Genomic DNA, 144,179 nt, shown 5'->3' with positions numbered 1-144,179 from the left:
CGTCAGAGCTGGCTGAAGTAGTCCTCCGGTGATTGCCTCAGATGAGACGCAGGTGATTTGGAGGCGGCCCAGCCCGAGGGTGTGGCCACCGCAGCCTCCCACGGCTCCCTGGATGCCGAGCCACGGGCCGTGACAAAATCACAAAAACAGAAGGTGGTCAGTGGCCAATAGTTTTGTCACATCAACTTACTAAATATTCACAAAGCATATCATGAGACATAAGTAACAAACCAGTTTAAAACACTTATAACTGGTTTGTTTTTGGGGGTTTTTAGCAAAATAAAGCAAAAATCTTCAAAAGAAACTGCAAAATTTTTGTTCTCTCACATATCTGAACACGACAGCCACCATTTTTCCCCATATGAGCCAAAAAGGAAGTCATTGTTTTGTGATTAATGCCTCAGTTCCTGTTTTTTGCTGATAAATTGGCAAAAAAAACCTCTCTATATGCTGACTTAAAAGAGCACAATTTCCCCCTCCTCTGGCACTCGAGAAAAATCTTCTCTAAAGACTCATTTATAATGTTGAGCCAAACACGCTCTCTGGACCTGCTAAATATAGCATCCCCTTTGGTTCCTTACTGAATGTCTAACTCTAAACTTACAGTGCTGTGTAATACAACTCCACTCTTTTCAGTTGACATTGTCAGATGAGCTCGACATTATCTGCACAGTGTGGAGCGGCTGAGAGCCGAGGGTGGATCAGCACACAGTCACGCATGTGTTACCAGTTTTGAACACTGTCAGACACATATGCTGCACTTCTCACCCAAAACCAAACGGCACTCTTGGTGTCCCGTGTAAATCGTTTCAACTGTTTTATGTGCAAACAGGTCGACCAATTATGAAAGCATGAATCTATCAGCTGTCAGTGCACAGCAACTGAAGGCAATTATCGCTATGCTTTATCTGTCGTCAAGAGACAAACAGACCCAAGAGTCGAGGAGCTGGGATCCAATGTTCTCGCAAACTAGCCCTTTATTGTTTTTAAAACCTTCTTCAACATCACATTAGCTGCTGACTCCAGTTATGGCGTCAAATATTGAATTATGGCTGGAAATCACCAGTAATACTCTTTACTGACCTGTGGACGGTGGTGCGCCACGAAATCTGGATGCCCATTATTTGTTATTCAGTTTTATTTATATAGTACCAAATCACAACAACAGTTCCTCAATTTGCTTTCGTGCATATTAACAAATGCATTAATAATTGATGCATTACAGCCCTCTACTTTTGTGTTTTGGTTTACTTTTTTAATTTAAGAAAGAGATTTTCCTGTATTTTTAATTCAATTTCATACCCATGTCAGTTTGTCAGTTTGTCACAGTGAAAGAGATCATGGTGCTACATATAACAGACAATCAGCACAGGACTACATGAAGTGCAATGTGCAAACATTGCAACAAAAACAAAACAAAGAGACACGAGACAGTGCAGACACAACAGTGCAATAGAAATGTGCAAAAGACTCAGCATTGTGCAAAAAGCAACTTGGTGTTTAATGGTGTGCATAGGATTCACTTCTGTGGATGGATGCAACATGAGAGGAGGAGCTGTTATGGAGGTGGAGGGGTTTCAAAACAGCTTGCAATAACTGTTAAACAAAATAATGCTTAATGCTGGGTTCAGACTGCACAGTGTGATCAAAATAATAATCAAACCCTGAAGACCTGTAAAGCCAAATATCTGTTTCTTTTGTTCCCTATAGAAGATGACAAATCACGTCACATGACCTCACTAAAAAGAGACGAATTCCTTTTTTTAGAATTTTTAAATTCTACACACGTCAGATAATGACAAAGTGAAAAAAGGTTTGCTTGAAATCCGTGCAAATGAACAAGTACTTAAGCATTCACAATCTTTGCATGACACTCAAAAATGGGCTCAGGTGGATCCTGTTTCTACTGATCATCTGTCAGATGAGTCCACCTGTGGGGAAGTCAGCTGATTTGGACATAATTTGGAAAGGCACACACCTGTCTATATAAGATCCCACAGTTGTCAGTGCATGACAGAGCACAGACCAAGAAGTCCAAGGAATTGTCTGTAAACTTCCGAGGCAAGATTGATTGATCTGCGGAGGGATACAGAAACATTTCTACAACATTGAAAGTCCCTGTGAACACAGTGGCCTCTATTACCTGTAAATGGAAGAACCACCAGGACACTTTCTATAGCTGTCAGACCAGAGAGGCTCTTTGACCATGAAAGAATTCTCTGGTCTGTTGAAACAAAGATAAAAGGCTTTGGCCTGAAGGCCGAGCATCGTTCATAGAGGAAACTAAAGTAGCCAAAATCATCCTAATAGTGAAACAAACAGGGATGTTTTTAGCAGCAGGAACTGTGAGACTAGTCCAAGTTGAAGGAAAGATGAATGCAGCAATGCACAGAGACATCTTTGATGATAAACAGTTCCAGAGCGCTCAAAGCCAAGATAACACAGGAGTGGCTTGGACTTGAACCTGATTGAACAACTCTGGAGAGATCTGTAAATGGCTCTGCACCAACACTCTCCACCCAATTTAATGGAGCTTGAAGGGTTCTAAGAAAAGTGGGAGAATCTGCCCTAAAATAGTTGTGCCAACCTCGTAGCATCATACTCAAAAAGACTTATTTTCTGCCAAAGGTGTTTCCAGAGGGTATTGAGTGAAGGGACTGAATAGTCATGTATGTGCATATAGACACACCTCCCATGGCTTTTACTGTAATAGCAGTAGACCTTCTTTGTCTCTTGGCATTATAAAATGCTTACGTGGGTGCATGCGTGTGTGTTTTACAGTAACAAGCCCACCACCATGCTAACTGACTTGACCTGTAGTTCCACACTATACTTATCCAAACCGTTGTGGGGTCAGTTCTTGTGCAACAGCCTAACCTCAAAGCTTTAAATAACCTTGCCTTCACCTTGCTGAATCAGCAGCATCTGTGATGTCTCACAAACAAAGAGGCTTTATCTCCAAATAGCAACCCACTCTTTGGGTTTTAGACATGTTTCCCAAAAGTCCCGACTCGTTTCCTCCTCCGTGTTAATAAAGTCCATTACCGGGCCAAACGTCCTCCTCAAATCGCAGACACACGCCCAAATCGCACACAGTCTTGAGCTTTTAGTGCCCCTTTGGTTGAAAGAAAACAGGAAGCATGGAGACTCTGGGATGGGAAGGGATGGCTCCCCTGTCTCTGGATGTTTTAGTTGGATTCCTGTTTGGCCCTAAAATAAGCTTCACTCACTTTTCTCAAGACCTGATTTCATATTTTCATCAGATTTTAGAAATCCAAAAATACAACACAATGGTTCAGGCTTTGGGATATAAGAGAGGCAGCTGAGTTCGTTCCTGACATGTTTTTAGTATCCCTCCATCCCCTCCCTCTTCCCCCTCAAGGGGTACCTTGACTTGTTGCTGTGTATTCCCAAGAATCTGCCTCATGAATCCTCATGGCTTTTTTTTGTCCCCTGCCATTCTTGCTACTTCCTCTGTGAGTTGTATAAGCTGGCCTCTATGAACAAAACCTCCGCTGTGCTTTTTTTAATTCACAGCAGTTGAATTATGGTGTACACAAGGCAGCGGTTTCCACCTGTAGCCATGTTTTCCTCTCGTTCCCAGCTGATTTTTATCATCACAATGAGGACCACTGTGTCTGTCTCTGATCGGAACTTCACTCCTAGGCCAGCTGTCAACATTGTAAATGTAAAGTGTCGTGAATACTGTGTTGACTCTAGTGCCCAGGATGTGTTTAACAGGCATACCAATGACAAAAACAAACCCCCTGAGAGAGTTTGAATTGGACAGAGTTGCACGTGCCAGCTACATTCAGATCACGGAAAGTACAACAGAATGTAAAAAATGTATTGGCAGCATTTAATACATTCAGTCAGAAATGTGTTTTTAATGTGAAACCACTGGCCCTTTGGCATTTTTTCTCACTTAGGCTTTAAGCGTGTACTGACAAGTGGGATTTACATCAAAATCTGAAAAGTAAAAATCGGATGGGGCAAGGATAACTAAGGGAAAATAGAATTCAGCTCAGATGAATGAATATGATTTTTTATTTTAGTGAAAATAAATATGAGTCTTCTAATGTTATTGTGAAAATGTTGTTTTTTTTTTTGTTTTTTTTTACTAAAGTTCAGTCTATTTTTTCATGTTAATGATATAATTAAAAACATAAATTGCCATCTGTAGGGTTGGAGCTATTTTTTTAGCTGCATTTTCCAGATAATGTGTGATAACTAAAAGACAGCCTGATTTGAGAACTTACACAGCAAGCAGCAAGTTTATCTACAATCAGTGATATCAAAATAAAACATAATACAGGCTAAAATATTCTGTAACACCAGCTCACACAGAAAATAATTTGGAATAAAAGACACAAAACAAAATAAAAAAAGTTTAGGATGGTATGAGAAAGGTTAGCTTCTCATACCATCCTATTATAGGGTTTCTCTTTTGGATTCTGTACCCATTCAAAAATGTCCTGCACCCCCTCACCTGTTCTTTAGACTTTTCTCTGTCTATCTTTTGTCCTGTCTTCCTCCCCTCAGCCCCAACCTTTCACGGCAGATGCTGACCCTGACCCTGCTTCACCCTTCTGCTGGAGGTTTCTTCCTGTTAAAGGGGAGTTTTTCATTTCCACTTTCACCAAGTAGTTGCTCAGATGGGTTCGTTTGAGTGTTCGGGGGGGTTTTTTGAATTTCTGTAGGTTTTACCTATCAATATAAAGCACCTTGAGGCGACTGCTGTTATAATTTGGTGCTACATAAATAAAATTTAATTGAATAAAATTGATATGAAAGTAAAACTAAAATACTTTTAGAATTGTGCAATTAAGTTATACAGTTTGGTAATGAGAGATTTAACCCTACAATGCAAAATAAAGCACAGTGACAGCTGGCCATAAGGAAGTATTTCAAATAAAAACTGCTACTATCTCAGGTAGGTTGAAGGCACTATTGGGGACTTCTTCTTTGTTCTTCATTCTTTTTTTTTCTTTCTTTCTTACTTTCTTTCTTTCTTTCTTACTTTTTTGCTATCAGCAAAGCTAATTCAAAATTACTTTCAATTTATATGGACATGAATAAGCTGTCTGGAACAGCACCAACCCTAGTAAGAGGTAGCAGTAGCAACAAAGCTCAATGTTACTACCGCACATCACCCTGATGCTTGTGCTAAGTGGCTGACAGGCTGACATTTACCTCAGTGATTTTAAAGAGGGTAGACTATGCAAGTCAGAGTACTCCTCATCTAACTAATAAGAGGTCATTCATCAGCTTGTGCCACTAGCTTTCAAATGTGAGCTCACTCAAGTAGTGAAATGATTGTGAAAAGGTTTGTGTGGAGGAGATTCTTCACTCACAATGTGGTAAATTCATAAATCAACTCTGCTCCTTCATACTTTTTACACTATGCTGTTTAAAAAGGGTATTGTTTAAACTTTTGTAGCTGTGGCCACTGTTCTTGACAAGTTATTTGTATAATGAACATCATTTGGATCACTGCTCCCGTCAAAACTGAAAGCCCAACCACCCCATCCAGTGCTCACCCTGCTTTTGGATGAATGTAGCTTCATATTTGCATAAATTCTTCTTCTTTCAAAATATAATTTTGCTTTAAACAAGCCTGGTAGGTTTTAAAAAAATCATCACCACTGATGGTGAGCACAGCTGACGTAATTCGCCAAACACATTCATGTTCTCCTCAATATGACTTGGGCTTTGTAATAACTTTTAAGTTTCAGCACCAGTTTTTACTTGTAGTTTTTTTTTTTTTAAATACTTTGGGTTATGACAAAATATTTGCTAAGCTAATGAGCCCCAGCTTACTTTTTCGCTAATTAGCATTGATGTGCTAGCATCTGAAATTACAAATCCATCCATCCGTTCACCCTGGATAGATTCCCAGTTCATCACAGGCCAAACAGTACAAATTAACCACACTAAGGATTGCATCTGCAAGTATTCAAATTTAATTTGTGAAGTCCTCAAAAAACAAAAATAAAGAGCTGAGAAGTACACTAAATGAATCATGCTGAAATATTTTTGGATCTGGTGGACAGAGTGAATGACGTTTCTGGTTTTTCTTGGGAAAGAAGACAGTATAAATCCATCTCACTGGGACACGAGGGGGACGAACTGCCTCGCACAGACTCCAGTTGTTTGCGTGTATAAACGAGACAAACAGGCCTGTGTTTTTTTTATTGTACATCTCCAAAGAGCATGAATAGAAGACAGCCTCCTCTGTTAGCATGGCGTGACCCTCCTCACGCCTTAAGAAAAGGCAGAGCATTCTTAAGAGAGGTTATGACCCCAGCATAGAAAAGACACAGTGGTGAATGTGCCACACTGTTAGCTAAAGCCCAGCTAAGAGTGAGCAAAGGAGGAGGGATAGGCTAGTCAGAGGAAGAAAAAAAGAGGGGATTGAAGACCAAGGAATATCTGTGGTCTCACCGAGCTACATGCCAAACCTTACTCCGGATACCAACCAGCCCAGGATGCCATGTTCCTTCACTCAATCTTACCCTTTTCCCCCGTTTTTTTAAAGGACAAACAGACCTATGGAAAAAAGGAATGTATTAATTAAAAGTGTCCAGATGCAGGTGTGTGAGAGGTCAACCAGGATACCTCCACTTTGGATTTGAGGCCAGCATGCTAATGAACTTAGGCCTTCGTGTAGTGTGGTTAGGGCTACACTCACTGAGAAAAAACACAGGATGGAAAAGCCCCATGTTAAAAACATGGGGAAGAAGCCGAGAGAAAAATTAGAACAGTAATGATATCTCCCATAACGCTCACTGAGCCAAGCTTGGAGCATTTTATTTCTGATACTTGCCTGGCCCCAAATTGAAAATGACAGCATTGATCTGCAGTCATAAACTTGAAAGCAAGGATTCAGATTTGAGTTGAATTTCTTATATAGTGTAATTGCTTCATGTGTTTATCATTTCCTCTTGGAAAATTATTATTCAGCGGGACTAAAAGAGCCTGGGAAAATACCCCCCGCCCCCCATAGTTATTATCATTGCTGTTGAAGCAGAGTAGGAAGTGCACGAAGCCTTTTTCTGTTATGACTGTCGAAAAGCTTCAGCAGCCTCTTGCGCAGCTCTTCTGTGACTGAGGCTCAGACATGTAATTAGGAAAGATCTGAGGAGTTGTGGTTTGGCTTGGCTTTAGCCACAGGACAGGGATGGCACTGAAAGAGACGAGAGGGTGTGTAGACAGAGACAAATGGAAAACTAGCAAATGTTAGTTAGGAGGTTTTGATTGTATCCTGCTGAGTTGCCAGCTTTTCTAGGATATCTTCACAAGCTAGAAAAATCTTTATAACCAACATGCCTCCTGAGCATTTAAATATTAGTTCAGTTTCGTCAAAGGGGAGTCACTCATAGTCTCTGTATAATATACAGATGATATAATACCATGAGCATCACTCCAACCGGTCGCAGCAGATGGCCCCGCCCCTCCCTGAACCTGCTTCTGCTGGAGGTTTCTTCCTGTTAAAAAGGAGTTTTTTCTTCCCACTGTCGCCAAAGTGCTTGCTCATAGGGGGTCATATGATTGTTGGGTTTTTCTCTGTATCTATTATTGTACGAACTACTGTACAATATAAAGCGCCTTGAGGTGACTGCTGTTGTGACTTGGCGCTATATAAAAAAAATTTAATTGAATTGAACTGGTTCAGCTGGTCTAAGTTTAAGATACTGGTATATTTAGAATAATTTTTGACGATAGACTGAAAAATTTTCTCACTGTCTTCAACACCACCAAACTCATTTCCTAACACGAGGTTGCAGTGCATGGGAACGGCCACTCTAAGGCTGTCTCTGCTTTCCCGAGCTTTTAACCAGCCCTCAAAGGAGTGTCAATAAAAATAGCTCCATTCAATGATAATAGTTTTCCCAGAATTAACCGACGTTATCTACATTATGTGAGTGAGCACATATGATGCCAGTCAGTACAGGAGTAAGTATGCCCTCGTCCAACAGGTTGGGAAGAAGAAATGAAGATGGAGAGAGGGTGGTGGAAAGCACTGCTTCATTCTTGTGAATTGGAGAATGAGTAAAGGTTACAGTGACACTTGGCACAAACAAGACAAGTGCACAGGTGTGGCTAGCTTGCTCTTTGTATCTGTGTGAACACAGAAAGTGAAAGTGACCACAGGGTGTTTATCTCCAACTTCTAGCATGAGGAGAAAGATCCCACCAGAACTTGGTAGAGAGCCAGAGGCCAGTCAAACAGTTATCTGCATTCCCTTGGAGCAATGGATGGCAGAGAGAAGGATTATCCACATGCAACCTATGCAGACATACTTGTGTGCAGTCCTTTAAAGAGCCGACACTACGTAGCCAGATGGGGACGATGCCGTGTGTACGTTAAATGCTGACTGGTTGAAAAGTGGGCCTGAACAGCAGAGTTCACAAAGAATTGGTTGATGCCTAAAGAAATATTTTAGATCAATAAAACCACATGAAAAGCACAGACAGTGGCTGAGGTGCACATTTTTTATAGTTTTATCACTTCTCTGTTTCACTTCAGCTCTTTGCATGCTGTAACCATAGACAGTGTAAAAAACTGAGATAGCTACCATGATGTCATCCATTGATTTCTCGGGGCCTGTCTTGAAGCCTTGAGATCAGCGTCTTCACTGCTGCTTGGTTTCAAAAAACTAAACATGATGAGGAGAAGTGGGTCTGACTGTCAGAACAAGTCATCATCCAATGAGAATGACATAGATAATCATCTTTTTTGAAACACAATATGACCAAGATTTGCACAGAAGACTGGCTTTTTTCTTCAGTGTGATGAAAAATAGGGATGCGCTCCAGCCCCCGAGACCCTGAACTGGATAAGTGGAAGAAAATGGATGGATGACAGAAAATGAGTAAGCCCAGAAACTCATCATGTGTACAGAGTTCAAGAGAGAAAGCCATATTCCCACAGACTAATTATGTTTAATTAGAATATGCTAGAGACCTGTATGCTGTTATTATATTTAAGGTTTTCTATCAAATACCATCTGCTGAGTTAAAAAAAAATGAAATATGCAAATGTTTTATAGCTATATAATCTTCTTTATATCATGTTAGCTATACATGGAGTTTTGTGTGAACTTGTATATTTCTATTGTAGCTGATCAGGTATAATGCAAAGTTTTCCTGTTATTGAATTCTTTGAGCAACTTGTCTTTCATATTGCACCACCCAGTGGCAGCAGGGCTCTCTTGACTCAGGTACACTTGTTAATAGGGTGTTGAGTTCTGTTAAGTGCAAAGAAAGTGGATGAAGCCAAAGCCAGCTCGGTTAGCACCATGGTTCAGAGCTCACCTCTTCGGTTCAGTCCACCTCTTCGGGAAAGAATTAGGACATTTTTTTCCGCACGTTGTTCAGTAAATCACACATTTTTGGTGTACTTAAAGTAAGCCCCCCGGCCCCGGCAAGCAGTATTAATTTATAACAGCAGGGTGGTGGAAAAGCGTTAGCCGTGTTTATACATTTCAGCTAAAGGAATAACATAAATCCTTAAGTAAACCTAATCTGTCTGTGATTGTAAACAGTCTGTCGCAGTAATGGCCCCAGGAACAAATGAGGACCTCATGGCGGGGCCTCAAGTAAAAGCCCTCCACATACCAAACCCGTTATCCATCCCTCCCTCCCTGTCTTGCATTTTACCACTTTCCATTTAAAACGTGCATCATACTCAGCATACATGTCTATTTTAAGAGGGAGGAGATGTTAGAAACTTCCTGCTGCTGCTTTAAACTCTTGGGGCGCTGATTATGAAAATGGTAGGGCAATGCAGGGCCAACCCCCTACTCTGTCTATCTCCATGGGAGGCTGGGGGGGGGGGCCTCTGACACCAAAGCAGGCCAAGCCAGGATCTGTGCACGAGATAAGACAGGCAACAGGAAGGAGACAACCCAGAACCCCGTGCTCCCCGACGTGACAGAGCCACTATTCATTTTTCAGGAAGAAAGAAAGAAAAACAACATCAACAATATCAGATGCAGCATAGAAGAGGAGAAGGGGGATAAAACGAGGAGAAGCAGGCGCCTAATGGGCAACTTAGGAAAAAAAAACACATCTGTCTCTGCTTGTGTCGGCTTGCTAGAAACCGTTATTAACAAATAATTTAAAAATCACCATTTTTTTCCCAAGTCAGCGAATAATCACACAATATGTCTCCACAAATTAAAGTTGCTGTGGCGTTACCGTCTCCGGGCTTCAGCCAGTTCCACAGGATAAAGAAATGCACTGGCGCCACTGCAGTCCAAACACTTGTTGTTGTCACTACACACATAAATCACTTCTTTCTCTTCATCGCTTCACAGGAGCTGTGAACAATAGCAGGTAAACAGAGATGACGTTGGAAGAAGAGCCTGTTAGCTCAGTGCTGTCCTCTCCCACACACATTCCTAACAGCCCGTGTGTGGAGTAAAGGTGCAGATAAACAGCCACGGTGCCCTATGTCAGCAAAGCAAACATGCCGGGCAGAACAGGGGAGACAATTAGGATCACACACACACACACACACACACACGCAAATGCAAGAAACTGCTACATTTGTGTGTCAGAGAGCAGGCAGAGAGCCCAAAGCAAGAAAAGACCCATAAATGTCATGTACAGTGGCTTGCAAAAGTATTCGGCCCCCTTGAACTTTCCCACATTCTGTCACATTACAACCACAAACATGAATCAATTTTATTGGAATTCCACGTGAAAGACCAACACAAAGTGGTGCACACGTGAGAAGTGGAACGAAAATCATACATGATACCAAACATTTTTTACAAATAAATAACTGCAAAGTGGGGTGTGCATAATTATTCAGCCCCCTTTGTTCTGAGTGCAGTCACTTGCCCATAGACATTGCCTGATGAGTGCTAATGACTAAATAGAGAGCACCTGTGTGTAATCTAATGTCAGTACAAATACAGCTGCTCTATGACGGCCTCAGAGGTTGTCTAAGAGAATATTGGGAGCAACAACACCATGAAGTCCAAAGAACACACCAGACAGGTCAGGGATAAAGTTATTGAGAAATTTAAAGCAGGCTTAGGCTACAAAAAGATTTCCCAAGCCTTAAACATCCCACGGAGCACTGTTCAAGCGATCATTCAGAAATGGAAGGAGTATGGCACAACTGTAAACCTACCAAGACAAGGCCGTCCACCTAAACTCACAGGCTGAACAAGGAGAGCGCTGATCAGAAATGCAGCCAAGAGGCCCACGGTGACTCTGGACGAGCTGCAGAGATCTACAGCTCAGGTGGGGGAATCTGTCCATAGGACAACTATTAGTCGTGCACTGCACAGAGTTGGCCTTTATGGAAGAGTGGCAAGAAGAACGCCATTGTTAACAGAAAACCATAAGGAGTCCCGTTTGCAGTTTGCCACAAGCCATGTGGGGGACACACCAACATGTGAAGAAGGTGCTCTGCTCAGATGAGACCAAAATGGAACTTTTTGGAAAATATGCAAAACGCTATGTGTGGTGGAAAACTAACACTGCACATCACTCTGAACACACCATCCCCACTGTCAAATATGGTGGTGGCAGCATCATGCTCTGGGGGGGCTTCTCTTCAGCAGGGACAGGGAAGCTGGTTGAAGTTGATGGGAAGATGGATGGAGCCAAATACAGGGCAATCTTGGAAGAAAACCTCTTGGAGTCTGCAAAAGACTTGAGACTGGGGCGGAGGTTCAGCTTCCAGCAGGACAACGACCTTGGACATAAAGCCAGGGCAACACTGGAACGGTTTAAAACAAAACATATCCATGTGTTAGAATGGCCCAGTCAAAGTCCAGATCTAAATCAAATCGAGAATCTGTGGCAAGATCTGAAAACTGCTGTTCACAAACGCTGTCCATCTAATCTGACTGAGCTGGAGCTGTTTTGCAAAGAAGAATGGGCAAAGATTTCAGTCTGTAGATGTGCAAAGCTGGTAGAGACATACTCTAAAAGGCTGGCAGCTGTAATTGCAGCAAAAGGTGGTTCTACAAAGTATTGACTCAGGGGGCTGAATAATTACGCACACCCCACTTTGCAGTTATTTATTTGTAAAAAATGTTTGGAATCATGTATGATTTCTCACGTGTTCACCACTTTGTGTTGGTCTTTCACGTGGAATTCCAGTAAAATTGATTCATGTTTGTGGCTGTAACGTGACAAAATGTGGAAAAGTTCAAGGGTGCTGAATACTTCTGCAAACCACTGTAGCTGACTCGCTGCTGGGTTGTGGAGATTTTAATGAAATGTTCATTCAACCATGTTTGCACATAAATGAGTTCACTTCAGCGATTTTGGTAAACGACACTGTGCAGACTGCATTATGTCATAGGTGACAACTTAAATTAGGGCTGTCAAACTCATTTGACATGCTGTGCCACAAACACACTGCTTTGATCTTACGTGGGCCAGTCCAGTGAAAATACATAATAAATGTGTAAAATTACAGAAAATGTTTGTTGGTTCATTGTCAGAATGATAAAATATGTTTTCATTAATTCAAAGAAAATGTCTGTGTATCAAGTGTAAATTTATAAAGCAGATTTTGAATAAACAGGAACTTTCTGTCATTTAATTGTTCATCTATTACTTGATTGCGTTGCTGCAGTATGAATGGCAAATTATCAATAAAGCTGTAAAACCTATGGAAATACAGGTAAAAGTTCAAAATCCGTACACTCCTGCACATTTTCTAGAGCTGTCCAGTGGGCCAGATTGGAGTCTTTGTCTGGCCGATTCTGGTCCATGGGCCTTCTGTTTGACACCCCTGACCTAAATAAATACTTTTGCACCATTCACTCCTTTGAGCTCAGCTAACAGAGCGCACTGGTTAGATAAAGGCTTCACTATAGCTTAATATTAAGGAGACATTTCAATTTCTGTCGTCACTGCTGCTAAATTGCTTTGATGTAAGTTTCTAATTTTGCAGCTTCACATATTTAAGTCATCAACAAGCTTTTATTATGCAGCAGAAGAAATGAGGTCTACATTCCATCACATTGCAAAACCTCTTAACTTAGAATTAAATATTTTAAGATTTTTATTTCCAGAAAGAACAGACTTTAGTTGTCCCAAAGCACACCAAAAAGAACGACCCACAAGCAGTGAGCTTTGAAGTCATGCTTTGCCTGTATGTGCTGTCAGGCTGGTGGTCTCTGGAGTGGAGGATCAGCTCCTTGTCCTGCCTTCACAGTGGGAAGACAGAATGGCAACAGAGTGGACAGAGACATGTGGATTGAGGAGTGGGAAGAGGAGGAGGACCAAGCTGGACTGGACTGGCAGCAGCAGCAGTTTGCCTAGGGAACAATTTGGACCCCATCAGTCTTTGGTTCACTGTTTCACTTTAAAGAAGAAAAAAGAAAGAAAGAAAAAAGAAACACTTGATGTCTGAAAAGAATGAAAAGGCCCCATCTTGCTGTGAGGTTAAGGGTTGTTGTGGGCCTGAGTGCACGTTTATTTCAGACGGGGAGATCGTAGAGGCAACAGCTTGTGGTGAAGTACTGATACATGTCAGTGATACATCATTTGGCCATATTCACTTTATCAGAGATGTACCTTATACAAAAATAGCACAACGTACAACAAATAAAATTTTAAAAGCCTAATATATGCTTGATTTACATTGAAACATGCTTTTAAATAAAACTTACTAAAAACTATGTAAACCAATTATTTTATAGCCAATTAAAATTTATAACATGCTAAAAATACAGGAGTTACCTATTTGTTACGGTTACATGTTTGAGTTTGTGGCTACTTTTTTTATTCAATAGAACATACTGCTCTTCTGCTGGCCAGCTAATCCTAGACATATCTATATCTATTATTAATGATTTTTAAGAGAGCTTTTTGAATCTGCTTCCACAGTCTTGCACATCCACAGATACTTTTTGAGGGGCTTGTTAGATATTAGCCTGATGACATACACTTCAATAGCAAAAAAAACAGCTCCGTTGGGACGCTCAAACTATTGACATTGAATTTTCCAGTAACATACGAGTCTACTTTTATGGCTATGACGGTGTGATAAATGTAGAACTGCACTCCTGTTTTTCACAAGACCAATCTGTTTTTTTTTAAACATTATTAAACAGTGAAAATATGTACAATGGCAGTGTGACGATGCTGAAGAATATCTATCTCTCTCATTCTATCTGTTTCACTCTCTTGATTTTCGGCAGATGGCCCCGCCCCTCCCTGAGCCTGCTTCTGCTGGGGTTCCTTCCTGTTAAAAGGGAGTTTTTCCTTCCCACTGTCGCCAAAGTGCTTGCTCATAGGGGGTCATATGATTGTTGGGTATTTCTCTGTATGTATTATTGTAGGGTCTACCTTACAATATAAAGCACCTTGAGGCGACTGTTATTGTGATTTGATGCTGTATAAATAAAAGTGAATTGAATTGATTTATTGTTTACGGTTCTGAGGACGGTGGAAAGTGAATTGGACTCTCTCATTTGGCTTTAAGGGTATTTAATGTAAATGTCATTGTTGTGTTTAAAAACTGTTTAAAGACTCCAGAATTAACTAATGCTGTCAACTGAATGAGTAGAAATAACTGCTACGCCCAAAATATCTATGGTGTTGAAGCGATATTAACTGATTTTAAACAAGCGCTGCGCTTTACTTTTATGTAATACAAATTTATACCACAAGATGGCGCAGTTAGTGAGCAGAACCTATATTTGATTAGAATAGTGGCCTGACAAAAGGATAGGCCTAATGGTTAAATGTGTGTAGAGCTAAAAAGAAATCAATCATCTTAACGCACTTAGTTGCAAAGCACTGCACCTGGTGGTGACATTTTTAGTCAATTTCTACAGAGAATAAATATAAAAAGTACCTTTAACAATGCAACTCTGTTTTGTACATTTTTTCTTACCTATTTTATAGAAATAATAATTAAAATAAAATGTTAATTACGTGAAAATTTAAACTACAACATGTAAATTTCATGCCATTTATTAGACTCTATCGTTTGCTTTTAGTTTCAGTTTCAAGAAGGATTAAATGTTTGCTGTTTCATTTTCACTGAAATATACTGATTCAAAATGTGGATATTTGTTTCTCAAATATAAACACATCACTTAATCCAGCTGCAGTGTCAATGTGTGTTCCTGCCATATTTCTGGGGCATCCATTTCCAGTCCTGTTGGGAAGAACTAAAGGGATTTTGTGTAAGTTTTGAAGGCACAATCACAGATTACTGCCAGAGGCAACATATATGTACTGCAAACTTAAACTGAGATTTTTTCCCTTCTTTTCTTAGTATTAGGGGCTGCAGTGAGCTCTGATATTACATGTTTAAAAAATGCCCCGGGCACTATGTGTAATGATCTGTAATGTATACTGTGTGTCTAGACTCCATCTTCATGTTTCTCTGATCCCCAGATGATAAATCTCTCCACAAGGAACAGAATAAACATTCTTATTGTTAATTCAGATTTAGTGCTTATATTAGCATTTGCTGGATGGTGTTTGAGAGCAGATGCGTGGCAAGTCTTATGCAATAAAGATTAACGTTAAATTGATACTAAAATAACTACTGCACGACCTGTTAAATCCAACCTATATTCCCCATTCCTTCAAGCAGATCCTTCTTTTCACTTGTATTTACACAGACATGAATTGCACTCCAGTTTATATAGTGAGGAACAAATAATGAGTTGGCTTGTTTGCTCTGTAACGACAGAAAACTACGAGGGAGTCAGAGAATTGTGAGGTTTGAATTTCAGAGAGGGACCCAAAGGAAGTCATAAAGTTAATTCTCTAAGACAAGACAGTGGATGATTAAAGCTAAACAAACAATATTGTTCAGTGCAGGGAAGTTTGACAGGATGTTTGGCCAAGTAACAGCACAGAATCACGTCCGCTGGAAGGCATGGTGAAGTTTCTGCTCGCTTAATGGTTTTCAAAGTCATTATGGAAAACTTAGCAAACAGAAGCTTGTTTAGACATGCATTACTATCACTGGCATTCACTTGGAGCCTAGGAGCCGATGTAAGTCATTTATCTTATGACTTACAGAAGATGACTTACATGACTTACTTCTTTATTTATATATAAATAGAACAATGCATAATTTTAGATTACTTTTAGTTATTCGTCTATCCATTTTATACAGCTTATCCATGCCTCTTCTCATCTGCCTGTAGTACTTTCAGGTTATGACTCTTTAAAATGGGTACAGATTTGTTTAAATTCAGATCTATATTCTATGGACCAAACTGATATTAGCCATGTAAGCTCCATCAATAAAACGTCCTTTTTTTCCCACCCTCCAAGTCACTAGTGTTAAACTTTTTTAAGAGGCCAAGACATCCTCTAAACACCTGCGATAAGCACTAATGTCTCTGGGCTTCTACAGTAGCATTATGTTAAAGTGATGTCCATTGTTAGTCACTGGTAGCTTACTGGCTTGTGCAGTATTAAACAACACAAACACAGAACAGGAACACCTTAATCACAGAGCAGCTAGGGCCAGTAATGTGATACAGAAGGATCCAAACTAGTGACCTAATGAGAGACATCTGTGATTTCTCTACTGTAGTCTAGGTGAAAATGTCAATCTCACACTTCAGCAGATTGGTTCTTTATAGTGAATGGAGGAAAATATATCGGACAATTGAACTCTAGGGTAAATGTACCCAACATGGACTTTATGAAAAGGTGTCTAAGTAAGGCTTGATAAAATATCATGAACAACTGGGAGTGATTTCTTTGAAGAGTCTTTGGTACAAAATCAAAATTGAGAAAGAACATGTATTGAGGACCACCTAGCATAGCTGCGATGCCAACTAACATGTGTGAGGTCTGAGATGCACAAAGGATTCATTTTTCTAATGAGTGCTGACATTAAACTAATGTAAACTATTGGCTTGCCAATGTGACAATCACACCGGTGTCACCAGATGGGCTCTGTGAGTACTGTACTTGAGATAGTACCAGTACAATTTTCCACATGGTGGCATGCAGAGTGGAAAGTCACCTAAAATCACAAAAGAAGGCTTTAAAGAGCTTTTGTGTTTTTGCTGTATTTGTGTCTGTGAATCTCACCCAGAGAAATACTCTGGAAACAGAGTTTGTTTTCTTGTATCTGAATGTTTTGGCTTTTTTTCCTGCATTTCTCAAAGTGAAAGGGCATTGGAGTTCTGTTTGTAGGGTTGCTGTTCCCCCGGGTGTAAAGCCGTAGAGGCCATACCAGGATTGCTTCATCTGAAAACAAGCAGCGGTGCTCACACACACAAACTACACCCTTTTTGGCTCCTACCTCAAAGCACACTGTGCGCTGTCGATATTACGTGCTGCACAATAATGTTTAATATTTAGTATTTACTGTTATATTCCCATATATCATCGTGATGTTGTTTATTACTCTCGTTTTCTTCTGCTTGTTTTCTTTTTTCTTTCTCAACAGGTGATCCAGTTGATTGATATATGTATTTTTTTTGTCTGCTATTTAGTTGGTTTTTGTTTTTTTGCCCTTTATCCCCGTCCCTCTTCTCCGCTGTTTTTCCCCCTCTTCCTTTCTCCATTTTCTTTTCCTCATTCAAGTCTGTCCCGTATCTAGCAAGTGAAAATAAAAAAATAAATAAAATAAACAATAAAAGGTGAATCAAATAGACCATTACGGCAAGGCTGGGATGGGCAATTTGGTAAAGTAAATCCGTTGGGCATCTTTTCTCGCCTTTAGACAATAATTCTGATGGCAAAAGAACCAAACGGGACATGCAAAAAAAATAAAAATGAATTCTGTGTATTCTCTTGGGATATAAGACTAGCCTGGAATTTGATTTCATTTTCATGAAATGCAGATGTATAACTCACTTTGTAAATCTTTCTGAGTGTGCGATGAAAGCAGGTACGTGTGCACATTTTTAGCATGTTCAAGTGATATTTACAAGTTAATCAAACAGTCTTCAAGCAATGGCACAGGCGTTGATACCTGCCTACAGCCTCATGAATCATACAGCCCGTGTTTGGGTTTCGGTTAGGACAGTGTACGGAGAGGTTTTCACCCACTGCAAACATGGTCCCATGTGCATCGCTGAACATGGATGACAAAGGGTTGGTTGATAAGTCTACTGGAATAGGGAGGGGAGTGACAGTAGAGTTCGCGAGGAATGGGATAAGTGTGAAAAAAATCAAAGATAAAAAATGCAGCATGAAAAGTACAGACAGTGGACCTTTTCCATTGTTTTTAACACTCAGTTTCACTTCAGCTCATTCTATGTTATGACTTCACACTTCTGACGGACCAACAACAGCATCAACAAGAGTAGTCCACAGACCGGTTGTAGCACATGTTTTTGATACTACCCCCATCTGGCAGCAAACACTCTCTGCAGGTAGGCAATTATCAATCAGAGTTATAGTCAGAGTCAAAAGAGCAAACCAATTCATGCGAAAGCAAATAAAGTCAGAGAGGTTTGCAGTCCTCTGAAGGAGACAACAACATGCAAAATTTGTTGCCAGTGTAAGTTCAAGTGATCATTTCAGTGAAGGAAAAGTCTCTTTGTGGAAAAACATCACATAAGCAGCTGCGGAAATTTCAGTTGCTCTAAATGATGCCGTTCCATCAGGGCCATGCAGTAAATGTGCCCGCTGGCTTGTTCGTGGTAGCACAGACAGAGCTTTGTCGGCTTGACAGAGGAGCCCTGGCTCTGCTAAGAGTCCATATTTGTATGTGATGATGGAGCAACACAGACTTGAAAGAATAAAAACTACTTTTGTTATTTAATTTCCATCAGATGCTTGAATAATTCAGTTTTGGAAGGATTTGTTTGCTGTGACTGTTCGCATGAAAGAAGCAGAAAATATAATTTCTGAATTATCGTCCTAAATAACTTGTGCAAGTTCAAGTTGGTGGCACATCCACACACAGCAGCTCTAGACTCTAAAGATCGATGCTTTGTTTGCACCCAAAGTTCGGTTGGCTGCACGCACCAGTGCTGACAAGCTTAGTTGACCCTAACACAGTCACTCAAATATGTGTGCTGCAGGTTATCCACACTGTGCAGAGACATAAATGAGTGCAGTTAAGACTGGGTTTGCACACTGTACTGCCTTTCCATCACATGAGTTTTCACTTGCTGCTTCTGCACTCGACACAAAGACCTCATTGTGACCAGCGGGATTCCACTGCTATAGTCCGAGGTGAGATTATACAAACACACTTATATGTGTGCTCTACATCAGCTCTAAAACGATCTTACACCAACATATAAATACTTGCATTATAGATTTTTGTAATGTCTAAATGCACAGAGCCACACAAAGAGGGTGCATGCTGTTCATTAGAAATACTGCAGGTTGGATTCACATTGCCTCTGCGAGAATCAAAGCCAATATTGCCATCTTGTGGAGAAAGCCCCATACAGCACATTAAAATAGTTTAGAGATACCAAGTACATATGCTGTCCTTTTTAAATAATAAATGTTTGAAATCTAGTTTGGCTTTACAGTTGAAAATAAAGTAATTTAGATTGTCCTTCTAAAAGAAAAGGTTTAATTTCATACCTACAGTTGGTTCATCAAAACATTTCGCGGTAGCTTGTGTTAAATAAAAACACTGCCACATGTTTTATCTGGTCATTGTGCTTATTAGAAACTATATATACAAACTATACAAACTATATAAACTATACTAACTATATATATTGAAAGCTGGCTTTTAAACAAGCATGAAATAATTACATTTAAAAAAAACAAACAAACAAACATCTCTTTAGACCCAAACTGAAGGCGACAATCCCACACATTCAGACGTAGTAGATGGAATTATTGAAATTATTATTGTTATTGATAAGTACTCTATGTCTAATTTGGTTGTATGAGGTGTACATCGACTTTCTATGTTGTAAGTTATATTGGTTGCGCAGCTGTTAAGTATCAGATCTGTACCAACACTCTCCACATTATATCAAACAGTTGCATGTTTAGAAATGGAGCTGTTAGACAGAAAAACATCAACTGGTTTTCCAATATATTAGTAATTGTCTTTAATCATACTTTGGACCAACCTGTTTTACTTCTCCTTTCATTTGTGCTTTGGCTTGGGGAAATTGTTTCTTGATAAATTATAAATTCACTTTCACAATATTGTGAATTATACACAGCAAAATCGCCAGTGTTAAATTGACACTGTGAGTGTTAAATTTAACACTAGAAAAGTGTCTATATGTGTCCACTCCTTTGAGTGTTAAATTAACACTTTTCAAAGTGTTATATTTTTAACAATGACCTAGTGTTATTTTAACACTGTACAGAGTTAAAGATTAACACTTACTAACACTGACCAGTGTCAACAATATTCTACACTGGTGTTAAGTGTTAAAAAGTAACACCAAATAGTGTTGGTAGTACTTTACACTAGCCCTGGTGTTTAAAAATTTAACACTGAATAGTGTTGATTGTCTAACACTAACACTAGTGTCAGTCAAATCATCAATACTAGCCAAGATTACAATAAACTCCCATTAATCTCTGATATCTCTACTGCTACAAGTAATTAGAATGTATTCACAGCTACAGACACTCTACCCATTAAAAGAAACAACAGGACAGTGTTCAAAATACTCTGTATTCAAACAGCAGATACACCACAAATAAACAGCGCATAAAGATATACAAAACTACAATATCGGACTACTACATTTTGTCATTAGTGTCATTTGAAAATTGCCCATTGTAAGGTCTATAATACACCACATTATCTACACAGATCAGTGCAACAGCATCCAGTTTATCCTCAATAACAAATGCATTTAAGTGACCATTGATCATTTCTTCAGTCTCTAAATTATTTAGATCATGCACAAGCAGCTTTAAGTACATCAAAACACACAGGAAAACGTGCTCTACAGGTTCAGCTATTTTTCATTCTTGCTCAAAATGTCTCATCCTTTTAGATTCTGTTAAAATATGAGAATGGATTTTCAAGCTGATCAAAACATTCAACTTTTCCGAGGTTTCTCTTGATGACAATCATTCAACAACAGATTGTTTTGCATGTGCTTGTGCTTGTATGTCATTAACACTTTCCTCCAATGAACCAACTAAACACTGCACAGTACTTTCAGAACTCCTGAGGATTGTAGTTGAGAAATAACAGTCCTATACATGTCTAGTATTTGCCTGTCATAAGATGAGCCACATTTACAGGCTGTGAAACAGAGGTTCTATCATAAGGTGCAGGTTCAAAATAAAAATTACTATATATAGCTTTTATAAATTACACCCTCTGACCCGAGTTGTCGAAATCGACAGGTCAAGGGGATGTAGCTCAGTGGTAGAGCGCATGCTTTGCATGTATGAGGCCCCGGGTTCAATCCCCGGCATCTCCATTTTCTTTGCCTGCAGTCCAGCACACTGCTGCTCGAACTCTGCCACCAATAATCCAGTTTTGAGATCCCTTCCCAGGCGCCTGAACGCCCACTCAAATCTTTGGCCATTTGACCTCAGTCATATGACAGAGCTAGGCAAGGTCTTCACCCGAAACCACTGTTGATAATGACCCACACCCGTCCACGGTTTCTCGGATGAGTGTTGAAACGTCTTCAAGAAACTTAAATATGTCCCGACGCTTTTGTTTCCAGGCTCTTTAAACAATGTGCTTAAGTCGGACTACAAAATGCGCATCTTAAATTCACCACTATGTGTTCTAACCCTGTTGAAACCCTGTTTTATGAAGGTAATTTAAACGAGAACAGCATGTGAAAAATACCACTTCATTACAAAGGTTTGAATTCTTAAGCAAAAAGAACATTTAGCGCCAGATTTATGATCAGATTCATTTCTGCAGCATCGCAAAGACTTCTTTTGACGTTAAAAAGCTGCTACACTTCCTGAAAAGACTCAGAGTAAGTTCTGTGTCTGAAAGGCGTGGGATGTTTAGGATTGTTGTAATTGCAATAAAATTCCCTTCATTACTTCCAGCATGTTACCTCCCTAAATCAACTGAACTATAGAGAACGGTAAACACACTTTGATCAGTTAATATAGATCATAGGTGTCAAACTCTGGCCCGATACCAAATTACTATTAGAGCTGGCCTACTGGTATTATACAGCTAATATATATATATTGTTTAAGCATTAAGCTTTGCTTATTCCATATTCAGTTTTTCAGCAAAACTTGTTTGAGTCCATAAGAAAAGATTCATTCTTATATCTGGAGGAAGATTTTTTTCAATAAATATTAATGTTAGCCCGCGACTTTCTTTCAGTTTTGAATTTTGGCCCACTGTGTATTTGAGTTTGACACCCCTGATATAGATCATAAACTTTAAATCTATGTTCTTCATACAACAGCGATTCATTTCGGAGCTCAGAGGGGTTTAGGCGTTTCGGTCAGTTAGTGATTGATTTTCAAACCTCTGCTGTGCGATGGTGGTATAGTGGTTAGCATAGCTGCCTTCCAAGCAGTTGACCCGGGTTCGATTCCCGGCCATCGCAGTGCTGTGTGATTTGTGTCTATCCTAGGCGCAATTGTTTTGTTTTTTGGGGGGGCGGGGTGCCTTACTCTAATCTCATCACTGAATCAGTGTTACTGCAGTTAACTAAAAGTAGATGTGAAAAGCCGCTACCATTTTTGAATGTTTTTTTGCAGACTTTGAACGTCTACAAGCCTTTGAGTCTGTGTCTTGCCTCTGACATTATGCCCTCCATTCAAGAATAATTGATAAAGACAAAAACTGAAACTAAACTAAAACTAAACATCTACAAAAAATAGAAATCTCACTGTGGAAACAGACTGAAAACTAAACTGAATTTAAAGCAAAAAGTTAAAAGGAAATAAATATAAAAGCTAAGTAGAAAATACAAAACACCCTCTGAAATGTTTTGAAACAATTTAGCAGCTGTCTGTGTTAATCTGTTGGAAAATGTGTGTATTTATTGATAAATGTACTACCAAATAGAGTGAAAGTAGGAGCAAAAATTTTAATGCCAAAAAGTGTGCATGATATGATGAGGATCAAGGTGAGGACATCCTGAGCACACTTAACCTCATATTCCTGACAGCATAGTGCAGTCATAAAACCACGTGTCCAGCAGATGGTCTTCTTACTCTGTTCTGTCTCTGTCTGACTGTCTCAGGTTGCATAGGAAATTTTGTACATATCAATCACTTTGGTTTCAGATTGCCTAATATTTAGTAAGAACATCAGTTTGACAAAATCAAAGAGGATACTGAACATAAAACCCTGCTAACTAGGGATGCACCGATACCGATACTGGTATCGGGTATCGGGCCGATACTGTAAAATGTGTGTGTACTCATACTCGTAAAAGTTAACCGATACCATGAACCGATACTAACTTATTTCATTAGTCAGAGGGTGGCTGGTCATTTCTGTTGTAGTTTTTTAGATTGGTCACTAGGGGGACATCCCGTGCTAAACAGGCACAGGGTTAGGCGAGTGAGACTGGCAGCTCCAGATAAAAAAGAGAAACTGGAGGCTGCTGTAGCTAGGCTAAACAAAATGTCAGCAGTGTGGACCGGAACAGCCAACTTTAACTCAGGTTTTGGAAAAGCGATGAAAAATGTCAAGAGAAAATCCACTGGCAGTTAAAATAACAGAGGCTCTGACTCATTTTATTTCTCTGGATGACCAGCCAATGCCGGCCGTGGAAAACATAGGATTGCACTGTCTTCTCAGCATACTCGAGCTGCAATATGAAATTGGACACGCTGCAATAATTTAAAAGTTTATTTTATTCTCAAACCTAATTTGTATTTATTTTATTCCAAACAGAAGTGTTTATTTATTATTCTGAAAGCTCGAGACAGTGCCAATAGTTCAGTGATATTTTGTTAAATTACAATGTGGAGACTCTGCAATAATTTAACAGAAGTGCTTATTTTTCACTTGAAATTTTTTTTTGTGGTCATTTTTATTACAATTTTATTTTTTATCGGCAGAGAATAAAATAAAACCTGTCCTCCAATTCATTGCATTTGTGTGTGTGTGTGTGTGTGTGGTAGAAGTATCGATTTTTGTACTCAGTATCGGCAAGTACTCAGATCCAAGTATCGGTATCGTATCGGTTTGAAAAAATTGGTATCGTTGCATCCCTACTGCTAACCCTGCATGCAGTTAAAAAACAAACCGTATTGCAGTAAATAACACATAAGTACCATCTATTTTTCTTTTAATGTAGCCATGCTTTCATATTGTTTATACCAAATTCTGCAATTCTCCAATCATGTGTTGTGCAAATTTGCTGAAGCCCGTGTGAAATGTAGCTACAGTTTCCTGTTCTTAGGTAACAGGCGTGACATCCAGTGTGGTCTTCTTCTGTCGACATTGTTTGAGGTTCTCAGAGATGCTCTTCTACGCTAACTGTACGGGCAGATCATTTGCATTTCTGTTGCCTTTCACTCAAAGCAGTCTGGCTGTTCGCCTGTGACCTCTGTCATTAACAAGCCAATGCTACATTCAAAGCCACTTAAATCACCTTTACTGCTGCCATCTGATTGGCTGACTAGATATTTGCGTTTAAGCAGCTGAACAGGTTAATATATATTTGAGGTTTTTCTTTAAATAAAAAAATATAATCATCCACTAAAAGCTTTTTGTGTTGACTGTCATGTGTATCTATCCATCCATTCGCTTCCGCTTATCCTTTCCAGGGTCGCTGGAGCCTATCCCAGCTGTCATAGGGCGAGAGGCGCGGTACACCCTGGAGAGGTCGCCAGTCACACACAAAGACACAGACAACCATTCGCACTCACATTCACTCACAGATTCACACCTATGGGCAATTTAGATTAATCAATTAACCTATCCCCACTAACTGCATGTCTTTGGACTAGGAAGCCGGAGTACCCGGGGAGAACCCACGCAAACAAGGGGAGAACATGCAAACTCCACACAGAAAGACTGATGGTGGAATAGAATTCAGGACCTTCTTGCTGTGCGGCAACAGTGCAAACCACCGTGCCACCGTATTTATTTTAAACGTTTATATTTTAGTTATAAAAGCCTAAAGCACATTTAAACAGCAGAATTTGAGCGCTTTAGAGACAGGCACATTTACATACCAGGTCTCCAAAGATTTCATTTTTAAATCCATAAAAAGCTGAAAGCTGTGTTTTGTGTTCAACTAATGATTATGGAAAGTAAAAGTCACAGTGATTTAAAACATGTTCAGAATTAGCAAATTGATGATGATTCATCTCATAAGTCCTGACACACTGCTCTCCCTTACATAAGCTGCCTATTATAGGTCAAAGGTGTTGGTATCAGTAGCCCCGTATTTACTTGGTATCACATTGAAATTAGCAGTATGGCACAGCACCACCGGCTTGCTTCTTGACGGATATTTCATTACATTAACACAATGCAAACAACCAGAAGCAAAATGTTTCATGCAAAGACTTTTATTTATGAACAGTCTGCAGTACTGTACAACAGCACAAACTTGTCTGTATTTCTGATCATTCTTAATGATCATAGCAAATATAGACAAATACTGTGCCTTCAAAAACAGTTCCCTTTTCACAATAATCTAAAAATACCTTGTTCTTTTTAAATATGTAGCTTAACTTTTGAAAATAAAATATACATTATATGAAATATAACAGTTGTTTATTGGATAGACTATATTGTACCAAATGCAATTATATGCAAATACACTTTCTCTCTGTGACTTCTTACGCATTACATGCACAAAAAAAGAGGAGGGGGAAAAAAGATGCAGCGCATACAAAAGAAGCTGTACATACCTCTGTATGAAAATAGAAAATATCAAAGCAAGATGTGCACCAATAGTCTAGATTATGTTACAAAGAACTCGCCGTACAAAAAGACCTACAGGAATGACCAGATAACACATTACCTGGAACACAGAGGTACGGGTACTGGGTTGTTTTAACAGAACAAAGACAAAACCTTGTTTTTAATGCCCTGCCGATGAATTCAGGGTCAGAGCCACATCCGAGAAAGTCTAAAACCAGATCCCAAATACAACTGGATCAAAGAGTGACAGGGTCATACAAGCAAACCAGGAGTTACAGTTTTAGCTTGGAATTTTGCCATTAAACCCAGTGAGTGTTGATGTCCAATGCATAGCACAAAGTTCGGTTTGGTTTGTGTTTAAATTTCTCGTATTGCTACCCCATAAGTGACGTGAGTCTGAACCAAATTGCCAGTTACGCCCACAACTTACAAAGCATTGATATGTCAGTGTTAAATTATTGAACATGTACAGATACTGTGATTAGTATTCCAACATCAATGTTCTGTACAGCATCGATATTAAGCGTCTCCGGCTTAACATCATTATTATTGCCAAAACACCTTCATACGTCTCCAATGTCATTTAAAATAAAATGGATTTGCTCATGTCCAGTTTAAATAAGCACACAGAAAAAGTTCTCCACAAAAACAGCGTGTACGAGGCACACTGCTACATAGCTACATCTATCATTTCCTGCAAAAACAAAAAGCACTTCTGAAGTCACACATAAGGTAGGGTGTGAGCAAAAACAGCAAAGACTCCACAAATTCCAGGAAAAAAAATATATGTGTTGAGATTTCTTTAGGAACAACATGAGGATTAACGAAAGACAGTCCCGGTACATGTCTCGACTGCTGATGCTGAGACTCGAGCGGGGAGGGTGTGAAAAGCGAATCCCTCCCAGTATAATCTCTGAGTATTTGCAGAGATTATCAGGTGCTCATAGGTAACATAAAGCCAATAATCTCAGCTGTGCAAATCTAACGCTTGTACCAAAAGGTAGAGCCTTTAAAGCAAATGAGATCAGTGCCTTGAAATAGAGACTTGCTTCTGAAATCATTTCACAAACACCCCTGCGTGTGACAACTGTATTGCTCTGAGTGAAGCTATTCAAGGACCACAGTGTTTCTCTATGCAATCCTCTCTCGGTACATTCTCTATCACACAAATATAAGAATAAAGAGCAAGGGCTTTCCTTACCGGTAATACACCCAAACACTACAATCCCCCAAAAATCTACTCTTTCATAACATACATAAGAAAATATACATTTCTTCAGCAATTAAATGTCTTAAATTGTTGTTGTTGTTTTTTTAATATTCTTAATAAAATCTTATAACTCTTTCTTATTTACATTTGGTTAGGTTAATACTGATTGTAATGCAATACTGTCGCCTTCATGTGTGTCTGTATGTTTTTTTCTGTTACATTTCTTTTGTTTGTTGAGCAGAAGCACTTTTACATTCATATTTCAACACCAGAGCTTGCTGAGAAAGCCCCGAGTGCAGACGGGAATAATGACATGCATTCCTCCAAAAGCAAAATAAGACAACTTCAAAAGGAGGAAGTCCTCTTGCTCGAGCAAATAAACTAGCTGAGAGGTGGAGAGAGTGGAAGGATGACAATGACGAGACTGAAAAAGGCCTGGAGAGTTGGCACCCAGCAGTGCCTTTATTTGGCTGTAAAAGAAAGAAAGAAAGAAAGAAACTCTTGCAGCACCGGGACAGTCAGTTCTGTGAGAAGTCATGTGTGACATTACTGGAGGGGTCACAGCTGACTGAGCCAAGAGGTGAGATGAAAGCCTTTGTTGCTGGAAAAAGCTGTTAACTTGACAAAGACTGATTTCCACAGTGGTGAAGGCAGTGGTCAGAGGTTACACCCTCTCCACTCGACTGGGGTCGTAAGAGTCTGATGAGAAAAGAGAAGGAAGAAAAGATGAGACAACACCATCGAAAACAAGACATATCGGTATTATTTGCTCTCACCTCAGGGGACCTTAAAGGAATAGTTTGACATTTTGGGACTGTTATAGTGCGTCTGTAACAAACACATTTATTCATGATTTCCTAAAGAGGAGTACGGTAACTGGAACTACGCAAGACACTTGTGAAATTTTGTAGGTGTCACTGACAAAATAATAACAGCCATGCTTGATGATTGTTGTGGGCCAAGAACTTGCTGCAGATTTATGCTTCAGGAGGAAATCTACGCCGTGACTTACGGCGTAACCGATCTCTATAGAAACGTAACTGCGTGTTGGGTCGGTGCATCCCGCAATTACTGTAATTGGCCTGTTCATTGATTCCTCCTGTTTATTTCTGTCAACTTTTTAAATGTATCGGCCAGAGACCAACAATTACATCGTCTCAATATGAGGAAGAATAATCATAGCATCAATATAAGAACTTGTAATGTTAGGAAATTCTTGAGGGGAGATTTGTTTGCAATGAAAAAACAAAACACTGACCACAACAAAGAGCGGGACCCACGGGAGGAAAATGACCTAACATTTTATTTGTTTTTACAGGCTGGCACTGCATATAAAACACTGGGACACGAACACATGACAATTAACACATATTAAACCCAAACAAGCATAGATGACAGCAACAATGTCATTTATGGCTATGTCAGGCTGCATCGCAGGGTCTACAAAGCCTCCCTAATGACTTAGCTTTACATGTAGATCAGGGGTAGGCAACTCCAGGCCTCGAGTGCCGGTGTCCTGGAGGTTTTAGATGTGTCCATGATCCATCACAGCTGATTTAAAGGGCTAAATGACTCCTCAGCATTTCTTGAAGTTCTCCAGAGGGCTGGTAATGAACTAATCATTTGATTCAGGTGTGTTAACCCAGGGTGGGATCTAAAACCTGCAGGACATCGGCACTCGAGGCCTGGAGTTGCCTACCCCTGATGTAGACTGACAGAATTTATCTATCAGCTCTAAAGCTCAGTAATTAATACACTATATCTCCACACAGAAGTTCAAGCACTTTGTGAATTACAGAAAGTGTTAGTGAAGAAAGTAAGAAAATAAAACAACGTGACGCTATCCGACAGGGTTTGATGTCATAGACCAAACCTGTGCTCGCTAAATATAATTAGCATTTTGGTTTTTAAAAAAAGTTAATTTCACATCTCTGTTTCTGAACATGTTAAATAAATGAGACACGAGTTGTTCATTTGAAGTGTTAAGGATGTTAGTTAGGCTAGTTCTTTCCAAGGCAGGTTAGCTATAGCAAAGCTCGATGTTTCTATGCATGTAAAACATGCCGTAAGCGTTATAGTGAGATATGAGATACACAAAGTACAAAGCTATAGCTATAAGACATCTTACAGGAAACAACTAGCCTGGCTTTGTTCAAATATAAAAAACAGTCTTAACATAACGGTGCAAACTTGTGTCTTTCTGTGAACTCACATGCACTCCTGGCTACACTCTCGATGTGCTTAACTGCATCTTAACAGATATTTAATGGTTATAAAGCTTCTCTTCTAAATCTTTCTCCCAGCAGCCATTAACAGTAACATAATCAGCAGTGTACCTACTTGTAAATGGTTAATAATCACATGTGTATAATATACTGAGCATGCTTTATTCAGGAGGGAAAATAGGCATATGAAAAGGTTGAATCTAGCCACTGACTTGAACCCACCTGAAATGGAGAGCATTTCCTCATCCTCCATATCTGAGGGGCCACAGGTCCCAACGCTGTAGTTAAGTGGCAGCGTTATTTCTCTCTTGGGAACACTGCGAGGTTTAGGAAGCAGAGGAGGCTTCTGGAGCCTAGTGCGCTGCTTTGGTTTGGGTAACTTTCGCCCACCGGTATCTTGAGTTGTCTCCGCTCTGCTGACCCCTGCTGCATTCAGTTCGTCTTCCACTTTATCCTTAGAGTTTTCATTGTCTTCCTCCACAATTTTCAAAACCACTTCTTCTTCTGGCTCTTCCCTTTTAACATCAGTTTCTACTTCTTTACTTCCTTCATGGTCTGCTGTTACCACAGTCTCAACATTAATCCCTTCAACCTCGTCTTCCTGTCTCGGCTCTTCCTTACACACCCCTTCATTCACTTCATTTGATCTGCAGTCTTCTTCAGAAACTTCCAACTTATCATGTTCACTTGGTTTTTTCTCCTCTTTTCCTTCTCTTGCCATTTCCTTCTCTTCCGTTTCTAATTGTTGCTCGACTACGTCTTCTTTTGTCTTCTCCTGAACTTCACATTCCTCTCTGTCTTCATGTATCTCTTGCGAGTACTCTTCTTCACCAGACCTGATGTCTTTGAGACTAAGGCGTCTTATTCGAGACACAGAGTCCAGTTCTTTCAGACGGGCCATTCTGTCTGTTGTTGACCTGCCCATACAAGTAGCAGATGAAACCGCGGTAGAGTTCAGCTTATCTTGCAGGGATTCGATTAGTTTGCATGCTCCACCTCGCCCCTTTTTCTCCCAACTGCAAATGCTCAAGGACAGCTTCTCGTCGGGGCTGATGGGCAGAGACAGGGGAAGCTTACTTGGTGGGAATTCGGGCAGGTCTAATACTAACTGAGTCTCTGTATCGTCATTGTCTCTGCCATCACTGTGATCATTGCTGTGCTGTTGCCTGTTATCTTCTTCTTGTACTTGTTTATCCATACCTGATGCTGTCTCTTTGAACTCTTCTTGATCTGTACCTCGGACAACCAAGGACTCCTCTTTCACTTGCTCGCACTCTCGTTTCACTTGCTGTGTCTCATCAGTTGGGCTTTGTCGTTCCTCAGCTGCAGTAGTTTCTGCATCATCCTGGCTGTCATCAGACTGCCTGTCAGCCACGCCTAAAGCTTCCACTGGAACGGCTATACCCAGGATCCGCGCCGCCCTCTGTTCGATGGACTCATTTTCAGGGATTCCTTTTGCGCATTTGACCTCGTACAGGTTGCTGAGATCCTCTGCACGTAAAGCATTGGCTTTCTCTTGAATCAATAAGTTCTCTAGGTGCTTATCTGCTATTGTTGACTCATTCTTGTAGGTCAGTGGCTCCGACATGGCATATCTCCTATCGCCATCATCATCCTGAAACACAAAAGAAACCTCCCTGGTCAACCTTGTGATATGTGGTGAACTGTCTTTCTGGGGCGATTTGCTGCTTTCACTCCTGGTCCTGCAGATGGTTAAATTCACGTCTCCCCTTAATGGTGGAACATTGTTTGATTCAGCCTTTCTTTTTGCATTCCCCTCGGTTTCAAGTTCATTATTTGAGTTGTGCTCAGGGCTACACCTATTTTTAAGAATTGCTGTCCTCGTGTCCCAGGAGGGCTCCATCGACTGAGTAAAATCTTTCTGATCCAGCGGTGAGGGGACTGAGAGCGAGCGCTGCACTGGCTCCCCGGGACCACCGGGAGTTTCAGTGTACACAGTTAACCCCACATCTTTCAATAAAGACTCTTGAGGGACTGGGATATCCTGTCTATAGTGGCGGTTAGACTCATTGTGAGGGGGGAGCGAGGACAAGTTGTCTCTGCAGTTTGAGTTTGGGTGAACTGAATGATCATTGGTAGCTGGTATGTTGTTGGCCTGTGATCTGGAAAAAAAACTCCTCATACTCATGGACTCTAGGTCAGCAGTAGATGCCAATGACTTTGATCTGACTTTTGTACTGTTGGGCTTTATATTGTGCAATGGTGGAAGACTGATTGCTTCCCTGCCTGGTTCTGGACCAGCAATAAAGTGTGCTCCTGAATTAAACCGAGCTAAACTCTTATTCATCCCATCAAGATCACCAATGCACTGAGCCACAATGGGCCTCTTGCTGATTGTGTCTTCCATTTCCTTATTGATGCTCTCCAGTTCACCAATAACATCACAGGGTCGTCGGTTCACTGGCTTTAGGAGAAACTGACCAAAGACGACTTGCTCTGCAGTCTCTGGGGTGCTGTTTTTTCTCGGAGATGATGGTTGCTCGTCTCCCTGATTTTGAACCTTGGGTGGAGAGGACGGGCCTTGCTGCGCGGGCTGAAGGGATAGCGGTTCTGTTGGGCTCAGGCTGAGGCGGGAAAAAGCGCTGTTGCTGGAGAGATGAAGGTTCTTCTGGCCTGCCATCGGATAGCCATAAGAGGAGCTGTTGTCTGTCACCACGCCAATATCCGTGGTTGTATTTGAGGCAGACTGAACAGGTCCCTGCCCACCCGGAGGGCTCTGGGGTTCTGGACTTTTTACAACTGTCAATGGTGAGCCGGTCTGAGTTTCCTGATTACGGTACTGGTTTCCAGGCCAAGACCCAGCATAGCACAACTCTTTATCTTCATTGGCTTGAAGTGTCCAGGCATCTATTATCTCCTTCCTTAAAGGAGCTCTCTTGTAATTCCTCAATGAGGATGTGCTGCTGGTGTGAAAGCGAGAATAATGGGATTTAATAGGCATCTCGTTCACAGACTTGCTCCTAATATTGGGGCTCTCTTTGAGGCCTACAGCGAATGTCTCAGTGTTGGTGACGGTCAAGCTCGGTATTGTCTCATTGTTGTTCTGATCAGCTCCAAAGTCTTTGTTAATGTTAGTCGGTGTATGAACAGGGACAGACACAAGGCAGAAGATGGTCTCACTCACTCTTCTCTTGGTATTCCTATTGTTTTCTGGCCCTGAATCTGGGGCAATTTTCTTCACTTGGGTGATGGTTTCAGAAAAGACCTGGTCTGAGCTGGAGCCCTGACGAGAAGAAGATCTTGTTAACGGGGTTTGGAAGGCCGAAGAGGGCGAAGGAGGAGGGCGTTGGTTTTTAGGATATCTGTTGTTGCAGTTTTGGTCAGGTGCTGGGAAGTTATCGACGGTCTGTTTGTGCAAATTGCTGTGCCACCTCTTATTGTCATTGTCAAAGTCGCTAGAAGATGTCTGGTTACCGTCATCGGCCAATTTGGCAGCGATGAAAGGCCCCAATGGAGGGGGCAAAAAGGCACTGTCGTCGGGTGCAGGTTCCGACACGGTGACGCTGGGAAGCTCGTTACGAATGTGGCGAATCTTATCAGCATCCGTCAAGGAGTTGCCACCCAGGGCTGAAGAAATATGGCGGATACGGGGATCATCAAAGGGGATATACTGGACCCCTCCACCAGGGTGCTCTTGGGTAGTATACACAGGGTAAAGTTGCTTCTGGCTCCTCTCTCTCTGGGGATCAGCCCACGGACCTATTGGATGTCTGGTGAACCAGTGAGATCCATCTGGAGCAACTTGAATGTGCTGGTACATCTCTCCTCTGTACCTACGAGTTAAAACAACAAAGTTAACCAATACGGAGATGAACATAAAAAAAACAACCTACTGGCTTCAATATTAATTTGTGAATAATTACTAAACTATTACTACATAGCTTTGCTCCAGCTTTTGTATAGCAGGTCAGAATTATGAATCACAAGGTAAATTTATTTAATATTTACCAAGTACCACCAAAAGGACAGAAATTGAGCCTTTTGACAGAAATTAAAAAGATGGAATTATGTTCTGGGTGTGAAAAGTGATACAAGTGTATGAAGCAGAAACAACCCTTAGCACCCTTGATTTATGACCTCAGTAAACACTTAATGAGTTTTTGGTTGCTTGTTTCAAGTCTTATTAAACACAATATAATACTCATTTTGTAAATTATGGTCCCCATTGGAGTCACAGACAAGTTTAAATTGGAATATGCTCGTTGGCTAACGACTTGTAATTGACAAGTTGAGAGCTAATGATTGCCCAGTTTCTCAGTAAGATTTAACTCTCATGTGACAAGTCTAGTTTTATGACCCCAAGTTTGTGACAGTAAAAATTATCAGTTGAAGGCTTCATATTTGGGCTTCCCTAACCAACGAATGACGTTAGAGTGGCTACCTGCTTTTAGTCTATGCATAAAATGCATGTCCTACTTAAGAAAAATATGTATAGGAAGTGGTATCAGATATTTCCTTCTGACATTTTTTTCTTACAAAAAATATCGACACATTTTGTCATGCTTGTTTTCTGCTGTAGGGTACTTTACAGCGGGGAACATTACAGTAGGGAACATAAAGCTTCTTATCATGTCCATACCTGTAGTCAACAGCAATTTCACCATATCCCCGCCGCCCTCCTCCCATTAAAGGAGCTCTTTTATATGATGGGGGAGGGATGTATCCTGGAGGTCCAGAGTCCTGTGCAAAATAGTCCAGTTGGGGGTCACCTGGTCTTGATATGGGAAGTGGCGTTCTGTCCCTGGACTGGGGAATGGTTGAGTCTCTGCCAGACAACACCTCACAGCTTCCCCTGATCTGCTGGTGCATCTCATAAGAGGGAGGTCTGGGGGGTCGGGTGAAGCGGGGCTTTGGTGTCATTGAGAGCTGGTTAGCGCTAGCTGGCCTGCCATTCTCTGGCCAGCGCGGTGCTCTGTAAAGGTCATGGTGTAAGAATGGGTTGCCATTGACCCGTCTGTACAGGTCCTGACCAGATGAAGGTATTTCCACAAACTGCAGACTTTCAGGCTGTAGCATCCTGGGCAGGGACTGGGATTTGGCTTTGGTCCTCGGGTGGACTACCATCCCCTCTGGTGTCCTGGCATGGAGCCGTTGTTGCTCCTGTGTCCAGCGCTCGCCCTCACTTTGTGACAGCTGGCTGCCAAAGTTTACAGCTGGACGCCACTCATCTGTCCCCAGGCTCTGACATTTCCTCTCAGTCGCCATCCTCCACTGATGGAGAGCAGCCTCCCTGTCTCTGGATCGGACCTGAGCCTGGGCTTGGGCCTGGACTTGGGCCTGAGCGTGGGCCTGAGCTTGGGCTTGGGCCGCCCATCGCTGCCTCTCCTGAGCTGCCCTCTGACGCTCCTCGGCAGAGAGCTCTTGGCCTCTTGCTTGTTGAGGCCTGTCTGGTCTGCTGTAGCCCCCTGGTCCCCCTCCATGGGGATCTCGGAAGTCAGCATAATCCAGCAGCACAGTGAAGTCCTGGCCTCTCCTCCGCCAGTAGGACACATCTTTGGACTGAGACTGAGGACCTCTGGTGCTATCACAAAACCTGTGACGAAACACACAAAGGCATCCATATGCTTCAAGTGAAATGCTTGTAGAAGAAGAAACAACCCATAGCTCAATAAGGATGAAACAGGATGAAGAACTGGGACAGAAATAACAGATGAAGAATAGAAATAGAAGTTCTGTGAAATTCATAAAATTCCCTTATCTGTCAGTGAAATTGTTTAGATAAGAAAACAGGAGATACTTCTGAACACCAGAGACTACTTCCTGTTTAAACTGCCAACACTGGAGAACCTGCAGTGAAGCCAAAGCTAATGATGTTAAAACTTTTTTATTCATTCAAAATATTTAAAATGCTATAGTTAGTAGTCTTAATGAGAGGTGTTTTAAAGGTAGAGGGTGTTATGTAGGGAAAAAACTCACACTGGCTTTAGCTAAGATCATATATATTATTTATAGAAAAACTAGTCATATATTTAGGTACTAGGTAACCAAGATTTTAACTCTTTTTCTTCCCTCCTTTAAAGAAAGTGTCTCCCCAATATCTGGCTGTAGATGAAGTAGTTTAGTTATAGGGTAAGGCTCTCTTCATGATCCTTATCGTTATAGTTGATTTAGAGCTAGGCCAATGCAATACTGCATGACATACCCACTGAATAAATCTCAGTAAAGCTGGGCACTAAAAAGTAAAATATAAGTGATATAAGTAGCAAATTTTTATTAACAATTTGAAGAGATTCAATTTTAAAAAAGGAGCACATTTCCCACTAGATGGAGACAAATGACTATGAGTAATAATGGAGTGTTTGGTAATTGTGATTTTCTATGGGGCATAATGAAGATGTTACACAATGACAAGCTGTGGCTGTTAGTCCCGGACGTCCTCCGAAGCAGATCAAAATGTAGAGGATGTTTCACTGACAGTCTTTCTACAGCACTGCTCGTTAGTCCTTAATCTAAGACAATGGGCACGGTCTAAATGCAACGACGGCTTCTGCTGGATCTCTGTGAAGATGTTTGACGACAGACCCAACAGACAACAAGCCGCATTTGGTCCCTACATGCAGCGGGATTGTTTCAGCCTATTTGTGGAGTGACAGACTGACTGACAATGTAAACAAGACGCAAGCGCATGTGTAGTCCCCCTCGAGGCCGAGGCCGGCGAGCGTCCTTGACATTTCCATCCGTGATCATCACTGGTCACAGACGTTGGCTTGAAAGAGAAGGAGGGGAGGGGAGACTAGCCGTGGCAGTCTGCTAAATTTGAGGGCATCTTGTGTAAGATGAGTTAACATCATTAGGCTAATTTGGTCTAAGTAGCACTGCTGAGTGGAAGTGCCAATAAAGGCCCGTTCCTTATCTAAACCAAAGCTGCCAGGCAAAACAGATTTGCATGAGGAGGAAGAAAAGAGGGATGAGCAAACAACGGACTGAAATCGCAGAACATATGTCTTTGCGATTCCCTCATTCCCAGCAGAATGCTCTGATAGCACTGGCAGAGCAGCGACATCAAAATGCGGATTACTCATCTCAAAGAATAACACCAAAAATGAAAAACAAAGAAAAATGCCACAAACACAACTGCTGACATTATTCAAGGTCATTTGACTATTTCGAGATGCTCCGTCACTGACTGCTGGCTAAAAAGGATTATGGGGAATCATCCAAGCAAAATGTAAGGAAAAAGGGGGTTGGGGAAGAGATCTGACAAGCCTGTCTAATTGTGTGGACAAGGGAACAGCTGTATTGACTTTGTCTCAGTTACAGCACACTAACCCCCAGAACTGGTGCAAATAGGCAAACTAAACAATCCTGTTTTCAGGGGAAAAAACGGGCTGGCTGCAGCCTGGCGATATCTCCGGAAATATCATAGGTTCTAACAGACCTTACCCGAGAGGGTTTCACTTGCATAACTACTCCAGACTAAGCTAAATATAGCCTATGATCCATATACATATTAAAATAAACTATATGAATACTTTATAATTGATGAGATATGCATTACGTAAGCAGGTTTAATGCCTTTAAAACAAGAGGAAGCCAGTAAAGTATACTTGATATGTACAAACCTGGCATACAGAAGGGGGTATCCTGACAAGCCTGGCAACCTAAGTGTGTGCGTAAGACTGGGCATGCTCAAATGGGGCACATAGGTTTGGCCAAAAGCTGTTTTGATTACAACTCCAAGGCCCCATGTGGCAGATTAGACTCCAGCACACATTATCCCTCCTCCCCTCGCCCAAGACTTGATTGGAAAGAGGAGGCGAGAGGGAAATAGAGATGAAATGAGATGAAGTTACACACAGGGGGAAAACCGGCAGCGGTGTTAGTTCCATTGAATATGTACTGCAAAATCCCTGTGCAAAACTCTTTGATGACTAACGTCATTTTAGAAATCTCTTCTAAGGAAACCACAACATCAAATGATAAACAGTCAGGACAAAAAGAATCAGTACAGGACATGCAGAAAGACATCTAGACAGCAGCACATCTGTAGCTTACCCACTGTCTGAGGTCAGCGACTCTCCCAAGGAGTGAGTGTCAGTTTGGCACCGGTTCTCGCCATCCCGTCTCGGCAGGCTCCTATCCCTGGACTCGTTGTTGTTGGGACAGCCCCCAGCATCGTATGCTCGGGGCTGCCTGGTTCCGCCACCATTCCCATAGGCCACTACGGGCCCTCTTTCATAGCCATTTACTGTCCTGGGGCCAGACCTGTTCTCTAGTATTTCATGGTGCTTGCTGTAGGACGGTGGTGAGGTTGAACGGGGTTGGTGGGATGAGGGAGCAGGGGCTGGGGTAGGGGTAGGGGTGGAGGAGGTGGCATGCTTGGGCAGCTTATATCCATGAGAGATGAGGAGGTCCTCCACGCTGTACATGGTCGCATTTGTTAATGCTGGTGTGGTTTCGTTTTTCCTCTCTCTGCTTTTTTTTCTGAGAGAGAGGAAGGTAGGTCGGTTGTCAAGGCGTTTCTGCTTCTTCCCTACGTGCAGCGGCGGGATCACCGGCACAGCTGCGCAGCTGAGGCCATCACTGGGAAAAAAGAGGGAGAGAGGGGGACGGCATGAAGACACCAGAAGGAGGACAGAAAAAAAGAAGGTGACGATAAAACCATTATCCCCGCCACCCGTGTCCAGTTTTTGTTAGGGTTCCCGAGCTTTGTGAACATTTGAAGGCACAAAATGAAGAAAAAGAAAATGACCCCAAATTCTGAGTCGCCACGACAAAACCCAGCCCAGCCGCCTTCCCAACAGCCATTCCTTCCCACCTATCTTCTCCGGTCCCTCCTAGCAACAACCCCCTTTTCATTTCACTCAGACATCATCAGCACCGAACCGTCAATGCTCCAGAACTGATGGTGAACCGGGGCTACGCGAACACCCTTAAAAACAAGCCGCAGTCGCATGTTCCTCAGCGGGAAGAGGAGTTCAGGGGGCTGCTGGCGCTGCAGTGAAAATGCAAAATGTCACTGTTTACAGTAGGCTCCCTGCAGACTTCCATACAGTCACTGTAAGGTAGCTGTTAGCAGCCCCTTCCGCTGCTTCATGTTTTGCATCAATGAAGCAACTGGGGGATTGTATTCCTCTCTCTCTCTCTGCCCGCCTCCGCATCTTTTCTCTCCCCTGTCATCTCAAAAGTATTTTCTGGTTCTAGAAGAAGAGGACATGCTTTTAGACATGTGCCCTAAATAAATTTCCTAGTTGGGAGTAGTCGTTTGTGTACTCTTAAGCTCTGTACAAAAATCATTAGAATTTCATATGATGTCAGATTTTCAGTCTATGATTATCCTGGCAAAGGAAATTCAAATCCATCAAGCACAAAAGTGTGCTGTTTTTAGAGAAAAGCTACAACTTAATCTTATTAGTTAAATTGTTATAGAAAAAAAATAAGCAGGGAAATTAAAAACACAGGGAATTGCTATGACATGACACCAACCTATGTGCACTACTTAGTGTGACTTACTGCTACATGTTCATCAAGGTTCATTAGGATTCAGTGCTCTGTTGCTGGTATATATAAATTACTTAAATTAATCTGTCTTCATGCTGTAAATGTTAAATAAACTCCAGTATATCTCTCTGTTACTGTCCTCTCTCCTACCCTGTGCAGAGCTACACACCACGCAGTAAGTCTTATAGACGGTGCAGTATGTCGATAGCCCACATTACCCCACGTTTACTCGGTATGAGCATCACAACTGTAAGGCCAAACTGAAAAACCCTTGGCTGTATGGGTAAATTATAAACGGGACAGCCTCAAAACAGTGTGTATCAAAAAGTCTAATCAATCTACAAAGAGCTTGAAACACATTAGAAAAAGCAGATTCGTGAGTTTCACGTGTTTGCATGTAGGTAGCATACCAACAGCAGTGGCTGCAATGACTCCAGACATGTTTGCATGGAAAACTTTATATTCAGCTTTGTATTTTAAAATTTACCACCAGCTTCTCTGCCGAGTGAGCGAGTGATTCTTTCTGATGCACCCTGAATAAAAAGTCTGCATATACTTGTAACCAGGTAACCAGGTAATACGCAAACAGAAAAAATACTGGTATCAGCTGTAGGCCAAATTTTTATTTTAAATATCAACATCAGCCCAAAATTTCACAACAGAAGCATCCCTCCTAAGTATAACAAATAAGCAGACGTTAATGTTGCACAACATTTTTGCTAAAAACCAGTAAGGAAGCAACCCAGTAAGGAACTGCAGTGCTACATTCACTTTAGGCTAGCTAGATGAGCTCCCCCATGAAAGTACCATTCTCTGCAACCTTTTAAACAGGCAGCAGTGCGGGGACCCCCGGGGGAAGGTTGGATTTAACGTTTTAAGAATTGCTTTCTGCCCAGCAATCATTGTATCAGTATGATGGGCTTATGAAGAACTGAAATGATAATACCCAGTGTGCATCTGCTCGTGATGTAATGCCCTTGATGAAGTCATGTTTGCTGCCGTGTCAACAGGACAGATGCTGCTGCGGCCCACTCATTCAATACTTTCTGCTGGAACAGACTGCCAACAACCTGGCTGTCCTTAATAAGAAATGGCATACAGGAACAGCGCCGTGTGACTCGTTGCCAGAATCAAACGCAGTTCAGACGGTTTTAAGATCCAATCACTTTATGATTCTTAAACGGCAGAGCCAAATTGCTTGTTTTCACTTCTGAAAGACAGAAGGCGATGCAGCCTTTCCGAAATGTATTCAGCTGCAAACACATTAGCATTTGTTTTGCTCCATAGAATTTGTTCAGCCATGATCGTCACAAAGAGATTAAAAAAAAAAATCCTTCTATAAAAGGAGTCCTGACTCAGAGGACAGCGTCACCACCCCTTCTCCCTCCTTCTTGTACCTGAACTGTAGGAGAGCCTACTAGGTGATTAACAGGATCCAAGACTGTGAAATGCTGCTTTCTTTGTATGTCTGGCCCCCTAATACGATTATATTTTTCCATTTAAAACCTTAAACCTGTTAGTTTTGGAGGATTGACTCTTGGCTCTTACCCAGTTATTACTTTTATTGAGTTTAACTCTTTCCATTTGTGTTTTAGGGTAATCTTCTCAAGAAGGAGCTGGGTTTGGAGTTTTAGCTACTTGTGAGCAAGGTCAGTGCAAGCGGGCTGTCAGTTTGCTTCGTTTGCTTTCAAGCGAGCAATGTGGACCTAGAACTTTAATTCAACCTAAGCTTGGTACAGGTGTTGCAGAAATAGCATAAATGCCAGTAAAATGCACACTAAGATGTTAATATTTATGACAGCTTGTCACTCATGTGATGGGCCTTTTCTTCTGTGCTTTAAATTGAGAATAACCACCATGCCTCCCCGCAGCCTTGCAAAGGCCCATATCAGAATCTGCAATCTGATTGGTATCAGTACCCTTTCCTTCCTGCAGCTCAGGCCCATCCCTCCAACCAGGCAAAGGCTTAATTAATTAAAGCCTTAGGCCAAGGGCTAATATGATCATTCATTTTTTTGCTATGATATCTGCATATCAACCAAGCTTAACTCAACATCCATATGCTCAGTAATCTATCTTAATCCTCAATCTGAGGCTCTCGGTGTCAGCGCTAAATGAAGATTATCTGCATCCTCAGTAAAAGTGAGGATTTCCTACAGTAAAGTGAGCTGCATTCATTCAGTCCCTCTAACCGTCCCACCCCACCATGTCACCAGCCCTGCTTCTTCCTTCCCTCCCATGATGGGCTCTGTTTAAATGCCACTAATTCTGTTACGCAATGGAATTACTGATTTTATGTCAAATAAAACCTTGGATTTGAGAACTGGTATGCAACAATGGGCAGCTTTCAACCCCCAAAACACAACAACATTGTGTTTCACCACAATGCCTTCTTATGTGAAAAAGACATTGGTGTTGCAGCCTCTCGGATTTGGCAACTAGAAAAAAGGGCTGATCGGCTGTATTTTTAATGGCATGGCTCACTCACAGAGAGAAAATTAATGATATAGTTTATGGATAACATGTGCTGCTAAAGTAAGCTAAAAACAAGTGGAAACATATAGGGACTGGCATTCTCATACCACCCCTCATACTATAAACCAGTGGTCCCCAACCTTTTTTGTGCCACGGACCGGTTTATGCCCAACATTATTTTCACGGACCAGCCTTTAAGGTGTCGCGGATAAATACAACAAAATAAAACTAGTACCGGTACCGAAAAAAAAGAAGATTTATTCATAACACACCTGAAAAGACCCAGGAAAACTGAGTAAACGATAAAAACGATAACAAAATAACGCTGAAAACCGATAAAAACCCTGAAAACCACACATTTCACACCTGAGCCTCAACTCTTGCGGCCTAGCACCAAACGACTCACGGACCAGTACTGGTCCGAGGCCCGGGGGTTGGGGACCGATGCTCTAATGGTTTCTTAAGGAAGCACCCTCAAGTAACCATTACAGGCTGCTATAAACTACTACTGTAGCATCTTTTGTGAATGATAGAAGAGGTCAATTAACATACAGTTGGTGTCAGAAGTTCACATGCACTGAACATTTATTTGAAACGTTATTTTTCCAGGGTGGAATTATTGTGTAGTATACATCTTTAATGACTTTTATAAATAAGAATTGTGTGTGTGAACAAATTTGAATTTATTTTTGATTATCTCTAATTCGCAGGGTCAAAATTATAAATACGGGCTCAAACATACACAAACGCTGACTCACACAAAAAGCAGTGGTGCTGAAGGTTCTACAATGTCAAGTCCAAGGCTTGTTCACGTCTCATTGGTGATCATGATCAACTACAACTGGTAGTTTCTCTTTTTGCCAGCACTAAATGGATTGACCAGTGAGGCTGGATTGGATTGACTCAGTCAACAATGGGAAAGTCCATTGAAGGTTTCTTGGAGCCATTATTAAACAACTACTGATTCAGAGACCATCGGTTCAAACAATTGTACATAAGTACCAGTTATTTGGATGTCTCACCACTTTTCCAGGCGCTATACTGTCAACATCAGATGAGAGGAATGGTTGGGATGTTCAGAAACAATGCAGAAAAGCACAACAGCTCAAGCTTGCCTTTAAGTAGAAAACAGCAGCCACAGTAAAATAAGTTTTACATGAGAGAGTGCTGGCTAAGAAAGAAACCAATGCTCGAAAACCAAAACTTTCATGCTCAACTCAATTTTGCAGCTGCCACAAATGGTCAAGCCAAATGCCTTATAGAGAAAACTTTTATGGTCAAACAAGACGAAGACTGAGCTATTTGGCCACAAAGACGAGAGGTATGTTTGGAAGTATATCGGTGAGGCTTTCAAAAGTGAGATCAATGAACCAACTGTCAAGCTTGGTGGTGGAAGAATCATGCTCTGGGGCTGTTTTGCTGCCAGTTGTAGTGGTACATTGCACAGATTGGATGGAATAATGAAGAAAGACTACTTCCAAATACTTCACTTCAAATCAACAACTAGACAATTGAAATGTATTCACAACTAAGTCTTCCAATAAGACAATAATCCCCAAAACACATGAAAACTGGTTTTGGAAAGGACTAAGGAGGCTAACATTAAGCTTCTGGAAGAGCCTTCCCAAAGTCCGACTTCAACTTTATTAAAATTTTGTGGACTACACTTAGGTTCATGCCAAGAAAGCAAAGTAATTTAAATGAACTATACCAATTCTGCCCAGAAAAGTGGCAAATATCCAGGCAAAATAATCCCAGAAGCATGCTGATGGTCGCTAAAAGTGCCTGGTCAAGGTGCAAATTCTAACTTGTTCACCTATTTCTTGATTTTTAAAGTCATTAAAGATGCACGATAAACAATCATTCCAACCAGTTCAAAGAAATCATTAAAAGACCAAATTATACTCATCACTGTAAAGAATCTCTATGATGAGAGTGTGTAAACTTCTGACCACAACTGTACACTGTTATTGAAAACAGGTAGGAGCATTATTCTTTTAGTTGAGTGTGTGGTGGCTACATTGGGGCGGACTGCAGGGGTATGACGGCTTGCAGGTTGACAGTTTGGTGTCAGCTCCTTATTCATGGCCTAGCTAAGATGGGGCGGGGAGGGAAGAAGAGAGGGCACACAATGCAGGACGGAGACCTAAATCAGGCCTTGAGGTGGACAGAACTGCAGCGTTAGAGGGTGTGACTAAGCATCTAAGCATAATCTAAAAAAAATAAACTTTACAGACAGTTTGCAGTTGAAGTCTGAAGTAGAAAAACAGAAGACTTTTCACATTGTGCTCAAAACCCCCTGAGTAACAGTGATTAAAGTTAACACAGATGTGTTAAAATAGCACATTCCTGTTTAAAATAAAGCACTACAGACAAAAACAAATCTGGATTTAACAGGCTCCAACATAAAGGCACCACAACAAAAGAAATCTCAAACACCAGGGCCTGGAACCAAAAAAGACGATAAGCCCGCTTCCTAAAATATTCCACAAGAGCCGCACCTCTCCAGCACATTGTTCCCAGTCTCCTTGGAACTATAACAACTGACCCGTGTGGGTGTGTTTTTGGCAAGTGTTTGGGCTGCATCTGTTAGGAGTGTGCATGCACGGGGGCTTCTCAGAGATGACGGCCGAACACATTCGGCAAACAGCAACGCCGTGCAGATTGTTTATCTATGTGACATCACCATGTCCAGCGGAGGGGCCGTCTCTCTTCCTGAGGAAGTGCGTTGAGTGTGTGTGTGAGGGGGGGTGGACGGACGGAGCAGAGCCAGCAGTGTCGCAAGTGTTTCCAATCAGGCGCTCGGCAGGCTCCTGTTTGTCCCAGGGAAAGAAGTTTGGAGGCGTTTTATTTTTTGGGCTGAGGCTGGAGGAATAAACAGCCCAAACGAGCCTGAGGCCATATTTCACCCACAGTGACCCGCAATGTTCCCCACATCATCAGGTAGGAGTGTAACTCAGCAACATGAAGTGTGGGCATATTATCCGGGGAGCTACGTGCCCTCTGGGCACTTGCTATCCTTTGGGAAAATCCCACTGGGCTCAGCAGCCACTAGAGTTTAGGGCAATTATTATCTTCTGCAAAAAAAAAAAAGAAAAATTACAGCTAAAAATGAACAAGTAAAGAAATGCTTGAAAGCAAGAAGATTATTACAAAACAAGAGCTCTTCACGACATTGCAACCCATGTGCTCTTTCCACAATGTACACCCTCCTAACAGAGAGGGAAGCAACAGACTGGGTGCTAGAGGTGGGCGGAACCATCCAATTATCGATAGTATCAATATCAGCGCTGGTGTGGGTATCGGATTGACACGAGCATGATACTTTGTTTCTATTCCCTAACTTCAGTACTCGCCCACTTAAATTCTTCTAAATTAATTATTTTTATGGAAAACAAAAATAGAACTCAAACTATGAAAAATGTCTGAATCCCAGTGTGTTGTCATGTCTATTTTGTTTATAGCTTATAGCAGATTTAAAGAGCAGAAGTTGGTCCAGTGTCCTTTAGAGACACGCACATTTACATTCCATGTCTCCAAAAGAACACTATTTCGGAAAATACATTTATTGGTCATTGAAACGTGTTTAGAATTTCCAAACTGATGATGATTCATGTCATAGGTCATGACACACTGTTCTCCCCTACTTAAGATGCCTTTAAAAGTTAAAAGTATCAGTATCGGCATCATGCAATACCGGCCCTGTATTTAGTTGGTATTGGATTGCAGTCTCGCACAGCACAACTGGGTGTGTTTACCCCAAGTCAATTATCTCACAAAGGAAAGGTTTTGCCAAAAAAAGCACAAAAAACCCCAACCACTAGCATTATTTTGTTTAGCATATCCCATGGCAACACTTGTTTTTGCTTTTGTGAATGGCAGCTCGCAGACAATAGCATGTGGACCGCTAAGATATTCCTGCTGCATTGCCGCGCTCCAAAACTTATTACAGTCAAACTCCGCTGGCAGAAAAATCAAAGGCAGGATGGGATGGAGAAGGGGAGTAAGGAGGGAGGACCAGGGGGAGGGTGGTGTTTTCACTCCACCATATTCCAACGCATCGGTGGTCTGGTTCTGATTCATTTCAGACGGTCAAGAAGTAGTCCAGCCAAACATTTGTTCAACGCAAAGACAACGTTCAACAACACTGGCTCAGGCACAAGAACAGCGCAGCTGATGGCTCATTAATGTACGAGGCAAGTCGAAAGGCGCTGGTGATGTGACGGTTATTATGTCAGCTGACTCATTTTCCATTGTGCAGTGAGGCTTAGCGGAGTTCAGCTCAAATGCAGTGATTTGACGTCACGAGATTCTCCTCGTCTGAATGCATACCAACAGTGGTATGCAAAGGGAGATCCATGCCAGAGTCAGGAAATGATCATAATTTCATATGCGAGGAAAGAAGAGGAAAAAATAAGGATTTCATGCACGTTAATCCAGAAAGCTACACAGCAGGCTTCACCTGCACTGAGCTATTCCCAACTCATACTCATTCTAAGCCTTGCCAAACTGGCTTCATGGTAATTAGTGTCTGTCAATGTCCGGAGCTTGCTAGAGATGACAGTGGTTTGGTTTATCAGCCAGCAACACAGTGATCAAAGGGTTAGCATGCTCTGGCTTTCTGCTAATCAGATGTGGACTGTGCATGGCTCCTGCTCAGCATCACAGAGGGAGAGGTAGCGAGCAGTCCTGCATAAACAGATTCATCAGGAAAGTTTAAGCACATCGCGTGCGTGTCACATTTTAAGACAGCTGATAGAATTGTGTTGACAGGTGACTGTGATGCACATCACAGGTGGGATGAAAAAGGCTCTCCCACACAAACGGAAACAGGAGTGCTGTCACTGGTAAATGTGGAAAACTGCTATGTAAACACATGAAAATGAACAGTCAGGGTTATCTCAAGGGCTTCATTGGCATAAAACCGACAGAGAAATCACAAAGCCGACACAATCTCAGGCCATCTGCCAAACATATGGGCATTCACCGGCTAGCAGCCAGAATTTAGCAATATCTCTCTCTCTCTCTCTCTCCCCCTATATATATATATATATATATATATATATATATATATAGGGGGAGAGAGAGAGAGAGAGTGCTTTCCAGATCATTTCATGCCTCTGATTCTCGCTCTGAGAGGCGTGCTGGCAGATGTCAGTATAGCTTTCACATGTTTCAGGCAGGCTTCATCCACCAGCCTCCTTCCCCTCCCGCCTGCGTCACCTCTGCTCTGACATCACATGTGACATCAGGCGAGACCTCAGAGGGGATCCCTGTAGCCGGGCAAACATTAGATGGCTTTCAAAGGCTTCAGCTGCAGCCACCCAATTGCAGAAAAAAAAGAAACAATAATTTTCTTGGCCTATAAAAGACGCTGGAGACCGACTGAGAGAGAGAGGGCAGGACTTGCTACTGTTAAAGACACCACAAACAATCACACACATACATACAGACAAGATTACTGAAAGAGAAGTTTGGATCAGTCCTGAGAGTTGAACTGCTACGACTCACTTCATAGCTGTGAGGGCCCCTTCCAGTTTTGCTGACCAAACCTTTCCTCTCACTGCTGGAGGGAATTAATGAGCTGCTTCCCTTCTTAATGCACTCCCTATCCCCCCACCCCCCTCACCCCTCCACTCCACACACACATACACACACCCTCCTCAGGGCATCTATCACAGCCTCGCGTTCCCACACCATCTCAAATCTCAAGGATGTGCAAAAGACCTACCACATAACACTCATGCACCCACGCACGCAGCCTTTTCTTCTTCTTTTTTTTGCAGTGTTTCGGCTTCTTATCTACAAATCCTGACACACTCTGAGGTCCAGGAAATGTCTTTTGCTGACATTTACTAACAGCTTTCGATAGAAACTCACTGACCTAAGAAAGACCTTGGCAAAAAAGAACAGATCACCCCTGCATAATGTTAATTAGCAGTTTGACAGCTGAAGTCAGGTCAGCTTAAATATGAGTGATCGGTGTGATAAATGCACCGTGATAAGTAAACTGTAACAAAATCCTGAACTTGGACTGGTCAGGTAAAACAGTCTTGGCAATCTGGCCCCTAGAGGTCTCTAAGTGACAGGAGGAATTTATGTGAAAGCCATTCTAAAATTAAAGCGGCAGAGCCATTGCAAACACTGTGACATAATTTAAGATGTATGGTTAAGAAGCAAAACACAGGCCAGTGTTTTATACTTATCTAGCCTTGTGGGCTATTTAATGGATTTACTCAATGAAAAACATTTAAGATCAACATCAAACAGTGGACCCCAAATCGTGTTATTTCCCAGTCAAAGTGACAGCAGGGTGGCTGTTTTGACAGCGCGTTTCTGCGGAGGTTATAAGGCAGTGCGTGCAGGAAGCCTGCACGGTGGGAAGGAGAAGAGAGGTCAAGCAGCAGCGGCAGCCACCATCATGCAAACACGCTGCAGGTGTGACAAAGTGACAACAAGCAAACATCAAAGCCGCCTAAACTTGACAGACCATTTGTCAGAGGCTCATTGCGCCTGGCTTCCGTCGCAATTTGGCGCTCATCGTACGTACGACGGGCACCGAGAGCTACACGCGTTACCGGACCCGAGTGCTGTCACCGTGCTGTTCTCAGAAAATGATTGACGGGCTCGGCAGGATGCTGCTAGCCCGTCTGGTTCTGGTGCAGATCACTGTGTGCCGTAGCATTACTAGCCTAGCCCAGAAACGCGCAGTTTTACAGAGAAAACAATTCAGCTTGTTTGGGGTTTAGTCATGTGAGCAACACACGAGTAGACGTTATAACATGACTTGAGACGTTACATGGATGAGTGGAACTCCTTGGCTGATTTCGGGGATCCACTATGCTGTCATCTTTTAATGGTAGCTCCGTTTTGTAAGTCGGGCTAATCACTAGGAAGGGGATACCAGCAGGGGGAAATTAGAGAAAAAGCAATTCTACAAGTTACAATTGCATATAAGTGATAGTTGTTTGGAGTAACGCGGGATGCCTCCCGAGCACCAGCCATGGCCTGCAGCGTTTTCGCTCAAGTCTTTAATTAGTGTTCCGGGCGATGGAAATGTCTGCGCGCGAGCTAGGACATTAAAAACTGCGTAATTTGGACGGAGTTTGGCCTCTGTTCCCCCAGCACGCGCGCAGAACGGCACATAGCGGGGCTAACGCTAGCCGGACTAGCTCCGTGAGCAGTCTTTAACCTTCAGCTGATAGGAGCGCGTCCGCAAACTGTGGCAGCCGCCACCGCAGACGCTCCAAGTTAAAAAATAAATAAATAAATAACGAGCTCCATCCTCCCACTCCTTCACCTTCCAATGCCATATCCTCGAGGTGGCCCGGCCGTTTGTCCCGAACCTCCTATTCCACCAGAGGAGGCAGACAGAGCGCCGAGGCAGCTGGATCAAGTTGAGGGAGCGCTGGAAATGTTGAGGGCAGAGCAGATGCGACTCTCAGCCGCTGTCTACTGCCTCACAGCAGCAGCAGCAGCTCGCCTCCACAGCTGCCGCATGTGTTGCCAAAAAATAGAAAGAAATAAAGAAAAAGCCACAACCAACAACGACCCCTGAGTCCAAAAGAATGCCTGGATGAAAGGCGCCCTGTGTCGCTCCACTTTTACCTGTGAAATGCGTCGTTGCGTTGCCGCCTAGTCCCCGGCGCTCACCCGTGCCGCTGCTCTGGACGGACTGAGCTGGGATCTGCTGAGGGAACAGCCCCTCTTCTCCACCAGCGCCGAGGAAACATCCCTCTTCTCTAGCAGGGAGGCAGCTGGAGACTGCTGAGCAGTAAGGTCACTTCACACTTAGGGTTTCAGGAGAAAAATAAAAGTGAATTCTCTTTTAAAGCTATACCTATCCATGCACATTAAACGTCACTGTGTCAGCCTCTGAAGGCGACTTGCAAACAGAAATATATGTGAGTTGACGAGCAACTCCATAAACCACAGGGGCGTTTCCAGGACTTATTTGATGAGGGGGAGGGGGGGCATAGGGGGAACCAAGAAGAAGCGGGGAGGTTACAGGAAGCAGCTTTTATAACGTTATTTTTGTGCCACTATTCTGAGTGCACGTAAAAAAAAATGCAGGTGCAAGTGTTGCATTTTGAGGAGAAATTTATTTTGAGCAAAGAAAAGCTAAATTTGAGTGAACAAAATTCATTGCTACGTGCAAAAAATGTATTTCAGTGTTTGCTATTGTCCACACACACACAATAGCAGCCCCTCTCGCTCAGTTTTTGCATTTGCTCGCAATGTGTTGCTCGTGCTCTCAACATTTCTGCCCGTGCACGCTCAACTCTTTCTGTACACAGTTATATTTGTGCCACAAAATCAGCCAATCACAGACTTGGATGCAAAAAAATCTGATTGGCTGTTTTGGTCTCCAATCAGCTCGAAATGACAAAATGCAACATCCCAGAATCCATTTTGTCCAAAACTCAAACGAGGCAGTGGCGGAGGAACACAGAGTGGCGGAGGAACACAGAGTGGCGGAGTTTGAAATATTACTCTTTCTGGTCACAAAATAAGCTTTTAAGATATTTTCATGCGAGAATGGTGCTGTGTAAACTTCAAATAACTGCTCGATTTATCAAGACATCACATATTTGCATAAGTGCTCTAATGTTTTCGGAGCGCGCACGGGCAGAAATGTTGCGAGCGCGAGCAATACATTGCGAGCGCGAGCAATACATTGCGAGCGAGCGCAAATGCAAAAACTGAGCGAGAGGGGCTGCTATTGTGTGTGTGTGTGTGTGGATAATAGCAAACACTGAAATGCATTTTTTGCACGCAGCAATGAATTTTGTTCACTCAAATTTAGCTTTTCTTCGCTCAAAATAAATTTCTCCTCAAAATGCAACACTTGCACCTGCAATTTCTTTTTATGTGCGCTCAATTTTTTTTTTTACGTGCACTCAGAATAGTGGCACAAAGATAACGCCATAGCTTTTGATCGGAAATAAATAGTGTAGAAACTTGGCTCTCTGTTACCCTCATACAAATGGTATTACATAAAAAGCAGCTGTGCATGACAGCCTGGCAATTAAGTACTGAATAATTAATACCTTATAGTCATACTACTAATACTTTTGATTTTTTTTTTAAGTTTAATTCAGTTTTATTTATATAGCACCAAATGACAACAACATTCACATCAAGGCTCTTCCTATTGTAAACTAAAGATCCTACAATACTTAAGAGAAAACTCCAACAATGACCCTTTGTGAGTGAGCACTTGGTGACAGTGGGAAGGAAAAACTCCCTTTTAACAGGAAGAAACCTACAGCAGAACCAGGCTCAGGAAGGGGCAGCAATCATTTGGGGGCGAGGGGAGAGAGATAAAAGACACTGTGGAAGAGAGCCAGAGATTATTAATAACTAATGGTGAAACACAGAGAGTGAAAAATGGTCAGTGAAGAAAGAAATCAAATTAATAATATGCAAGTTTTAATACCAAAGTATACCTATAGTAGCAAAGGTAAAAGTGTTCATAATGCATCACATACGATATAATAATATTTGAATCATAAAAATTATTAATTAATATAATCCAACATTAGTACATGAAATAGTCACAGCATTTAATCTATCAATTTGTGTTACTTGACTCAAATATTTACATTTTTCTTGTTGCCAGACACAAATTTCCAGCCCTTTGCCCAGAACATGATTTTTCATCACAAACATCTCACTCGTGCTTATTAAAATCAAAGTGCTATCACGGGACAGATTTTTACACTGTTATTACTGTTATTCATTGTCATTAAAAACTACTCAGGTTTATACTATAATAACTACTGGTTGATTTACTCTGTTTACTTGGTTGGCTGGATGATACTTTCCTTCAATCAAAATATGCTTACCATTGTCAGACTTTAGCTTTAGAGTCATGCTGACAGACATGAAGAAACAAGAGCATGGATGTCCATAGACAGGAACAAATCCATTGAGTTTTGTTTTTATTTCACGTTTTGCCATGAGAGCGGGCCGATGTATTACTTTAATGTTGCAGCAAAAGATTTATTCTAATTATTTGTAATTATAATAAGACAGTATAATAGATTTCTATTTTGAATTCTGCAAAATAGCGATGCTAACAAAAGCGAAGCTTTAGAAATAAATATTGTAGTACAATGTTTGCATCCAAAATATTTTGGACTACAAGGAGAAAGTAGCATAACATGAAGTACTGAAATACAGTAAAATTACACTTTATTTCAAGTACTGAGTAAATATACTGTGCAGGCAGCAGATTTCAGTGGGGGACGGTCACCACTGAACAAATCGCTGCTGTAGCTTCTGTAACATTTAGCATACACAGGCTAGATGCCCAAACTTGCCTTGCTTCTATTAACATATGCAGAAATGTAACAAGTTGATTAATTACTGTGAAAACAGTAAACTATTATAATAACTGATTGTTGTTTATGTAATTTTCAAGCCAGAAGCCCAACAGCTCTTTGGTCCTAGGCTGCTGTTTTTGAGAAGAGGCCATTCTTTTCTATTTTTTTAACTGTTTCAACAATGACTGAAAAATGATCATTAGCAGCAGCCCTTAGTTCTTGTGCCAAAGTAAACATATATCTACATAATTTGCTTCAGCAGGCCCATTTTCAAAAAAGATTACTGTAGTTTACATATACCATAGTTAGTATAAAAAGTTATTTACAGCATAATCAAACTTTTTTGTTCCCCCATAAAGTTTGCCAGCACCTCCTTTACACCCACCCGGCTCCAAGCCTTCAGAGCTGCAACTCCTTTTCCAGGCCTTAAAAAGAACAGAGGACCCTAAAGCCTCCATAATATTGACACAGATGTTGCGTATAACTGAATTCCCCTGAAAGTAAGGGAGGCTGGAAGACTCAGTGTCTTATCGATGACTTATTTTTAATGATTGCCTCGACTGTCCATTTACCTGATCACAGCTGTTAATATGTTCCCAACGAAAGCAGTCATGTTTACATAAAGTCAGCTTAACGTCGAATTACCTCCTTGATGATTATCTCTTCCCCTCCATTGTTCATAGTTGTTGACTCTACACGCCCTGGCTATAAGTGTATGAAGAAAAAAAACATGCCCAATTTTTTAACAGAGTCAAAAAGATAGAGATATTTAAGTTCCCTTCTGCACATTTGTTCTAGTGAATGAAGCAGTTAAGACAGCGGACATGATGACTCTGGCCTGCCTGACATGTTAAGAAAGTGAGAAAAAAACAAAAGGAACTAAATTTGTATGAGACGTTCGAGCTGCTGTTCTAGGGTAGTTTGGATAAGACACAATGTTTCAATTGGCCTGTGTTGCTTTGGCATCTGCACATGCTCAGTGAAGGTCAACACCAGTGGTTCTCCCATGTGTTCAGGGAGTGCACGCCACACGTGAGCCGCACTGCACCCAACACACTGGCCAGCGTCTGTTTTCCATTGTGCTGTGCGTATGCAGCTCATATGCAGCGCACTGAAATGTGGTGCAGAGACACTGATGTCATTGCTCCGTTTGCCAGTTGTGGTTTTGAGGTTGAGCGTTTCTGAGCTCGGTGAGCAGCACTGCCCACTGTGGGCTGCTGCATTTGCCGCTCCCTGATTCCCCAGAACTCGGGTGTAACATCTTGACTCTCTAGGTGTGGGGAGGGGTTTTATATGAATACCTCCCTGTTCCTCTAATCATCCAGCAGCATCAACCAGGGAGAAAACTCTAACATGAATTCATGAATCTTAAGATTGATACTGTGTAGAGAACAATAAGCACATCTCTTACAGATTAGATTGCTTGTATCTGTGGCTGAAACATTGTGTATGACTGAAAACTAAACTCAATTATCATGGACCACTTGTTAAACTTAAAGGTCTTGAACACCCTTCTCTATCTCCTCCTCTGAGATTGTCCTTCCTGCTGCAGGTTTCTTGTGTAAACTCTTATTATGAGCACTAGTTATAATTAGAAAGTTTTATGATAAGTGTGTAAAATCCATGCTGCTGTTATCTCCTTTAGATGGGGCAGAACTTGGAAATCAGAAAACCCAGAGTTTTCTTCTTCTCAGATGGTAGAAACAGAGGAACTCTCCTTTAATTATTTTACTACTTGAAAAAAATCCTTATTCACAAGGGATCACCATACATTTGATTTGGCAGATTTTTACACCATTACACAGGATGCATTTCCCAACATGACCTCTGGATCTTTTAGTTATTACAAAAATGTTTAAATGGAGCCCCTACATTTTTCACTACATGATTATTGTAGCCAAACAAATAAATGATAATGATAAATAATAACATGATTAAAAAATGGTAAAAGCACCCAACTCCAATGGCTCAATCGGGCCAGGAAACACACAACACCTCGGGGTCAAGACATACAACAAAATAATGTACGTTTAGGAAAAGTTTTGTTTATATACTTTGGTATATTAACTGATTTGGTTCAGTTTTATTTACAGCAACAGTCACCTCAAGGCGTTTTATAATGACCCCCTATGAGCAAGCACTTAGCCATGGTGGGAAGGAAAAACTCCCTTTTAACAGGAAGAAAACTCCAGCAGACCCAGGCTCAGGGAGGGACAGCCATCAACCGTGAACAGTTAGGCGAAGAGACAGGACAAAAGACATGTGGGAGAGAACAAGACATAACTGATAATTAAATGGTCATCCAATCCAGAGTGGTATATATGTCATTGCTGACAAGATTCATCACTTCCATATGTCTTCGTTAAATATTGACGACATCTAATAGACCGTTAGTGTAGTTAAACATATAGACTGGAAAAATGTTGAAAAAACAAGCCTAGCTTAGTCTACAGATCCAAAGCCAATTACTGCACTTGGCCAGGAACTAGTTTAGCACACAACTCTCCATTAAACCACAACTTTTTATTCATTTTATTGTATAAATCAAACATGTTGATAAGAAAAATTGAGATGCTCTTGTTATTCTTGGCAAGATAACAAGAGAATCCCAAAAACATCTGTGCTACCAGTATCCCTCTGCTCCCAGTGTTTGTGCTAAGCTAACCTTCTTCTGGCCTAGCTAGGACTAGGTATCGTCCTTCCCAAAATAAGGCTAGCTGTTTCGCCTGTTGTGATTCTTTGAACTAAATCCAAGTTTCCGGTCTGGCTTGAACTTGGTGAACTTCCTCCCATCTTCCCATAGTAACAAAGCTTGTGAGGCTCCTAGAACTTGGTTTCATTTCATCCAATCTTACCTCTTGTTCTGAATCATTTGGCCTCTGTTAAAAAGTTTTTAAAAGTTCATGCAAATATTTCAATATTCAATAAAAGTAATATGGGAAGTTGAAAAATCTACTTCAGGTTTTGGGCCCAGAAATGAGGAATCAAATTTACAACCTGGAAATAGGCTTGAGACAGCTTTAATAAAGAATAAATAAATTCTACTTGTAATTTCTAAACTTATCAACTTACAGGAAAAGAAAAAGAAAAATATGCTGGATCTAAAAAACGTCTGTGTCTTGACTTGTAAATACACCTCTGACTGATTGTCATTATGTCCAATCAGTGGGTAAAGGGTTTTGTATAGGTTACCCCTGAGGTAAAGCTCACATCAAAGGTGCCTGGGGAAAGAGGCTCGCTACAGTAGCTTTAAATAGATCAGCAGGTAATAGGCTTTGGAAGGCTGTAATTGCAGCAATCCCAATGTAGCGATTGCAACCACCTTTTAAAGCTTGGCATGGGCCAGACAGATTACCATCAGGGGGCTGTGGTGCCACCTGGCAAACACCGCTCTCTGTGATCGGTCTAATTTATGGCCACTGGTCATGCTGGAGCTGGCTCTCAGTCTCTTGTCTCAGCATTTGTTCTGAGTTCTGACAAATAGCTGATGATGATTTAGGCTTTCCTCCTGACAACAAAAAAGAAAAGTGGGGCATGTGAAACCTCTTCCAGACAGGTTTTATTTAACATCGCCCTGATGGCTCGCTCTCAAAGAGAATGCCAAAGAATGATTTTCTGCTGCTTCGAGTCCATCTAGCTGATTTCTTTTTTCTTTTTTAAAAAGCTTGATGTATTTTTTTCATACAGAAAGAATGTGCTAATCTTGGCTCAGCTATAATAACTGCACATTTGTGGGCCTCCTGGACCAAAATTGTCCATTTCCCATCAGAATCCATCTGCAGACCTGTAATTAGGATTATTTTAAGAACGCCAGAGTATCCAGTGGTCATTGCATCGACTGAATCTATCTGGCAGAACCACAGGAGCTGCCCTGAACCCAAACAATTGCACCACAGTGTAACATAAACACAAAACTGAGTGTGTGTTACATTCCTCTCTCCATCATCATCGCTTCCAATGAAACTGTGAATCAACAGCAGGGGAATACTTTCAACATTTGGAGAATTGTTGTGCAGTGATTATGAACATGTGTTCCATGTTTACTTCTCACTAACACTGTTGTCTTTTTGTCTGCAGCAGTATGTCTCAGAAACTCATTTAAAAACAAAAAGTCTTAGTCACCCATCACATGATCAGATGTGATTACAATTTGAATAGACAGTGACAACGAGCGAGCTCGGTACATCACATCCCAGCACTGGTTATCTAATCTACTCAGTTCGTTCCTCCGGAAGGCTTTATTTTTCAAGGCCGCAAGCCCAAAGTGGGCGCTCGGCGACTAGCTGAAGTGGCAGAGAAATTTGAGAAAAAGCACCAATAATCCAAGCAAAAACAAAAACATGCACAGAATCCTCTCAAATATGATCTCAAGGCTTTTACCCACGTAATACAGATCAAACTGCCCCTCCACCAACAAAGTAAATCCCAAAACAGCTGGGATTTGACAGAATAAAGTGCCCTCTGTAACTAAAGACAGATGTGGAAAGGACCTGACTGTAAGAGGTCTGAGCCCCCTTCGGCGGTATCACACCACCCAGAGGCTTCTGCTCAGGAGATCTGAGGAACCGGCTGGGCATTTTTTTGCGTGTTTTTGGTCCGGCTGTGGATTTTGATTATTGTTGTAAGGTAAAAGATCTGTGGGGAAGAGGGCACGTGGGCCACTCTCAACACATGAGGATCATGTAAAGCTGCCTCACCTCTGAACCAGTGGAGTGAACAGCTGCTATGTGTTGATGTAGAGATTTCCTTTGATCCACCTTGATCCGGATTCACGCAAACAGCCGTTTTTGTATCATATAGGAGAGTTTCTTTTGGAAAGTACATGATGTTCAGCTACCAGGTTTTATCTACCTGTGTAAATGGACCATTCTCCCAGCAGGACCACATTAACCATTAGACATGCCATGGATTCAAAAATAAGCCCTTGGCCCCTGCTTAATTTGCACAAGCTAAATGTGATATATGGACAATATTAACACATTTGAACAAAAAAGGAGGCCTGTACAGCTGCTTTCTGCTAACACTGAAAAAAAGCAGAGCATCACATTTTATACATATAGGAAATTACCATTTCGCAGTGAGTAGCGGATGATTCAGTTTACTTCTAACTACCAAGTATACTTCTGCATTTTGCACTAATTAGAGTTATTTCAAAGAAGCTAGGCTGCTAAAAAAAAAAAAAAAGGGCAGAATCAACTGGAACAAATTGTTGCAGGGCTAATCTTTAGCATTTGGCGCATTATTGAAAATAAATAAATATGACACTTCTGAAGAACCTTAAGCATACCTTTGACATTTTTATATATTTGTGTCACTTCTTGGCCAGACCGACAAAAGGTCATATCTCAGTCAAAGTCAATCTCCGAATTCCCAACCTCATCTCACAATACTCCAAAGAGCTTTGTGCGATGCCAGGGATGGATGCATGACCTTCTTAGTCTTCTAATCATCAAATGTCCTGGCAAATGCTGAGAGGGATTGAGATCAGGTAAAGTCCATGACAGCAATACTTAAGATGCCGCATATCCTCTGCATTGGTCGTTTGCAACGTCATCACATGGTCAATTTTGTTTATGCTCACCATTCAGGCACTATATTTCTGAACAATAGGTGTCACTGCTCAGACAATACTGCTACATCAGCGCTGATATAGGAAGAGAAGAAGCCAAAATCAGAAGCAAATATATCACCGAGTGCTTTTCCTGCACAGTCTGATGTGTTCAGACTGTCGCTTCCTCTGTATATGTTGATCTCAGCTTCTCTACTGATGTATTGTTTAAGTGGCAATAACTGACACGATCGACCTAGTTGTGGTGCCTGCCAGGTTACAACAACTGAGAGGTGCACAACCAGTCGAAGCGGTACAAAATAGTAGCGCCCACCAGAGAATGTGACGTCAAATTCATTTCCCAAGCGGTGAGCATAGAGGCACCCTTACTCCTCTTTGGTCTTCGAGTAGTTCTCTGAATGTTTGAGATGTGAAGCGCACATTTTCCTGTACTGTAATCACAGTCTGCATCAATGCAGTCTTTACAGTTATTTGCTTGTTTCACTGGATATTTTAGAAACGCAGCCAAGGACTGCAAAATCGTGAGCCATCTGACTGCAGACCTCCTTCAAGCCTTTCCTTTTTAATTGCTCAGATTTCATTTAATCTGGTTTAAGATACTTGTTTAAAAGCGGTGGAACAGTTGTTGGGAGGTAATGAAACATCCTTTTTCAACCTGAATTCATTGGTAAATAAAACGAACCCCCTCCTCATGCAGCTGTTGCCCGTTTGAGATCTCCTTGAGGATTCTGCACAGTAACTGGATCCTACTCAGGGAAAAATTAGCAATCAAGACTTTCTGGGATACACAGTGATCAGCACTTTAGTGTCTTTCCTCCAAGGCACAACATGACTGACACATCAGATCGGAGAACCGATAAAGCACAGGCACTCGTCTGCTGATCCCTATGGCACATCTCGTTATTTAAATGCAAAAGTGTGTGTATCTAAATTAGATAATATTTAGATGCTTTGTGAAGGCAGGACACAAGGTACCCATGGGCAAAATATTTGACCTCTGTTTGGTATATGAGTAATGCAGAGAAGTGCTTTCATGCAGCCATATTGGCTAATTTAATATGTCCACACCACGTGTGTCAGAAGTGACATTTAGTGCACTTCACAGAGACAGACTGATGCCTGCCATCTTCTGTGCCGTTACAGATGGAAAATCAGACGGGTGGTAGCAGAGTCATGGTGATCTACTTCACGTTAATTGTCTGCAGCCTGGATATGGAATCCCACTAAACAAAAACAGCCCTTAAATCATTACATTTGGTTCATTTCACAACACAGAATTTGAAGTCACATAGATCATTCTTTTGGGAAAGACATGCCAGACTTGGTAGACAACTCAATGAATCACTCTGCATGTGTGTTTTGCCATCCCAGAGTCTTGTTTGTGCTCCTCCCTGCTCCTCCAAGTATCGCCGGGCTGTTAAGTGGCAAAACACACAGTCCCAGTAACACACACACGCACATGGTCGGAGTAATATAGGCTGTCTCGTGGGATCTGAGTGGAGTGCAGCAGACGCACAGACAGGCCCAGCCAGCCAGACATGGAAAAGTGAGAGAAGGATGATGGTGGAGCGCCAGAGGGAAAATACAGGCTTATCGTGTAGACAGCCCAGTGTTTCCAATCTGCAGGAAGTTTTATAAGTTGGCAGTAATGTGTAATTGCACCGCAGCTAGCCTAATTACGTGTCTTGACAATGCAGATAAAGTGCATTATTTGAGGGTGAAGTGGTGGATATTAGAGAGAAGACAGGCTGAGAGGTGTACGGTTCTTAAATAGTTCCCTCACGCAAAATGTACCGTTCACTCTTGTTTTTTTTTTTAGGTTTTTGTAAAGGAATGATTTTTAAGAGCCGAGATAAGTTTTTTGGGGTAGAAAATGTGTGCAATAACACCTTTTCAACCGTTTCTTGTCTAATTCATATCTCAGAATTTGTTGGTAGTTTCAGTGCATTTTATTCAGCTTATTTTTCCAGCATTTCTGAACCATCATAGCTTCCCAAATAAAAGACCCACCAACAAGAAAATTTCATGTCTGAAAAACAATTTTAACTGAACTCAGATCAGTTTTACACCCACTCCAAATGGCACAATATAAAGCCAATCTAAAATATTTTTAGATTTTTTCTATAACCAACATTAACAACTTGGGAAATGCCATTGTTTAGCAAAGAGCAAAACTGAACCAGTTTAATGTCTGTGACATCGAGGAACAGATATAAGCACTGCTACCCTGTAAGTTTTAACTGCTTTTACTGGAGTGCATTTTGGGTTAACTTTCAAAACAGTGGTCAAAACCATTTTTAGAATATGCAAGACCTCCATGTCAAAGAGCACGCTCAAGGAGGTTGTACAATGATGCATGTACAAGTCTGCAATCAAGAGACATCTTCATGAATGGAAAAAAACTGAGGGTCTGCAACATTGGTGCAAACCACTGGTTACACTCAAGGCTGTGATTAACAGCAAAGGAACTAACAGTTTCAAAGGTCTGGAACCAGGTAAGTGCCTCATCTGAATATCTGAATACCTTTGGCATATCAGAAAAGTTCAAAAGCATCTTCCATGAGGTACTGAAATGTCTGTGAGTTCTGTAAACATAGAGCGTGCTGCTCGTTAGCGTCTTTCAGTAAAGCTCAGAAACAAGCGTGGGACTCCCACCGACTGAGCCACCTGACTTTCTGTTTGATGAACAGACTTGAAATTGAAAATATATGAAATTCTTTTCAAGTGTCCTGGGACTGAAGGGATCAAAGGTTTGTAACAATCAGAAAAATTAACTCTTTTATTTTATGGCAGTTTCTTTTGTAGTTAATGAGTACAATGATGAAGAAGGATTATTTATTATTAATCTCTGGCTCTCTTCCACAGCATTTCTTTGTCCTGTCTTCCTTCCCTCAAACCCAGCTAGTCGCAGCAGATGGCTGCCCCTCCCTGAGCCTGGTTCCTGTTAAAAGGGAGTTTTTCCTCCCCACTGTCGCCAAAGAGATTGCTCATCTGATTGTTTTTCTCTGATTATTGTAGAGTCTTTACTACAACATAAAACACCTTGAGGCAACTGTTGCTTCTATGAGGGGGGTTGGGTGTCGTATCGTGGAAATGTGGTTTGATCTTGCTGTTTTGTGGGCTTGAGGAAATAGACGGGTTAAAGACTGAACTGTGCTATATGCTGAGCAAGTATACAGATTAGTAGATGTATACATCTGCATGCTGGAAGAATGATGCATTTCCTAGCCTGGCCAGTACCAGGCACCCATTTCTACCCACCAACTTATAGTTCACCCTCCTAGCTTACTCCCCTTAGTCCCCAAACACTTATAGCATGCTGGTCCACTGAGATGGGATGAGATAACTTACATCTGGAGCCACAAGCAGTGTCTCCATTCACTTTCACCTGAGTCACCGAGCTGCCAAGAGGATAAAAAATCCTTGCTTGACTCAGAAGCTATAAAGCTAATACTACTTCACAAAGCCTGCTACACTGGGCCTCTTTCCTTATTCATTGCTCAGTAAGTGCACAGTGGCTCAGTTAACAAGATGCAGAAAGGGAACACTGAAACTGACCAAAACCACAGGATTGCAGAACGTCTGTAAAGTCTTTCCTATCAAAACTGAAATGGAATTCCAAAGTAGCTGAGGGTGACGATAACGTGTTTATTGAACCAAACTGTTTTCGTGTAGGTCGCTTTTCACAGATGGCGCATATGAAAAAAGTTGTGATTTAGGAGAAAGTTCTCCATTATAACTGACACATCCAAGCCTCCCAGAGGAGACATTAGCAGTGCGATTCGCTCTGTGGGGGCCAACAGGCGTGAGAAATGGATGAGCGACAGGGTTTGATGGCGAGTATACACACACACACACACACACGCAAACACACATAAACGCAGTACACATGGTTGAGATTCCTCAGCAGGTTCCCTCCCTCTCTTCACATGTTGCTGGGGGATAAGGAACTCTCTTCCTCCAGCCTGAGGACTTACAGCGGCCACTTTTCACAAAACTTTTCCAATGACTAATTATAGTGTCAGGCTATCTGCACCCATTCCTGCACCCTACTGTTCCAGAAAACTCCCTGTCCTTTGCCTGTAGCGAGGAAAACGTTACTCTTCCTCTATGCAGGAAACAAGTCAAAGACTCACGTCTTCCGTTTTTACTTTATTTTAATGGACGCCTCTGCGGGAGTGGAGCTGGAGCCGACAGCATGAGAAGCACTTCCCATAATGTTCCACAAGGCCCATTGCACTTAAAAAACAATTTACCTGTGTGTTCCCCTCTGAGGGGATGTTATGTGGACAATGCATTACGTCTACATTGCGGAGTAGAAATTTTAGAGAAATGGAACCGTAAACCTAAAAAAGACACATAAAGGTACAGAGCTGAAAAGGAGTGAGTGGGAGAGGTGTGTCTAATGAGTGTATCAAACCGAAACCACCCAAGCACAGTTGAGTATTAAGTCAATTTGGGGTGAGGGAAATGTGACACGGTGTTATTTTTGCTGAGCTCCAATGGGAGCGCCCGAAAGAGGTAAGAGGACAAGCGAAGAAGTTGAGCCAAGAGGACTAAAAGTGTTTGTTGTTTTTCTTCATGTAGAGCCGAGTGGAATCTAACCTCTCTGTGCTGTTGTGTTCTCCGCAATGGTGGAGGTCCACGGCAGAAAGTCACTCAAAAACGAAGTTAAAGGTTCAATCTGCGACTCTCCGCAGCCCGTCTCTACCCCAGTATTTTGTCTCTGGCACTGCACGCTGCGGGACGAAGGGTATCATCTGTGTCAGACTCATAATTCAATTTGTCTGGATGACTGCTTAGCTGCAGCAGTTTGAGTACATGTAAACAGTGTGATACAGGGCAGGGGCGTTCAAATCTAGATGCTGTACTGTGGATCGAACTCCAGCCGATTAGCCCTGCTTCCAATCAGCAGCGTGCTGACCTACTGTTCTCGCAGTGCTCGACACGTTTCACCGACTTCCAGCAACTCATTTATTAACATTATCAGCAATTGCCCAGTTCAGCGCAAGTCCATCGATGCAGACTGGAGGCAGCACGCAGGGTCAAACACAGTGCAACACAGCTGAATCATTCTTCCAGAGTTTACTCCAAGCCAAAAGACTCGGGCTGCTGAATACAGATGTAGCTGTAGTAAAACTCTGCTGCTCAAACTGCTCCAATCTCGAAATGAGCTCGTCAACGACAGCTTTTCAAAGGGACCAGCAGTATAATATAGCACCGTGTAGCTACAACACCGTGGACAACATCATGTACAAGCACTCCAGCTGCCAACCTCACTTTACCTCCTAACTTTAATCACTGTGATATATTAACCACAACCTGTCAGCACCAGAGGTCATTAAATCAGCAAATTAATGCAATAAGCAGTACATATGTCCCAGCTAACAAATGTCACATGACCAACTCTAATGTAAATGCTTTGAGGAGGTACAGTATTCTTATTAGTATGCATTAGTATGCATCTAGGTGCTTCAGTGCAAGTTTATGTGCTCCACGGGGGAACGTGGGGAGTGTTTCTCACTCTAACATGATAGAGAGAAGCATAATTACAGGTGATTTCAACCATCAGTTTTTGACTGTTTTGCCAGAAAAGAGCATATCTGAATGAGAGGGAGACACATTACTTTATTGGCAGTAGCAAGTTAGGTTAGCAAGCTCCTTCCTTTAAGACGGGTGCAATGCAGAGACACAAACATCTGCTAATTAGTGCTGCAGTGATGTACCACAGAAAAGATATATATGTTGTCAGATAAAATACCATTATAAATACTCCAAAAAGTATCAACTCAATACTCAATATGTCTGTGAAGGTTCTCAGTCATCCAGGTCATCGTAAAGAAGTCCAGACGCTTTTCTTTGCAAGCTCCTTTGACAACTCAATACTCAGTTGAGACATCCAGTTCGGTCTATTAGCAGAGGGGAGACCTAGCGGACAGCTATCAGCAGTGTTGGGGAGTAACGGAATACATGTACCGCCGTTACGTATTTAAAATACAAAATATGAGTAACTGTATTTCGTTACAGTTACCGTTTAAAAAGGTGGTATTTAGAATACAGTTACTTTGTTGAAATGAATGGATTACACGGCGGTACTTTCCTGTTTCATATTGTGGCGGGTCAGGACTGTTTGGGTTTTGTTTGACAGCTACGTTCTGTTGTTCCAGGTGGCAGCGTTGCGGTTGCCATGGTTACAGGGTGACGCTCTCTCTCTGCGTGTTTCCTGGGTGAGAGAGGCCTTTTTGTTGTTGTTGTGCTAAGCTAATAGGCAGAATGCTACAGGTATAGCTCTAAAGAATGTAGCATCATAGGCAGTGTAGTCCGTGCTGCAGGGAGAATGGACTGCCATACACGTTATGTGTCTGTGAGCGAGGGAGGGAGAAAAAGGAAAAGTACGAGCTGTCATCGAGCAAAAGCTGGAAGCATGTAAATATAATAATAACCACTGCAGCCAAGAAGAGTGCCTGACCAGCCCAGTTGTAAGTAAGCTATTAAGACTCGACTGTACACCGTGTTCGTGTTTTCCTCCGAAACAATAAGTTCCGTTGGAGCAGCCTTTCAACGCCTCTCTCTGTCTCTCGCAAGCAGAGTTGACCCAGACAACAAAGTAAAGCTAGTTTTCAGCTACAAGCCGGACACAGAACCGTATTAGTCAGAGGTCCCTTTACTACGGTTCGGAGCCGCGGACCTTCAGTAATAGTAATAAATCACACAGCAATAGTACATTCATGTAGTTGTAAAATGCATGATAATATGTTAAGTAATTCAAAGTATTCAGAATACGTTACTCTCATTGAGTAACGTAACGGAATACGTTACAGAATACATTTTGGGGCATGTATTCTGTATTCTGTAATGGAATACATTTTAAAAGTAACCTTCCCAACACTGGCTATCAGCTACAGCCGCCCATATTAGTATGCATGTCAACCAAAAAGAAAAAAAGAGAAAAAAACATACATAGCTCTGTGTAGTCAATATAAAGGGGGCAATATACTATAAAGGCCAAAACATTTCTTTTCATCGAGCTGTAGTAATTGCTGAAGTTGGGCCATTTATCGTGGGAGTCCATGGCGATCAACTCAAGTGACCAGTCTAGGAATTGCAGTTTTTCTCATTAATTAATTAATAGATTTTCAGCCCTGTGGATTGCTGCTTGGATTACACATATCATGTGATAACCATAATACAAGAAAACTGTGTTTGAGGCTTGCTGCAGTCACTTCCCATTCATTTTAAGGCAGAGACATTCAACTGGTTAAGGTTTGGCATGATGACTGATTGGACAAAGCTGGTCTTTCAGGTGGTGGTGATAGTTGGCAAATACAACCATTTGGTACAGGATATCTTAACATTCAAAAATTGAGCCTTCAGGTTTTTCTTTAATAGTTGCAGAAAATGATGTCAGAAACTCCTAGCATCACTTGTGAATCACCTGAAGAAACTGTAAATAAAAAGAAATAAACCGCCTTAACGGAAGTTATATCCAGTTCCCTGTGTAAACTCTGAAGTCACACATACTTCTTTGTCTGGGATCTCAGCCAAACTCTGTGCTGTTTTCTTCTGCTTTTGGCCTTTTCCATACAAATTTCACTGCATCTAAACATTACAAGCTGTTTCCGTCTGTGAAAGCCTACAAATCGGTTCAAGCTGGTAGAAGAAAGTATTCAATTTGTCAACTCTATATATGTTTCAGGAAGTCTTGAGCCATGTACCAAACTTTAAAAAAAAAAAAAACACAGTGAGACCTCAGAGCTCAGTCTGATTAAAATTTCACACATGAAAATCACAAAGTCACCACTGCCCACACACTTCGAGTCACAGGGTGGAAAGATCCCTCATTAAGAAAAGATTGATTTTTGTAAAACCTTTGCCAACAAAACTGGACAACTAAATAATTGTCACTTTTTAGGCGTAGTCTAATAAAACCTCTGAACCACAAAGCCCCCACCCTCCAGCTCCTCTTCCACGCTGCAGTTGTTAAAGGCATGTCTGGACTAGCTACAGCCTGCCCACACATGCCTGGGATGGAGGAATGCTGCAGTAAGGCCATGTGTTCAGACTGACAGTAGTGCAGGAAAATACACAGCTCATTCTTTTATTTAAATGCATAAAAGTACAAAAAGATGAAAAGAGAGAGAAATCCTTTTGCTACAATTCAATGAAGCATCAGCTGGCAGAGTTTGCAAAGTTAGCCTCATCAACACTAGACGCACAAGCAGCTTGTCTTGGTGCATTACTTCCTAATATGAAGTGTATTTACTAGTTCTCCTGTTTACCTCACAGGCATTTTTCTGTTAACTCTAACTTTTTACAGAGAATCAGAGTACTCACGCTTGTGAATACATAGTAATGACATTGTTATGTTACCCTTTTAACTGACTGAAAAGGATAAGACAGTTTTAGATGTGTGTCGTGCTGCATGATTAGGCACCAGCTGCAGAAATATCAAGGGTAGCAGTGTTTCTTATTTGTGACAACAGACAGAGTGTAGCAGAAACCAAGTCTGGTGTTGATTTTTCAGACTAAATATATTGAATTCTGAAAAGGAAAATGATCAATGGCAAATCAAACCAAAGACACCAGAGAAGTGTGCAGAAAGTCTCAGTTCCTCTAACAGCCACTTGAAGCTGAAGAGTCAACCCTCATAGACTCCCAGGTTAAAGTGTTCAACTTTACAACAACTAAAAAATGTTTACAGGCTAGTACAAAAATATTTATTGGCATTTCCGGACAGTTTCCCCCTTCATAACAAGTGTGTGTGGGTGAATGAATAACAAACATACCAAACATAAATTGAAGTTTTCACAGTGCAATTAAATATGAATTCTATGCAATGATGGAAAATTATGCTAATTTGTGGACAGGGCAATGTGAATGGGGCAAATGTGTATGCAATAAAATGGTGCGCTGTCACAAAAGACCAAAAAAGGAAGATTAAAAAGAACAAATATGTATATGTTACTGTAACTTGATTCCAGCTGTTGGTATCCTGTTAACTGTTTGCAAGTAACAAAATGGTTCAAAAACACTAAATGCATTCATGTAAGTAACCTGATAAAAGCTTTGCTTTTATGGGAGTGTTATATTTTCCATTTTCCATGTGAGTCTTAGATATGGTCCGAGTCATTTACCATGAGAAGATGTACATGAGGCTTGGTGCAGATGTTCACATACTTTCCAGTGTTCCTGCTCACACAGACCTGAATATATAATAACTACATTACAAAGGGTCCAACTCTGTGTGCGCCCCCTGCAGCAGAATTAGAACAGAAAGGTGTTGTCTACAGCTGCTGGTAGGCATGTCTACAAAGGAGTGTAATCCCAAGTTTAAACAGCACACACCCTCAGACACGACCTGCCTGTGGAGTTTATGCACTGGCCTGTTTTCAGTCTGTGTCCCCTCTGAATGTTAGAACAGCAGTTTGGACCCATAATGATACACTGCACACATGAGGGTTAAAAAGCAACCTAACTGCTAACACTGGTCCAGGACGGAGTGCAAACCTACTCAAAGTTTGCAGCAGTAATGCAGTACATTACTGGAGCTTTACTGGATAGTAAGATATGCACTACCTACCTTTGGCTCACCCGTGCAGTGAAGTGTATGCTGATTAGAGCACAAATCAAGCAGCAGTGTTTAAGATTTCATGTTGCAGGGCAGATCTGGGGCTGCTTGGCAGGCTCTGTTTTTGCTCTTTGTATGTGCACAACCTATGATCTCAAGCCAGCAAACAACTATGTAACCAGTCACTTCCACCACCTCTTTCCTGCTCTGCAAACAGCTGATTATCAGCAGTCCAGATGCACCTCAGGGACAACGGTGGGATTCAGGGACACAAGGTAGCTGTGGAGGATCCAGCCAAATTGTCAATAACATATAATGTGGGTAATTAAAGGTATTAGTTTCACACAAATGTAGTGGGCCCACCCAGCAACTGGAACTGTGTCAGATGTGATGCACAGGGCCTGTTTTAGTGCCATCAGAAGAAGAATAGTGGGACATATACATCAGGGTACTTTGCCACATTCAATACGTTACAGCATTCCACTTTTACTTGCTCCTTTTGCCATCCAAGAAAACCCTTCAAACTCTGACTAGACTGCGCCATAAAATGTGAAGCGAGGAGGACCACCAACATAGTGAAACCCTTTAGAGGGCTGGGTCGCTGGTAGTTTTTTACCCCAACCTCCCACAGTTAGTGGATATTGCAGAGTTTTACAGTCCGGCCACATTAACCTTGTTGATGTCTGAGGAAATGAGACAAAGTAAAGCACAACTATGGAAATATTGATCCCAGTGGTTTGGTGTAGAGGTCAACACTGAGGTAGACTTTGTGATACTGCTTCTTCCTGGACAGTATTGTAGCTGTTTTTTTATGTCAGACACTGACACATGCTTGGATATCCGAAAAGTAATAATTAAATCAACGAAGAAAAAAACACCACCAAAAACTTTAAGGTTCTTACAAACATCTGCTGGTGATGTGACATTCATGTTTTGTTTTTTTGTCTTGCTGGCTAAAACTAAAACATTAGATAGAGACCACCATATGACCCTGAAGCAAATGACAAGATATGTGACTTTTCCATGCTGCATGTCCTCCTTTTAGACGTGTCATTCAGGGTCATTGTCTTTGGGGACTGTGAGTGGTTTCGGCCACCAAGTCTTCAGTAGTTCTACCCATACATTGCAATTCTCACACCTTATCTGCAACCGGTACAAGTCCCATTCATTTTCTGAAATCTCCATTCATGGTGCAGTCCCATAGGAGGCCTATTATCCATAGAAGCATGCACATTTTCCACATTCAGTGGAAAGCATGTTTGTGCTTCATTCTAGCTGTCTAGGATGCCATGGAGGGCTACTGGGAACATGATTTTCTTTCAAACCTTCAGTTTCAGGCCAATTGCAAAGGATGCCCACACTGTGTTCACCCAGGTGCTTATATTGTTAAGCGCCTTGAGGCGACATTTGTTGTGATTTGGCGCTATATAAATAAAATTAAATTGAATTGAATTGAATTGTGGATGGTGTCACCATCACTGGAAATGATGAATCCAGGATATTTGAACTCTATCATTCTGTTCTTCATGAGTTGTTTATTGGTAGTTATTGCCCTATTGACTTAAAATGTTCACAACACTGTCTCTGAAGTTGTCAGTGACCACGACAACACCATTGTGATTTGATTGATCACCCCTGTAAAACAGCTTGAATTGGTTCGCTGACTTTCCTCACAGCAGCCTATAGTGATGAACTGTAAGTACCATCAGCTACGTAAAAAGCTTTTTATGCTCTTTCAGCTCATTGTTTCACTTCTTATCTTTCTACTAACAAGCCTCTGATAAATCCACTGTACCCTCACTATGCACCACTAAGCAGCAGAGGGGCATGGCCAGTGTTGGGAAGGTTACTTTTAAAATGTATTCCATTACAGATTACAGAATACATGCCCCAAAATGTATTCTGTAACGTATTCCGTTACGTTACTCAATGAGAGTAACGTATTCTGAATACTTTGGATTACTTAACATATTATCATGCTGTTTACAACTACATGAATGTACTATTGCTGTGATTTATTACTGTTACTGAAGGTCCGCGGCTCCGAACCGTAGTAAAGGGACCTCTGACTAATACGGTGGGTTCCGTGTCGGGCTCGTAGCTGAAAACTAGCTTTACTTTGTTGTCTGGGTCAACTTTGCTAGCGAGAGACAGAGAGAGGCGTTGAAAGGCTGCTCCAACGGAACTTATTGTTTTTGGAGGAAAACACGAACACGGTGTACAGTCGAGTCTTAATAGCTTACTTACAACTGGGCTCGTCAGGCACTCTTCTTGGCTGCAGTGGTTATTATTATATTTACATGCTTCCAGCTCCCGTTTTTGCTCGATGACAGCTCGTACTCTTCCTTTTTCTCCCTCCCTCGCTCACAGACACATAACGAGTATGGCAGTCCATTCTCCCTGCAGCACGGACTACACTGCCTATGATGCTACATTCTTTAGAGCTATACCGGTAGCATTCTGCCTATTAGCTTAGCACAACAACAACAAAAAGGCCTCTCTCACCCAGGAAACACACAGAGAGAGAGCGTCACCCTGTAACCATGGCAACCGTAACGCTGCCACCTGGAACAACAGAACGTAGCTGTCAAACAAAACCCAAACAGTCCTGACCCACGACAATATGAAACAGGGAAGTACCGCCGTGTAATCCATTTATTTCAACAAAGTAACTGTATTCTAAATACCACCTTTTTAAACGGTAACTGTAACGGAATACAGTTACTCATATTTTGTATTTTAAATACGTAACGGCGGTACATGTATTCCGTTACTCCCCAACACTGGGCATGGCTAGTTGATATATAGCTGGTAAACAAAGTGAAATACTGAGGTACAGTGGAGACACGAATCTGGAACTCAATGCATATCTTGGGTGGTGAAATAACAGAACCACTACTTTTAAGTCACTATACATTTAGCCAGGACCACTCTAGTCAATTGGAGACTAGTATTTCCATCTACAGTAATTGTTTTCTTTTGATAGCATGGCTCTGCTCAAGGACCTCCCTGCCCTGCAACAAGCATATATGAAAAGAATAAGGCTGTGAGAGCAACAGTAAGACCTGAATATATAACACAGAACACGTCAGTAACATGAGTAATTGATTAAGTCAGATACAGAGCATTGAGTTGGGGTGAAGGTGGACTGCAAAGTGGCTTGCAGAAGCGAAGCAATTTTATAGAGGCTAAAGCAGTTGTACTAATGTTGTGTCAAAAAAAATGTAATTCATTATTTTTAAAATTCAATAAAATTAATTTCAAGCAGTAAAAGACGCAAATTAAAACAATCCAAAAGAAATTGTTACTGATAAGTCAGGAGATTGCTGCTTAGGACATCAGTGTTCCGGTACTCCTTGGTACTTTTTTCAGGGATCTTCCTAAACTCACACTAAAGTTGTTTCTTTCTCCCATGACTCTTCTTTCCCCTCCCCATCTTTATCTCACATCCAGATGTCAGTGCCATTTCTTGATTTCTAGGCAAACTGTGATTTCTGCTGCATCTCTGCTGCCTCTGGACAGTGTCTCTGGTGGGAGTCAAGCCCCATCCTGTCTCTGTGGGAACCCAGCAATTGGCGATCCGCATTCCAGGAGATAACTTCATGGGAAAACCGATAACAGGTCTTTGTGATACAACTCCAAAACAAGTGTGATAACATATTGTAAATACAAGACTTCAAGACAGCTTGATTCCATCAACATGCATTTTTTTTACACTGACAGCCTCTCTGAAGAGGTACAGTAACCCAGGCATCCATCATAATTACAGCGCAAGCTTTTAAGTTTACACCCACGTGCTGATTGTTTATAGAGCAAAGGCATTCCATTTGTCATGTCGGTTTAATAGGCTAGCATGTAGGTCGGAGAAGGCAGCGTGTTGTTTTTTGGCTGATGCAGTAATCGCCTTTCTTGGAATACACTTCCAAACATTACTCATACGCAGACTGACTTCAGGAGTTCACAATAAGTGCTGAGGCCAAGTTGGCAACAATTTGGTAAGGAAAAAAAAGTATTTCCGTAAACAGCTTACCAGTCCCCAAAAAGCCAATGGGTGGGCGGGGGCTGGATCATCCGCAGCTCCACTAAATTATGAAATGAAGGGAGTTTGTTGTCCCCGAGGTGGAGAGGAAATTGCACTAATAAACTGCTCTGGGACAACCAGAGCCGAGTCATGCCTCAAATGCAGCATGCTGGAGTAAACAGTAAAGTGCATCTCAGGGTAGCAATCTGAGGTGCAGTGTTTGGTCTAGCTGTAGCGCGAGCTTGAGTGTGTGTCTGTCTAACAAGCAGTCAGGGAGTCTGTCATCTGAATGGGGCTCTGTCTCGCTTCTCTGGGGGTTGAATGAAAGTCAGATATAAGTGAAGGTAGAGGTTGGGGGTTAATCTCCTAGGGCCAGGTGGTCACTTTTACGGGTCAAGGCTCAGAGTCTCTCCAGGCCTCGGGGGTGGTGGTGGTGGTGAGGAAGGACTCAGAGGGATCAGGGTCAATGGTTTGCATGCTTGTGCAATGCTGCACTTTAATCTGGGCATTAAAAAAAACAAACAAACAAGAGCTCAAGAGAGAAATCCTTTTTCAATGTATTTTGTGCACTACAGATTTTAGGCAGAATCCTCCCCAGGGCAGATAAGAGAAAAAAGCTTAAATGGCAGCAGACTATACCTCCAAATTAAACCTGCCATCAGAGAGTTACATGTAGGAAACTAAATGCAGAGAGTGACATGGAAGGATATCATTAAGATGTGATTACACAGAGAAGGTATGGCAACCCCACACCGCCCCTGCAAACACACAGCAACCCCAGCCTCCACACACACACACACACACAACAGCCTCCACCATTGGTCTGAATCTACACATTGCTCACACATGCTTCTGGTTCCTGGCAGCCCGCCACTCGCCTCTCTCTCTTTCCCTAGCACAGGAAGCCCAGCAGGCAGGCCAGAGGAGAAGCCTGGCGAGTGCCTGCCGAGGCAGTCAGAGAGCACGGATCAGCAGAGCCAGTCTGGACAAAACCAGGGAAGTAACTCTGGCCTCCAAAAAACAACAATGTTTGCACTGCATCAGTCACAGAAGCTTCTGGGCCAGACTGTGAACAGTTGCCACATAACAAGATGAATTGTAGGGTCCAGTGAGGCGGAGTGCACGAAGACAAAAGTTCAGATTTGGGGAATGTTAGTTTTAGAAGTGGATGGAAATATTTGAGTGTTTAAAAGTCCCTTATTCCCCAAACCCCATGGTTCCACTAAATCCAGTTACTTCTCCTCTGTCTGCTTGACCCATGCAATCTATCAATTTGTTCATTCAGTAACATACAAATGAAGCCTTCAGTTTTAAACCTGAGCAAACTAACAATTCTTCTTTTAAGGCAGAATAGGCTCACAAGGATTTGCAATTCAGACCAAGTCAGGTTTACTTATGGTATCTGAGCATTAAACTGTTGAAGGAAAGTAAGAAAAATACAATAACAAACAAGTTGTGACACATCTTAAAGCAGAATGCAATGATTTAAAAAGTTCACAACAACAATTGTTTCAAGGCACTTCACACTGTAAAGTGAGGAGTCCTAACAGAGTCTGAGAACCCCTCAGATATGATCACCGATCAATGACCTTTTAATGGGAAGAAACCTCTGGCAGAACCAGAATCAGGGAGGGGCGGCCATCTGCCTCGACGTGTTTAGGGGTGAGAAGAAAGAGAAGCAAAAAAGGAAACCATAGGAATACAGGACAGGACACACACTGTGGGAGAGAGAAGACAAAATTTAATGATGTGTGGCAGTGGTGTATAAACACATGGGGAGTGAAAAGATGTGAGTGCAGAAGAAATACTAATAGTGCATCATAGGAAGTCTGTCAGCAGGCTGAGCCTACAGCAAAAGTAAGGAATGCCTCGGGGCCACCTGATTGAGCTTCAACTGAAAGCTTTATCAAAAAAAGAAAAGCCCGAGCCTAATCGTCTCTCTCTGCTTTTAGCAGCCTAATCTTAAAAGTAGACAGGGTATCAGTCCCAAATCCAAACTGGGAGCTGGTTCCACAGCAGAGGCCTCTGCCTCCCATTCTACTTTTAGAAACTCTAAGGACCACAAAAAACCCACAGCCTGAAAGCAAAGTGCTCTATTAGAGTAATATGCTGCAAGATATTTAAAATACTGTATGATGAGGATGATTATTTAGGAATTTGTATGTGAGAAGAAGGATTTTAAATCGAATTTAAGAGGAGGCCCAACGTAAGGTAAATATGACCTTGTTTCCTAGTTCCTCTCCTAGTTCCTTGTTTCCTAGGCATCAATTCAATTTCCAGCTGCAGCATGCTCTAAAAGTGTCACAACCTGCCAAAGACCAAATAATAGTAAAAAATAAATAAATTAAAAACTAGCACATCAACTTAGTGAAACATTCAGCATCTTAAAATCCAGATGTTTCCCTCAGGAGTTGGTCACAATCAAGACAGATTCAATAGATTATGAAAAATAAAGAATGAGCACTGAATTTATCAGAAAATATAAAGCAATAATATTGCATAAGATGTGTGTGACAGAACATTAGGCATTCAGGAGTAGACACAGGGTCCTACAACTAGAATAAGATGAGGAGTGGAGGGACGATCCAATGACAATCCTACATAACATGCATTTTTAATGCTGGGAGCAGATCACATTAAAAACTTATGCTCAAGATGAAGCTTTATAACGTCTTTAAAAATGTACGTCAGCAAGGTGCCCCACTCCGCCCCCTTCCCATCCAATAAAGCTATTTCAGTCTAAAAGTAGGCCATAGTTGCTATAGCTTGACTTGCTTGACTTGCTTTTAATGCAGTCTTAAACTAATGTTAAACTAATCTTACACTAATGTATACTTACATAGTTTTCAGGCATCTGTATTAACTGATGGTCCCACTTTGGAACCAGCTCAACCCTAATCAATTGGAATTGACTCTTACAGCAGTACTGCATTTTGTATGTATGCATGTAGATGTTGAAACCAACACCACTGACATTGCATTTTATTTACTAGCAAACCCCTGCCCATAGCATGAGTCATAGGAAACACAGAAATTGATTGATTGTGAGTAAACTCAATTGGGTTCTCTTAAAATGTAAATTGGGCCATCCACTGCTTTAATCACTGTGGCTCTTTTGAACTATTATAATTCATTATTCCCAAGTTGTTCCAAAAGTTCCTTTAAAATACTTTAATTAGTCCAAAATGTCACAGTGAGAGTACTGTTAGGGACTAGAAAGAGAGAGCAGATTTCTCCCACATTAGCTTTGCTAGAATGGGAGACAGAACCATCAGCTTTTAGGCCACCTTACGTGGAACCAGCTCACACAGTTTGGTTTTAAGAGAGAAGACACAGTCTCTACTTTTAAGACTAGGCTTAAAACTTCTGTTTGATAAAACTTATAGTTAGAACCAAACCTTAGTTATGCTCCAATAGGCCTCCTGGAGGCTTCCAAAGGTGCAATGACGGTTTCTTCTTTTCCACAGTGTGTCTTTTATCCTGTCTTTGTCCCTTTACCACAAAGGGACAAAGACAGGATAAATGACTGTGGCAAATGACTGTCCCTTCCCTGAGCCTGGTTCAGTAGGAGGTTTCTTCCTGTTAAAAGGGATTTTTTTCCTTCCTACTGTCACCAAACGGTTGCTCCTGATTGTTGGGGGTTTCTCTGTAAGGTTGTAAGGTCTTCCAACTGCAATTTACCGTAGTTTGAAAACCCTACTACAACTGTTGCCTCAGGTGCCTTGAACTGAAAGCTGTTTCGATTTGGCACTAAATTAAACTGACTGAAACTGACAGGGATAATATACCGAACGGGTGCAGTTCAGTGCAAATGACCTATTAGCATTGTTTGGATGTTCTTGTTCTACCTATAAAATTTAAGTACACAATTAAACTTTCTCCTCATCAAGAACAGAAAAAGAGCAGGTTTCACACCCACTACCCATCACACAAACATCCCCCATCCACTTCTCCTCCAGTGATGTCTAAAGCGGTTAATTATATTGACTGTTGAAGAGGGAGATGGCAGTGTCACCTCCATGTTTCTGAGTTCAGGGAGAGGACACAGACTCTCTATGAGCTGCTAGCTGACCCAGACAACCCGTTGTACCGCTGCTCACCTCTCCTTCCTGCAAACAATATATCCGAAGTCTATTTCTTGACTCATCGAGTTTGTAACTGTTTTCCCATTTCCCTGTCTTTCTCACTAACTCTCTCACAGTTTTTTTCTTTTCTTTTTGTAGATATCCTCAATTGACAGAAAAGAGATGGCCAGTTCTTCCTCTGTTTTCCTCCTACTCCAGCGCACACCCTTTGCTTTCATTTGAAGCACAGGGTGGAAAGCAGGAGTTGGCTAGACTTTATGGGTGGGTTTCATGTAACTGAAACTGGTGCAAAGGGCTCAGAGTTGCACTCATTTCAGTTCTGCTAATAGCTCATTGCAGCGTAGTCATGCATTTTCCCTGATACAGATGACAGAAAAACATGACTGACTTCCAAAGTTTTGCTGGACCCTGAGGATCCCATTCCTGTTTGTAATATATATATAAAAGCCAGAAAAGTGTTTTTTATAGATCTGAAATATTTTAGAGCTTTTCCAAGATTATAACCTGGACAAATGGAAACTAGACCAAGGCCTCAGCATAGCCTCTACTTCATATGATACTGATTTGCACAGAGTGAATGCTCTTTTTAGCGGTGCAGCTGGCTTTGTGCCATTAACTGAGAGAGACAAGAAGAAGAAGCTGGTCATTACATTCAATATCAATTAGTGCTTGAAAAGGAGGTTTTCAGATTTTGTGTGCGAGAGAAAAAGAAGCTCTGAAGTCACTTTGGAATAAAGTCTTTTCTGAACATCAGTGTGGTTATTATTCAGGAGAATGGGGATTTTTCTTCCTCTCCTCCCTATTGCAGCACTGAGAATAGGAGACTTGAATGTGTGCTCCCAGTTTTCAAAGTATCAAAGCGTTAGCATAATTACTATTTCAAGTAGAAGAGACCCAACTGTTTCCCCCACTCCTCTCCACAATTTCTCGCGGAAAACTTCAAAGGCCTTTCGTCAGGATTCTTTTTATAACCCAGTTTTTCCTTTTCCAGTTAGACAAAAGGAGCAGACACCAAACCGAGGATGTGAGTACAAAAACAGGCCAGGCGGTCAATCGCCGAGCCACAGATCTAACATCCGTCAGATCCATCACACAGGCCCTGATTGGGTTACTCAGACCCCACAAATTCCCCCCGAGGAGGCCAAGTGAGACGGAAGAGGAGACGATTTAAAAATGTTGTCTTTTCCGTCTTTTATGTAACGGCGGTCACTCCTCTGTCGGGAGGGTTGGGAAGCGTATTAAAAGCCATGAATCAGTTCAGATTCAGTCCATCATGTGAAGGGTAACATTTTCTGAACGAGCGAGTTGAGAAAGTGAGATAGCGAGTTGGGGTCAACGGGGCCAAGATAAATGTTCTTCCTCCCATCTTCTCTCAATTCATTCTCGGAGCACGTGGACTTTATGTGCCAAGGACAGCAGCGTTTATCCCCCTGTCACCTCCCACCCCCTAATCGTTATTTCTCCATCCTGCCTCTCTCGCTGGCACTGCCCGGTAAACACACGCCCGAGCAAACAGAAGCAAGTGTTACCTTCGATTTCTCTCACGGACAGCCATCGCCCCCTTCTCCAATCCGATAATAAACCCCACTCCTCCTTTTGCTTAATTGTTTCTGGGCTCATGTCAGAGGCAAGAGTGGAAAATTCCACAGCGGTAAGATAACTTCACTCCTGAGCTGCGTCATTCCAAATTAAAGGCATGTGTGGAATTTCGTGCCAGAGCCCTGGGAAAGAAGTAGATGATCGAAGCAGAGGGTGAAGATGTCACAGCGAATAAAGGAGAAGGAGTGACAAAAAGAAGCAGTTCACCGCCACTTGTCCCTGCGCTCCTGCTTTCCCTCCCTGACTCCTCTCTCACCTCGCCTTCCACCGCTTTCAATCCCCCGGCAAGTTCCTGGAGAATAAAGGCATTATAGAGTCTCAAACCCAACTGCACATGCCCCAAATGCCTATTTAATCAAAAGAAAATAAACGCAGCCAAACGCACACACTGGTGTCTGCATAAGTTAACCTGCCTCGCCAGTCGAAAAATTAAAACCTGCTGTTGGCGTGTGGAGGTTTCTGGCTCGTGTCTCTTTACCCTTACGTCTGCTACCTAAACACAGCAGAGGAAGGCACGCCCTGCTCCGACTTCAACTTTGAGAAAAATGGAACCAAAAGTAAATATCTCCTTCGAATCGCATTTTTAGCATTTAAAATTTAGATTGTGTTACATAATGCTGCCTTGTTTCGCTTTTATGCATTAAGATATTGAAATGTGATTTTAAAAAAATCATATTTTTTGGCTGCCTAAAATATGCTAAATGTTTCTCAGCACACTTCAGCTTCCCAGCACAAACTGATTTTCCAAAGATTCCTGACTGCTAAATTTGTACAAACCCTCCATCTCTGGCAACAATGACTTCTGGGGCGTTCTTTGAACCACAGTGTGCCTCTTGATCCAGAGTTTTTGGGGCTAAATTTTTGTGGAGAACAGCCTCCATCGAGGAAAAAAGCATTAACATCATGCTGCTCTCTGCCCATATGGCTTCTTCTTCTACTTTGCATTATCCCAGACAGGGCTATCATTTTACCAAAATGAATCCCTTTAGAGGAAGGGTCTGTCTCTTGCGGGCCCCTAGTCAAACTCAAGTCCCTCCTCTTACTTCTTTTCCAAGCCTGTCTCTCCTTTTTTTTTTTCCAGCCACAGTAAACTCATAATGAACTTTCTTCATACAAATGGGAAGATGTGTCTTCATTTAAAAGACTACTGGGTCAGAAAGTATAACATTAGATATGCAAACTGTAAACATCATTATGCTTAAGACTGAAATGACAAATTATAGGAGCTTGACCCTTTGTTGCAGCCTATTGACATTGCTATAGGGCAGGATACAAGAGCAAATCATGCATAATCTTGATCACTGCTAATAAACCGAGACATGAAAGTATATTGACTTTATTGCAATTTTTAAGCGTTTAGAGTTATTACTCTTATTGCAATAAAGTCAATGATTATGTCGTAGTAATGAATCACTCCATGTTTTAGGTGCCTCAGTGTAATAACACTGAGGCACCTAAAACATGGAGTGATTCATTACTACGACATAATCATTAAACAGCAATGAGCCTACGCAACACATTTTAAAACTGGTCGTTATTGCGTGGCATCTTTCCCTAAAGACACTTAAAATGTTCAAAATTGTAAAAAAGAAAAAAGAAAAAAGAAAGAAAGAAAAGAAATGCAGTAAGGCTGCAGAGTGTTACACTGCAGGGCCGCACTGTAGGTTGTAGTTTCTCAAGGGATGCTCATCAGTATTTTGTTACAGAAAGCCAAAGACAATAAAATAAAAATGACAAGACTGATGAAAGTTTGCGTTCACGCTTCTGCATGGGACTGTTTAAAGTGCAGCTTATAGGTAGTTTTTGATACTTAGTTCTGATTAGAGATGGCACGATACCACTTTTTTATGTCCGATACTGATACCGATATCATAAATTTGGATATCTGCCGATACCGATATGAATCCGATATAGTGTGTTTTTTAATCAATAAAACGTTTTTTTTTAATATCTTGCTGCATTTTGTATAAGTTTATACTCAAGTTTAAATAAATAACAACACTAAAGCTATTCTGTTATACCTGTATGTAAAAAATACACTGCGCCCAAAATATTTCATAGTTCAGCAATACTGATCAATCTAATAAACGTAAACCTACTCCATCCTCCCTATTCTGGTATTTTAAAGAGTACTTAGCAGAAATATTAAGCAACCTAATTAATAGGGTTGCAAACTCCCAGCAAAAAAAAAATAGGGAACCACCCTCCACCTCATGATTCTTAATCGATGTAATCAAATTTAATTTGATGCAGGGGGAAAAATGCACAGAAAGAAATTATTTTTCAAGAATAATTAAATAGATTCAACATCTTTCTTCAACAGAATTGCAGACTGCACAGATGGTATCTTCCCAAAGGAAAAAGTACTAGCTTACTAGGGTATATTAGACTTAACAGTTACTATATACAGTAATGGACTTCTATATATTTTACATCAGATTAAAACTTTGGGTGTAAGATTCAGATAATTATTTATTAAAAGCTAGACATTTTAAATGAGAATAAGAAAGAAAAGTATGTATTTGTGCCCCCTTTTCCCTGTTCATGCCCTATCGGCCCCCCTGGCTAAACTTTGCTAGATCGATCTAGCAAAGATAGACACAATTTCGGGCTCCCACATTTTGTCCGAAACTTTACATTAACAAGTTTGTTTGTTTTTTACTGTTATTCAAATGCAACCGTGGAAATAACGAACAGAACAAAAGTCATTCATTCTTACCTTATATTAATCGTGGTGCAGGCCAGTGCAGTGCATGAACTGATGCCTTCTCCGGTCAATTCCGCTGAGAGTAAATCTAATGTCCCGCTCTACTGTACAAGACGTGGTTACCTGAAGGGATGTACCACTGTGAGAGGGGGGGCTATGGAATAGTCCAAGTGGTAGCAGCTTTAATTTCCCGCGAAACCATAAATCAATGGTTTTTCAACGTGATTGTTGTCACCTTGTCAACTATAAATAGATCAACAATCAACGATGACAGAACAACAGTGAATCAATGTTATTTCAATGTCAGTGTCAGGTTTCATCAGTATTTCAATGTTGTTTCAACATTGGTTTTGTGTTGACATTTCAAGCATGACGATTCTGATGGTTCAGATGGAAAATCAACATCTGTTCAATGTCTCCTTGCTATCTGGGTCCGCCCCTGCACAGTTACCAGCCGTCAGTTACGTAGAAAAAGATCCTGGTGTAGAAAGTAATTTTAAATAAATTTTAACAACAGCTTATCAAGCTTAATAGTGCTGCTGTTGTTCAGCCGCTGGTTTCCTCTTTCTGGTGAGAAGTGGGCCAAAAACTAAGAAGAGAGACGGACTCGCTACAGTAAAGCCGATCAGCTGATCATTAAGCAGTTTCACGATTGAAGTAGCAGCAGGAGAGAGAGAGAGAGAGAGAGAGGCAGTCGCTCCATATATCGGTTGTTAAGCTTAAGGTGGGAATGCTTTACAGACATTCAGAGATGAACTTACACACTTGCTTTACTTCTCTCTGGGAAAACTTCCTCTGAGATGAAATGCTGGATTGGTAGCGAGGCTACAAATACACACAGCCGCTCTATCAGGTGATGCATACTGCTGCCACGTGCTACGGTTATGAGCCGGGTTACACCGTGTAGCAAGTTTTGTGAGGTGCTTTTTTGATATTTAATGGATCGGATTACATTTTTTATTTCTCGCTGATATCCGATCCAGTAATTTGGGTCAGTATCGGACCGATACCGATACGTAATATTGGATCGGTCCATCTCTAGTTCTGATTGGAATGGATATCAATAGATGTGCACAGAAATATCACCAAATCTGTGTGTTAATGTGCGCCCCTCCCCCTGCACACAAAATATCTGTAACGGAACTTTTTTTTCTATCAAATTTGACAGAATTTACTGTCATTTTTAAACACATGAAATACCAATAAAATTAGAAAAGTCGACTGCGAATTAACATGTCAAATGTATGTCTGCATTATTGTAGGGTCTACCTTACAATATAAAGAGCCTCAAGGTGACCATCGTTGTGATTTGGCACTGTATAAATAAAACTGAATTGAATTGAAATGTAAAATAAAACCTCAGAAAGCCAGGCCGTCATCAAACTTGGAACATTTACAGCTGAGAATTTAGTAAAGATTTATTTACCAATTATTTGGGACGATTAGAAACGCAACAGGAATGTATAACTTAAAAAAATAAAGATGGAATGCCAAAGGCCCATCCTGCATGAGTTAATATTGATATATAATGTTAACTGTTCAAAATATTTTTTCTGTTATTTGTAAAGTTTTCTCTACCTCATACGTAGGCTTGTGATGGGTAGGCACTCCTAAATGTGATTTTGAGCAGTGTTCAACATTTAGCTCTGTTCTCAGTCTGTTTCCTAGAATACTTTAAGACTTTAAGAAGTCTGACCCTGTGGAAAAAACAATATTCCATCTGCTCTGTGATATAAAGGATTTTCAGCCCATTTCTGTACTTTTGAATATATTGCAAAGCAATTGATTGTAGGTGAAATTAAGCAGAACTTTGGATTAGGAACAGATACGGCTTTGAGAAATGGGTTAAAAAATCCTTTTCATCACAAAGCCTGCAGACTATTTTATTATCCAGATGGCAGAGAAGGCTTGAGATATCTGGAAATAAGTGTTGACTAAGTTTTAATATGTAACATATTCCAAGAAAGCGCGTGTTTAACCCTGCTATCATCAAGGCTTTTCATTCTGTCCAAAAAGGATTCAAGATACAAGTTCATAAGCTGCCTAAGGCCGACACTTTTTCCCCTCAGAGTCTTCTTTAATTTATTTCCAACTAAGTGTGAGTTCTTATCTGGTCCTGTCCTCTGGATTCTTACTAATCTTTAAATGTTTTAATTTACCGTCTCGGATCAAGAACCTTTGATTTTCCATATCAGGCCCTTAATTTCATGTCACAGAGGAAGTTCTTAGCTACCAAAATACCGTTGATCAAATAGGATAATTCTAATCAAACATGATAGGCCTGATCATCTTATTGTACTTCTCTAAACTTGCTGAATAACAGAGAGCTTAATAACTTCACACTGTTCTGCGAAAACAAATTAGAAAAATGAGAACTGTTTGCTTTTTTTGTTTTGTTTTGTTTTGTTTTGTTTTGTTTTGTTTTTAACAAAAAACAAAACAAGACTTCATCTCATCCTCAAATTCCCTCCATGTGGCGTTCTCCAGGATTCACTTCTTGTACTATTTTATTCTTTATTCATATACTCCCTGTTGGTCAGATGACCAGTGGGTAAAATACATATTTCCTCCATTTACCTGGCTTATCTTTCTCATATTAAATGTTGTGTATTGTACATTTTTGGCTTATTGAGTCCAAATTTTAGATCTTTTTATTCAGATACCCAAACATGAGTCAACGCTTGGACAAAAGTCTTAATAACCTGTGCTACAGTGTCAGCTTTATGTTGGCATACAAATCACCAGCGTGGTACGTGATGCTTTCTCCAGCTCAGGAAATCAAAAAACCTTAAAATGTGTCAAAAAATTAAAGTGTGCCTGTAAAAGGCCTCTGGAGAACTTGGCTTAGCCTAAAGGACATCTCCTTCCAGCTTGTTCAAAACTATAATACATGAGTTAATACTTTGTGTAGGATTTGAGTCTAATTTTGCTAAATAGCAGTAGGATCAACACCTCTAGATCAGTCCACTGATCCAAACAGGGACATTAGGAAATTACATTTCTGATTATTAACTGATTATAAAGATTGTGTGGTCTGCAAAATGTTTATCGTAATGGTTCTTTAATGCATTAACATCAGCGTTATCTGGTTGTTGACCTTCTGCCTGACAAAACTATTATTAGCATCCATCCCTCCATCCATCCCTGGCCACAGTCCACTAAAGGAATCAAAATTAAACAAAATACATCAAAACAAAGTGGACAGATTAAACAAAGCATAGGTCAATCATTCTGGTCAGCCAGTTAGCCAGCCAGACTATCACCCAATCAGCCAGCCAGTCTCCCATGTCAGTGGGCTGTTACAGATGCTCACTAATGAGCTGGGAGTCTGTGATCCAGTGGGCCTTACTGCATTCCACTAGCTCTAATAAGACCTTGTCCTGCTTTGAGAGCTGATAGCGGCTTTATTAACCACACCATGAACCTGCACAGGAAGCCGATGGGGGGTTTTATTTGGATTTTATTACGCAATAGGAACTAGGGCCAGTTTAATTGGAGCCAACGAGGAAAGTGGGAGGAGGGGGAGAGGAGAGGCAGCAGTCCGTGTTTCATCTCTGCCTTTTTCCGCTGTTGCTCCTGATTTTGAGGAAATCAGAGGTGGAGGCGAATGGAGAGATGAATAAAAATATGCCGCAAAAATAGGATAATACTCCCGAGGATGACTTTCTGTTTGTTCCGTTTCTCTCATTCCTGCACAGCAAACCTCAATCTTGCTGTGCCGACGGCAGACATCACGAGCTGTTTCAAGCAAAAAGACTTGATGTGTGACACAAGCGGGCTCCTGTGGTACTTTTCAGATGTTTTAGGAATTTGGGTTGATTCTAAGTATGGATACCGCCAAAGTTAGTCAGGGCCTATATTTATCCAACCTCTTGGAGTAGACTTTTCATCACCTCAGAGTGCAAGAGGTGATACAAGATCTGCAGTTCTAATTTTAGCAGCAGAGATAAATGTGAGGCGAAGGCTCTGTATCCAGATGCTAGCATTGATGCTGCGATGACAAAGATACAGTATTATTGTCCTAGTTTTGTACTCTCTCAGAATAAAAGATTGATTTCTGTCTCTTGATGCACACTGAACACATCTGGATAGGTTCATGTGACACTGTGGGGGTGTGACTTAATTCTGGGTCCCATGGACAATCCATAGACACAATACTGGTCTATGTGTAGCTGCCAGCAGAGCCACTCGGAGCTAAAGCTGAAATACAAAGCTGTCTTTGTGGCTTTCGCCCTCACATATTGTCCTGAACTGAGCCCACCGAGTTAAGTGCTTGTTTCCGTCTTTTTCTCGGAGCTTCTCCACCTTCCAGGGGAAATACTCTGATTTACAAAGTCACAATGTAGCAATTAGTCAAAATGTGATTAAGAACAGAAACTGATTTGGAATGCTGTATAAATATACAATTTCAATGAAATTACAAATCAGCAAAATACAGTGAAGCTAACGTAAGAGAGCATTTTGGATGGAATTATCTGACAAATATTAAGATTTGTGTGTTCAACAAGTTTGTGCTTCAGTTTTGCTGAGTACAAATCTCTGGCTCTTCCACAGTGTGGCTTCTGTTTTGTCTCTCTCCCCTCTCCTCCCACTGGTCACGGCACATGGATGCCTGTCCCCAAAGCAAGTTCTGCCAGAGGTTTCTTCCTGTGAAAAGGGAGTTTTTCCTTCCCACTGTCACCAAAGTGCGTGCTCATAGGGGGTCGTCTGATTGTTGGGGTTTCTCTGTATTATTGTAGGGTCTTTACCTTACAATACTGACACCTTTGAGGTGACTGTTGTTGTGATTTGGCGCTATATAAATAAAATAATAACTATTCATAACTAGCAGATATCTGTGTCAGTTTGTCCAACTATTGCTTCCTAGTATTAGCTGATACTCCAACTTAACATAACACTCCACCCGCTTGTCCAAATATGGTATCTTCTGCCAACATCCCAAATTGATAGCCAGAACAATAACATTGAAGCTTAAAGATTCAGAATCCAAAAACCAAGGTGAAAGGTTAGAGTTGGAATTTTGTTTTTGCTCAGGTTTTAAGTTAAAAAAAAAACAGTGTGCTTGCTTTCCTATTTAATCCCCTATTTTCTGTACTTGAAATCTTTAAGTGTTTTTCAAAGAGACCACAAAATCCAAATTTTTCAGTACATTTTGTAGCTTTATAAACCACAAACGGGGATTTTCTTAGCATAAATAAAGATATGTGCAAAGTTAAATGTAAGTTTTTAAGCTTTCTGAAGATAAGATTGCATGGACCTCCAAACATGAATGGGAAAGCAACCTTAAAACGTCAAATGTAGCCTTAAATAGTCATTAGGTTCCGTGTGGCATCCGCATGGTTATCCGTCCTCTAATACCGGGGCCCTTCCCTACTCACAGCTCCTACCAGCAGCCTGATGGTGAGTTTGAACAAGCCTTTCTCTGTGGGGTGCTGGGACAAGGCTTGTTTTTAGTCTGTCTCATTTCATTTCCGTCGCTTTTTCTTAAGCACAGATCTCCAATTTGTTCTTACTGAAATACAGTGAGGCAGAAAGAAAAAAAACACACTCCAGTATTTCAAGAATTTACTAGCCACCTACCAGGGACATCTGAAGTTAATTGTGCATGAAGGAGTAGAATTTTAAAATGTTTTCCATAGAAGTGAGACATGCAGAAGCCTCGTGGTCTGTGCTGCCAGAGTAATACCGCTTAAGGAAAACAATCTTTTTACAGTGAGAATGAATGAAATACAAGACTTTGATTGGAAAAACAATCGAAGAAAGAGGAGCCCCCAGTTTGAGATTATAAAAACAGAGCTGCTGAATTGTGTCTTTATGATTTCCTGGAATGAATGCCATTATGTCTGAAGGTCTCAAATCCAGAGGAACCAAAAAAGGTTGAGAGTTTGACATGAAAAGCTTTTTAAGGGTTATAATATGCTGTCTATTTAGGATTGTACATACAGATTTCTTTGTGTTCAGATTATTAAATTGTACTTTTGTGAATACACCCATTTGCTTCCAGATTTTTTTCCCCTTACCTCCCTAAAAGGTAGCAGCAGCTTTGTTCCAAAGCTGAAAGCAAATATTCCAAGAACAATACTGCTGCCCGGAAGTTAAGCCCAACCAATTTGTCTCTACATCTGTCACACAATCTGTTACTTACATCTAATGTTGCACCAAACAGCTAGCCTCAAGTAATAAGCAGTATCAATCTTGTGCTTTTATGTGATTTTGTGCAGCTCCCTTTGGAGCCACGAGTATATAACTGTGTTCACACATATGCAACAGTCCTCCCAGCACCTGTAAACAGACTTTGATGTGTAAAATACGTTGCATTCCCCTTTATTGTTGATGCTGAGCATAGCTAAGCTGCTTCCATATTTTTTAAAAGCCCAAAAACAAAGCTATTAAAAAGACGTGTGATTATTAGGCTATAAAGAATCACAAGCCTTAAGCTGATCATGTTTCTTGAACTGATGCTGCAAATCGTAAAAGTGAAACTTATATAGTTTTGTTCTACAGCCTCATACTCGTAAGCTTTATAGACTGCTATTTAGATACTGCCATTGCTCTCAGAGTAAACCATGAACTTGAACTTGTGACTGTATCTGTATGGAGTGTGTATCTATTCAGCCAGGTTTGACCAGTGAAACGGAGCCAAGGCCGAAGTGAACATGCCGGCCCTCCGATAAGGCCCTCGCTGGCTGTGGTACAGACTGTAGATTAAGCTCTTATAGGAAAGGAGGAGAAATGTGGCTCATGAGGACAAAGCAGGGGGGGGCTCTGTGATCACAGTAGCGGTCCAACATTATTATCTCCACAACCCCACCACTGTACTCTCAGTCCCATCTCCACTCCCACTATCTTTGGAGCTGTGTCTTTACCCTCCTCTGGGGGCCACCCATAGCTGGCCAAACTATCTGGACAGAGTCCCGATGTTCAGTTCAGAGGAAATATCCCACACCAGGCTCTGCTGATGTGAAGGCCCAGCATATTAATATATTTAAATTAAAACTGACAATTTATTTCAATTTGTTTGTTTTTATTCAAACCACTAATAATTATTTCTTACAAGCTGTAGGCTAGTGATTGTAGAGACTTCAATATGGGTGTAAAGGATGTTAAACCTAGACTGATGATGTTGATAATTAAGACATAATCACAAAAAAAAATTAAATTGTTAAACTAGCAATTCCCTGTTTTCTTTATAACTACAATAATATAGGGGACAAAAACAGCTATTACACATTGTTGCCACTCTTGGTAAATCTAAGAGCTACACGCCAGAGCAACACCACCCAGGTGTTTTATTCTGTATGCAGCAGCTCAACTGAACATGAAAAACCTAAGGAAATATGACAGCCAAGTATTCCCATCACATCCAAGTCACTGACCTTGCTCGTCTACAGTTGAGGCATATCTGCAAGCCACTTTGCAACCCACCTCCATGCTTCTGAGTATAAAATACTGCAGCTCAGTATTTTGAATGCTGCAGGAAAAACTAAAGTATATACCTCTAAATACAATTCTGTATTTAGTAACTTCTGCTCGAGCTTTTTCCTGACACAAGAGCAAACATCATGTGATAAGCTCTGGGAACTTCACTGATCACATGTATTTTATGTGGCATCTCACACGCATTCTCCAGTCATGGGGCAAAGGCACCCAGGAGAGCCTAGTGGGTTGTGTTTCCATGGATGCCCGCCTATGTCCTGTTGCCATGCGTGCTTTGTGTGTGTTGTGTACCCGCGCAACAATTCATTTTTGGTCATAGCATGCAGCCACTGATCCGACCACTGCTGAATGGATGTAGCCACTCTACTGTCCAGTGAGAGAAAGAATGTGCAAACAACCACGGTCTCTGACACTCAGAGGCTTCGGCTGCCAGAAACTCTGTGCCAGGCTCCAATTAGGCAGCCCTGTGTCCTGAACTCAAACAATGGTTGTGTTGGTGGGTACAGTAAGTCCCAGCCATTCCCATACACCGTAAAGACCAAACGTACGTTACTCAGTTGGTGGCCAGTATTATCACTGTGGGTGATAGCCAGAGTGTGCAGACAAAGTAGCAAAGTACATTTCAGCGCTCCTTGCTCGCTCTCACCGTGTCCCATATGCAAAGCCATTCGTAGGGGTGCTGAGGAGTGCAAAAGTTGGGAGTAAAAGGGGGCTGCTAGAACACTCGTTCCTCGAACACGGAAACTGGTGTAATGGCTTCTCACAATGTTGCGGGGACAATTCATGGAACTGCGAGGGGAAGTGGTCTGGAGAGTACTTTCTCCACAAGTCTCCAAAGGCCCTTTGTGCAGACCGTGGAGGTAAGGGGAAGGAGTGGTGCAGTGACTCTGATGGCTTGATAAAATAACTTCTGAAAGTGCTCCGAGCGATAAGACTTCCACATCAAACAGCTTGCAGTAGCACTTTGTGTTTGGGGCCTTTTCCTCTTCCAGAACTCACTGGAAGGGGCTCCTCACACAAGCATATACACAACATACTTACTTACACTTGTATTTTTTAAACCCTCAAGACACTGTTTTACATTCTTTCAGGCCCTGAAGGTGCATTAGGAGCCAAGAAAAAGGCAGCAACATAAACCCTGGCCAGCGCCCCGCTGTACCTCAGGACTTCTTGTGATGGGGCCAATCCATCTTGGATTTTTCACAAGTTATCCTATTAAAGCAAAGCCCACCATGTGCCACTTGCAAAAGCCTTAGAGGAAGGTCACTGCTGGGCAGGTTACCCAAACACAGTCTCAGTCCTTTACAAGCCAAAGCAGTCTATTACAGGGAGATGGTCACATAAAACCTGTATTTTTTGCTGGTTGGGATGAGAAAAAAATATGATTAACCTTGTCAATGGCCCGTTACAACCTTTTGGCTAGTACCCACACCTTCTATCTATCCGTGTAATTACCTCATAAAGTGTTCAATAAATGGAGGGAGTGCCATCAAAGAGAGATCTATAAATTTGAAAAAACAGTACTTTGGGTTTTATACCACCATCTGCAAATCAGAATATCCATGGCACTGACATCACACTCCTTTAAAATGAACCCCACAACACCCAGCAGTCACATTTCATCAGATTCCCCCAAGCTGTTGATTTCCCCACCCCATGCTTTTCTGACTACCACGTTTCATAACCACTCTGTTGCTCCACTAGAGCACATCCATCAGTCAGAAACTCACTCATGGAAATAAACAAACTCCTCAAACCTCAAAGAACTCTGCTAGTCTGTGAGGAGAGGAAAACAGATGACCGAGATAGAGAGAGGGAGGCGTGCTGAATTTGAAAGAGGAGGCAGGGACAATGAGTGGAGTTCAAAGCAGCTTTGCTCCTTTCCTCCTGTCCATCCCGTGCCCCCCAATGGTAAAAGGGTGGACTGGTGGCAGAAGGGGAGGGGGAGGTAGTTAAAAGTCCATCCGCTCACCCCTCCGACCTCAGACGGCAATGAGCAGAAAAACAGCTGTGGGCCACTCACTCCCCACTCCTCCAACCTTGTCCCATGGGCCCGAGACACACATATACAAACACAGTCAGGCACTCTCATAGGATGTGAACCTGTAGATGCACTCCTAACACATGCACCCTACAGCGTTTTTGTCTTTCCTCAAACTCACTTACACACACTCAGGTTATATAAAAAGAAAGAAATATATAAATTGTGAATAACATTTACCAATTCAAGCTTAGAAAACATTTCAAGGGATGTGATTGGCAGACGTGGCACTGTAAATGGAAAACCAAATGAAATGTTTAAGTTTTATGTCTCTTTTTGGATATTTAGTATGACAAATCAGTCAGTGGGGTTTTCATCAAGGTCAATCTATTCAGCAGACCTCACCACAGAGCTGGCTGAGTTTAGTTCCAGTAAACTGGGTAACCAAGCTGGTGGGCTGTCTTGGACATCCCACGCTAACACCACTATGCCACCGTTTTCATCTAAAATCTTTAATTTTGACAAATGTTTTAAGAAAAATGTGGTATTCTTTGTTCAATCGCAACCATAATTTCTATCTAAATAAACAGCTATATAGAGAGAACTAAAGTGAAACTTGGAATTTTCTGCGAGTATGAAAAAAAAATACTCCCAAATTGCCACTGGCTGTCTTAACTAAAATCAAAGCCTAAAAGTACGTATGCAATTCTTCAGCGGTATGTATTGTCTTTCAGTTTATCTTTACATTTATTTAGATTCTAAATACATTTTCCAATAGTTTTTCATTTTAGAAAATTTGTTTCTAGCATTAATTTATTACCTTTGTGCTTCCCATTAACTATGTATGGATGCTGATTCCACATCTCAAAAGTGAAGACAATGTTGAAGTGGCTCAAAGCTGCTTCTTTCCAATGACCAGCAGGGGCCAGCTTCATTGTGTGCAGAAAAGTCTGATTATATAAATGCTCATGGGAAAAACAACCCTTCAGTTCCTGTGATCTATGACCTGAGTGAACACTCAGTGTCACTTCCATGTTTTTTTTAAATAAAGTATACCCCCTATTCGAGTTAAAATGCACGAGAAAGCAGGGGATGTTTCAGGGTGGGCCAAACTTGTCATTAATAAGTCACGATATGAGCCTATGGTATCAGTCAAAGCCAACCGCAGACTTTGAAACTGGGACCTCACTAATCATTGGGTGATGGGATTTTAGCCTAACCCCCAAGAACAAGGCTAATTTCTTCCCACACAGAAGAAGATAAAAAAAAAAAATTTAAAATTCAACATGTGAAACACAGGAACTGAAAATTTTATTACATGTCTCTATATATTTCATCCCAAGCACAAAAAAGTACAACTTGTTCAATTTAATCAGATCTCTGTGAGATAAAACGAAGTGTAAAAATAAATATATATATAGCCACCTATTATCCTTTAACCTCTGTTTAGTTGGTTAAAAATATCTATTACATTAACTGCTAGCAAGATGGATAAAAAAAAAAACATCAATCACTCAATGTTCTCCAAATTATTTTACTTCCCAGATGTTTTGGTTTTAGCATAACTTTAGCTTACTGCAGCTGGCTAGCTTGATGCTATCAATGGCAGCCATTGATAGCATTCAAGCTAACCAGCAATAAAGCCAATCACTGTACACTCATTGATTAAAGCCATTAAATAGTGCAGGTTATTGTAATCAATACATAAACTATACTACTTACAGTGGGGCAAAAAAGTATTTAGTCAGCCACCGATTGTGCAAGTTCCCCCACTTAAAATGATGACAGAGGTCAGTAATTTGCACCAGAGGTACACTTCAACTGTGAGAGACAGAATGTGAAAAAAAAATCCATGAATTCACATGGTAGGATTTGTAAAGAATTTATTTGTAAATCAGGGTGGAAAATAAGTATTTGGTCACCTCAAACAAGGAAAATCCCTGGCTCTCACAGACCTGTAACGTCTTCTGTAAGAAGCTTTTCTGTCCCCCACTCGTTACCTGTATGAATGGCACCTGTTTAACCTCATCATCTGTATAAAAGACACCTGTCCGCAGCCTCAACCAGTCAGACTCCAAACTCCGCCATGGCCAAGACCAAAGAGCTTTCGAAGGACACCAGGAAAAGAATTGTAGACCTGCACCAGACTGGGAAGAGTGAATCTACAATAGGCAAGCAGCTTGGTGTGAAAAAATCAACTGTGGGAGCAATCATCAGAAAATGGAAGACATACAAGACCACTGATAATCTCCCTCGATCTGGGGCTCCACGCAAGATCTCATCCCGTGGGGTCAAAATGATCATGAGAACGGTGAGCAAAGATCCCAGAACCACACGGGGGGACCTGGTGAATGACCTGCAGAGAGCTGGGACCAAAGTAACAAAGGTCACCATCAGTAACACACTACAACGGCAGGGAATCAAATCCCGCAGTGCCAGACGTGTTCCGCTGCTGAAGCCAGTGCATGTCCAGGCCCGTCTGAAGTTTGCCAGAGAGCACATGGATGATACAGCAGAGGATTGGGAGAATGTCATGTGGTCAGATGAAACCAAAGTAGAACTTTTTGGTATAAACTCAACTCGTCGTGTTTGGAGGAAGAAGAATACTGAGTTGCATCCATACCTACTGTGAAGCATGGGGGTGGAAACATCATGCTATGGGGCTGTTTTTCTGCCAAGGGGACAGGACGACTGATCCGTGTTAAGGACAGAATGAATGGGGCCAAGTATCGTGAGATTTTGAGCCAAAACCTCCTTCCATCAGTGAGAACTTTGAAGATGAAACGAGGCTGGGTCTTCCAACATGACAATGATCCAAAACACACCGCCCGGGCAACAAAGGAGTGGCTCCGTAAGAAGCATTTGAAAGTCCTGGAGTGGCCTAGCCAGTCTCCAGACCTCAACCCCATAGAAAATCTGTGGCGGGAGTTGAAAGTCCGTGTTGCTTGGCGACAGCCCCAAAACATCACTGCTCTTGAGAAGATCTGCATGGAGGAATGGGCCAAAATACCAGCTACTTTGTGTGCAAACCTGGTAAAGACCTATAGTAAACGTTTGACCTCTGTTATTGCCAACAAAGGTTATGTTACAAAGTATTGAGTTGTATTTTTGTTATTGACCAAATACTTATTTTCCACCCTGATTTACGAATAAATTCTTTACAAATCCTACCATGTGAATTCATGGATTTTTTTTTCACATTCTGTCTCTCACAGTTGAAGTGTACCTCTGGTGCAAATTACTGACCTCTGTCATCATTTTAAGTGGGGGAACTTGCACAATCGGTGGCTGACTAAATACTTTTTTGCCCCACTGTAGTTTCCCTGTGTGATCTCTCACAGTAGATACTATGTTTTATCCAGCTAGCTTCCACAAAGATAGCTAGATAGCTATTGAGATAGCTATTGATAGCTATATAGAAGATAGCTATTGTAGATAGCTATTGACAAAATGTCCAAGTCAAGAAAAAACTCAACTAAATGCACATCACTACAAAATTGTAAAGATATCATATTAGAGTTCTATCGTAGTCTGTTATACATATGGAAAATACGTCCCATTTTTGTAGTTGTTTTACAATTCAGTTTTTAGCACTTCAAATCAAGTTAATTATGTAAAATCAAAAAATAAGTGAAAGAAAGACATAAAAGTTTTATAGATGATTACATTTTTATAGGTTAAGAACTGGTTAACTTACAGCTTTCCTGAAGTGGAAGTAGATTCAGGTTCGTCAACTTTTGCTGATTATGAAATCCTCTGTATGAAAGTGAGATCAAACTGTCCCTGAACTTCTTGTATAAACCACTCCGAAAAATGAAGGGAACCGTCGATAATCACAGTATTGAACAAAGGCCAAAGTTCTCTGGCGATGCTCTTCCTGTTCTTTCTCACAAAAAGCAGAAGATACTGGTTCTGCCAAGTTGACCTTGAATCCATCTTGCCTTATGCAACAGTCCATCTTTTGGTATGTTCTTCACACTCACACACTAAAATACCTGTTACACTTGAATGGACTACAGGTATCGGGTCTTGCTAATAGAACTTCATCAATCACATGAGACAAGGACAACTGTCATCTGTGTGTGTGGGAAGATGCCATCCGGCAAACACGGCCCTTATTACCAAACAGAAACAGAAAAATTAGTCAGGAGGGATAAGAAGACAGCAATGGTCTGTGGTCACCACTTGCAGAACCACTCCCTTTTGGGGGATTGCCTTGTTGTTGCCTCTCGAGTGCACCTGTTGTCACTTTCACTTGCACCAAAGCAGATGAAACTGATTCACAGTGGGTTATGCTTCCTAACAGAACAGATTGATATCCCTTAAGTTTAAGTGACTTTGTGTTATACTGTGATAATTGAGGGTTCCTTTATATTTAACCTGGGTATCTTACGACAATACTGTCCTAAAAGTTGTGCTTTATGTTGCTGTCAGAATGACATAAAGTACACTTCAGTAACAACTCAAAGTTGAAGTGTTCCAAAATTGTGTTTACTGGTTATGTAGTGTTAGAGATAGAATAGCATGAACTTTATTTAGCGTTACCTGCAGTTACAAAGTAAATAGGAAGAACAGCTATTATTACTCAAGGGTTATTAGCTGTAATGCAATATTTGCAGTAAAAGCACACAAAGTAGATCAAATTTTACTGTTATAAATCTGTATCAGATAAATCAGATAGTTTTTACCACTAAACCTGTAAAAATCAGATATAAAAGCTGTTTATATAAAGTTTATTCTTTCTCCAACTACCAATGGTACTACTTCTGTAACAGTTCTAACAGAGTCAAGTGTTTGTCCCACTTTGCTGCTTTAATTACACTTGAAATGATATATTTTCAGATAAAAACACACACACACACACACACACGCCCCTTCTCACGTCTTAAAAAAAAAGAATAAAAAAAGATCATACTGCCTGGAAAAACTGAAATTTTAGAATTTATTTTATCAGACAAGGATAATTTTCAAAAGTATGAAATTTCTTTCCACGGTTATTTAGTATTTATGATTCTGATGTATTTTGCTACACTTCTGCTGCCTTTACTCGTGTTGGGGCTCCATAAGTGTAACAGTGTATAGAGTTTTCAGTAAAACCTTAATTATTCCGTCCATATTGTAACTGTATGCATAATGATTTAGCCTGAAGTGTAAACAGATGGTGTCTGTGCTGATGCTGTTAACAGTGATGTACATGATAATGAATCAAATTAACCTGTGAAACACTGAGCTACGAAACGAGCATCAGGCCAGACTGAATTACACAGTATTGTCTTTAATCACAACAGTGTGGGAAAGTCTACAGTTTACATGGCCAAGACTCCCTTATTTCAGGTCCCAAAACATATGCACTTATAGGTCTCACTAACACCCTCCAGTGTCCATGTTTGGAACTACAGTCCAGTTCCTGGAGCCTCTTCTCTCACAGCATCACACAGCAACACTGAGGAGGTTGAAGTCCTGACAAGAGAGTGGAGACATGGAAGAGTCCTTCTAGCTCTTCTTTAGTTGATTTTTATTTTTTAATGATTCTAGCAAGCCCTTTATCCTTTCACTGGCCGGCTCCCTCCTCCTTTTCTTGCGACTTTTGATCCCTGCAACCTGTGAAGGCAGAAGGAGGCTAGCAAGTCCCCAAGGTGTGGGTGCACCTTCGCCTCCCGCACCACCACCTCTTGGTGTGCTGGTTTCACTCTGCTGGAGCAGCCAGGCGCTCTCCTGAACCAAAGCCACGAATCGGTCGAGTTGGTTGGCGTTGACGTTCTTGCTGACGTTTAAAGAGGTTTCAAACGGGTTCTGGATGTGCAGCGGGGCCACCTCTGGCTTGTTCTGCTCCTTGCCCTGGAGGGAGAGGGAAGGGGACAAGGCAGGTTGAAAACACATTCGTGAGCAGCAACAGCTGTAAGTGTAGACCTTCGTGTCCTGTGCGTCATGGTCCATCAATTTCGTTGGTCATGGACTCAGCCCTTTACTGCTCTATCTGGGGCACACATAGCTGAGTAGAACACCTCTCTGCAGGGTAGCAGATGAAGAAGGGAAATGGACATGTCTTTTTTGACTTGGGGAAATGAGCAGAGTTTTTTTAATTTACCCAAAAAAAGAAGAAAAAAAATTAGCTTAGCCTGAAATAAAAAAAACATACTGTGGCCATCAAATAAAGTATCAAAATGTGGGTCAGAGGGAAGTCAAGAAGCTTCCGTGCTACTTTGCATGCTGTATCCTGCATAATGCCTGACAGTAAAGGCACAGGGGGATAAAGGACGGGCAGGAAGGATTAAAGATGGCAACATAAAGCCATAAGTCAGAAAAGGGGAGTGAAGCGGTGAATTGTAGCACAGTAAAGCAGATTTATGGTGGTTGCTCCACTGTTGAAAGCCGATAGGCAAGGGTCACAACCACAGTCTACCTGAAAGCTTCCTGTGCTGTAGGGAGTCTATGTCAAACTTCACATTAGTCTCATATATTAAGCTTGGGTCTCTCTTTCCCACGGGTATCGATTCATTAAACTCTAAGCTCTAGCAAAATCCCTGCATCTCATATACTGTGCCATCAAAGCATGAAGAGCTACTTTATCAACAAAATTTCTACTGGGAAGAGTAATAGGGAGTAAGAGGCATATTATTCAGCACTGAACATTTTAAGCAGTAGGTTAATTAACTATCGCGTATAGACAGAGAGGAAAAATTAGCCCCAAAAACTCCCAACGATGAAACACTGTGACTTCCATCCAGGATGTTCCCTCATTGCCAGTAGAAAGTATTACGCAGGCATAAACAGGCACATCAGGATAAATGTGGGTATAAAAAGAACAAATATGCATTTGTTTGCAGTTAATGTGACAGACCTCCTAATTGGGATCTAAAGCTCAAGGGCGCCGGGCTCCTGTGGGGCCGGCATCAATCACATGAGACGAGGACAGCTGTCATCTGTGTGTGTGGGAAGACGCCATCCAGCAAACACAGTCTTTATTACCAACAGATTTCCCTGCCGGAGCTCAGCTGGGTGCAAGAGTTGAAAGAAGGCTGAACTTCTCTCTGTGTGCGTTTAAATTTTATTCCAGTTCCTTAGGTGTGAGGATTTCGACTAAGGCTACGTTCACACTGCAGGTCTTAATGCTCAAATCAGAATTTTTGATCAAATCCGATTTTTTTTGTCTGCTCGTTCACACTACAAATAAAATGCGACAGCAAACGCGCTCCAGTGTGAACGCTCAAAGCGGCCCACATGCGCAAAAGAAGACTTCACACACAACGCGCTCTGTTTGGACCCAGAGCAAACAGTATTGTTTGACAGATAGCCGTTAATATAAAGACTTCGGACTTTACGTTTCCCAATTTTTGCTTTAAGTTATTTTGTTATTTACATAATAATGTAAATAACCTAATAATTATCCTTATTGCTGTTTTAGAGGAGCGGTGCTTCAAAGGATAGTTGCAGATTTCTGTCAGAATCTGCAGATTATACAGTACAAATAAAATGTTCACGTTTCTCCAACGTTGTCTTCCCAACAGTTTCACTGGATGGCCAGGAAGCGTTCGCGATGTCTTCTCTGGCGCTGATAATTGGCGTCTGTCTTGTGTTGGTGATGTAAAAGACGGATTTAATGCGACATGACCGTTCAAACAGCAGTCGCTTTCTAAACATCGGATATGTATCGGATTCAGTACCACATAGGAAAGTGACCCAGATCGGATTTGAAAATATCAGATTTGTGCCGTTCACACTGTCATACCATGATCGGATATGGGGCGCATAGGGTCAGAAAAATCAGATTTGATGCGCTTTCGCCTGCAGTGTGAACGTAGCCTAACACAGACACTGGACTGACTTTAAAACCATATTAATTTTTTGTCACATTAGCATGTAGATGTGGGAATCCTCAGACATCATATGATATGATATTGTCAAAATACACACAATACAATATTATTGTATTGCAATAACTACAAATGATGCCCTTAAAGCTAAACTTTGTCACTATCTATTTTATCCACTAAGATACTGCTCTGCTTGGAGAATGCACTCCTACTGTGGTTATAACTACCCACTGACATGTTTTTTATGCTTTTTTGTTGAGAAAGAAGATAAAGAAGGACTCTGTAGCATAGTAGTAGAGATGAGGACTGCTGAAGAAGCACAGCCGTCTGTCTGATGGATGCATGCGTAGTGCATCAGTTGCTAAAACAAAACAATAAAAACAAAAAAACAAAAAACCGGCCGATGCTACAGAATTTACATCACAATCAGAAACTGACATAATCACAGAAACTGTAACACTGGAATAAAAGACTGCGAGGATGCACAGCTCAATTAAACGATGTTAAAACTACCTGCATACAGTTATGTCAAATGTATATGTGTGTGTGTGTCCCACCATAACTCTGCAATGACTGTGCAGTACTGCAGAGGCCAGATCCACTAATAAATCCAAGCCCACACTGAAGGACCCCAGTTGAACCTTTTTACGACATATACAGCAATGCTGACAGTATATCAGAACACTCTGAGCCATCGCAGCTGTTTTTCAGTTTAACAGTCCAACTTTGTTCAAACGTTCCTTCAGACAGGAGCCTCAGTGTGTTTAGAAAACTTGATTTGAAGTCTAAATGGCAGCTTTGAAGTAGAGGGCTATTTGCCTTGTCCGAAATGTTTTACGAGCGTTTGTCAGTCTAAAAGTTTTGCTGCAGCTTTGACCGCTCTTTGCCAATTTTAGATTTTAAACTGGAGCTCCCACTTAATTCACATTTGCTCCCTTTTGAATGTGAGGAATTTTCTGGATATCTATTTATTTATTCATGCAGTTGGCATGGAGAGAAAAAAAAAGCACAGGAAGCGATTGTTGGTCTCATTATTATTTCATTAGCAGAGGGACAAATCCTTTGTACTGACTGATAAAACATGAGTAGAACTTCCTAAGCAACTCAAAAATCAGCTTGTTTGCAGCATTTCCAAAATTATGCAGCTGACTTTTCTCTTTGTAGAATATGGTTCTTTCTTTTTTCCAGCTCTCAGAAGTGGACATATACATGGATCTGTTATGCCTGCTAATCACTGGCCATTGGTGCAAACCCCTCAGATCCATCTTTGTCTGCCCCTCCCAGACAAGAGGTTTAAACATCAGGAGGCGGGGCTTGTTCTCACAGATGACCATGTCATATCCACACAGATCACACAGCAGAAAATCTGTGTGAAACCGAGCATTTAGAGCAAACTGAAGCTTTTTGCATGCAAGGATTTCCTGTACTTTCAATTGAATATGATTCATATTCATTTTCAATAATTGTAACAGTTGTGTCACTCCTTAAAATTTTGTCCGTGTTTAATACCATCCACAATACTTGTATGCCAGAAAGTATACGTCCAGCTTAACCTGTCTCTGCACATTTAAGTTCGTACTGCTGCAGTTTTTAAATTCATTTGTCACCATTTGCTTTATTTTCTGCCATATAACGCTACAGTAATAAAACATGGTAAAACTTTCAAATAATGAGGTCAGTGTATGTACAAGTAATCCCTGAGAGATAAAACCTCAAGCTTTGCTCTTGCATTGCAGCATGCTTTTTAAACCTTCTGTTTGAGGGGTGCAGCCAATCAGGAGCAAGGTGGCTCCAAGGAAGGGAGACTAAAGCAAGAACAGGCTTAGTTAATTATTTTGATCTGTGAATCATGCAAAATCACTCCAGGAATAAAAATATGGGCAGTTGCAAATAAGCAAAGTAGGTTGCCGTTAACAGGTACACCCCCTTCAACTGGCACCAGGCAGTTCTGGATAATCATGCTCACCTTTCTGATATTTATGGACATCCGGCTGAATGGGAAGGTGGCGTAGAACTCGAAGAACTCACCCAGCAGTTGCTCTAAAGCAAAGATAGAAAACTGGAATTAGCACAAAAGCCCGCTAACACAAATGTCCCCGACATATCAAACTGTGGGGGGGCGGTCTCTTGTGCTCACCTAGCGTCTCTGTGTTGCTCTGAAGCTGGATCTTGTTGAAGTCGCTGACAAACGTGCAGTCGTTCCCCTCGATCACGCTCTTGTCCGCGGGGCCTTGTGGAGACGAGAGCAGGGACACAAGGTAAAACGTCTGCCTTTACACGCCTGCGACGGCCATAAACAAGACACAGATGGATGGAGTCACGCGCTCGTGGCCAGAAAACAAGAAGGGGAGAGCAGGCGCACGTGATAAACAAAAAACAAAAAAAGAACAAAGACAGCATGCATCATGTCCTTCCTTGGCTGGTTTACATCTTTAACCGTGCCCTTGTCGAGTCTCCTTCACCACCATGAGGCTGGTGTGTGTGTGAGAGTATGTTAGTGTGTTATACTGCTGTTTAAATAACTGCCTGGAAGCGCACATGTGTGTGTGTGTGTGTCTAGAGGAGGTGGGTCATTGACCTTCCCAGAGTGATGGGCCTTTTATTGTCCTGTAAGCACTCTGTGTGATAGAGTCTGCGCTAAATGGTGTGCCGAGGAGGAAGAGGAAGGAGAGGAGGGGAGGAGGTGAGGTTAGATTGCTTTTGGAAGGCAATTATCAGGCAGCCAAGGTGACAGAAAGAGGGGCAGAGGGAGGCGAGTGGACTTGCGGGCAGATTGGTGTGACGGCAGTTCTATTAGAAAAGGACACTGGGTTAAACATTCCTAACACATATATACATGGTAATAAGATGGATGGCTGGAAGGCTTTCCCAGGATGCTGTGTATTAAATAAAACAAGTGAACAGTCTCCAGGGCTGTAGATGAAGGATGTGCGTTGTACTCAGTGTTGCTGGGTCACACCTGACATTGAAATGTTGCTCTTGGCTACAGTTAAATTTGAAAGTCATGGACACAGCAAAGGTGCATTGAACACAATTATGCTGCATGGCAATGGCACCTATGCTCAGGCTGAGGACCCCACAAGGACAACGTCTCTCTTCATCTGAAGTGGGCACAGCAGGTGGACCAATACTTAACAAGTCTTCAAGCTCGGTTTACCAGATCAACTTGATTGTGATATGGTTGTGCCCTGTCTGCTAAAGCAGCGGTCCCCAACCGGTCTGTGAGTCGTTTGGTACCGGGCCGCGAGAGTTGAGGCTCCGGTATGAAATGTATGGTTTTCAGGGTTTTTATCGGTTTTCAGCGTTATTTTGTTATTGTTTTGATCGTTAACTCGGTTTTCCTGGGTCTTTTCATGTGCGTTATGAATAAATCTTCTTTTTTTCGGTACCGGTACTACTTTTATTTTGTTGTATTTATCCGCGACACATTAAAGGCCGGTCCGTGAAAAATATTGTCAGGCATAAACCGGTCCATGGCGCAAAAAAGGTTGGAGACCGCTGTGCTAAAGAATACATACATTAGCAGATGATAACTGGGCTTTGTCTATGACCTGGAAAAAGCAAGTGTTTTAGCACGTCTTACAAAGGCAGCCGCTGGTCCCTGCCAGGCCGAGGGGGCCTCTTCCATGGGAGAAGAGGCCCAGAAAGCAATGGGTCTGCACGCTGCAGAATGCAACAATTCAATTCAATTCAATTTTATTTATATAGCGCCAAATCACAACAAAAGTCGCCTCAAGGCGCTTCATAGATACAGAGAAAAACCCAACAATCATATGACCCCCTATGAGCAAGCACTTTGGCAACAGTGGGAAGGAAAAACTCCCTTTTAACAGGAAGAAACCTCCGGCAGAACCAGGCTCAGGGAGGGGCGGGGCCATCTGCTGCGACCGGTTGGGGTGAGAGAAGGAAGACAGGATAAAGACATGCTGTGGAAGAGAGACAGAGGTTAATAACAGATATGATTCAACACAGAGAGGTCTGTTAATACATAGTGAGCGAGAAAGGTGACTGGAAAGGAAAAACTCAATGCATCATGGGAATCCCCCGGCAGCCTACATCTATTGCAGCATAACTAAGGGAGGATTCAGGATCACCTGGTCCAGCCCTAACTATATGCTTTAGCAAAAAGGAAAGTTTTAAGCCTAATCTTAAAAGTAGAGACACACACCTCAGTCACTGAAAGCAGCAGTAACAAGACACCATTAATTATCCCTCCACAAGTTCAAAAGGTGCAATCTAGACCACCGGGAGGCTTCACAAGTGTGAAAGCTGCAATAAAGATGTTAGGACCCTCAGTGGTGAGTGGATGCCCGGATTACAGCATGTCTTTATCCTGTTTTCCTTCTCTCACCCCAACCGGTCGCAGCAGATGGCCCCGCCCCTCCCTGAGCCTGGTTCTGCTGGAGGTTTCTTCCTGTTAAAAGGGAGTTTTTCCTTCCCACTGTCGCCAAAGTGCTTGCTCATAGGGGGTCATATGATTGTTGGGTTTTTCTCTGTATCTATGAAGCGCCTTGAGGCGACTTTTGTTGTGATTTGGCGCTATATAAATAAAATTGAATTGAATTACTCCAAAGGCATAAAAACGTGTGGAAAGAAAAAATAATTTGAATTGTTTGATGTCATTTAAAAGACACTGTTTAAACTGCAGTTGTTTCAACAACATCTCGTGTTGTTCATCACTTCTTCTGTAAATAGATGTTCATTAGAGGTGAACAAATACTGGAGATGTATGAATTCTATGACAGCAAAAATGGTGCTAGAAGTACAACGTGCATGAATGAAGTCAGTGAATTTCTCAAGCTGTTTTAATCCAATTTAACTGGAGATTCCATGTATGTATTTCTATAAACAAATGAAGCTCAAAGTGTCCAGAGGTGCTTAAACGTGGTTACAAACAGAAAAGACTTTCCCCCGGAGAAAATCACCCCAACCAGCTGTGAATGAGAATTCTTGTTACTTCCAAAATGTGTTATTTGCTTACTATTCAGCAAAATTTTACAATCTGGTGCTTTTCTTGCTTTTATTTGCCAGGAAACACAATATTCAGGGAGTGGGGACCTCTGCTCTTACTTTGTTCACCTCCTCCCTGCTGCGTGAATTTTACTCTGACTCAGTTAATTGGAACCTTTTCACACGTGCACTGGGACTGTCCTCAAAGCAGGTATCTTACACTGAAAATCTAACTTCCTTAACACCAAAAGTTTTTGTTGAATCATTTATGACATTTTTCATTTCTAAGTAACTAATTGACCAAGGTATATTTGTGAGTGTGACTACAGCTGTACAGAGAAAACCCCCACCCCACACTGCCGCTAATGTACTCGGTGGTTGCATTTTATATTTTAGGGAACAGTTAGTAAGCAACGTGTGAAGAAAAAAAAGGCATTATTAATTTATGAACTTCTTGTTTTTTGCCCGACACTTAAATAAGAAAAATGTTTTCTAATGAACGTGTTTGCTTAAGATTGGAAAGTACACTGTTTTTGAAGCATGAAGAACGAGACTGTCGTGTTGGGCTGTGAAATGCTACGCTTAGAATGATTGTTAAGAATAGAAAAAAGCATAACTCTTTATGTTATTAACTAAAACACTACTGAAACTTTGAAACTTATTAACAAATTCTCAGAGGTCCGCTGTGTGAGGGCTGGATGGTACCTGCGAGGTCCCGCAGGTGGTCCAGTGTGGGGATGATGGGAGGACTCCTCTTCTGCAGGAAGAACAGCACCATGACAGTGAGGGAGAAGTTGGTGATCCAGGCCCCGGGGATGCTGCTGGTGACTCCGTGAGCTCGGGCCCAGCAGCGTACGGTGAACACCAGGCTGCGCACCCGAGGGTCCAGCTCTCCATACAGGTAGAGCAACTCTGTGCTCTTCATCGCCACCCTGTGGAGAACACAAAGAGTGACATCTGAGCATACGGTGCATCCAGATAGATGCCGTTTTCACAGTCTGAGGTTCGGAGTGCTAGAGTAGGTTATCATCAAGGATGTGTCTGTGTATTTCTGCATTCATCCCTCCTTGGACCCAGATGAGTATCCCAGTTCCTGATGCTGGGAAACATTCCCACAACAATGATGCAGCCACCATCGTGCTTCACTGTAGGGGTGATTGTGACTACTTTTGTTTACTCCAGACATGACGCTCGGTATTCCGGCCAGAGAGTCAGAGATCTGAGAGTCCTTTAGCTGATTTCTGGCAAACTCCAGGCGGGCTGTTATGTACCTCTCACTGTCTGATTTTGGAGATTTCAAATGGAAATTTAGTAATATGGAATGGAGCTTGCAAAGAAAAGCGTCTGGACTTCTTTAAGTTACTTGAAGACGTTTCACCTCTCATCCGAGAAGCTTCTTCAGTTCTAAGGTCAAATGGTGGCCCCACCTTATCCTGCGAACGCATGATAAGGTGGGGCCAGGTTTCACAATGAGCTCACCCGAAACCCTGGCTGATTGGGACCCACACCCAGTTTCACACCTTGGCTCAGGCGATTAGAGGATCATCGGGGGGTCCTTTTGTCCCTCTGTGGGGGGAAACTCCCACTAGGTTTATATCTGGGACTCTCCACCATTTGACCTTAGAACTGAAGAAGCTACTCGGATGAGAGGTGAAACGTCTTCAAGTAACTTAAAGAAGTCCAGACGCTTTTCTTTGCAAGCTCCTTTAACTACGATGACCTGGATGACTGAGAACCTTCACAGACAGTAATATGGAATGGCTTTTGAAAATAAATAACACTATGTTCAATTATAAAATGCCTGCATTTTGCCTTAAATATAGAACTTGGAGATGTGTTAACAGCATTAACAGTTCAGAGAAATGGTGCAAGGGCCGACCATTACAGGTCAGAGAAACTAAATGTACCGCTGGAGAGCAGCATTCAGCTGACTCGGCTGCTGTTCGTCTGTTTTTCTTGAATGCACGTATTCACACCTCAGGCAGGAAGGTGCTACGCTTCAATGATCTGTGAGCACGATTTAAGAAAAGTCCCCCCTCTCACAGCCACCCACAGATGCTGGTTTAACTCCATTTCCTTAGAAACTGCAGAGTGGTTTTCTGTACGTTAGCAGGTGTGTGTGTGTGTGTGTGTGTGTGTGTGTGTGTGTGTGTGTGTGTGTGTGTGTGTGTGTGTGTACTTGTGTCACACACCAGCAGAGACCACAAGTCAATAACGTTGGAAGGAAAAGAAGTGAAACACAAACAAGCCCACACTTCGTGTTCAGTTTCACAGCGGAAAAATGCAAGACTGACCCATCGTAGCACTTCCTGCCAGTCTGGTTTCTGTCTGGGAGCTTTTATAACACAAGCGTGGTCAAAAATGGTATTATGGGTAACGTAAAAAGAGCAGTTACTGTGAAGCAAGAGAACTGTGACCAAGTAAATCTGACATTTTACTCGTTCCACTGACGTCAGAACATCTGCGCTGACTGAGTACCTGTTGTTGGCTGTGAGGTCACACTGAAAGCCAGACGGCTGGTGGGCGAAACGGACCAGAGGGCACCGTGCGTTGAGAATTTTCTGTACCCCCACGCAGCCGGGCCCAAACTGGTCGACGCACTCCCCGATCACAGACAGGATGCTCTGAGTAACGGCTCGCTCTGAATTGGCCCGCTTCATCTGGTACTCCAGGGAGAGGCCTGACTTAGGCTGCACACACAGAATCAGATATGTTTAAACTTTAATTTTTCAATTGTTTTGTCCTAAGAGACCATGAGGCATACAGTGGTTATTTTCATTTGATCCTATAGTATCTCCACACCTTTCTGTCTTATGACATGTAAATAAAATATTCACCTAATACATGTTTCAGGGTGACTCTCTTCTGTGTCAAGTTGATATCTGTGGTCATTCTAGTTGAGCTGCCAGTTAACCGTTACATTACTGCAAGTGCATTCATAGCTTTCAAACAAACTAAAGACAGACACATGCACATCAGCTGTCTGAAAGTCAGACCAACACATCAGCATTTTTAGTCTGGAGATAGTGGGGATCTAGCAGTTGGCAAAAAGAAAGAAGCAACCACTTTTGCACCACTTTGTTTGGTTTTATGCAAAGGATTTCTGGGTAGTGCGTCGCTGTGGGGTGATATCAGGAGATAAATCAATATGTGAGGGCAATTTTTATACACATGTATAGGTGGTTTCAAACATATGTGCCATGAGCCAAACATACCCTGCAAAATGGTTCAATGCAGGCCACTGGATGCATTTTTAAGTAAGATCTACACAACAAGAACCCCTGCTGCACAGAAGCTTTCTTTTGGAATAAAAACAACCAGAAAGAGGATAAACTGCGGCATATTTTTCAAATTGCTCCTACTTTTTATGAGCCATCTGTGATGTTTCATTATATGAATATACTTCAAAAAGTGCTTCGTGGGAATTTTTTTATATGCCGCTATTTAATGGGTTTACTGGTCTAGCTCATTTGAGATCAACTTGGACAGCATGTTGCCCATTAACTTAAATAAGTTTGATAACTCTGTCACATGTTTTATTGCTCCCTCAGTGCCACTGGATAATAAAATGAAATTGGTTCATGTGTGATTGTGGTGGCAAATCCGCAATTGCTGGCAGAGGCACTTAAAAAAGTCTAAAAATACTAACCTAATTTCCTATAACGGTGAAGGTAGACAAGTGCAAATGCCTGCAGCAAAGCATTCAAAGCAATGGAAAGTGAACAAGAGAGGTGAAGAGCAGAGTACAGGCAGGGTGAGTGGGTGGGAATGAGTGTCAGGGGCGACTTATGGCAGTAAGAAAGCAAGACTGAAAGGGAAGGTTTATGAGCTGGTCGTGAAACCAGCTATGATGTGTGGCTTGAAGACAGTAGCACTGACAATAAACACAGAGGGCAGAGCTTACAGGTGGTGGAGATGGTGATGCTAAGATTTTCAATATATTAGAAATGAGTACATCAGAGAGACAGCTATGATTAAGCATTTTAGAGACAAAGTCAACAGAAAAAGAGGAAGACCACAGACAGGATTCATGGATGACAGAGGAGGACGTTAAGGTCACATAGAAACGGATGATCTGCTGTGTCGACCCCCAAAGGGAGCCGAAAGAAGCAAAAGAAGAACGTGGTTCTTTCATATGCCTTTTTTGTGTCAGAGACAACAAAACAAACCAAAGGAGTAGTTAGTTTAGATGCAGATAAAATGCTTAAAAGGAAAGCTACCTCACAACTCACAAGGAAATCACTGCAAACTGTTTGCCAATAAATCTAATATTTTCTAAAGAAACCTAGAAAGCCTCATTACCAGTTTCACATTGCGTCCAGTGATGCTGTCCAGATCCAGCAACATGTCCAGGTCACAGCCAAGCTTTCCAAAGCCATTCACTGATGAGCCAAAGGGTTTGATGGTGCATTCTGGAAAATAAGCGGTAGCAATATCCTTGAGCAGGGAACAGATGAGGAAACGCAGCCTGCTGTTCTCCTCTGTGAGTTGATAGGCTTCAGTCAAGGAGCTTATCTGCTTGTCTATCTGAGGGAAACCAGGAAATGGGAAACATCCGAATCAATCAACTTCAAACAAGACTTAAAATGTAAGTATAACTTTTGATGTGATAAGTCAACATACACTCTGTTCTCTGGAAAGTGTCTTTATTAGCTCATTGATGGGAATAGTGGTCTGAGGTTGGCACTGCAGGCCTGACAGTTGGTTTGATGAGTCCACTGAGCCGAGGTTTCTGAGTGACAACAGTCTGGATTTGAAAGGCACTGTGGATTCGTGGATGCCACCAGGAATTGCCACCCCTTCAAGTAAAGACGTAACACTTTCCTGGTTGGCAAACTCCACTACAGCATACACTCCCTGGAGAATTACACAATATCATAATTGTAACATAATTCCAACAGGGTGGTGAGGTAGCAGTACTTGCTTATCAGAAGAGGTTGGTCTTTTACTCACATAGCTTTCATAAAAGAAGTATTTATTGATTTCTCCATGTTTTGATAAATACTTGAGGAACTTTTTCTCATTGGTACTGGACTGACAGCTGATGAGAACGGACCTCTCTGCTTGCTCTTGTCTCTCCATGTGGAGAGTGTGCAGAGACTTCCTTCCATTCTTTTCATCTGACAACAGAGAAGAAGCCATCCAACAAGTCAAGTTTTTTTCTCTGAGAGTAAGACATTTAAAACTGTGTAATAAGCACGCTGTTGTTAACAGACAGACGGGACAATATTAGCTGTATAAGACCTTTGGGACTGGTTGGGGGTGCACAAATATATGGGCCTAACATTAGTTTCAACTTGGGTGACTGATATCAGCTTACTGGGAAATAATATGACATTTACCGGTGACAGCAGGCAATAATTCTGTGGTGTGTCTCGTCAGTTTTGCACTGATAAACGTTCAAAGACTGGGATGCACCAAATTGATAATAAAATGCAAAAAATGTGATGTATCGTCGGTTAAGTTCTAGTTTTCATTGTTCAATTGTCCCAGAACATGTCAACAAACCTCATTTAAAAAACTGTCAGTTTTACAGTGGGGCTTTCTATGTAAATATACACGTCCCACAAATAACAGGTACAAGTTCTATATAATACAATTTTAGCCGAAAAATAGTTATCGCGTTGTTATCGTTAACAGTCACAGTGCCGAATTTTACGTATGACCCAGTGATTTCTTACAGGTCACATATTGTGTAAAACGCACAACGCACTTAGAGTTACGGCCTTTACCAACAAAAATATAACGTTTCTCAGGGGAGTTTGGAATGGTGCTCACTCGACATCACACGGCGGTGTATTAGGGCTAGCCTAAAGGCCAGCTTCTTTTCTAGGCTTAATTACTAACCACTTTCGTCACTTCGAGTGGCCTCAGCTCGGGCAATAACGACGTCTGTTCCTATACTTCTGTGAAGAAACGCGTCGGTTTTCTGTAGGCACTTCGCGAGGCTGGCCCTTCCTCTCATATGTAACCTGCACACAGCAAAGGAGGACGCCATTGTTTTTCGGAATGAAGCGCAAATGCGCATGCGGCTGGTCCTGTCTACGGCAACCTAGAGCTACCAGAAAAGACACTTTCTAGTGTTTTAAAAAACTATCATCCGATTTCTTTGGGCTGAGTCTGTAACGTCTTTTAAAGGTATCAAATTTGAAATTGAATTGAATTTTTTTTATTTACTACAAATAAGCTTCAGTGTTGGTGATATATTATGCATCGTACATTAAACGAGACACGTCTCCCGATAGGAAAGCACCCAACAGTCCTGAAAGCTTTTCGTTTTTTTGTTGTTTTTTCTTTGTTGTTTTTTCATTTGAGGAAACAAGAAAAGGGAAAACGAAACATACAAAGACAGCGAGAGAGGGCTGCTGACACTAAAGAGGTACTCCACCTCCACAGACACGCCACACTTCCTGTGTTTACTTCGTTCTAAACACAATCCACGGAGCTTCATACATCAGACAGTCTGCGGGGCGCCACAATGAAGACACGACGGTGCGCTTAAGCTTCCGACTCAATTTCATAAGGCAGGTAACGCGTGGTTTCTGTCACTCAAAGAAGTAACTCCTGTTATTCAGCGAAACTCTATTTTTTCTTTAAGCAGCTGAATATTTGGCAGATAGCTAGTTATAGCTCTACAGCTACTGTTTTTTGTTTGTTTGTTTTATTTTTCTAGGCACCTATTCTAAATTTGCATGTTTGGATCGTAATACGGTTTATTTTTTACGTATTTATTTCAAATGTTGCATGGGGTTTGCAATAATGCACATGTGTATGATTTGCAATGAGTAATGTGAGCTGAACTCTTTATCGCAGCATCATAATGCTAATAATAGTTATAATAATGGGCAGTTGTTGTTTTATAAATGTATAATAAGGTTCAAGCTTTCCGGGGGGGGGGGGCTTCCCAGCTTTACTGCGAAACTCCCTTCTTTTGCTTGGAAAACAGCCCTGTGAAGCCCCTCCCAGCTGTGTGTTCAGCCAGCTGTATCAAAGCTTCACTTCTTAAGTGTAGTTTCACTGCACGTCCTGCTCCCCACGTGAACCTTCCCAGTCATGAACGATCCGCTCGCTTATACAATTCAAGTCAGCACGGAAACAGTCCCCACACTGACCTCCTGATGTTTGATTTTAGATGGAGCTGGACAAACGGAGCATTAACATGGATTACAAATATGACTCGGGAATAGAACTGCTCTTGACTCACATGAATTTAGAGGACATTATTAACGCTGCAGAGACTCTATATCGGCTCGAGGAAGAGGAGGAAGAAGAAATCTTGTCGCTGGAAGACGAAGAAGGACTTTCCCAGGAGGAGATGGATGAGAATGAGGAGGCAGGGGAGGTGGTGGTTTTGGGGAGTGAGCAGAAGGACTACGCTAATGGAGTTCGATATGGGACTGTGACAGAGGTCCTGTCCTTTGTCAACCTCCTGTCCAGCATGCAGACGGCAGCCTTGCCAAACCTGCCAGAGGAAATGGGAGTCCTCCTAAATAAGGTGAGAATCTTGTTGTTTTTTTCTTTTTTAATCTTCAACATAACCTGAATGTTTAGTTGATATGGTCAGCCTAGAAAAACTTGCATAATTTTCTTTTTTTTTTCCTTCCTAAAAACAAATAGAAGGACATGGCTGTGAAAAAAGGCCGCTACCAGATTAACATGGACGTTCTCCTGTTTCCATGGAAATTGACCTACAAGAATCATGGGTCTGGCCTCGTGCCTAAGGGCTCATTTGGGAAAGTCCACTTGGCTCAGGACACCACCACCAGGAAGAGAATGGCCTGCAAACTGGTGAGTCTGCCTGATCGGTGACTAGAAATCCCGCCTGTCCTTGACTTCTCGACAGCTCTTGACCTGCGTGCCAAATATTTAACCTGCCAAATACTGCTTGTTTACAGTCCAATTACTCCTCTGTTTGTACAAACATTGTTGGTGCCAGCGGGACATTTGCTATGTTTACTGAGTGAAAGAGGAACAAGTTTGCTGAATGAAGGACTATTTGTTCTTGTAGCAAACTTACAACATGGGCTGGGATTAATGTAAGACTGGAATTTCAACAATAACTTCCCACAGCTCCTCTGGATGTTTGTGACAGGGCCAGATTCATTAAAGACACATGTAAAAACCACACATGCTGCTTCTATCTGGGCAGATCTATGCTTGAGAACGAGGAGGGAGGGAGGCTGCGTGCTTACGCTGTTGTATGGAAAATATTGACAAATGAGGAAGGAGTACTTTCCTCTCTAGTCAGGTGTTATCGTCAGAATACTATGTTGACACAGTGCTGTTTTTTTCACGCTGCTGTGAATGTACTGCAGAGGATTTACTGGAAATAGTTTGCAATAAGGGCTTGGAGTTAGGATGTCCTTATCTGCTTAAAACAATGCCATCATCAGATAATAATTACTGAGAAATTATTTCTTTAAAGAAACAACTTTAAAATTATCACTGACAAACTAATAACAATAGATTTCTTAAAGCACAAAAAACAGGATAACAGTATGTTACTATGTCAGCTAATCTGTTAAATACAGAAAGAGTCAGTGTCCTTGTGAAGTATGTATTAAATGTATACTTTATTTGCAGAACTAACTGAGCTGAACTACCTGATTAGGCTGTCAGGGTAAAAAAAAAAACAATAATTAGAATGGATTGGATTTATATAGCGCTTTTCAAGGCACCCAAAGCGCTTTACAATGCCACTATTCATTCACTCTCGCATTCACACACGGAGGCAAGCTACGGTTGTAGCCACAGCTACCCTGGGGCAGACTGACAGAAGCGAGGCTGCCATATCGCGCCATCGGCCCCTCTGGCCAACACCCGTAGGGTAAAGTGTCTTGCCCAAGGACACAACGACCAGGATAGAGAGCCCAGGGATCGAACCGGCGACCTTCCGGTTACAGATACGCTTCCCAACCCCCTGTGCCACGGTCGCCCACATTTTTATAATAAAAATGAACCATTAATTGTAGTTCCTTAAATCGCCACTTGAGGCAGGGTCCAAAACTTCAGCATTTTATATGTAAGTAGCACATTTTGCTCTCACACTGTGTGGTGGTTAGCACTGTGGATTCCTGGGTTCAAATCCACCTGCCGGCTGGGGCCTTTCTGTGTGGAGTTGGGATAGGCTCCAGATAAACCACAATACAGAAGTGGAAGAAAATATATGGACAGATCTAAGTATGCATTTTACCGAGCTAGCTAGCTCTACCAATAACTGATAAAACCTCTATGCACTGTCAAATAAAGCCACCCTAACCAATAAAAATGCAAAATGTGAAAAGTCAGTTTGTTGTCACTGTAAGCAAACACTGATCCATTTGGCCAGCAGTCCCCAGGATGTCTCATTTAGCTCACTGGCTTCATATTTAACAGTCAAATGCAATGGTGTCACCGAGCCTTTTAACTCACTCCAAGAAATAAGATAAACATGTTTCCCAAAACGGTGGGCTATTTGTGATCATGTGTCTTATCTCCCTCGCTAGATTCCCATGGAGAACTTCAAAGCCGCTGATGTAGAGTTTCAGGCCCGCTTTCGCCATGAGAACATCGCCGAGCTGTACGGCGTTCTGCTCTGGAACCAGAGCATCCACCTGTTCATGGAGGCCGGCGAAGGCGGCTCTGTGCTGGAGAAACTGGACAGCTGCGGACCGATGAGAGAGTTCGAAATCATCTGGGTGACCAAGCAAGTCCTGCGGGGCTTGGAGTACCTGCACTCACACAACGTCATTCACCATGACATCAAACGTAAGCATAAAAGATGTGTGTCACTTACTCTTGATGGATGTGCTCCATGGTATTGAACAAGTACATAGGTTACAGGAAATTATGCAATTACAGTTTGTATCTTCTATGCGTCAAATTCAAGCCACAGACGGATATTGCTCTTGTAAACAACTCAATTCGCTGAAAAGAATGAATCAGTGAACAGCCACAAACCAAGCAGATCATAGGAATCTGATAGATTGACTAATGCTTTTTCAGTAATTCTTCAAAGGTAGCCTGGTCACAGTGACTGGTAGCTATCATGACAGATCACACAAATACACCCTAGTTACTGCAGGTGGAGCTCAGCTGAGGAACCACAGCAGTGCTGCTGGGCTCAAAGCATTCTGCAGAGCTGTCTGTCAGCCTCACTGCTTAAAGGCTGTCTGGAAATTCCAGCCTGCTTCTCATGCTCAGTCAGGGTTACAATTATGGTCCAGAGAGGCAAGTGACTTATTAAAATGACCATTCTGGCCCTCTGACAAGCTGCGGTTCTTAGCATTTCCTGCCTGCAGTCAAAATATGTAATTAAACCTTGGTGACATTTTAAGCACAAGGATGAGTCTCTTCATGGCAATTTCCTTTGTCAAAGCCTGTGACCTACTTATCGTTTTCATGCTTAAGATCAATACAGACTCAGTGGACCTGAAACTGAAATCTTATCAGTTCAAGCACCATCTTGAATCACGCCTCCTTCCTTTTCATCTCTCCACAGCCAGCAACATTGTCCTGATGTCAGACAAAGCAGTCCTGGTGGACTTTGGGCTGACAGTGCAGATGACAGATGATGTATACATTCCCAGAGATCTGAGAGGAACAGAGGTAAGGAAATAAGCCGCTCCGCCTTAAAAGATGTAAGTGTAGCCCTGTAATGAATGCGGGCCTTCTGTTTTAAGTAATTGCTCTCCGATCAATGCTTGCTTTTCTTTTGCTGATCTGGAGCGTGTGTTGACACGTGACTCGCACTAGACTTCCCGAGGGATTTTAGCAAATTAGTCCCACGACTTGTCAGCACTTGTGTGCTTTTCCAAAATGATTACAGAGTCAGTGACTGGCAAGCATTAATTTAGAGCAGTCAGTGCACTCATTGGCCTCACAGCCACTATTAATAGTTTGCTGATGCTCAGGGCTTTCAGCTCTTTAAGTTGTTTTTCTTTTAGGATGAAGATTTTGCACACACCTTCTCACCCACTGGTCCTTGCTTTCCCATGCTTGTGTGTCAGTCTATATAGTTCTGTGTACATGCACCCCCGGGCCTCTCAAGTGCTTGTGGAAAGTCCCAGGGCAGACACCCAGGAGTAATAATAAGAGAGGCACAGCCTGTGCGTATTTACAGGCACAGCCTGTAAATATGCTGGGTTACTCAGGGTTACATGAACATGGGAGTGCAAGCTGGAATTTCCAGCAGAAAGACACAAAGAGATGAACTCTGGTGTGTTTACCTTTCACCCTCCAAAGACCAACACACTTCTGCACTTCCCTTACCTTTTTTTATGCGCAGCGTGGGTCTGCAGGTTGCTTGTTTGGTTGCAGGCAGAAAACCCCTTTTACACTAACAACAGGTCACTTCCTGTTTGTTGTGTCTCGCTGACACGGAGAATTTGACTGTCGCACTGAATAAAAAGGGAACTTGTTTCTCTCTCTCTCTCTCTGCCATTCTGATCTGCAGCCATGTTAAAAGTCACCCATTAAACATCCCCCGTCTTTCTTTCAGATGTATATGAGTCCAGAGTTGGTTCTGTGTCGAGGACACAGCACCAAGACAGACATCTACAGCCTGGGCACCACCATCATTCACATGCAGACCGGTAGTCCTCCCTGGGTCAGGAGATACCCACGCACTGCATATCCATCGTACCTCTACATTGTAAGTACTGCACATGAAAATCACATCATAGGGAAATGAACGCAACCAGAATGGTTGGTGCAGATATTTGTGGTCCTCACAGGATGAATTTGTGATATTGGGGGAAAAAGCATGTTTGAATTTGCGCACCAGAGACGTCTGATGACCCTAAAGTTGGATGCTGATGTTTGTCGGTATCTTTTAAGTTTCAGTGCTCTGATTTATGACCAAGTACTTTCCCATCAGCATGAGCTGACCTTTATGCTTAATGCTAGATTGCATGATAGTAAATCAGTTTGTAGATAAACTGTGAAAGGTTTCCCATGAAATACTTATTACACAGCAAATTAGTACATCACTTAATTTTGTTTTTGTTTGTTTTCATTTCTTGATTTTTCTTTTTTTTTTTGCTCTTAAAAGAAAACAACAACAACCCCACTGTATGCTACCTGCACCTCAGTGGCTGGTGCACACTGAATAGCATGAAAGCACTGAGTATGTTGGGCCAACACAGACCTAAAAGGAAAGAGACAATTAGGAAAAACAACTCCTTTAGTGTTAATGTTGCTCTTTCCTCGCTGCAGGTATAAATCCTCCTTGGTTACCAATTACCATTGGAGACATATGCCTCTGTTACATGCCTCAGCAGAGACAGTCCTGTGCTGTTAGTATCCTGCGAGGTCAAATAGTGACACACTTACCGCACACAACATGCTCACGCCCTTCGCAGTCAAGATTGCCAGGCGATAAAGAGGATGTTTGCAGTGGGTGACCTGTGGCTTATTTAGTCATTCACCACTGTTTCGTCTAAAAGCGTTCCATTACATGGGCTCTTTCCATTTTAGCTAGTCCCATTTCTGTTTTTAAAATGATTATCAGCTTCTTTGCTCTGGCCGTTTACTCACTTCCACTTGAAACTGCCGTCATGGAGAAGTAGCATTACAGGGCAAAGTCACTCGTACGGACTGAGCTTTGCAGCTGCTCCTTGTTCCTGTTTATTGTAACCATACTGCTTTTACAAACCACTGCTCACATAGCCACTGAAAAAAAGGGCAGCTTCGGTTCTGCATAGCTGTTTTTTTTCTTGAGTTATTTGGAAGTACTAGCTTTGTTTTTCTCTTCTTTAATGACAGCCTTGTATAATCTGTCTCCAAACAGATCCACAAGCAGGCCCCTCCTTTGGAGGACATTGCGGAGGACTGCAGCCCAGTTATGCGGTCCTTCCTGGAGCGAGCCCTAGAGAGGAACCTTGCGCTGCGGAGCTCGGCATCTGAGCTACTAAAGGATGACGCCATTAACCCTCCCAGAGAGGATCAGCCGCGTTGCTGGAGTCTTGACTCGGCTCTGGAAGAGGCCACCCACACCTTGCTACGGCAGCAGAGCCAGCACCACGACACCACGCAGGGTAAAGCCTTTAGTGCCGAGTTCAGTTTGTTCTCTGTTATTAATAATAAGCTGGCTACTTAACGTTAACATGTACCTGGTCTTCTCTGCAGAATCCTCTCTGTACTCTGAAGGTTCTGGACACATCAGGAGGAAGGGCTCGCTGTACATTGACCTAGGGGCCTTGTCGGGTTACTCTAAACTGGTGACGGGGCCGCCTTCCTCAGAGTATGGCTAACAAATGACCAGACAACACCATTTATAAGGCTGAACTGTTCTTAAGGCCACATAAATGGCTGAGACTCGTGGACAGCTATAGCCAACATGACTCGTAATGATGTAAAACAGCAAGTGTGACTTGGAATGAATGGGTCCAGTTCGGCCTGAAATAGAAAACACTGCAGGACAGTGTTTGGATGCATTGTGAATAAATAAGCATTATACTGTACATATAATTTCCCACACTTCTTTTGTGGGATGTTTGTACTTTATTTCAGTTCGGGTTCATGGTGATAAATGCACGCTGGTTTTTTTTCTCCTAAAACCTTCTGAAAAAAGTTATTGTATCATTTGAGTTACTTAAAGTGTAAACTGTGTCTTAAAGTATGTGTGTAAACATGTATGATGTGTAGTTCTTTTCGAACGTCGTCCTGTTAATTCCTGTGGAATATTCTTGGCAACACTGTGCTTTGCAAAATGAAGCTTCTGTGGAATGAATGCGATGAGTGATTTTGTTTTATGTTCTGTACATCCACTGAGATGAGGCATGCGCTGCTTTATACTGAAAGGGAAAAAAGCAAGTGATTTATTTCTGTTTTCTTTTGGATTAAGTGTAAAAGTTACCCAGAGTTTTTAAAGTGTCATTCTGCAATAAATGCAATAAACTCAAAAATCCTATGATCTGTGTGTGTGTCACTGCAGCCTTAGCTTTAGCAGCTATTCGTTTTTGAAATTGCTAGGGGAGATTCCTGGAAAGGAAACTGAAAACTTGAGTATATCACTATGTTTCACAAACATCCAATAAATTATACAATTAAACATTCGACAATATGTGCAATGCTAGTCCAGCCTTTTCAGTCTGGACCAAAATTGAGGTCAGGACTCTGTGCAGGCCAGTCAAGTTCTTCCACACCAACCCTTCTCATACATGTCTTTATGGAGCTTGCTGTGTGCACTGAAACAGTCATGTTGGAACAGGAAGGGGCCATCCCCAAACTGTTCCCATAAAGTTTGGAAATTCTCCAAAATGTCTCAGTATGCTGAAGTATTAATAGTTTCTTTCACTGGAAGTAAGGGACTGAGCCCAACTCCTTAAAAACAACCCAACACCATTATTCCCCTCCACCAAACTCTACACTTGGTGTTCTCCTGGCAATTGCCAAACCCAGGCTCATCCGTTAGAATGCCAGATGAAGAAGTACGATGAAGTACGATGAAGTATGAAGAAGTACGATTCATCACTCCAGAGAACACATCTCCACTGTTCGAGAGTTCAGTGACAGCGTGCTTTACACCACTGTATTGCTTTGCATTGCTTGGTGATATAAGGCTTGGATGCAGCTTCACTTCTCTTTTGAGTCCCCAACTCTCAGAGAAAGCCCATATTTCATGCCTCAAAAAAAAACAAAAACATTATGCACCCTCAATGAACATGAAGCAGTCATTTTAAGTAAAATGCAACTGAAATTTGTCAAATCAAAGATTTATTTAATTTAATAATTCATCATAAAGGAAAATGTGATCAGTACAAATCAAATCTATATCAAGTAAACCTGACCAGATTCCACTGAATTTAATATTTTACATTGTAATTATGTAACAAAATTTACATGTAATTAAATAAGATAAACTCAGCATTTTGGGCACTTTCCGAGTGTATGTTTCTGCTGAAAGTAACAATAATTTACTTTTGCTTTCTTTAGTATTAAGTGTAGAAATTACCAAGAGTTTTCAAAATGTCATTCTGCAATAAATGCAATCAACTCAAAAATCCCAAATTGTCTGTGTATATGTCACTGCAGCCATAACTCGTTAGCTGCTATTCATTTTTGAACTCACTAAGGGAGATTCCTGGAAAGGTGAATGAAATTCAAAACTTGAGTATGTCAGTATGTTTCACATTCAGTCAGCTGACTGCCTCTACTTTCTTTTTCTTCCAACCGTTAACCGTCACCAGTCCCACGTCTGCAGGAGCTCCTGGTGCTGGGCTGACAGTTTTTTTTAGAATGAGCAACAGACAGCAGGCATTACTGAGAATCAGTTTATTAAAATCATGACTGTTAGCTCTAACATTTGAAACCTGAATGTTACCTGTATGTTACATCTGTACTAATGGAAAAATGCAAATAATGTGCAGAAAAAACACAAGCATTTCATCAGAGATGCAACAAATGATACAATGAAACATTTAACATCCAGTGACATATATCCTTAGATCACTGTAATTAGTTCAAATATCAAGGTGGTCTACTGGAATCATGGATGTAATTCTGTTGCAACTTTTCTATTTGGCTTTTTGGGGTAAGACAACCCATTTACCAGTGAAACCTAGATTCTGATTATACCAACAGAGTTTAAATGGGCTCTAACAAACACTTCCCTCTTTTCTGCCATAGATTCTTCATGACGTTAGCAAAGTTTCGAATGATGACATCAGCATAACACATAACCCACGTGCAGAGAAGGGTAGTAACTAATTACATGTACGTAGCTACATTTACTTGTAACCTTTTAGAAAAAAATAACTTTTAGGAGTAATTTTACTACACTGTGCTTTTAACTGTTACTTGAGTAATATTCTTACTTGAGAAAAAATTCTGACGACTCAACTCAGTGTGAGTAACTTCAGGGAATGAATGATAAACACGTTTTAACCAAAAATGCATGAGACACAGACACAAACCTACAATCGTACATAAGGTTTGTTGTTTTAATGTTATTCTATCTGCTGAGGCTGTTGTGCCATTTGGAGAAGTAAAGTAGCACCATAGGTAATATACCTACTCTAAATATTAGTTTAATAATGATTTGGAAACGTGTTTCCTCTGCTTAGATTTATTATTTTGTAATCATGTTATTTATAGTATTTAGTAGTATTTTTTTGCTTTTAAAATACCCAAACTTGCACAAAACTACATTTTTGTCTGTCTGATTATCTCATTTTTAAACATTAAATCAGATGCTATGATCAGTTAAAGTAGCCTTTTTTACAAAAAACGTTTTTACTCTTACTTAAGTAATTTCTTGGATGGCTGCTTTTTACTTTTACCTGAGTAAAACTACCATGAAGTAGTGCCACTATTACTTGATTACAATTTTGGCTACTCTACCCCCCTCTGCTCATGTGAGAAGAAAGGTCAGAGTTCATTCTGCTCTTGTTGAGGTTCCCGTTTATTATCCTTAGCTTTTGCTTTTTCTGTGCCTCTTATTGTGAATCATACATTTTTCTTGTAAATCCTCAGTTCTTGTTTTTCTGAGTGTTAGTCTTTATTCATGTGCCTCCTTTGTTCCCCGCTATCTGCTTCTTTCATTTTGAGTTTGCTCTTGGTCCCCCTTTAGGTTTACTTCCTGTTTTATTTTGAAGGTTATGTGGAGATATTACTACCTTTTCACCTGCCTTAGCAGAACGGCATTGAAAGACTGCCGACTCTACAGAACTCCCCGACCAGGCCTTTAACTAGAACAATTCCTGTTTCAGCATTTTGCACCAACTTCCAGCAAGTTTTAGACCAGATTTTAAGATCCTTTAAAATTACTTTGAAGGTCCTTCATCACCTTGTTTCTAACTACAACTCTGCACTATCATTATCATTATTATGGCTTTTACACATTAGAAGGGTAGTGATTGATGAGGACTGCAAACCAGGAGGAGAGAGAGAATCCACCTGCAATTACAGACATGAGTGCAAATATGAACTTGCTGGACTTTATGAATGTCCAAATGCACAACAATCCATGCAATAGAGGTGGCTGGATCAATCCAAATATCGACACTTCTAACTTTTCTGTACTCTAAGTTCAGTATGTAGCCCTCTGAAGTGTGTTCACGAAATTATCCTTTTATAAAAAGAAAAAACGAAATATGTAATACGCAATATGAAAAATGTCTGAACCTTTTTTTAGTTGACTGTCGTGTCTATTTTATTTATCCCTCATGACTCATTTAAACAACAGAAGTGAAGCCGAAGGTCTTTATGAAGTCCCATGTTTGAAATACATGAACAACAAAACTCAGCTGGAAGGTGTGTTTTGTTCTATTACCTTATTATTGTGGAAAATAAAAACCAAAGTGATTTAGTGCTCTTTAAAATGTGTTCAGAATTAGCAAATTGGTGCTGATTTATCCCATAAATCATGACACAATGCTGTCCCTTATAAACACTACCTCTGTAGATCATCAGTATGGGTATCAGTGTTGGTATCAGCAATACTGACCTAAATATTTACTTGTTATCTGCTTGATACCAACATTTGCACTATCCCACACCACTAACATGCAAAACTTGTCCAAACCTTTCAGTCTGGACCAAAATTAAAAGGTGATTCCAGAGTATGAAACATCAGCTTTCTCTCACTGAAACAACTCTTTTGAATTCCCAGTTGACTTTCTGACTCTCAGTTTTACCACATTTCAGCAAATCTGATCAGATTTACCCAGCACTAATCACTCTACATGAATCACAACTGCATGACTAGAAATGCTCATGCCGCATTTTCTACAATATTTCAGCAGTAAACAGCAATTTAAAAAAAGTTTAAAAAAACCCGAACTAGCTTTTTCATTGGAAGCCTCTTCATGTGGGTTTTCCCGAATTCCCCAATCTAGCAGCTAGATCACAGAGATCAAACGTGAATCAAGTTGTAGCAAAGTTCGCCACTAGACAACTTTTATTTGTTCATATTTAGTCATGGGCAGTATCTGCTACTGAATTTGCATCAGGGAAACCCGTGTGGTGTGAAGTGTTGTGTCCTATCTGCAGCCCGGGCCCACTCTTCCTCTTTCTATAAGCGTCACATGTGAGTGGGTGGTGAACTCAGCCCAGAGACGTGCCTGTCAAGCTGAAATGAAAGTTGCAGTATTTACTGTCACGGTCACGGTTTCCACTGAGCGTTGCAGACAGATACTGCCACCTGCCGGCAGCCTTCATAAGTACTAGAACGAGATCTCGACATGTGCTGCTGTAGGCTCACTGAACACTTAAAAAACTGAGGATTTCTTTCTCTTTGGTGCCCTCGTGTGCCTCCTGGTCTCGAGAACGTGTAATGCTGCAAGAAAGAAGCATAGACTTGATTTGCTGCCCTCTCCACGTCTGTTCCTCGTATAAACTGCAAAGCTTGCAGACTGATTAGAGTTCAGCGAGGGAGGAAAACTAGTCAGGACCTGAAGTGGCAAAAAATATTATTGATCTGCACATAAGCATGGAAGCTTTTATGGCTTCTTCAAAGTTTTTAGAGAAAATTATAATAAAAATACTTTAAAAAGTGGTTAAGACTGTGATTAGATCTAATGTTTGTTTCAAATATTTTACCTACCAGCGTACAAAGACGGCAGGACGACTGACTGTGGATACGTTGTTTTTACCTCCACACACCACACGTTTCACGTCTACGTGTACGACCTTACTGAGAATCCGACATGCTGCAAAGCGGCACCAGACTGATTCAGCACTTTAAAAGTCTGGAGATGCCGGGGATTGAACCCGGGGCCTCATACATGCAAAGCATGCGCTCTACCACTGAGCTACATCCCCTGTGAGTAACCCACCGTGAGGCCAGCTGTTGAACGCATCCTGTGTATTAAAGAAATAATCATTAACCCTCTGGGTTTGATCAAAATCACTACCCTTTCAGCTTGTTCGCGGCCACTTGGCCACGAACAGATTAAGTCTGTAATTTTTATTATTTTTCATTTATTTTAATGATTTACAAAGGAATAAAAGCATAAAATCCCCATTTTTTCTAAATAATACGTGCAAACTGATTTATTTTCTAAAATATATTTATAAAGAAAAAATAGTTTAAAGAAGAAATTATCAAATACCTGCTTGAAATGACTCGACGGTGACATCTGGTAGTAAGATGAGGCAGTGCAACGAGTGTGAGTGTTACGGGGCTCCAGAGGACAACGGCAGTCAGAACATTTAGGTTTGTCATGCTCTACCGTAATTGGCTAAGACAAAAAACCATTCCCGATCAAAGTATATATATCATTTAAAATGGCATTTCATTTTTTTGTATTTGTCAAAAGTGTCCACATATATTTTTGATAACATGTCCATGTTTTGTTTGTTTTGTTTTTAACTTAAGCAGTAATGTTACTTGTTTCAGTTAATGCTGACAACATTTAGCCTCTAGTGGCTCTAAATGGCTTTTATGATGCGTTCCTGAATAAGTCACGAGTTCCCAGTCAGAATTTGATTCTGGAATTTCCCTTCAACTCAGATTTCTCACTCAGAAAGTTGTCAGCAACCCCCAGCAATAGTAAACAATAATAAAACTGTAAAATTTTAACCTATACTGCCACTGTTGTGTTTTTAGGACTCGCTAAACAAGCTGTACACAGAGGACTGACTAGGCTCTCTCCATGAATGTGCTGCATGGAGAAAGATAGGAAAAGACAGGAGAGGAAGAAGAGAGGTTAGATTTAAGGTAAGGATGTTCAGTGGGATTTGATCAACGGAAAGTGGGGTATGCTTTGTTATTGAAATGTTGCCCGAAGATCCTCTGCAGGTTAGTGCAGGATAAACAGGTTAGCTTACTGTACTGTGATGGATTTAAAGTAAAGCACTGTGTTGAACTGATGCACAGCAGCTGTGGTGTTCATCGTCATGCTTCATGTGGTTCCAGCTGTGTATCAAGCGATGGTGGTATAGTGGTAAGCATAGCTGCCTTCCAAGCAGTTGACCCGGGTTCGATTCCCGGCCATCGCAGCTCTTTTTCACACCTTTGCTCATGTAACAACTCAAGACCATCTCCAAAGGGCAAAGCCCCCCACTAGGAATTAAATACCTGGAACATCCACAGACATCACAAGCAAAGTATAAAGACAGCATAATCAGTGTACTGTCAGTGTGGAGAACAGAAATCAGTCAAGACATATTTTTACTTTTTACTTTGAGTACATTTCAGAGGTGGTACATTTTCACTTTTACTTGAGTAAAGAAGTTCAATAGATACTTCAACTTTTAGCAGAGTGTTTGTAACACAGATTACTGTACTTCTCCTAAGTAAAGAAAGACTACTTTTTCCACCTAGGCAGCTACTTTGGTGAGTGAGCACTTCAGGATTAGTAGGATGTGAGAGAAGATTTTGGTTTCTAACTGAAGCAAGCATCATTCAACACTTCACTTCTCTTCTCTTGCTGTGTTGGCTCCTTTGTTCCTCCTTTTCTCCACTCCCCTCCTCTCTCAGCTGTGTAAAGCCCCGGATGAATTGCTGCCTGATTCCAGATTCCAGATGTGCATCAGGCGATGGTGGTATAGTGGTAAGCATAGCTGCCTTCCAAGCAGTTGACCCGGGTTCGATTCCCGGCCATCGCAGTTCCCTTTTTCCAAAGAACAATAATGGAAGAAAGTCATTTTTATCAGAGATAAGACAATATGTGTAATAAGGGGATATTCCTTATATCTAATTTCATAATCTTCTCCCATCATTACTACAGTGCGTCATTACATACCTTTATTACTTCAGAAATGCTTTTATTCTGATCACTCAAGCATGCTTTTATATGTCCCAGCCCCTCAAACAAGTTAAAGCTATGGCAGTCTGAATGTAACTCACCTGTATGAAGCTTTAGAGCTGCATATATATAATGCCAGAGAGAGCAGAACAGTTACTCTTATGCAAAACATTAAGTCACATGTCATGTGACTCTTCTGCACAAAATGATCCCCAAGAGTCTCACCTGCTCCAATCAGAGATGGTATCAGACAATGATAATGATAAATTTCAATAACATAAAATATATATATGTAAAACGATAAACTCCAACGCAAGAGAGGAAATTAATGTTGGAAAAAATTGTTAATTGTGGGATTTAGTGCACAAAACAATGAGTTAATGCTGAGTGAACACTCAATGCTGCTGTTTATCTCTAAGGTGACAGCTGCACATTAGAGATTTATGTGTTGTCCGCCTCACCAAATGAACACATGTAAGTTCCAGTGACGATGGCATACACAGTTTGCACTGCTGTGACTTTACAGGTGGGCTTCATCTTTTGGTGTTAGTGAGCCACAAATCGAAAAGTGAATAATACTGATGATACTGCAGACTCTGAATCAGAATCTGCATCACCTGCTACCTGCTAGCGGGTGGGATATATGTGGGAGAAGTGAACATTTTGTCCTCAGAGTTGATGTGTTAGAAGGAGGAAAAATGGGCAAGCATGAGGATTTGAGCAAATTTAAAAGGTTAGATAACTGGGTTAGAGCATCTGCAAAACTCCAGCTCCTGTGGAGTGTTCCCAGTCTGCAGTGGTCACAATCTATGAAAAGTGGTCCAAGGAAGAAACAGTGGTGAACCAGCAACAGGGTCATGGGTGGACAAAGCTTACTGATGCTCATGGGGACCCAAGGCTGGCCTCTGTGCTGTGATCCAACAAACAAGCTGCTAAAGGTCAAATTGCAGAAAAGTGTCATGGCAATTCTGATAGAAAAGTGTCAGAATACACAGTGCATCACAGTTTGTTAGTATGGGGCTGCATATTGCATATTGCATACTTTACACCTACTATGTACTGACACAACAACCTGAAATATGATTTAAAGAACAGGATGTGCCATTAAGGCTATAGAGAAGAAAGCTAGCCTAGACCTTCTAAACAAATGACACACGCAAACATGTAGCCCAAATTTACGAATGAGTATGTTTATGTTGTTTAATGAGTATATTTCAATATATATACATACATTGGTTAGTCACTGGTGTCCATTTAATGTTTCAGCGGTGCTGCTCTAATGCCCTTGCTGTTTTCTGATGTTCTCCTTCAAAGAAAAATAATTTCACTAAAAGACTCTGTGGACAATAAATGTTTTTAGGTATCTGGGAATCTACACAAAATGAATGCAGCTGGAATGATTTGCAGCTATACCTAATCTTGCGGCTGCCATTCAGGAACATACCTGATGTAACCATTATACTGAGCAGCACCATTCAAGATATTTAGCACAGTAACACAGGGAAGGTTCTGAATGTAGGTTCTTTGCAACAGACATGGCCGCCACCATAACGTAGTTTATGTAGATTCAGTCTCGATAAATATCGGACAAAAACACAGTCGCGTTGTCGGCAGGATTCGAACCTGCGCGGGGAGACCCCAATGGATTTCTAGTCCATCGCCTTAACCACTCGGCCACGACAACTCACACTACGTCACCGTCGTGCATCGCCCCTTACGTCAGCCGAGCATTAGTTGCTAAGCCTCTGTATAGCCTCTGTATATTAGATTGTACGTCTAATACTTTTTTAGTCATAAACAAACATAAAATGAATGGAAGATTAACTCCAGAGTTACTAACAAAAGTCTATATTTGTTTTCTTTTTGCTCCAAATGTAAAACCTGATGGATGCGGGGTTTTAACATTTTATTAAAAGTATTTTTAATGACGATGTTTCGATTTATTTGACAACATTGTCAACTATGTATGTAGATAAATACGAAATAAAGAAAGCGCAGATTCCTTTGACTTCCTATACCACAGGATGGCAGTAAATCACATTTCTTAAAAGGTTCCTTTGAAGTACACACAGAACGTCAGATCAAGTATTTACTTCCAGAAATGTAAACCGGAGAGCTTTATAGTGTGAACATCTCTCTCATAAATACTAAGAGTCTAAACAAGAAACCCACATCAAGTCTACAGTCACTGTCCAAAAGTGTGTCAGTTAACTCTGAGATCACTAACCTGTTACTTCTTTAAACTGATGTTTCAAGTTCTCCAGGAAGAACTTGTATTTGTACAAGTTCTTCCTGGAGAACTAATTTGTATATTCCAGTGTCACATAAAGAAGTTCAAAGGCTTCACAACCTTGATTTTGGTGTACTGTCATTATTTAATGCTGATAATTTTACACAGGTTGCGCTTCTTCTTACGTGTTGCTTTTGTCTATGTTGCCTGTTTTAATAAGTACACTGAGAACAATCCCAGTTCCTTGCATGTGTACACAGACAGGATTCTGGTTTTCATTCTGTTCTTATGTGTTTATACAACACTCTGCATTTAATCATTTCTTTTTATTCATTTCTGGCTGTCTTCCACAGGGTGTCGTTTATTCTGTCCTCGTGCCCTCACTCGCAACTGAATTCCACATTAGATAAGAGTAAGACGTTGAGATACGTAGAGTAGATGGTAAGGTGATTAATAATGCTGGCTGACTGCTCAAAGCTGAGATTGGCAGTGTCAGATTTGAGTTCTAGTCCTGGATATCGGTGTTGAGTAAATGTCATAGGATTACGAGATGAGAGGGCATATGTGGGCTGTTTAAGTTGGGGATAGATTGCAAAAATGTATCCCCAACTTAAACCTCAGTAAAAGGTTTCAGAACAGAGATGTGTGAGCCTGCAGGTAAAGCTGACCTCGGATTGCTGTTTCACATGGTTCAGTAATTACCACAATTTAGCAAGAATTCTGCCCAATAATTTAAATTTATGATCCACTTTTAAGAACTCAAAACACTGAGGTGGAAATGATCTTACCCTGTAATAGTGCAATCAAGCTTCATTCAGTCTCCAATAGGTGTAGAATGATAGCCTCCACCCTTCTAACTACACTGACATTTGTGGGGATGTTATTCCAGATGTAAATACAGCGCCTGGGAGGGTTGTGAAAATTAGCCATGGTGAGATGTGAGGATACACCATTTTCCTCCAAACCACGTGGACAGCAAACAGCTGGCTGCCAGCTCTGCTTTTACCGGGGGGAGCGGTGATGTGGAGGCTACCACAGGAAATCTGTATTCTTGTTGACAAAAGGATGATAGTTTTTATCCAGCTTTAATGAGCTAAGTGTCTCTTTGGTTTTTACACAATATGTGTCTGTCTGCACAGTGTTTCAGCTCCAGTGTGCGTCACTTGACCAAAAAGATCCAGCTGTTGTTAAACCGCTACGGTCTATCCGCAGAGGAATTTTACTGAATGTTTCCAGCGTCTCAGTAAGAAAGCTCAAAGATCCACTGCTCTAACTAACATCCTCCTCCTCTACACCCTCATTGTGACCAAAAATCAGAGAAAAAAAAAAGTAAGCATTGCAACACTAAGACTGTCGCTGTGGCAAGCAGTATTTTTTTATTTGCCGGACTGAAAGAGTAGAAAATCAAGAGTGAGGGGAACATCTGGCACAGATCAAGCGAAGAAACTGAAGAAAGGCTCTGTGTGGATTTTCTGGAATGAAATCTTCCAGAACAGCCTCACTTGAAATGACATTGCAAAATTATTTGAGAGTTTTGGGAGCACACAGTGAAAAACATGACTTCACTTTGGGGAAGGTACGCCCAGATGAGCATCATGAATGCTTGGCCAGCTGAGAGACTTTGTGCTTTGTACCATCACCAGCTGCTGCATTCATAAGTCCTGCATAACAGGCCATTATTTAGTAGGAAGCCTCCTTTTGCATCTGACCAATTATGTAAATTACTAAAGTATATACCGTATGGCAGTGGAAAGGAAAACTGCTTTTAATTATTCAGCCTGGATAACAGTTGGCCATAAACATTACAAGGCCTAACCATCAATTATGGAGGAAGGTTAGAGACCTGAGTGGCACCAGAGCTGCTTTGAGGAGACGGAGCGCTGAAGGTTTATCCTGTCAAAACAACAGATAAACCTGTTATATATACATGTAGAGGCCCATGTATTATGTTGAAAAGATACCAGCCTAAGTTTAACTGGGCTGAGTTTCACTTTTGTCTTTATACAGATATATATATATATGATGGTGCAGCGATTCAGTGTAACCTTTGAAGTGAGGAAGATTTGTCTATTCCTGTCACAGAGGTGGCAAAAAGGACCCAAACACAGGACTCACAGACAAAAACAAAGTAAATGAAAACTAAAATGTAATTAGGGTTGAAAATGAATGAATAAAAGTTGCAAAATCCACAGTGGCCCATACAATATATTGCCAAAAGTATTGACTCATCCATCCGAATCTTTGAATTCAGGTGTTCCAGTCACTTCTGTGGCCACAGGTGTATAAAGCAAACAAGTCCAGACAATGCTGATGAGTGTTCAGTGAGTCGACCTGGTCATGGGGCAATGCACAGGAGCATTTCTGTGGGTCAGCCTGAGCCAGGGAGCACTGAAGACCAGTTCAGAAGCTTGACCCAGAGGATGAGCTAGGTTGAAAAACCCTTCAGGCAGCAACCCACAGGCTGAGCAGAGCAAACAGACCTCTCTGGGGGGCAAAGACCTCTGGGGCTGGCCCTGTTTCCAGGCAGCATCATTTCTGTCAGGCCAGGCAGCTGCAAGGTTTGGTACTGAGTTACTGCTGCTCAGACGAGGCTTCGGCGCTGGACTGCCACAGCGACGAAGAGGAAAGTGGAATTTGCACAAAAAAATAATAGAGCAGGGATGTAAAACTAATTTTATATCGTGGGCCACATGCAGTCCGCTTTGATCTTATGTGGGTCAGACTCCAATTTCTGTCAGGGTAAAGTTTAAATACACATTTAATCTCTGCAAAATTTTAATATAAGACAAAGAAGTGCAACACCAATAGTATGTCTCAGTTTTTCTGCATCATAAAGAAATGGTAGTGTAGTAAATGAAAGGAAGCTGTCAGCACAGCTGACTGGGCTTACATTGTATGTAAATGTGCAAAATGACAGAAATCTATCATTAGATTACTTTTTGATTGTTGTGGATGACCACAAGGGGGCGCTGTATCTATAGGAAAAGCTGGAAAACGTGAAACTACAGCTAAAAGTCCATAATTTATGTCTCCCTTACATTTTCCAAAGCCATCCAGTGGGCTGGACTGGAGTCTTTGCAGGGCTGATTATGGCTCCAGGCCTTTTGTTGCTACCAGAGTATAAAAATAAATAGGAAGCAACAAACAGGATGCAAATACTAGAGACCACTGGGGAAGAGAAATAAATACAAACCAGTACTCCAAATGTGAACAGAACCAAGAGAAGAAAAGGATCCAAAGCTAAAGGCTAAAAATCCAAACGACTAAACTGAGAATACAAAACTCAAAACCCTGAGTCCAAGACACAGGACCATGACAACTCCTAGTTATTGTTAATGAATAAGCTTTGAGGTAAAAGGTTAAAGAATGCATCCAGGCTGCGTGGCTACTGAATTCATTCAAATGAATTCATCTTGACAGTGTCCACATTTTTGCACGTACAGTATGTCCAGTGTGCACAGTAAGCTACTGTTGATGTGTATCATGTGTTCGTGTGGGCTGAACGCACTGGAAACTGAGCTCGACTGACCACAAGCAAATCCTTCAAGTTGTTGCCATGTGGTGATTAAACCTGGTCTTCTTTTCCACATAACTGGCCGATTACAGTCATCAGCAGGTTCATCGCATGTCCTGAGTCTGCCTGCTGCACTCCAGAAGTCCTGTTCCTCTGAATCTACGAGGGTCGTGCGTATGAAACTGAAAATGCTGACATTAGAAAAGAACTTTTATGGGGACATGAAGATCAGAGCAGGCAAAGAATTTATCTGAAAGCTTTCTAGCCGGCCTGCAGAGGACTGAAATGTTGTCTGTGCTGACCACAAAGTTAGTTTAATTAAGTTGCCATGACGACTGCGACCTCCCCCAGTATCCTCTTTGCCCAGGGAACAGAGAAACCACAAGTTTGTAATCTTTCCCCCAAAGCCAAACCTTTCATTTACTTAAAATAATTTGTGTTTCCATTCCAGCCAGCTCACATTCCCAGGGTGTCAAATACTGCTGTTCTGGCTGTATCTCTGCTGTTTCTGAGACATGTATTTGTATCTACATGTATCTGTTTTGACATCTGTGCCATAACTCACCAGATTACGGCACTCCAATCTAATGACTCAGCTTCTCGTGTAAATGCGCTGGGTAGCTTTACGCATCATTTTTTCACATCAGGGAAAATTTTTCCATTTGTTGAACAAGGACAACTGTGACACACGACAGCATGTCGGCATTAGAAATTCCAATTGTACAGAAGATAAACGATAAACTTCTTGAAAACCAAATGCCAAGCAAAGCCTGCCTTGTGTTACAGTTGATGGAGATAAATATTCAGTCCAGCAACAACAGGCATCCGCATCCTTCAACATCAAAAGAGCCACTTTAGTTCCTCCTACCAAACAACGGGAGAAAAAGAGCAGCACACGCAGGTGACAGGGGACATGTAGCATGTATTACCCTAGTTCTAACCCATGGCAGGTTGCTGACCACTGAACTAGGACAACGCATAAAAGCAATACCTGGAATCAAGTTACAATAAGATTTTCAGAGTTCGAGAGTGGCTGTAGCTCAGAAGGTAGAGTATGTTGTCTGCTAATCAGAAGCATGTTGGTTTGAGGCCTGGCTGCTCCAGTCTGCAAACATAAGTTGCTCTCTGATGCATCCACCTGTGTGTAAATGTTAGATAGAAACCACTTATATAGAAAAGGCATTGCAAAATGAGGTAAGCTAAGTAAAGTGCTTTTCTACTCAGAGTAGAAACACATAAAACTACCAACAACTCTTACAATCTGGTCTCCTTTCAAATAAATTGGAGACAATAACTCTATGAATTACAGCTTCAGCAGCTTCCAGCATCAGGCAGATTTTACACTTAAGTTAAAAACCTTTCCACTTGTGCAGACGTTTATTTGCCTCTATTTGCATGTCCCAGTGTGCGTCAATTCATGATTCACATTTGGTTTGAAAAAAAAAAAACACTTCCAAAGAACACTTGGCTGTCTGATAGCTGTGATACACATGCAAAATAAGTACTTTGGTATATTTACATTGACTATAAATAGGTTGTGATCAGTTGCACCACTCAAAGTGTACTACAAGTTTATGAAAATGTTTCTAAAGTGCTTAGCCACATTTAGACTTACTATTCTTACAGTGTGGACACTGCTGTGTGTCATGACCACAGAAGCTTTGTTATAAATGTATGGCAGCAGTGGGGCTGAGAAGAGGAGAGGATGGATGTACTGAGAGGTGGGAAGGAGTGAGGTAGTACTAGTAAATCAACATAATCCCGCTGACAACAGGGGCGGATGAGTTGGATGACTGCGGTTGTAGAGACCACCCTGGATCTGGCAACCCAACAGACAGAGTCAGTGACCGAGAGGCCGGGCTACGGCTGTGTCGCTGACAGAATCTGACAGTGACCGAGCAGCTGTGGTGCCACAGAGGTTGGGTTTCTGTTGAGACAAACACTAATGCGCATAAAAGCCGGGGAGACGTAAACTAGGTCACACAAACAGGCAAAATAAGACACAAACAAATGCACAAAATAGCTCCAGGCAAATAGATTAGTGCAACTATACACTATGTCTATGACTCTTTCATTTATATGAAAAAACACAAGAGCCAATCGGGGCTTGGGAAGCAGCAGATGATATTTCACTGTAAGGAGGTAACTGAGATTTATGTTTCTCCACAAGGTGTCACAAGTACAGACATGGTACTTCTTAATTCTCAGTTAGATACAGGCTAAACTGTCTACATTACCTTCCATCCTTTAGTAGCATGTTCCCAAACATTTGGTCTGTTAGTTTGTCTCATTCAGGAATAATGCAGCGCTTGTACAGTTTAATCAGTTATGCCAGATTTGTAACTGTTTATTTTGGGTACAATGCTTTACACTTGTGCCATATTTGACTATTTCAGACATCAATAGCTCTAAAAAGTATTTTATAAACACATTATGAACTCAGGATTTTTCATAATTATTTTAACTTGAGGAGAAGTGTAGATTGAAGTGATGATATGTTGCCTGGAGTTTAAAATTACACAGAAACATTTAAAGCATTTTGGAATTTTCAGTGAAGTAATCACGAAGAAGGAAATCAGTCATGAAACCAAAAGCATTTTTGTGCCAGGCTGCTGAATGTCTATTACCTCCGCCAAGAAGGTTATGTTTTTGCTAGCATTTGTGTGCAGGCGTGTTATTCTTTCTGTCTGTAAACACAATAAAGTTATGAATAAATTCTGATAAAATTTTGTGAGGGTGTAGAGTCAGGTCATGTTAACAATTTTGCGTCATATACACCAAGGTCCTCAAAAACTGAAAAGAAAAGCATGATAACTTGGGAACTCTGAAACTCTAAAAGTGTGGTGTGTATTGTCAACATATTTAAAGTACTATAAGTATTTAAATATCCTGTCACACTTGACCTCTGACCTTTCCTTCACGGTCTAGATTGGAGATCAAAGTACCAATAATGCTAAAATTCAGTTCAATTCAATTTTATTTATATAGCGCCAAATCACAACAACAATCGCCTCAAAGCGCTTTATGACAATAATAAAATGACAATAAGTTTTCACACTAACATGAACATGCTGGCCTTGGATACTTTTCTCATTTGTATGAGTTTATGTGCGTTACAGTGATACTTCAAAACCATTCAGTAAAATGTGTTTCTGAATATTTATTTATGAAAAAAAACAAACTTGTGATCAAAAACCTTTTTCATTTATTATTTATTACTAAACGTTCAAATGAATTTTACTAAACAATGAAAGTAATGCTAAAAATGAATGAAAAAATGAAGTATAATAAAATGGGTTTCAACAAAGCAAACAAAAAAGCCTGCCTCAAGTGGTCATTTGAGGAACTGCACTCATGTTATTAGCTCCATGTTGTGATACTGTATGTTATCTTGTCTTGGAGTTTGCTGTGAATTCTGCAAGACTGATGTTACAGTTTATTTACTAGGAACTTTTGATGTTTCTTCTTCATTTCTGGTCATTTTCTGTATTGATGCCAAGATGGAAGTACAGCAACTCTACCATCTGCATAATAACCTTTCACCATTGCATCGCCGGACTTAACACCTGCCTTACCTTTAGGCCCGCAAAAGAGAAAACAAAGCCTCTCTGTTCACAGGCTTGGTCTTCACAACCATAGAAATACTGGATTACACACATGCAAACACGTTGTTTTGATAATCGGCTCATGCAGCTGTCTTTCACTTGTGTTTCCTCCCCTGTTTTCCTGTTCTCGTCTTGTTATCCTCTCCATTCCGTCATGTTTTCTGTTGTCCTCTGTCTCTTGCGTGCAAAGATTTCCATCAACACAAGTCTCCCTTGTAAGCAACAAGAAAACTGTTTTCTGTTCCCTCTTTAATCCGCACAGCCTGCTGAGCTGTTGCATTATTTATATGTTTGTCATTATTCTCCCATTGAGCCCCAGAGGCACACGCTTTCTCAAATATTGTTCATTTTTCCATGTGATTCTGGCAAGTGAAGAATACCAGGCGTGGTTACACAGATACTGATTGACTGTGGCATGGAGAGTTACAAAGGCTGAAAAGGTTGTGTACAATGTAGCAACGGGACAGCTAATTAATGCCATCTGCCCATTTGCATAGATCAGGCTGAGAGTGTATCCAGCTGCCACTCGTTAGTCTCCAAAAATTTAGTTTAAAGGCAAAAACAAACACACTTTCTCATAACTTCTGTGCTTATGAAATCGATTGTGCTCTATTTGAGAATAGGCCTAATATAGTAGTTTTAACCGTGTATTGGTTAAACAAGGTCTTCTGCCGCAATCACCTCTCAAAAGTCTGTGATTATCCGTGAACCACGACCTTACTTAAAGTGACTGCACATTATATCATCCGCTCCTTCCAGCCCACATCCCAGCCATCTCACATAGTTTGTTGTTACTTCACAATAATCAGCTGCAGATGTGAAATTCTCATGGCCTGGCCTCATCGCAGGGTTGTAATCTTAGAAAAACACAACCTTAAGAAAAGCCCTATGACATACAGTTTCCTTAATTCGCTAGCACGTAGGACTCACAGTTTTTACACCTGTTTTTCATTTCTACCCACACTAAAGGATGACATATGCACTAGGATTCGTCATGCTAACTCTGACGCAATACATCAAAGGGCTAACAATCATGTTTAACACAGTACAGGGTCTGTTATTAACCAACTAAATAATTGTGAAAATCACAGTACTAGAGCAGCATTCGAAGCTGAATCAGTTTATTATTAATGCACACATGAAAAAACACAGTTATGTATCGGTTCTGTTTAAGGTCTTCACGTAATGCGTGCAAAATGTAATCCAACAAATGCTATCGTATCAAATTCTTTCCTGTTTGAGTCAAATATTCCACACACAATTAGTTCAAATAGGACTATTTTAATGCCACTCAAACTTTTGATCTCACAGATTAACGTGAAATAACCGCAACCTCTTTCAAACGTGTTATGTGCTGGTGCCGTGTATTGTTTTACAATTATGTTGGTACACCACAGAATGAAAGGCAGTCAGTTCACAGCATTGTTGTGGTGGATGCATGAATTCCCTGGTGGTGATGCTACATAATAAAAAACAGTTGTCAGTAAGAGGTGCAGCATGCAAATGCACGACTCACACCTTGGAGAACTGGGTCAAAATCCCTTCTGGGGACGTAGTAATTAGGTGGAAGCAGTTTTTACTGTTGGGTTTGTAGAGGTTTGGGAAACAGAACCATTAAAATGTGGTCATGTGAGTAAACTCATTTCCACAGCGCAGGCATGGAAGTGTGGTTTTTTCATGTATTTCTGAGAAAACAAAACATTTTTAGCAGATACTGCACATACTTATGCAGCTAGCAGCTAGCTAGCCTATAGCAGCGGTCTCCAACCTTTTTTGCGCCACGGACCGGTTTATGCCCGACAATATTTTTCATGGACCGGCCTTTAAGGTGTCGCGGATAAATACAACAAAATAAACCTAGTACCGGTACTGAAAAAAAGAAGGTTTATTCATAACACACGTGAAAAGACCAAGGAAAACCAAGTAAACGATAAAATCGATAACAAAATAACGCTGAAAACCGATAAAAACCCTGAAAACTATACATTTCACACCTGAACCTCAACTCTCGCGGCCCAGTACCAAACGACTCATGGACCGGTACCAGTCCGAGGCCCGGGGGTTGGGGACCGCTGATTAAGAGGACCTGAGGGAAGCTCGGAAAGCTAAGCAGAAGTTATTTGGAGAGGAGAGTGACTGCTGTTGGTTGAAAAGAGAGGTAAAAAAAAACTTCAGTGGTGTGGAAACATTATGGGTTTGCGGAGTCAGACGTGGATCAAGTAGACATAGTGTCATAGGGTCCGAGGCCCGGGGGTTGGGGACCGCTGGCCTATAGTACTTTATCCTCTTGGCTGACTGGCCTCTTGGTTGCGTCACATGCTTTCATAATTTCTGAGCCTAATTTAATAAGGAGAAATGTGCTACAGGAATAGCTAACAAGGATTGACACATTATTTTTTCATCATCAACCTGTAACAGTGACAAACTGATTGATTAAAGACTAGGCTACCTAGCCTAAAGATCAAGCAGGTTTAGCTATCCAACAACTTTTTCCTACATATCCAGTCAGAGTCATGTATGGTCTGGAGCCTACCCAGTATATCATAGGCTGAGATGAAGGGCACAGCCTGGACACTGCATCTTTACCAGTCAATCACAGGACTAATTGAGAAAAAGAAAAGTTTTCATGCATAGATTTAGACTTAAACAGATTTAGACCTTGAGAGAGCCTTCACAGCCACAGAAAGACCACACCCAGCTGGATTCAAACCCAAGACCTTGATATGAGGCATTAGTGCTAACCACCACTCTGCCATGCTGCCCAAAGTTAAACACTTTGCCTTAATCTGTCAAAGACGCGTGACTCTTTCTTCAGCCTGCTGGTTGCTATCTTCTTTTTCCACAATGCTATGCTAACATAGCCGCTGATATCTCCAGCTTCACATTAAAAGCACAGATACTATATAAGAACGTTTGTGAGCTCCTATTAAAATTCTCTACAGGAAAGTCATTTAAAGACTAAAAGTTAAAGGCCCAGAAAATCAAAATGATAGATGTTAAAAAAATATTTAGTATAAGTTACTTTGGTGTAAGGGCCTCTTGCTTATGCCAAAGTAGCGAATGCTCTCTTAGTCAGATTAATACCCGATCAACTGAACCATCTCTTTCAATATATATGTTAAACAGTTATGAAAACATGTTGGGAAATAAAGCATTTATGTTATAGTATTGGGTCAGTTTGATGCACTTTTATGTTTCAGTGCCACATTATTTACCTAATTTACCATTAAAACAATTCTGAAAGTGACAAGTTGAATTGGATTTTCTTTTCCTGCACCATCACCTCGAGCCAGTACTGTTACCAAAGGCCATTGAAAGCATGCAGATGTAATTTGTAGGGCTTAATAAGTGGAACAAATTTATGGGGTCAGTCTGGAATTAAATCCTAACAGCCAGTGACTTACAATAGGTCACCTCCACCCCCTGCCTTTATCCTCCAGTCAGTGATATAAAGTGGGTACATTCAGAACCTTCATGGAAACAGTTAAGGAATCTAACAACATCCGCATGTATTCCAAAACTGTAAGTATTTTTCAGGCTTAAATAATGTCAGATATGCAGGTTATTGGCTTTGATTTGATTAATGAGATTAGATTAGAGCTTTATGTTAAATTCTCTTTCTGCCCCAATTATTCTGCATAGTTCAGAGAACATAGTGAGTTCTCTAATCACTATAATCACTGTTTACAAGATCTTGCCCCAGAAATGTTATTTCCTGGGTCAACATTGTGATAGGGTTATGACATTGTAAGGTAATGACGCAATATAGTTCCAAGTTCTCATGGAAGTGCTAAACACATAAAGTATTATAAATTCACACAAATTTAAACATTATGCCATACACAACTTTACACTGCTGACCAAAATAATAATAATAATAATAATAATAATAATAATAATAATAATAATAATAATAATAATCTCTCTTCATCAGAGGGCCAGAGATTGTTAGTTTTGTTGTTGTTGTACATTTGAAGGTGTAAACTCCAAAAATGGAAATGATTTGCTGACAGCATTTTGGCTGGAGTCCATTTAACAAGCACATCATTTATGTGAGAACTTATTGTCATATTAGCAACCAAGCTATCAAGCTAGCTGCAACCTAGATGGCCGTGTGTTAGCTTATCTGTATGTTATAAATATATAAATAAGTACATCATTTGAATAAATTGTGTGAACTAGTTAGAATGTAAACTTGCTATAATGTTAGAGCCAGGTTACTTGCTAGTGGGTTAGCCATTGGGAGCTAAAAGTCCATCCATTAAAAAAAAAGACTTCCATTTTCACCGTAGGAATTTCATATATAGGAAGATTTATAGTACTGCTAAAGTCTTAAGGCACATAGATGTAATGATTTTTTGGTATATAAACCAAAAATTCACTCAATAAGAATTTTTGCCACTGATTTTGTGACTTGCAGAGCTTCCAAAGCAATATGGTGCCTTTTGCAAGCTCAGGGCAAATAAGCTTAAGTTACATACAAAACTTTTTGCTTATTTTTATGTTTTAAAACACAATAAACATCTTAACTGTGGCAGATTCAAACCTTTTGATGATTTTTTAGGCACGTATCAAAGTTAAAGTTCAGTTTGCTCAGTGTGTTTGTTCAGAGTTACACTATACTGCATACAGGCTGTGGCTGAGAGCTTGATATAATATTGCTGCGCAAAACTAAACTGTGAAAATGTGTTGTTCTTCTTCTAAAACATAAAGAAGGTCAACTGGAAGACAAAGTTCTGAGCTACACAATGTGGTGTGCAAACAAAGCTCCACTAAAGTCCAAGATGACACTCATTACAGTACATTATTGGCCTTGAATAACATCTCATTTAGCCAACTTAGGCATCCACTATAATTTAAATGCAGAATATAGATTGCACTGGGTGAATTTGTTTAGCTTGAAAAATGCAAAATGTTGTAGCTGGTGGTGGGGTTTTTCTCTCGTTAGGCCATTGCCTGCTCTCATGCCGATGGAGGTCCATCATCAGGCATACTGATGATGAAGAAAGTTTTCTTGAAATCTATTCCTTATATAATTTCTTTGTGATAACCATTATGAGTCCTGAATGCTGCATTTTTCTCCACAACAGACATCAAAAGCTTCTGCTCTCAATCGACATTGTCGGTGGAAATTAAAAGCAATAAAGGATAAAGGCCTTCGAAAAAACATGGCTATAAGGTAAACAACACAGAGTCTAGTCCATCCAAAGATACAACAAAAGGGAATAAAAGAGGTCTTGTTAGTGTTTCTGAAGCTGCCAGAGTACATTGCTACTTTGACCTCATTACTGGGGGCTTACTAGTCACGGGGTTGATGAGGGGCAGAGCGGCACAGTTAAATGCCCAAGAATGCATACTCATTTACAATGCAGCAATGAGACAGACCCACGCAAACCCAGCTCGACCATTGCTCTGAAACCTCCAAAAACATGACTATATACAGCAAGGGCCTGAAACATTACTGAATAACATGCAAGGCTGTGAAAATAAGAGCAAATACAGTCTTTGTATTTCAGGTGACTTGTTCAGATAAACTTTCAAATTATAAAGTGGCTGTTTAACTCATCACAGAGTTTTTACTTGTGGAAAAATGCACAATGTTGGTGCATTAAGTCTGTAACCACATGTTATCATCAACATGATGGGAAAGACATCTCCTAACTGTGTCTCTGGAGTCACATTTGAAAACCTCGCATTACTCTATTCTTTGATGCCTTCCCAGTTTGGTTGGATGTTCCTGACATACAAGAGCCCAGTCTTATCATTTTTTCCATGGTAGCCATGGTGGGCCTTTTTGAATTGGCCTTATGCTTTCTGGTATTACATTAGCTGCAAAACTGTTTTTGTGGTTTTTCTTTTTTCACTTCTTTGAACCAATGGTCTGGAGGGCTTCCACCATGCATCCAAGCCTGCTTTGAACCATGAAGATGCAGAAGCCTGTTAGTGGAACTCTGCCTCTGCCCAAAACGCAAGAAAATACACTGTTGTTCATAAAACCCATTCTTTCCTTAAATCAAAAAATAAAAGTGTTGCGTCTTGTTCAGCGCTGCTTGTGTTTCAGCCTTCCTTACTTTGGCCATGTCCCTGGGTACTGAGCATCTTTGCTTCTGGAAGCTATTAGCTACTTCAAAAGACTGTTACAATTTTTGAGCTATCTGTGTCCATTATGTCCTCTTTTTGACCCATTTTGCCTGAAGTAAAGAAGCTGCCTAATAACAGTGCACACTTTGATATAAGATGTTCAGCATTCTAGGCCACATTACACAAATAAACATCACCAGAGAACGTTTAAATCCAACAAGTATTGCGGTTTATGTAGCTTGGAGTGAAAAAAATACGCATAGAAATAAAGATGAGGTCAAAATACTCACTTAATAGTTTTGCACAAAGTGTATATGCCACAAAAGCATTATGGCCCTGCCTTGCCTACTGTAATAACACAGAAATAGGTTATAGCCTCCATTAGCAACTTGGAGTTGGAATAGCCTTGAGATACCTGCAGCATCAGACTAGACAGTGTAAGCCACCTGCAACAGATCAGATGTTTCTGTACAAGTGCAGTCATACAGCGTATTTTTAAGATATTGCATCTAAGCAAATTTTTGCACCATTTCCTGACATTGCATTTCCCAGGAAATGGTCACAGTTGTATTTTCAGAGGATTACATTTTCCAGGATTAATCCATATTGTGTCCAACTTGAAAAGCTCAGAAAGTTTCCTGTGAATTTGTGAACTTCTTAAGCATATCAATCTTTTCGACTGAAGGTATTTCCTTCAGTGACACTCTCAGGAAAGACGTATTTTTAACTCCGTTGCTTGTAACACTCTAAGAATGGACAGAAAAAGATCATTGTTCTCTGCATCCGTTCATCCGACGCATGACATATTTCAGGATGTAAAGAAATGACAGCCTGCAGGGACCACTAGAGGTGCTTTTGACTTTTAATTTTACTTAAGTTTACTTAAGTAACATCATGTCCATTTGGTTTGTCTGATCTTTACAAAATCATAGAAAACTTCTTTGGTGGCAATTTTTTTTAAATCATAAATTGTTTCTTAATTCTTTTGCTTTGACAAGATTTTGACAGGATGTACAAGATGATGATGTTTTTCAGATGGCTTCTACTCAGCATGTCTCTGTTTTATGTAAAGGCTGAGAACATCGAGGTTACTCAGGCTGTTCAACAGATGTCAGAATCATGTGTGCAACATGACAGCCTCAAAGGTCAGCTGGAGCCACATGTGGATCTTGTGGAGTGAGTGCCAAATGGAATTGCCATCAAACCAGTCCTGAAGTGCTGGAGAACCTGGTTTTGCTTAGAGACCATAACACTCTGTATTTCTGTCAGACTAAAGGGTTGCAGTTAGAACAACAATATGGATCTCATGATATGCTTTCCCACCATTAAAAATGTAAAATTAGTATTACTGGCCTTCATCTTTTTCCAAGAAACAGTACTGGTAGAGTGCACACACATGCACACAAAGGTGCTCACTTGAAATGCAGTATGGCAAAAGGGAAAAGGGGGGGAAACATTACTGTAACCTAGATGTACTGTGATAATGTTTTGTGAAAACAGCTTCAAACCCTGGTGTAAACCTGGGGAGGCGGGGAAGGGGGAGAAAGAATTCCCGTGATGGTTGGTGGTCCTCTTACAGACAAAAATGGACCCACTGGGTTGTTTTTCCCCTGAAGCTCTACTGACAGAAGGTAGGATTCTCATATTTGAACGACTTTGGTTTGTTAAAATGAAAAGTAAATACATTATTTTAAAAAGCAGAAGTTTACACCGAATATTTCACTGAGAATATTTTACTTAATTTGCTGTGGCTAATTATTTCCCCACCCTCAGAAGTAGTAACACAAGCTTCTAACTTAAACTTTCTTACTTTCTTACATTTTTTAAGGATTTTTTCAACAAGTGGAACCGTTAAAGTACATAAATCATCTTCAGATTGTTTGATTTGATTTTAATCCAAGTTTATAATTAATGTTAGTTTAGAATTTTGATTGCTGCACCATTTATACCAATTTGGTATGTTTCTAAAGTCCCATCTAGTCTGAGATCAGGCTTAAGTATTGCTATAACTACCAGCTGGACTGACATAAAATATCCACCAATAAATGCTTGGCTGCTTTTAAAATGTTTGAACTAATGTTTTTTAGAGACCTCAGAGAATAAAATCCCAGACGCTTCATTTAGCAGCATTGTTTGGTCTAAATTTTAACCCTTTTGTCATCCAAATACCTGTTTTCCATTAAGTTATTGCTAATTAGCATGTTAGCATAGCGCACATAACATGATATTTACATGTTATCATTGTTCTAAGCATGTTAGCATTTAGCTAATAGCTGTGCGTACGAGTAATAGCTCGTTGCTTGCTGGTCTAAAGTCTTGTGTCTTCTGTATGCATACAAGACAGTAGTTCTTCTACAGTATTGGGTCCCTGGCACCACCTTCAGGATAATATCACACTGTGAAAGATGGTAAGGTACTGGGTATAAATACTCTGTCTTTGCCGAGTCTTGCAAAGAATTTAAATTTATTACTAACCTAATCTGACACAGGGGCCATTTAACCAGACAAAATATATTATATCTTGTATCTTATATCTTATATATTATATATATTCATTTCGGTCTAGCCAGAGTTTGGGCTGATTGTGAGCTGTTGTTACAGCTGACCTCTGGATTAGCTCACATGTTGTCTTGTCTCAGCAAGTTTAACATTAACTGCTTCATGTCTATCTGAATTGAATGGATTTTAAAAAGTCAATTTTCAAAAAGGTTTCGCATTCGTCCTTGGCTAACCTCATTTCTACCTGGTTCATTCTTTTTGGAAGTAGTCAATCAGTGATAGCTAGATGAGATTGAGAAAAACTACTAACCTCAGCATTGCAGGGCAGGAAGGGGCAGGTGAAATATGTGAAATAACAAATATAGACCCAAGATTTTCTTTGCTTATTTTCCCCTTTTGCCTCTTGGATGAGTCCCAGACTATGCATGAGCCCCTGAGCATGTGTCTTGAATGTCCATTACATAATCTGGCCAATGCAGAAAGTCACCCTTCAAACTGAACAGTAAACTCTTTAACTGTCTTTTAGTACAACTGAACTCCAGGGAAGACAAAACTGGATCCACTTGGACTCTCACTAAGAATGACATTTCTCCTCATTATTGAAAGCCGTTAATGTAAAAAATTCACACAAGCTGATGTCTTTAGTGAACTGAAGACCAAAACGGTTTTAAAAATGTCCATGTTTGCCCTCACACTGGATGCTTTAACATGAGCACAATTTTAAGAGCTGCAGGTCCTGGCACTTTGAGCAAGGTGCCATAGGAGCACATCATGGCATTCATCTTGATTCACCACCTGTTGGGACCCACTGGAACAGATTTCAACATAAGAAGCATTTTTTAAAAAAAAACCAAACACAAAAAAACTATATCAGATGCCTTGTGTTCAGATCCATCCAGTGTTTACTGAAAGCAACCTGTTTCTAATCAGAGAGAACTAAGAAATCCTCTGATATCAGCAGTGACAGCAGAAGGTCACTTGGCAGCCTTTGCTCTATCTGTCTGTCTTCTGTGTGTCTGATTTACAGCTTTTAGCTGGTGGCATTTGTGGAATGCTCCATTGAACATCGTAACTGTAGTCCTTTTCAGCAGCGTGAAACATCTTTGGTAGCGTTTCAGCATCAACAGAAGCTTTATGTATGAGTCCTCCTTTGTAAACAAAGAATCTTTTCTCTTTCATGGTTAGCACATAACTGCAACAATAAGACAGAGAACTGCAACCACAATTCTGCATAACTGGGAATATTATCCTACACTGCAACCAGCAGCTCAGTGTTTTCCATATGGCTGCTGGAGAGTTTCATGTTTACTACAGGCTCATCAACAATTCTGACTGCGGTTGGAGATCATTTGTTTGCCATTGGCCTGTTTCCCTTAGCAACGTGCCTCAAAACCTGCTGCTGCGCAGACCATTCAAAGGAGGCAACGCGAACAAAGAGCACAGGTGACAAGTCAGTCAAACAAAGTCACATGGTTATCTTTCCACCTCAGCAACTCACATCTGATGGAACACTTTAAACCTCCAAATAATGTATCCTCTCTTTCAGTGACAGCAAGTAAAAAAACACACAGACCTATTCACCTTCAGCACTTTGCATTTTACAAGGCTGTTAAAGGATGGAGTCACAGAGATAGCAGAAACTGTGGTCACGCTGAATGTTGATCTGGCCTTGTTTTTAATGGAGGGGACATGTGGACGGGTAACTCTGCCATTAGAGCAGAATGGTAATTGATTGTCCTTTGATCTCTTAAGTGCTTTGCTTTGTGTTTCTGTGCATGTGTGTGTATTAGAGAGATTGCTGGCATACAGGCCAAGCAATACTTCATGGAGAATGAGCAGGAAGTAGCGGCTTCACTTTTAAACACAGGCGCACCAGCGACAGATGGCATGCACTTTCACATTGATTCTGAAGAGAAAAGTAAATGTGCTGTTTGAAAAAGAACATTCAGAGTCAAGTCATACTGTAGAGCTTAACCAAGATACTGAGTTCAGCGCTAATGGGATGTTGCCTTCAGAATAAAGTCCAAAATGCATTGTTTATACTGTTGTGCTAAGAGTGACAATAAGTGACAGTATAACAGTGAAAACAAATACAAAAGAAAATAGAAGTCAAGAAATAAATATTTTTTGTTTGTTGCTTATTTATTTCATGTACAAAATACATTTACTACACAAGGGAAAAGATGCTTTGTACCAGATTTAGCTAGTAGCTAAATTCCACCTGTAGTCTCTGGATATGACCCCCATGTGAGATACGGTTTAAATCTATTAACAGAGACACACGTACACACAAGTACACAGACACAACTAATTGAAAAAAAATACAAATATGAAAATTTGTATCTTATATATAGAAAATTATATTCAAATTCAGCTTATTGCATAGCAGAAAGCAGTTATCAGAATTAAATGAATGCCCACAAAACTACTAAACCACTAAAAACCTTTTTTTCACGTTCCGAGACGTTTTCAAATTACTTGAAAACATATTTCAGGCAATAATTGCTTTAATTGCTGCGTAAAAGCGGTGCTACAGTCTGCCTTTTATGGTTCCTATCAACAAAATATTTGAGTAAAATACCTAAACGCTAATCAAATCGCGATAATGTTCAGAAGAAGAACTGTTGTAGAAGAACTGAAATATGAAAGCAAACAGACGCTTTGTTATAAGTGTATGTTTGGTTGGCCAGTGTTGGCTTTTCCTAGTTTCAACTATTTCAATTAAGCTTTTATTTTGAAAATCTCCTGCCGGCAGCTCTCCTTGTAGATGCAGTGGGCTTGAAGAGAAGGCGTTTACAGAGGGCGGCGGATTTATGCGTGTGAGTGACAGTCTGTGCGCGTGCTTGTGAGCGTGAGCGTGTGTGTCTCCGGGATATTAACAGAGTTTGCATTTGGTGGTGCTCTCACAGCCCTTTAGGAACAAGCTCTTCCACCCGGGACAGCGTCGGTAAGTGAATGCGACTGAGTGTTTGTGCTTGTAAACTGAGCTCGTGCGGCTTTCTAGCTCGACGAAGAACTTAAAACATCGTTTGAACTTGGCCGTTTTTTCTCAGAGCTGCAGAATAAGTGGAGTTTAAGAAGTTTGAAGGCTGTCAGCGCGATAACTTGTATCAAGACGCGATTGGAGCTAACGTTTGATATCAGTTCTTGAGCGTCGGTGCTTTAGTTATTATTGTGGCTCTTTATATAATGCATTTAAATGTGAAACAAACATAAAGCGGTGTGGCATTTATCACGTGAGCCTTGAAACACTGGGTCGCGCGCGGTACGTACATCCAGGTGAGCCCATCCTCTCTACAGGTGGAGGAGGCTGCTTATATTAGGCGTCACCATCCACACATCATTACAGGACGGCAATGAGGCTTGGTTTAGACAGCTAGTGAAACTAAAGACCCGAAGCTTATGTCACAGTAGACATTTTTCTTTTATGTTGCCATGTACAATGACACCTAAGATCCACCTAAGCTGCAGGGAGGCCGACACTTCTGTATGGAAGGACAGCAAAGCCAAGCTGCGTTGAAAACTCGTATACTTCTGTGTTGGTAACTTGTACATAGCTTGCTGGATGGACCTTTAGGTTTTGCACCAACCAGTACACTCCTGTATGTGCTTACATTTAGAGAAATGGAAAAAGAAACATTTTCTCTTCTAAACAGTGTCATCCATCATTGGACTGCAGGGTAGTAACAAATGTGCTTACAAACTTGGATAAATGCACATTTAGTCAAATTATATTACACACTTTAGACAAACCCACACCCACATGCATATACAGAGTAGCGTCCAAGTTTATTTTATCCTTTCCTCCTTCTTTGGCCCATAGTCTGCTGCTAGGAGTCTGCCAAAGTAAATAACCTGCAGGTAATTAGGAAGGCTACTTCTATGTTCTGTTTTCACTGTTGGAAGTGCATAGGGAAGTTAATCAGCAACGATTCCCCTTCACCAAACTGATGTGAGATCAGCAAACGCAGAGGGATCGTGACAACCCTGTGCTTACTCTAATAGCCACAGAGTGGACTGACTGTAGACTGAGGTGTGAATTTTGAGCTTTCCCTGTGCCAAATTTTGGTGCTTCCCTCCCTCTGTGGATCACATTTAATGTGACCTTTTGTTGATCCTTTTAAACAACAAAAGAGTTTGTCATGGCCCTGAACAGGAAGCTTTTCCCTTTGTTCATGTTGCCCTGTCTACATATTGATGTGTAGCTTGAAGAAGGTAAGATCCATTTCAGTTTTGTTGCTGTTTTTTTGGGACACTGGCTTCATAATCTTACGTATAAGTGGTGACTCATAGCTTTTGTACATGCTTCTGTTAAACTGGCTCTAAGTCCACTTAAAAGCTCGGCCTTCAGGGCCCCCTGCCTTTAGCCTGCAAAAGAAACAATGTCCTAAAAGTATAAGGAGAAAGAAC

General features: G+C 41.2%; 3 protein-coding genes and 6 non-coding genes across 11 annotated transcripts; 5 read left to right on the top strand and 4 right to left on the bottom strand.

Annotated features, from left to right (window-relative positions):
- The first annotated feature begins 21,268 nt into the window (after positions 1 to 21,268).
- On the top strand, positions 21,269 to 21,340 carry trnaa-ugc (transfer RNA alanine (anticodon UGC)). The gene has a single exon. It is a non-coding gene; the product is annotated as a tRNA-Ala (tRNA).
- Positions 21,341 to 22,378: 1,038 nt separating this feature from the next.
- On the top strand, positions 22,379 to 22,450 carry trnag-ucc (transfer RNA glycine (anticodon UCC)). The gene has a single exon. It is a non-coding gene; the product is annotated as a tRNA-Gly (tRNA).
- A 2,913-nt stretch (positions 22,451 to 25,363) lies between these two features.
- jcada (junctional cadherin 5 associated a) lies at positions 25,364 to 48,987 on the bottom strand. Of its 2 annotated transcripts, none has more exons than XM_006804509.2 (5): positions 48,718 to 48,987; positions 37,189 to 37,716; positions 33,773 to 34,726; positions 29,395 to 32,966; positions 25,364 to 27,646 (listed from the first exon to the last, which is right to left on the bottom strand). In XM_006804509.2, the coding sequence occupies exons 2-5, from the start codon at positions 37,560 to 37,562 to the stop codon at positions 27,612 to 27,614; spliced, it is 4,935 nt and encodes a 1,644-aa protein (XP_006804572.2). In that variant the 5' UTR covers positions 37,563 to 37,716; positions 48,718 to 48,987; the 3' UTR covers positions 25,364 to 27,611. The 2 variants fall into 2 exon arrangements, with proteins under 2 accessions (XP_006804572.2, XP_006804573.2); XM_006804510.2 differs by having other exon boundaries at positions 29,395 to 32,960.
- A 44,219-nt stretch (positions 48,988 to 93,206) lies between these two features.
- On the bottom strand, positions 93,207 to 107,196 carry mtpap (mitochondrial poly(A) polymerase). Its single transcript, XM_006804508.3, has 9 exons — positions 107,016 to 107,196; positions 106,122 to 106,288; positions 105,792 to 106,025; positions 105,471 to 105,695; positions 103,647 to 103,858; positions 101,874 to 102,100; positions 98,356 to 98,448; positions 98,185 to 98,258; positions 93,207 to 94,242 (listed from the first exon to the last, which is right to left on the bottom strand). Exons 1-9 carry the CDS (start codon positions 107,194 to 107,196, stop codon positions 93,898 to 93,900), a joined length of 1,758 nt encoding a protein of 585 aa, XP_006804571.2. The 3' UTR covers positions 93,207 to 93,897.
- Positions 107,197 to 107,485: 289 nt separating this feature from the next.
- Positions 107,486 to 115,078, top strand: map3k8 (mitogen-activated protein kinase kinase kinase 8). 2 transcript variants are annotated; one of them, XM_006804505.3, is made up of 8 exons: positions 107,486 to 107,696; positions 108,301 to 108,663; positions 108,786 to 108,956; positions 110,654 to 110,915; positions 111,649 to 111,755; positions 112,648 to 112,800; positions 113,938 to 114,184; positions 114,276 to 115,078. In XM_006804505.3, the coding sequence occupies exons 2-8, from the start codon at positions 108,301 to 108,303 to the stop codon at positions 114,398 to 114,400; spliced, it is 1,428 nt and encodes a 475-aa protein (XP_006804568.1). In that variant the 5' UTR covers positions 107,486 to 107,696; the 3' UTR covers positions 114,401 to 115,078. The 2 variants fall into 2 exon arrangements, with proteins under 2 accessions (XP_006804568.1, XP_006804569.1); XM_006804506.3 differs by having other exon boundaries at positions 107,492 to 107,692.
- Positions 115,079 to 119,840: 4,762 nt separating this feature from the next.
- On the bottom strand, positions 119,841 to 119,912 carry trnaa-ugc (transfer RNA alanine (anticodon UGC)). Its single transcript has one exon. It is a non-coding gene; the product is annotated as a tRNA-Ala (tRNA).
- Positions 119,913 to 121,019: 1,107 nt separating this feature from the next.
- trnag-ucc (transfer RNA glycine (anticodon UCC)) lies at positions 121,020 to 121,091 on the top strand. Its single transcript has one exon. It is a non-coding gene; the product is annotated as a tRNA-Gly (tRNA).
- A 537-nt stretch (positions 121,092 to 121,628) lies between these two features.
- trnag-ucc (transfer RNA glycine (anticodon UCC)) lies at positions 121,629 to 121,700 on the top strand. Its single transcript has one exon. It is a non-coding gene; the product is annotated as a tRNA-Gly (tRNA).
- Positions 121,701 to 123,442: 1,742 nt separating this feature from the next.
- Positions 123,443 to 123,524, bottom strand: trnas-aga (transfer RNA serine (anticodon AGA)). Its single transcript has one exon. It is a non-coding gene; the product is annotated as a tRNA-Ser (tRNA).
- Positions 123,525 to 144,179: the final 20,655 nt, after the last annotated feature.

The sequence above is a fragment of the Neolamprologus brichardi genome, chromosome 9 (assembly GCF_056152115.1).
Source record: "Neolamprologus brichardi isolate AB-2024 chromosome 9, ASM5615211v1, whole genome shotgun sequence".
Classification (NCBI taxonomy): domain Eukaryota; kingdom Metazoa; phylum Chordata; class Actinopteri; order Cichliformes; family Cichlidae; genus Neolamprologus; species Neolamprologus brichardi.
This window is presented reverse-complemented; position numbering and strand designations above follow the sequence as displayed.

Excerpts from the sequence above, each read along its gene's own strand:
- map3k8 (XM_006804505.3), top strand. The coding sequence starts at position 108,301 with ATGGAGCTGGACAAACGGAGCATTAACATGGATTACAAATATGACTCG. Across the intron at positions 110,916-111,648 it reads CATTCACCATGACATCAAAC|CCAGCAACATTGTCCTGATG; the intron begins GTAAGCATAAAA and ends ATCTCTCCACAG. Across the intron at positions 112,801-113,937 it reads ATCCATCGTACCTCTACATT|ATCCACAAGCAGGCCCCTCC; the intron begins GTAAGTACTGCA and ends GTCTCCAAACAG.
- mtpap (XM_006804508.3), bottom strand. The coding sequence starts at position 107,196 with ATGCGCATTTGCGCTTCATTCCGAAAAACAATGGCGTCCTCCTTTGCT. Across the intron at positions 105,696-105,791 it reads CACTTTCCAGAGAACAGAGT|ATAGACAAGCAGATAAGCTC; the intron begins GTATGTTGACTT and ends GGTTTCCCTCAG. Across the intron at positions 98,259-98,355 it reads GAGCAACACAGAGACGCTAG|AGCAACTGCTGGGTGAGTTC; the intron begins GTGAGCACAAGA and ends TCTTTGCTTTAG.
- jcada (XM_006804509.2), bottom strand. The coding sequence starts at position 37,562 with ATGTACAGCGTGGAGGACCTCCTCATCTCTCATGGATATAAGCTGCCC. Across the intron at positions 34,727-37,188 it reads TCGCTGACCTCAGACAGTGG|GTTTTGTGATAGCACCAGAG; the intron begins GTAAGCTACAGA and ends GTTTCGTCACAG. Across the intron at positions 27,647-29,394 it reads GGAAATGCTCTCCATTTCAG|ACTCTTACGACCCCAGTCGA; the intron begins GTGGGTTCAAGT and ends TTTTCTCATCAG.